The sequence below is a fragment of the Euleptes europaea genome, chromosome 1 (assembly GCF_029931775.1).
Source record: "Euleptes europaea isolate rEulEur1 chromosome 1, rEulEur1.hap1, whole genome shotgun sequence".
NCBI lineage: Eukaryota > Metazoa > Chordata > Lepidosauria > Squamata > Sphaerodactylidae > Euleptes > Euleptes europaea.
Genome location: NC_079312.1, coordinates 180,965,520 through 181,108,133, shown reverse-complemented (window position 1 = coordinate 181,108,133; position 142,614 = coordinate 180,965,520). Strand labels below are relative to the sequence as shown.

At 50.4% G+C, this 142,614-nt stretch overlaps 2 protein-coding genes across 2 annotated transcripts; both read right to left on the bottom strand.

The window, feature by feature from the left end:
• Window positions 1–77,307: 77,307 nt before the first annotated feature.
• Window positions 77,308–127,370, bottom strand: ZSWIM4 (zinc finger SWIM-type containing 4). Its single transcript, XM_056866103.1, has 14 exons — window positions 127,198–127,370; window positions 115,337–115,538; window positions 96,389–96,745; window positions 94,171–94,319; window positions 93,051–93,201; window positions 91,627–91,806; window positions 90,243–90,557; window positions 89,032–89,169; window positions 87,976–88,230; window positions 86,543–86,678; window positions 85,467–85,624; window positions 84,429–84,592; window positions 82,229–82,310; window positions 77,308–78,188 (listed from the first exon to the last, which is right to left on the bottom strand). Exons 1-14 carry the CDS (start codon window positions 127,342–127,344, stop codon window positions 77,308–77,310), a joined length of 3,315 nt encoding a protein of 1,104 aa, XP_056722081.1. The 5' UTR covers window positions 127,345–127,370.
• A 7,261-nt stretch (window positions 127,371–134,631) lies between these two features.
• Window positions 134,632–139,236, bottom strand: C1H19orf53 (chromosome 1 C19orf53 homolog). The gene is made up of 3 exons (XM_056866957.1): window positions 139,140–139,236; window positions 137,048–137,103; window positions 134,632–134,792 (listed from the first exon to the last, which is right to left on the bottom strand). Exons 1-3 carry the CDS (start codon window positions 139,234–139,236, stop codon window positions 134,652–134,654), a joined length of 294 nt encoding a protein of 97 aa, XP_056722935.1. The 3' UTR covers window positions 134,632–134,651.
• Between the last annotated feature and the right edge of the window lie 3,378 nt (window positions 139,237–142,614).

The window sequence follows — 142,614 nt, the reverse complement described above, 5'->3', positions numbered from 1 at the left end:
GGAATTTCCCAACCTGGACTTGGCAACCCCACCTTAGAGACCAATGCGATTTTCAGTGTATAAGCTATCAAGAGTCCAAGCTCTCTTTGTCAGATGCCAAAGGAACCTTTGACTCTCGAAAGCTCATACCCTGAAAATCTTGTTGATCTGTAAGGTGCTAGTTGCTGTAGAACCATTGGCTGGAGATCAGTTGTAACAGCAGGAGATCTCTAGCCAGTACCTGGAGGTTGAGAGAATAAATAGTACTAGGCTCTATAATGCAAACAAACTTCTCATGTACCAGGCTAGTATATTCAGTCCATTTCAGAGGTATCCTTTCTGGGAACCTCTGAAATGGACTGAATATACTAGCCTGGTTAGGAAGAAGAATTTATTGTACATGAGAACCAAGACGAACGGCTGAAGAAGCTGCTATCGCAGCAGCGAAAACGCGAAGTTTATCTGGGCCGCGTTCTCGTCTCTTATTTATCTTGACGATAATTCTTAAAGTAGTTCGAGTCAATATTGACTGATTGTAATAAGTCCGTGACATTTTTGTACAGTACCAAGCAGCCTTTTGGAGCTGTATTGTATGTGTTGTTGTTCCGTTTGTAATCGTTTGTAATTGTTCGTTTTCACACTATTTGCACTTTTTGTTCAATAATACAAGTTTGTTTGCATTATAGAGCCTAGTACTATTTATTCTCTCAGCTTTGCATTTTGGTACTTGTGCATTTTTCTCCAGTACCTGGAGGTTGGCAACCCTAACTCTTAACCACTACACCACACTGGCTCTCAAGAAGAATCTTGAAACAAGAAATTCATTTCCCTTTGGAGGGGTGCGCTCATGCAAACACAGACACCTCGCTTGTGATCCTGCTCCTGGAAAGGGCTTTCAGATCCTCTTCCAGCATGCAATGACCCTCCGTGCCTTCTGAACACAAAGACGGGAAAGGCACATAGCACTAGGTCCTTGTGCATTCCCGGGAATTCACTAGCAATGGCCAAGGGAGCAACGGTCGCCTCTCTCTGCCCAGACACCTCTTTACAGGGCTCCTCCTGTTTTACTGGCCGCTGCTTGTGAAGAAGTGGGCCGTAAATGCCGACCCCCCCCCCCTTGGAGGTGGGTCTCTTTCCTCTTCCTGAGAAAGGACCACCAATAAAGGTCCTCCGGCTGCCCGGAGACTGGGCTGATTGTCCCCTCGTCCTCTCCTCCAGCTCGTGAACAGCCTTTTCCCAGCACCCTGGGGGGTTCCCAGATGTGCTGTTGACATTTTACTGGCCTCCAAGAAAAATGGCGGGCATCTGCCTTCTTATTAAAGGCCCGAGTTACGAGCTTCTCTCAGTCAACACAAAGGCGGTGGCGGATTCCTGAGAGGGCCAGATGTCCCTGGTTTCAAGGGCCGCTCTGGCTTCGGTGCTCTTATTTCTGAGCTTCAGAGCTCCAACAAACCGAGGAGATCCTCCGATCAGAACCCACCACCCCCTCCAGCGAATGCCAAGGCCTGTCTTTGTGTAATAGACCTCTACACCAGAATGCACTGCCCAGCTCCAGTTACAAAGAACAGGAATTTGCATTCGAAACCAAGTTGCCCTGGCTAAGGTGGCACTTTGTGATCCTGGAACGCTTCCACCCTGCCACCCCGAACCTAGGGTTGCCAACCTCCAGTAGGGCCTGCTACTTTCTCCTAGTATATTACAACTGATCTACCTTCAGGTACCACACTATAGTACATGGGCGCTGTCCTCCCCAGGCTCCATCCCCAAATCTCCAGGAGTTTCCAAACCTAGATCTGGAAACCCTACACCTCCCACACCCTAGGATTGCTAACCTCCAGGTACTGGAAAAGATCCAAACAGCACTACAAAATAATTTTAACCAGAAATAAGTTTATCTAAGTGCAGCATATTTTGCTGGACTGTTTTGCATACTGTATAGATATTGCTGTTTGTGTTTCCTTTGTATATAGTTTCACTTTTTTGCACTTCTGCACTTAGATAAACTTATTTCTGGTTAAAATTATTTTGTAGTGCTGTTTGGATCTTTTCCATTATCTATACAGCACTGAGCCTTTATTCTCTCCAACCTCCAGGTACTAGCTGGAGATCTCCTGCCATTACAACTGATCTCCAGCCGACAGAGATTTCATTCGGAGTAAATGGCCGCCTTGGCAATTGGACTCTATGGCATTGAAGTCCCTCCCCTCTCCAACCCCCGCCCTCCTCAGGCTCCGCCCCAAAAACCTCCCGCCAGTGGCGAAGAGGGACCTGGCAACCCTACGTCACCCACCGGTGGCCAGGGGATACCTGGCAACTTTAGAGGGCGGGTTTTGGGGAGGGGAGGTGTCTTAGCAGAGCAGAATGCCATCCAGTCCATCCTCCAAAGCTACTATTTCCTCCAGGGGAACTAATCTCTGTGGTCTGAAGATCAGTGGTAATCCCAGGAGCTCTCCCGTCCCCACCTAGAGTTTGGCCACCCTACTCTCAGCTTACCAAAGAGCTGCAAGCCCCACTTTCCAGAGATACAACCCGATCTCCCGGATCCCAAATGCTCCTTCCGTAACGAGTTGTCCAGGTCTCTTCCTTCGGAGCGTGGCCGTGGTCAGCCCACACTAGAGCCGAAGGGCCATTCCAGGCGGGAATATCAAATGCAGAAAAGAACTCTGCCAAGGAGAGGATTCTTAAAAAGGCAGCCGCTCACGAGAGATCCGTTTTTAGCAACCCTGTATTTATAGGCTGGCAGACTTGGAATTTAAATCAGTGCTGATTCATAATGGAGACCCACACAGCCTCCGCCGAGCGGAACCGACCACATAATCCGGGCTCAGGGGTCCAGTGAGGTTGTTGGGGGAGGGGGCTGTCGGGGGGGGGTGTCCAATCCTGCCAGCATCCTGAGAAACAAGTGGGAGCCTAGGACGTTAAATCTGACTCCCGCCATCGGCCTCACAAGATGGAGATTTTTACAGGAAGGGGTGTGGTGCGGATACCAAGCCAGGAGATGGGAAGAGCTCGCAATCATGCACGCATGCATAGTGGCACGGCGCACGGGTCTGTGCACGCCTGGCTTAGGTTGAGGGAGTGTCGGCGTCCCCTCTGGATTCCTGGGGCCAAAAAGTCATAGAATCATAGAGCTGGAAGGGACCACCAGAGTCATCTAGTCCAACCCCCTGCACAAGGCAGGAAATTCACAACTACCTCCCCCGCCCACACCCCCAGTGACCCCCTACTCCACGCCCAGAAGATGCCCAAGATGCCCTCCCTCTCATGAACTGCTCAAGGTCACAGAATCAGCATTGCTGACAGATGGCCATCTAGCCTCTGCTTAAAAACCTGCAGGGAAGGAGAGCTCACCACCTCCCGAGGAAGCCTGTTCCACTGAGGAACCGCTCTGACGGTTAGAAAATTCTTCCTAATGTCTAGAGGAAACCCTTTTGATTTAATTTCAACCCATTGGTTCTGGTCCAGTGTGCTGGGGCAACAGAAAACAACTCGGCACAATCCTCTACTTGCATTTGTGAGTTGGGACAGGGCACATAAAGAGGTGTTTATGGGGCCAGAAATATTCTCAATTCACACAGGGGAGTGGTGAGGCAGAATAGCACCTAGAATCACAGAGTTGGAAGGGACCACCAGGGTCATCTAGTCCAACCCCCTGCACAATGCAGGAAATTTTCTACGTTAGAGGCCATGAGCTCACATGGATTGCTAATTCTGGATTGTGAAATGCCTGGAGAACTGAGGGTACAACCTGTGGAACACAGGATTTGGGGAGGGACTTCGATGGGGTATAATGCCTAGGGTTGCCAGCTCCAGGTTGGGAAATACCTGGAGTTTTTTGGGGTGGAGCCTGAGGAGGGTGGGTTTGGGGAGGGGAGGGACTTCAATGCCATAGAGTCCAATTGCCAAAGCGGCCATTTTCTCCAGGTGAACTGCTCTCTATTGGCTGGAGATCAGTTCTAATAGCGGGAGATCTCCAGCTTGTACATGGAGGTTGGCAACCCTAATAATGCCCTGGAGTTCACCTTCCAAAGCTGCTACTTTCTCCAGGGGAACGGATCTCTATAGCCTGGCAATCAGTTGTAATTCTGGGAGATCTCCAGTCTCCACCTGGAGGTTGGCAACCCTACGCACACTCCTTTCTAAAAGGGGGCTATGGGATAGTGCAATAGGGCAAGTCACTGGCGACATCAGAGCACAGGAGTTCTTCTCTCACCCGGGAGCGACCTTAGAGCCAGGAATTCACTTTGGGACTGACCTTTCTTTCTAATCAGCACTAAGAATCGAACGCTGGCTTCATGCTTTCTAGCTAATCCAAAATATCACTGGTAAAATATCAGAGGGTATTTCGTAGAGTTTTGCTTTCTCTACTAAAGGAGTTCTATTTCATCAGGGTTGCCAACCTCCAGGTACTAGCTGGAGATCTCCTGCTATTACAACTGATCTCCAGCCGATAGAGATCAGTTCCCCTGGAGAAAATGGCCGTTTTGGCAATTGGACTCTATGGCATTGAAGACCCTCCCCTTCCCAAACCCCACCCTCCTCAGGCTCCACCCCAAAAACCTCCCACCGGTAGCAAACAGGGACCTGACAACCCTATATTTCATGAAGGCCCAAATAGCCACAGCTGGGATGGGGACAGAGGCCTTTGGGGCCATGGCTCCATGGCAGAGCATCTGCTTGGCATGCAGAAGGTCCCAGGTTCAATCCCTGGCATCTCCAGTTAAAGGGACCAGGCAGGTAGGTGATGGGAAAGACCTTTGTCTGAGACCCTGGAGAGCCACTGCCAGTCTAAGAAGACAATACTGACTTTCTCCCTCCATGTGCCTCTTCATGCTCTTCATTTAAAAAACTTTTCTCCCCATTCTGGCTCACCGAAGTTATCAGAAATGGGTTGTGAGAAATTTATCCAGGGCGACTCAGAGCAGGAAAGTAAAATATGCGGAGATTCAGCTCCTCTCAGCCTGGGAACGCTCTGTTTTATTTGGGACCTGGCAAAACATTGGAATGAATGGACATCATGTTTCATCTGGATTTCACTTGAAGGCATAATGTCTGTGCGTGCGCGCGCGCATGGGAAAGCACGCAGTTTCCATGTGCATTTGAGCGCTGTGTGCTCGAGCGTGTATCGGAACGCAGCTCTGTACATTTCAGATTAGACGCTGGCACGCACGCTCCCCTAACTGATCCCAAATGTCTACGCTACAAGGTTGGAGGCACTTAAGACAGTGCGGTTTCCTCCACTTCAGCTTTCCCAAAAAGCCTCCTTTTATTTTTACCTCCAACTTTTATCATCTCTTGAGCAACAGGAAGCGGGCCTTCTGGAAACTTCCAGATGTTCGGGGAACGGACACAGCTGGACCGGGCGGGCAGCCCGTGATGTCTAGGTAGGGGCCCAGGAGTCTCCGAGCCCCGGATTTGGACGGTGCGGCCAGGCATATTTTTAGAAGTTAAGGTCACCCAGGCCTCACGAGCTCCAAACCGAAACGGTCCCCCCTCCGGGTGACGCCTCTCTCCCTGGCGAGGGAGACATGGCAACCCAGCAGAGGACAGGACAACCAAACAACAGCAAGAGAAGGGAACTGTCTGGAGCAGCGTCACCCGCTGAGACGGGATGAGTCACTGCCATGTGAAACCCTTCTCTCCCACGTGTCCCCTGGCCGCTTGGCCTGCTAAGCCAGGCGCTGGGTTTGCAGCAGAGGCGGGACAGAGAGGGCTGCGCCTTCCCTTAGGCTACGGTCCTCTTCGCTGTGCGCTGCCAGCATGCTTCTCTCACTCTTTTTTCTTTTTTCCTTTTTCCTGCTGCTGGTTGCAGAGAAAATAAAGTAAACACACCCAGCTAGCAAATCCCCAAAAACGCTTGGTTCGCTCGCCGCACCAGGCAGATCTAGGCCTGGGCCTCGGTCCAGCGGCAGGCGCTTCAGGGGAAAACTGGAGCCGGATGAAAGAGGGTTTCTTCCCCCTCGGAGTGTAGGGTTGCCAACCTCCGGCTACTAGCTGGAGATCTCCTGCTATTACAACTGATCTCCAGCCGATAAGAGATCAGTTCACCTGGAGAAAATGGGTGCTTTGGCCATTGGGCTCTATGGCAGTGAAGTCCCTCCCTTCCCTAAACCCCACCCTCCTCAGGCTCCACCCCAAAAACCTCCCACCGGTGGCAAAGAGGGACTTGGCAACCCTATCGGAGAGTGGTGTCAAGGAGGAACGGTTATTGGTGGTGTGCATGCGCACAGCAGTTTTACTTCTGGAAAAAGAGGTTTTGTTGATGTGGGCACTGAGTCACCCATATATGCGCATCATGGGGATCTGTGCCTCTCTGCAATCATTCTTAAAGGGTGTGGGCTTGTCTGCACCCTCAGCAGGGTTACCAACCTCCAGCTGTGGGCTGGAGTTCTTCTGGAATGACAGCTGATCTCCAGACGACAGAGGTCAGCTGCCCTGGAGGAAATGGCATCTTCACAGGGTTGACGTCTCCTCTACCAAAAAGTCTTTGGACTCCTTTGGGGTGATTTAAGCAACCTCAATCAACGAGCTGAAGAAGATTTCTACGAAACGCAGCCAAGATCTAGAGGGCGCGTACTCTCTCCTTGGAATACTCTCTTGACCAATTTATGTCACCTACATTGTATACAAAAGGACGTGTGCTTCCTGTAGTGCTTATGGTGAATGTACACCTGATTGAATGAAACAATGATAAATGGAAGATGAGTGGTATATAATAGATTAGAATAGATTAGGGTTAGCATTGAGTTTCAAATACATATGTTTATGGAATTAATAAACAATATTGTGATGTATTGAATTGCTTTTTGAGCCGACGTGCTGTTCTGGGATTATCAGCTAATACTATTACAGCATAGGTTATATGTTTATATTGAACCTCCAGGAGGTGGCTGGAGATCTCCTGCTATTGCAACTGATCTCCAGCCAACAGAGATCAGTGCCCCTGGAGAAAATGGCCACTTTGGAAGGTGGGCTCTTATGGCATTATACCCCATTGAAGTCCCTCCCCTCCCCAAACCTCACCCTCCTCAGGTTCCACCCCCAAAATCTCCAGGTATTTCCCACCCTGGAGCTGGCAACTTTACCCAACCAGGAGACATCTACAGTCTTTTTGTGTTGCGTTTGTCATGGAGGATCGACTGAACCACAGTGACTGGAGAAGAAACACGCAACACTATTTGTATACATCTCCACATGGACATATTTTCCATGGAACATCTGGTCGTTTATGTCATCCTTTTGGTCTGCAGAACAATCTGTGACAAGGATTAATCATACTCTGGTTAAAATGAACTCTTTTAAGAAGAGTTTTAATCCTGTTGGATACTGACATTCCTCTATTATGATAGAAATTTCTATTAGGAGAGAAATTACGTTTTCTGTGCTAAGGTTGTCTACTCCAGGTTTTGAAATACCTGGAGATTTGGAGGTACTATTTTGTGATTTTAAGAGAAAATGTATAGGCTAATTGTTATATAGAATCATAGGGCTGGAAGGGACCACCAGGGTCATCTAGTCCAACCCCCTGCACAATGCAGGAAATCCCTAATGTGTTGTAGATTTTATAAGATATATGCATTTTATTGATTTGGTATCTTGTTGTTGTTTTTGTTTCTGTCATGTTATATTGGTTTGTCTGTTTGATTTCCTGTGCTGTACTGGTTTTATGCTCAAGGCCTTTGGTCATGCAAACTTAATAATAAAACAGAAAAAAGAATTTGGGGTGGAGCCTGGGGAGGGCAGTGTTTGAGGAGAGGGAGAGACCTCAACATAATATCATGCCATAGAGTTAGGGTTGCCAACCTCCAGGTAGTAGCTGGAGATCTCCTGCTATTACAACTGACCTCCAGCTGATAGAGATCAGTTTGCCTGGAGAAAAATGGCCGCTTTGGCAATTGGACTCTATGGCATTGAAGTCCCTCTCCTCCCCAAACCCCGCTCTCCTCAGGCTCCATCCCAGCAATCTCCAGGTATTTCCCAACCTCGAGCTGGCAACCCTACATAGAGTCCACCTTCCAAAATAGCCATTTTCTCCAGGCCTTCCTGGCACACTTATTCCATGGGGTTCCTGTCCTTAAAGAGAACAAGGTTGAAATGATGCAGGAAAGCAAGAACCTAGAATTTCAGGACTTTTACTAACTAGTTACACCATCCGGCAAATTTAAACACATTAATTCCGTCGATTATCATGGGAGAGATTTTAATACATAGCAGACTCTTCTCCGCAGTTCCTTAAGGTCACCTCATTTTTAATATTCCTGACCCAAGCACAGAAAGAAGGTATTGTGTGAATGAAATCTTATGAGCTGAAGGTCATCTGGTATTGCGGAGATTTATTAGTCATGACCTGATCAGTTGACATTTTTGAGTGAATATTGCAGAGTGTAAGGCTGTGTGTGTGTGTGTGTGTGTGTGTGTGTGTGTGTGTGTGTGTGAAGTGTTGTCAAGTTGCTTCTGACTCATGGCGACCCTATGAATGAAAGTCCTCCAAAATGTCCTATCTTTGACAGCCTTGCTCAGGTCTTGCAAACTGAAGGTCATGGCTTCCTTTATTGAGTCAATCCATCTCTTGTTGGGTCTTCCTCTTTTCCTGCTGCCCTCAACTTTTCCTAGCATGACTGTCTTTTCCAGTGACATAATGTGACCAAAATACGATAGCCTCAGTTTAGTCATTTTAGCTTCTAGGGTCGGTTCAGGCTTGATTTGATCTATAACCCACTGATTTGTTTTTTTGGCAATCCATGGTATCTGTCACACTTTCCTCCAACACCACATTTCAAAGGAATCTACTTTCTTCCTATCAGCTTCCTTCATTGTCCAGCTTTCACACCCATCCATAGTAATAGGCAATACGATGGCATGAATTAACTTGATCCTGGTGGCCAGTGACGCATCCTTACACTTCAGAATCTTTTCTAGCTCCTTCATGGCTGCCCTTCCCAGTCTCAGTCTCCTTCTGGTTTCTTGGCTGCAGTCTCCCTTTCGGTTGATGATGGAGCCAAGGAATAGAAAGTCTTCAACAATTTCAATTTCCTCATTGTCAACCTTAAAGTTGTGGAATTCTCCTGTAGTCTCCTGTAAGGCTGTAGGCACCCTTAAATAAGGTTGAAACCTCTTTGGCCATCAGAAGGGGAATGCAGCAAAGAAAAGAAACACACGGAGAGGTGTTCATTGACTTCACCTGTATTCGGTGCTCTGGTCAAGAGGGAAAAATAAATTCAGTTTGATGGAGCAGATCCCTGGGAAGATGATCAGAAGATTGCCAGGTCACCGCAGTGGGAGTGAGGAGCGAGTTCTGACCTAGGCAGGAGATCTCGGATGGGATTTCCCACGATGGTTTTGATGAAGGCGAAAAACAACCACGAGAATGAATGAGAAACAGCAGGGATGCATAAAGAACTTAAAAAGGAAACGCTGTGAAACAAGAACAAAGAGAATTATTTGCTCTCTGGTTATGGGTTTCATGGTTGCTGACTTAGGGTTGCCAGCTCCAGGTTGGGAAATTCCTGGAGATTTGGGGTGGGGGTGGAGCCTAGGGAGGGTAGATTTTGGGGAGGGGAAAGACCTCAGCAAGATATAATGCCACAGAGTCCACCCTCCAAAGCATCCATTTCCTCCATGGGAACTGATCTCTGTCAGCTGGAAACCGGTTGTAATTCCAGGCCCCACCTGGAGGTTGGCAACCCCACTTGCTGTATGCTCCTAGTACGAGAGAACCAGGATGCTGATTGCATGCTGGTGGGGAGAGGGGGCTGTCCATACAATTTCATGAACAAACTCCACGTGGTTTCACAGCCTACCGTTTTGGTGAGGTTGCTATTTTTCACATCCTGGAAACGGTTTTCAAAGTTGTGTCTAACAACAATCTCACCACAGAGAAATGCCTTCGAAAGACCACTTCACCGCACAAGTACAGGGTGGGGAAATGTCTCTTTCGCTTGTCAGAAGGGCCCACGTGATTCTGGCCTTCATGTGCGGCTGAGAAAGAGGCTGGAACATGCAAAAGGGAAGGAGTAAAAAACAAGGCGGCTCTCCCTGTCCATGCGCCCAGCACATTAGTTTTTATGAACATTCGGAGTATGCAGGAAATTTAAAACCTCCCAATGATTGTATTTAGGAACGCTGAAGCATTACTGTGGCAACCAACCGCGATGACAAGAAAGCCACCATGGTGTGGTAGCGATATTCAGTCAGAACACAACTCCCAGCGACGAAATTTGCTTAACCCTTGGTTTGCCTGACGGGCACATTTGAACAGCGCACCGGCCAGTGATTCATAAAATCGCGGAATATTTCTGAACAGACCCAAAGGAACGCTATTTGGTAATTCCTTCCATCTTGTTTTTGGAAAACATCTTTTATGAGACCAGCTAGTCTAATATATCACAGCGCAGGCTTCCGGATTACATTCTCTTTATTAGCCATGAGTTCTTGGAGCAAAACCAGAATAAATCTACCTATTATACTCTGCACATTAGAACTAAGGCGCTGGAGGCCAGCGGAGACAATTGGATTAAAGATAGCTAGGCCCTGGAAATCCAGGCAATATTCGCCTCTGGAAGATGAGGTAGCAAATGAAAAACATGAAGTTTTAGATTTTAATAGCGTACTGAATATAAATTTGGATGAGTTTGAGAAATTGTCCTGGCAGGGCGGAAGTATATATGCAGCAGGGTCACAGGGCCAGCCGTGACCTGGATTGCCCGGGCTAGCCAGATCATGTCAGATCTCGGAAGCTAAGCAGGAAATGGCGCTTAGGAGAGGAAATGGCGCTGAACATTGTGTGGGGGGCCACAGAAATCCACACCTTCCCTTCCGTATTTTTTTGCCTTTTATGCATGGTCTTTTTCTGCTGGATCTGTTGCTCTCTAACTGCACAGTATTTGCAGCTGAATACTCAAAACGCTGTGCACAAGGGCTTTTTGCCCCGAAGAAATTCCAGGAGTACTTCGTGATCAATTATGCATGCCCAGCAAAAATGTGGAGCTTCTGAGCCACGCGTGAGTCCCTCCCCACTGAAAATGCTGCTTTGTAATTGGCTGTAGTGTATTTTTTTGAAATGCGTCACCAACCCCCACCAGCCCCACAGTGGGATTCTTTCATTTGACCCGAACCGAGTGGCCCTTTTACAACCAAAGCAGAAAAAGGTCCGGACAACCCCCCCCCTCACCCAACCAATTTGTTTCTGGCTACCTCAATGCAGGGGTCATAAGAACATGAAAATATTCGCACAGTCATTTGTGACCATTGCATCGTTCCATCGGTAATCTAGCACTAGCAAACGAAAAAAGGCTGTCATGCCTATAAGAGGACGCATATAAGGGGAGGGTGGCAAATCAGCTGGGCTCTGTTCCATCCTGCCGAGAACTGAAACTGACCGACACTTGCTGTGAAACTGACCAAATAAGCAGCTGTATAGGTCCTTTGTGATTATTTCAATGTTCTCTCAACTTTTCCATCTGAAACTGACCCACACTGCTGTGAAACTGACCAAATAAGCAGCCTCATGGTATTCCAGCATGATTGTCTTGTTAGTGCACTCCCAAATGGCTTCAAAGGGAGGGGTTGAATGAGGGGGAACAGACATGTGGGAGGGAGAAGCGAGAATGGGCATGGGGAGGAAAACCCAAAGTGACAAGTATGCACAGGACCGGCTTTTGATTTGGGATCAGGGCAGACTTTAAACTCAGGGTAAAACAGCATCCTGAAAACGCGAGGGGAGAGTGAGGCCACTTCTGAAGGTCAGAAAATACATGTATAATTAAAACTACACCCCGAAGTAGTTGGGGGGAGTGACCGCGACAGGAACAACCTGTGCATAAAAGGCCTTTATGGCAGTGAAATACTGTGATATGCCATAACATGTATCAAGTGACCAGTCCCTAAGATTCAGCATGACATAGTAGCCTTCCCTGACTGCTTCTTTAACTAATGCAAGACCTATTACAAAATACCGACCATGGTCTAGTGCATGTAATATTCCATTCCCAACAATTCCTCATACAACTAGTGATATTATTTACCCAAGACAGCAGTCAAATTTACAAGTGATTCAGCCCACTGAATAAGACCATTTTTAACTCTTACATTTCCAGATCTGGGTCCAAAGCTCAACTCTTTGAGTTACAGTCGGCTGACTTTGGTTGACCTTAGGCAGATCATGAGAGGGAGGGCACCTTGGCCATCTTCTGGGCATGGAGTATGGGTCACTGGGGGTGTGGGGCGGGGGATAATTTGGAATTCCCTGCATTGGGTTGGACTAGATGACCCTGGTGGTCCCTTCCAACTCTATTGTTCTGTGATTCTATTCTATGATTCTATGACAGCTGCCCTGTTTGGGAGGTTCTTCGGATCAATATCAGAGCTCATGAAGGATCTTTTAAAATCATTACATTCCAAGATCCTGAATAAGTATTACGGAGAGGAATGGGGAAGGAAAGCAGAAGGAAACCAGATTCTAGGAAGTACTCTGGACAGAGAAGGGGAAAGCATTCTGGGTTGGATCTGGAGCATTTTGCCCTTGAAATCCCCCCCCCCTAATTTGTACATGTTTCGGAGGACTCAATCCAATGGGCCAGAATGTTTAAAATAAATAAAGCCCTAGATGGCTTGGGAGCGGGGTATCTGAAAGACCGTCTTCTTTCATATGTTTCTGCCCAGGAATTAAGATCATAGGGAGAGGCCCTCCTGACTGTCAAATTAAAGAAGCTCATTGGGAGGGGGCCTTTTTGGTAGCAGCCCCACAATTATGAAACAAGCTCCCCAGGGAGGTGCCCCCGGCCCCCTCACTTTCGATCGTCAGGAGGCCGCGGAAGACAGTTTTATTTAGGACTGCATTTGATCAAAGTAGTCCTAAACTGTGATTTTAAAAATGTTTATTAACTTTATTTTAATCTATTTGATTAATAATGTAAACTGCTTCTTCATAAGGAAGATAGATAGATAGATAGATAGATAGATAGATAGATAGATAGATAGATAGATAGATAGATAGATAGATAGATAGATAGATAGATAGCAGCCTAATTACCTACCTCACAAGTTTGTTGTTAGGAGAATAAAGTAGAGAGGGGTCCCCATTAAGAAGGGAAGCCTACAATTGGCCGAAAGGGTGCATGGAGGCAAAATGGTTTTATTTGCTCTAGGAGGCAAATGAGAACTTGGCATTGCAAACCAGTTAGAGATTTGGGGGTGGATCCTGAGGAGGGCGGGGCTTGGGGAAAGGAGGGACTTCAATGGGGTATAATGCCATAGAGTCCGCCTTCCAAAGCGGCCATGTTCTCCAGGTAAAATGGAGATCCGTTGTAATAGCGGGAGATCTCCAGCCACTACCTGGAGATTGGCATCCCTACATAGGAAGGGACTGAGAATTCTCTGCTAGGTACCCCCTGACAATACAGATTCCCAGAGAGAGGAAATATGAAACCATCTTGACTATAAGCACAGATATGGCCGATAGTTCTCCGTTTCCTGCCGATGCTGGCAAGGCGCAAAGGCCTCCGGCTTTTTTCACGACCCTCCGCAGCAACTTCGTCGCATGCCTGTTTTTGACCGAAGCCCGCAATTCACCCCCACACACACCATATACACCCCTTTCATTAAAAAGACTGCAAAGCTTGAAGCCGTTGTGGGGGGGGGGGCTAAGCCCCATAGCCGTGCGATTGCGCACCGCTCCCAAGAAAGAGCGAAGAAGCATGACCACATTGCTTGCAGTTGCAGGATGTGACCCAACAACTGGCGGCTGGGGTGGGGGAAGATACCAGAGTCAATAACACCCACAGTTGCTATGGGAGTGACAAGAAAACCCCCCACTCGGGGATTTGAAAGGGGGTGGCGGCATCTGAGTAGATTTCTCAAATGACAGAGATTTGCATTTCGGAGAAAAAAGAAAGATACCCTCCCCTGCCAGGCAACCTGCTCTGAATTAAGTGTTATATTATAGGTCTAACTGCGGCGACCACAGTGACGTCCTGCGGCTTTGCTGACTTCCGAAGTAAAACAGTGTTTAATGTCTGTGTATGTAGTGTTGCCATGGGGAAGCCCACAGTGTGTGTGTGTGTGTGTGTGTGTGTGCATCCCTGTGTGCGCACGCAGCCTGCTTATCACAGGGAAGGAAACCGGAGCCTGGCCTGCGCTTGACGCAAGCCAGGGCCCGACACAAACAGAGGCTGGGTGGAATTCCTGCCTTTGCCCCTCTGCCTTCTTGCTGGGAAAAAGGCACCACTGGGTGGTGGAAGGATGTAGCGGCCAAGGGCCGTCCCTTTCGGAACTGCCACCAGGGACGAGGCAAAAAGAAGGCAGGGCGTGCATGGGTGTATGCCTGATCTGGAAAAGTGACTCAGATTAACCTGGGTGGGTTAGGGTTGCCAACCTCCAGGTGGAGCCTGGAGATCTCCCAAAATTACACTGACTGCAAGGAATCATAGAATCATGGAGTTGGAAGGGACCACCAGGGTCATCTAGTCCAACCCCCTGCACAAGGCAGGAAATTCACAACAGCCTCCCCCACACACACACCCAGTGACCCCAATTCCATGTCCAGAAGATGACCAAGATGCCCTCCCTCTCATCATCTGCTTCAGGTCATAGGATCAGCATTGCTGACAGATGGCCATCTAGCCTCTGCTTAAAAACCTCCAGGGAAGGAGCGCTCACCACCTCCCGAGGAAGCCTGTTCCACTGAGGAACCGCTCTAACTGTTAGAAAATTCTTCCTAATGTCTAGACGGAAACTCTTTTGATTTAATTTCAACCCGTTGGTTCTGGTCCGACCTTTTGGGGCAACAGAAAACAACTCGGCACCCTCCTCCATATGACAGCCCTTCAAGTACTTGAAGATGGTTATAATATCCCCTCTCAGTCTTCTCCTCTGCAGGCTAAACGTACCCAGCTCCTTCAACCTTTCCTCATAGGACTGGGTTTCCGGACTTCTCACCATCCTTGTTGCCTTCCTCTGGATCAGTTCCTCTGGAGAAAAGGGCTGCTCTGGAGGGGAGGGGCTGTATGGCACTATACCCCACTGAGGTCCCTCTCCTCCCCAAACCCTGCCCTTTCCAAACTCCAAACCCCAAATCTACAGGGATTTCCCAACCCTACTGGGGTTAGCCAAAACTACCTTTCCCCCAGCCTTCTAAAAGCGCCATTGTCGAAGGCTTTCACAGTCAGAGTTCATTGGTTCTTGTAGGTTATCCGGGCTGTGTAACCGTGGTCTTGGTATTTTCTTTCCTGATGTTTCGCCAGCAGCTGTGGCAGGCATCTTCAGAGGAGTAACACTGAAGAGGAGAGACACTGTCCTTCAGTGTTACTCCTCTGAAGATGCCTGCCACAGCTGCTGGCGAAACATCAGGGAAGAAAATACCAAGACCACGGTTACACAGCCCGGATAACCTACTAGAACCAACCCTAAGCAGAGTTACATCCTTCTAAATCCATAGATGTCAATGGATTTGTAAAGGTGTAATTCTGTCTAAGGGGGCACCCAAATAGTTCAGCGATATTTCAAGACTCCAGGGGGTACTACTAACAAACAGAAGGACCTACGCTAACAGGACAAAACCACAACCACCAACAGCAAGCATAGACTGCCGTTTCCAAAAAGGAATGTTGAAAAATCACCGCAAAGGGAGAGGTTGTGGCACTGATGAAAAAGTTCTTTACAAATAGTTTTGGCTTGACCCTCATTTCTAGTTTCTACACACACATTTTGCCTGCATGTAGGGTTGCCAGCCTCCAGGTATGTTTAGCCAGAACTCCCTTCCAAACAAACTCGGTATGTTTAGCCTGAAGAGGAGAAGACTGAGAGGGGATAGGATAACCATGTTCAAGTACTTGAGGGGCTGTCCTTATAGAGGATGGTGCTGAGTTGTTTTCTGTTGCCCAAGAAAGTCGGACCAGAACCAACGGGTTGAAATTAAATCAAAAGAGTTTCTGTCTAGACATTAGGAAGAATTTTCTAACAGTCAGAGCGGTTCCTCGGTGGAACAAGCTTCCTCGGGAGGTGGTGAGCACTCCTTCCCTGGAGGTTTTTAAGCAGAGGCTAGATGGCCATCTGTCAGCAATGCTGATTCTGTGACCTTAGGCAGATGATGAGAGGGAAGGCATCTTGGCCATCTTCTGGTCACTAGGGGTGTGGAGGGGGAGGTAGTTGTGAATTTCCTGCCTTGTGCAGGGGGTTGGACTAGATGACCCTGGTGGTCCCTTCCAACTCTATGATTCTATTATTCTAGGTGGCGGCTGGAGATCTCCTGCTATTACAACGGATCTCCAGGCAACAGAGATCAGTTCACCTGGAGAACATGGCCTCTTTGGAAGGTGGATTCTATGCATTGGTTTTTCTATGCCGACTTTCTCTACCTTTTCAAGGAGAATCAAACTGGCCTTCCTTTCCCCTTCCCACAGCAGACACCTTGTGAGGTAGGTGAGGCTGAGACAGTTTGGAGAGAACTGTGATTAGCCCAAGGTCACCCAGCAGGGTTCATGTGGAGGAGTGGGGAACTGAATCTGGTTTTCCAGATCAGAGTCCGCCGCTCATGTGGAGGAGGGGGGAAACCAGCCCGGTTCGCCAGATTAGCCTCCACCGCTCATATGGAGGAGTGGGGAATCAAAATCACTTTTCCAGATCAGAGTCCGCCACTCATGTGGAAGAGTGGGGAATCGAACCCGGTTCTCCAGATGACCAGATCAGAGTCCGCCGCTCCTAGCCACTACCCCATGCTGAGCCAAGCAGCAACTCTGGGGCTAGCAGAGATACTGAGTCTTGGCCCTCTGGGGTGACGGCCCTCCAGGAGATTTCTCTGTGAGTTAAATGGCCAGTCCCCCCCTGCTTTACACGAAGGTCAGTTTGAACACTTTTAACGCAGCAATAAAGCCAAAAATGTTGACACTTGGACTATGAGGGATCACCACACCCTGGAAAGCTTTGAGATTTCTGTTGAGTCAGGTAATATCTTCAGGTACTTGAAGGGCTGTCACATAGAGGAGGGTACCGAGTTGTTTTCTGCTGCCCCGGAAGGTCGGACCAGAACCAACGGGTTGAAATTAAATCAAAAGAGTTTCCTTCTAGACATTAGGAAGAATTTTCTAACAGAGCGGTTCCTCAGTGGAACAGGCTTCCTCGGGAGGTGGTAAGCTTTTCTTCCCTGGAGGTTTTGAAGCAGAGGCTAGATGGCCATCTGTCAGCAATGCTGATTCTATTACCTTAGGCAGTTCATGAGAGGGAGGGCATCTTGGCCATCTTCTGGGCATGGAGTAGGAGTCACTGGGGGTGGAGGGGAAAGGTAGTTTGGAATTTCCTGCCTTGGACTAGATGATCCTGGTGGTCCCTTCCAACTTTATGATTCTATGACTAACAGAGGTGGTTTGCCATTGCCTGCCTCTGCATAGCAATGGTGGTCTCCCATCCAAGTACTAACCAGGGCTGACCCTGCTTAGCTTCCAAGATGTGACGAGATCATGCTAACCTGGGTGGGCCATCCAGGTCAGGGCTGTGTAGTAAGTTCCACTAAAAATGCCATGCAGGTAGTCCCTGAATCAGACAAGGCAGGTCAACCTTGCTTTTGACCCTGGTTTTTCAAGACTTTCTACCTATGTGGTGAAACAAGCCTAACTCTTCCTCTGAAGTTTTTGTCCCCTCCCAGTCACTTTTGAAACACAACAAACACCCCATGTTCAACGCCAGGGCGGTCGTCACAGTTGTCTGCAAAGGTTCGGATCTGACTCATCAAGCTGAAAAATCTTGCTTGATCCAACTCTACATAGCTTTGGCAGTACCAACCCCAGATAGTACACGCCAGATGGTTTCAACCAAAGACTTTTGCAAAGAAGAAGAAGAAGGCGGAGGAGGAGGAGGGAGCGTTGACTCTTGAAAGCTCATTCCCCCCCCCAAAATCTTGCCAGTCTCTAAGGTGCTAGTGGACTTGAGTCCAGCTCCCTTTACTGCAAACCAACATGGCTACCCTTTGAAACAATATAAAAATTGGGAGCTTATCTTGGAAGCTCACCAAGAAGGAGAAGGAGAAGAAGGAGAAGGAGAAGGAGAAGGAGAGGAGAAGGAGAAGGAGGAGAAGACGAATTGGTTTTTATATGTTAACTTTCTCTACCTTTTAGGGAGTCTCAAACTGGCTTACAATCGTTTTCCCTTCCTCTCCCCACAACAGACACCTTGTGAGATAGGTGGGGCTGAGAGAGTTCAGAGAGAGCTGTGGCTAGCCCAAGGTCACCCAGCTGGCTACATGTGGAGGAGTGGGGAAACCAACCCGGTTCACCACTGCCGCTCATGGGGAGGAGTGGGGAAGTGAACCCGGTCCTCCAGATTAGAGTCCTCCGCTCATGTGGAGGAGTGGGGAATCAAACCCAGATCAGAGTCCACTGCTCCAAACCACCGCTCTCAACCACTACACCACGCTGGCTCTCAGCACCTAATCCAGTTTGGACGGATCCCGCACAAACTCCATCGCTGTCAATCAGAGGTGACCTTGTGTAGCGGATCTGAATGTCCCACTTTCTAAAAGCACTTGGCGGGTGCCAGGAAAGGTGTTGAAAGGTGCCAGGGGGCCCACTTGGTACCTCTTCTGTGATGATTTCACAAACGTTAACCAAATCAAGAAAACACATGGGTACTTGAGGTGAGCCATACCATTTTGGCCTCAAAATGGAGGTTTATGGGCTAGAATGCTTTCCCCACACACAATATCTCCCTGCACAGAGAGAAATGGCAACCCGGAAAGGGCTAGGAGAGAATTCTTCTTCCTGACATCCAGTTGTCACTGTAGAGAGGATTTTTTTTAACAGAGGCACACAAGAACACACATGAATCAGAGCCTTCTACTGAATCAGAGCCTTGACGAATTGTTCCCTGTGTGAACAGACTGCTGGACTTGATGGGCCTCGGTCTGATCCAGCAGGTCCTTTCTATGTTCTTATGCATCAGGGTCAGATTTGTCTACTCAGACTGGCAGCAGCTCTCCAGGGTCTCAGGCGGACAGAGGTCTTTTGCATCATCTACTGCCAGATCTTTTAACTGAAGATGCCAGGGATTGAACCTGGGCCCTTCTGCATGGCAAGCAGAGGCGCCACTAAGTGAGCCTTCCCTCATACTGAATCAGACCGCTGGTCCATTGAGCTTAGTATTGTCTGCTCAGACTGGTGGCTGCTCTCCAGGATCTCAGGCCGAGGTCTTTCACATCACCTATTTGATCCTTAACTGGAGATGCTGGGGATCGAACCTGGAACCTTCTGCATGCCAAGCAGAGGCTCATCCACTAAGCCACAGGCCCACACTCAGTTGTGCCAGTGGTACCTATGAAGAGCGGAGAGGTACAGACTGGATCCAGGTTTGCCAACTCCATTAAAAACTGGGCCCAAACGAAAAGATATGGAAGGGGGCAATCCAGCGTGGTGTAGTGGTTAAGAGAGGTGGATTGGAGAGGTGGATTCTGATCTGGAGATCCGGGTTTGATTCCCCCATTCCTCCACAGGAGTGGCGGAGGCTAATCTGGTGAACCGGGTTGGTTTCCCCACTCCTCCACATGAAGCCAGCTGGGTGACCCTGGGCTAGTCACCGCTCTCTCAGCCCCACCCACCTCACAGGGTGTCTGTTGTGGGGAGGGGAAGGGAAGCTGTTTGTAAGCTGGTTTGATTGTCCCTTAAGAGTCAGAGAAAGTCGGCATATAAAAACCCACTCCTCTTCTTCATCCCAGGTCAACAAAAATATCTCTACAGTTTAATGAGGGGAAAAAGAAACCGCTTTCATGACTCATTCTGGAACCCAAGACCCTGCCGATATGCTTCGCCCAGTTCTCAGGCAGCAGAGGAGAATCGGGCGGCAGAAGAGGTGGGTCACCTTCTCCCAGTCCACCCCGGAGATCAGCAGCTCTCCTGTCCCAAAATAACCTGGCCTCTCCCCGCCCCTTGCAACCTGGAATCCATCTCCCTGACTGCCTGGATTCCAAAGGGAGGCCGGGGCGGGACCCGTCTGCAGGCATGAAAGGGTGTCCCTGCCTACTTCACACACGTTACAGTAAGGAGGCCCCTCCCACTCCGTCTCATCCGCCTGTCTGCCCCCCCCCCCCAATTACTGGCTTGGGAGGGGCCAAGGTTTTAAAAAGGATTTCCCTTTGACTAAAAGTCAGTGACTTTAGGTGTAAGTTCCCAGCGCTGACTGTTGGCAGCTGGAGACAGACGCTCGCCTCTTGCTCTTTCTCACTCCTCCTCCTCCTCCACTTCTTCTTCTTGCTTTCCCTTCTTTCCTTTCTTTCTCCCTCTGTCTCTCTTTTCAAGGTGGAATTATACAGCAAGAGACCTTCAAAGAATGCACTCGATTGCTAGGTAAGTGATAACTTTTCTCTTCTTCTTTTTTGGCAGGATTCTCTAGTCTGTGACGGTCTGGGGTTTGCTTTTCTTTCTCCTGGCAGTGGTTACGTCTCCGATGCGTTGTACGTAGCCGAGAAGTTACTGACTCCCCATGGCGGCAAACTGGAGCCGGACGGTGTTTGGTTTCATAACCGAGGGGCTTTGAGTCATAAACCGTTTTGTTTGCTTTTAAGAACTGTAATCCAGGAGGCGGCTGAAAGGGAGCCTGCGAGGATTCCCAGAGCAGGGCCCACATTCTGGACTTGCTTGGCATAGTCAGGAATCTGCAAAAGTCAGGGGGGTCTTCCTCTGCCCCTAGGCTGGTGCCGCTGGAGTCAGTGTCCTCCCCACACTTGCCCCGCTTAAGATTGTTTTGCAAGGAAGAAAGAGGAAGGTTGGTGAAACTGGATTCTTGTTCTTTGGATCCTAAACGCAGGTTTATCTCTGAACTGGCAGGAAAATTTAGAAAGGAGCACTTTTCTCTGTCGGGCATGCGCATGGATTATTGTAATGCCCCACATTGTCAATCGCCACATCTTCTAATGGAGCACCTGCTTGGTATTATGGCAGGCCTCTTCCTGACCACCAGGAAGGGTACCTTGGCTTCCATAAGGATGAGACGCCATCCAGAGTAGCCATGCCCAAGGAAAGCGGTTGCGCCGAAAGGTTCGGCTGAGGGTGGAAATAGACATGGATGTGATATGATTTGCCTTTCGACCAGAGTGGTAAAGTTGTGCACAAAGCAGGGCTCCTGTCCCCGTTCGGAGGGATCATTCTTCGTTCGCCACGCGTTGGTCCTCTGTCGGGCCATGACAATCAGCTCCGTCCTCTGGCATTATGTGCACAACAGGATGTGAGAGAAGCTGGCGTGTTGTTAAAAACAGCAGCCAGGTTGGAAATGTGTCCAGGCCAGAAAGGAACTTGGTCACATTTGCCCTCAAGGGGCAGGGTGTAGAGGAAGAATCCTGGCGAATCTAGCAAACAAAGACCCCAAAAAAACAAAAAACCCTCAGACATAACTTTGACTGGGAATGTCGAGTGGCTTCCTTCTCCGTTGAGTCTCCTTTGAGGTTGTGTAACCGCCCACAGCGAAGTTATATAAGGACAATTGGAACATGATGAGACATCAGTTTTGGGTGGGGGCACTTCCTCGTCAGCAGAGTGGTACTTTCAAAATGGCACCAGCTACCCTCGGCCTGGCTCACGCCCATTGGGAGAGTGATTCATTCTTTCCTCGCAGATTCGCTTCTCTGTTTTCCGCGCAAAATCGTTTCTTGCTGGGAACGGCGGCTCTTTGCAAATTTCAGCGCCACTCCCTCTCATATTTTCCATCTTTGAAACCCAGACACGCTTGTCGAGAGGAGGCCTGTGGCGATGCTGGTGTGCCCGGGGGCTGGCTGGGCATCTCGGAGAAAGGCTTCTCAGTCGTACGCCCTTTGTTTTTCTTCTGGAAGGTGTTCTATAAGGAGGCCCTGCAACTTTTCACAAGCAGGATTGGCCCAAGTCTCTTTGGTACCTGAGGAGGGGGGGGGGGAAATCCAGGTAGCATCCTTGTCCCACTAATAAATATAGGGCACAATCCACCAGGACCTTTTTTTGCTCAACGCCGATTTAATCGAAGCTTCATTTGTGCGATGAATTGGTCACCGCGGGTGTCAAGAGTTATCAAATCTCCAAAACCTTTAATGAAGCCAGACGGTCTTCCATAATTTCCTCTAAGCAATGTGGGAATGAATGCCAATGCAAATGTTCTTACCCCCAATTTGCGCCCCTAGAAAATCCAGCTTCCATTTCTGGGGAAGCCTCTGAAACCGCATTTCTTCCAAATAACTGGAATATGGGGGAAAGCGAAGATTTCTGCCCTGAAAGAGCCAAAACGGCCCAGAGCAAGTTCCATGTCAATGGAGCTTGGTAGGGAATTTAATTTCTACTGTAGATTTGAAGGTGGGGACTCAGACCTTTCTTGGGGTTCACCTTCTCATTAACCTTTGATCCCTCCCCAATCGAACAACACCGTTAACAGGCCAAACTCTCCCCCTTTTCTTGGCGAATGTGTTTTCTTTTCTCCAAGATTTCGCATCTTGGGGGAATTGTTAATGGGTAAGATGTGCAAGTTCCTTCTTAGCCGTGGTGTGACCAAGAAGCACTCTTTGCCACATGAATCGTCAAGTTCTCTCCCCAAGCTGTCTCACTTTCTAAAATAAGAATAGCGGGAATGGAAAATGGCGCCCCAGTCGGCCTCCGGTTGGTTACTGTGTCTGTCCACTGCCCTTCTCTGTCTTCTCTTGAGCTGTGTTTGCCATGGGTACTCTGTTTGCTGGGGTAAATGTGTGGAGTGTGAAAGGCACCCGTTTCCAAGCTCTTGGGAATGCACCCAGAGAGTTGCTACTCATCTCTGTTCCACGTCCCCTTAATTATAAGAACGAGAATAGAATGTATTGTTAGTCAAGCACCTGAACTCACCAGGTATTGCACGAAATGCATGGATGCCTCTCCTTTTCACATTTTGTTTACCCCGGCAAAACGCTGGTAGGATAACAGTGCAGGCCACAGCAAACACAATTGCCGCACGAACATTGTGGAGCGATGTTCACAGTCCTCAAAGTCTCTGGGTTGAGGGAGCGCAGCTTGCCAACAGATACAAAGTAGGACTGCAGACCGTAACATCTCCAAATTCAGATTCAATGGCAGATTAATCAACTTGTGCTTGAATGGATTAACCAGTGTAGGCTAACGCAAATCGGGGATGATAACTTTTGATCCACGGGGCAAAGAGTTACAGTCAAACGTGGTTTCCCCCTCACCGTTTTCCAACGTTATTTTACATTTCCAGATAATTCAATATTAAAATCACAATAAATATACAAAATGGTATTGCAATAAAGCGTTTAGAACAGTTCCATTCGCAACGTTGAACTCACTAAAAACATTTCAGAATAATAATTTGCGGCTACTTAGTCTCGTACGTTACTCTAACGAGGAATGAAAAAGAAACGAAAGGTGGCCTTTTTCCTTCTTGAATAAATTGTAACTTGTCTCAGGCTTTCTTCGATATCCCCCCTCCCCCTAAAAAAAAAAAAAACGGCATTGAGGTTTCAGTAATGCTCAAACTAATCTTCACGTACTCACTTTGTACATTTAAGGGCAGATAATGGCCAATACGTTCATCAGTGGACCCCCAAGCCCAATTTGTCTCTGCCATGACTAAGGATGCTGATCCAGCCCCCTCAGGTCTTTGGGACTCATCCAGACCTACAGCAATCCGCATCCATCGGCATGGATCTGTTGTGAGGGTGAAATATGTGCTCATAGACCACACAGAAACAAATGGGCGCCGGAGCCCTACGCTGCATTAGCCCCACACTGGGGGATGTCTTTTTTGCATTCCTGCTTGGAAGGATGGAAGCATGCCTGAAAGAATTCAGACCATGGTGGCATCAATATGATGAGGATGCCCTGTTTTGCCTTCCTTGCTGCTGCAAATGCAGAGGTGGGTGCATCGGCCGCAAAGCTTCCACATGGGACGTTTCTGCGCGCTTCTCTTTATCAGCTGCCTTCACCCTTGCATTTCCCCCTGCTGCAGAAACGGAGGGACATTTGAGGACTTTTTAAAACAATCGGGAATTGCTATAGCACTGGTATGATGGCGCTATAGCAATGACTGTTGTTATTTTTTTAACTGGTGACACAGTACAGAAAATGGCGCCTGTGAGCGGCGGATGGAAGGAAAATGGCGCTGACATGGGTGGGACCTTTGAACATGTGCGCCTTCCCATGCAGATGGTATGATCATGCACGGGGACTATGCTCTTCCCGAACAGGTTGGAGATAAGCAGGTTTGGGGAAAAGCATGCCAAGGATGGAGAAAGAACAAATGGAGCCCAAATAGAGCATGGGGTCAGGGGGAAATTCCAAACAAAGAAATAAAGAAGTAGCTGTCCAGTTGGAAATCCAAGGCAGAGAAAAACCTCTGTGTGGTAGTCGCCCGTGTTGCCTTCCACAGGTGGGTAGCGTGTGGTGTACAATTAGGGTTGCCAATTCCTGGTTGGGAAATTCCTGGAGGTTTGGGGGTGAAACCTAGGAATGGTGGGGTTTGGAGAGGGGAGATAACTCAATAGGGTATAATGCCACAGAGTCCACCCTCAAAAGAAGCATTTTCCTCCAGGGGAACTGATCTCTGTCTTCCGGAGATCTGTTCTAATTCCAGGAGATCTCCAGGCCCCACCGGGAAGTTGTCAGCCACATGTACAATTTGTATATGTCATTGTTAAATGTTCAAAGCAAAGCAGAATCCAACCGGGTTCTCTCTTCTTTTTAATGCTTCCAATATTTCTTTGAAAAGAAGAAGGACTTTGCGGCTCTGAAAGAACAGGCCACTGCTGACCAACCCAGCATAGCCCCTTCCCTTCGCCAGCGTGGTGTAGTGGTTAAAAGCAGTGGTTTGAAGTGGTGAACTTTAATGTGGAGAACCAGGTTTGATTCCCCACTCCTCCACAAGAGTGGCGGATGCTAATCTGGTGAACCAGGTTGGTTTCCCCACTCCTCCACATGAAGCCAGCTGGTTGACCTTGGGCCAGTCACAGTTCTCTCCGAACTCTCTCAGCCCCACCTACCTCACAGGGTGTCCACTGTGGGGAAGGGAAGGCGATTGTAAGCCGGTTTGATTCTCTCTTAAGTGGTAGAGAAAGTTGACATATAAAAACCAAATCTTCTTCTTCGTCTTCTTCTTCCTCCTCCTCCAAGAGTCAACGCTCCCCTTCATCTCACAAGAGCTTTGGTATCTGACAAAGGGTGCTTTGACTCTTGAAAGCTCTTTCCCCCGAAAATTTTGCCGGTCTCTAAGGTGCTCCAGGTCTCTCATCTAGCTGTTCCAATTTTTATATATTTGCTTTAGGACTTTGGGTGTTAACTCGAGATACCACTGTGACAGGTACAGGCCAGGAACCTGCTGATAATCCTGATTAATAACGTATAGATGAGGGTGCGGTGTTTTTACCTGTGCTTATGTGCATGTCTGTACCACCCGCAACTTTTTATACTCTTGCTAGCCGACAGCTCTTTGTGAGAAAAAACGGCCGCTGGACTTGGGTGCTTTAATCTTACTTAGAAACAGAGCCTCCCTCTTTCCCCCTCCCCCGGTTTTAGCTCAAAGGGGGACAAAGGGACCCACGCACAGAACTCTGGATCATGTTTCAAAGCGTGTAGGCCAAGCTGGAGTTTTTCATACCCTGTTCTCTGTTGGGGAAGTCTCTAGTCTGACCCGAAACAATGTGTTGGCAAAAAAAAAGTGTGACAGCGTGTTGTAGAATGGCCGTGGAAACCTGTCAGAGGCCTCCCGGGAGATCTTGGAGGATCGTAGGGGTCCCTTCATTGTACAGGGAGGTGTCGCGGTGGGATTAACGGGAACAGACATGCAGCAGATCCTCAGGCCAGTACTGCAAGGAGAGTGGACATGTTTGTGGAGGAGAGGGCTATCCATGGCTACTAGTCAAAATGGATACTAGTCATAATGCACGCCTATTCTCTCCAGGATCAGAGGAGCAGGCCTATTATATTAGGTGCCATGGAGCACAGGCAGGATAATGCTGCTGCAGTCATCTTGTTTGTGGGCTTCCTAGAGGCACCTGGTTGGCCACTGTGGTAACAGACTGCTGGACTTGATGGGCCTTGGTCTGATCCAGAAGGGCTTTCCTTATGATCTTATGAGCATGCCTATTACATTAGGTGCATTTGAACACAGGCAGGACAATGCTGCTGCAGTCGTCTTGTTTGTGGGCTTCCTAGAGGCACCTGGTTGGCCGCTGTGTGCACAGACTGCTGGACTTGATGGGCCTGGGTCGGATCCAGAAGGCTTTCCTTACGTTCTTACATTCTTCTATGAGCTCAGGCACAGGTGAACCTGCTTTGAGCACAGAGAGGTGGCAGGTTTTGGTGGTGAAAAGGTCCATCAAGTCACAGCCGACTTAAAGCAACCTCTTCAGGTTTTCAAGGCCACAGGCAAACTGAGGCGGTTGGCCATTGCCAGTCGTGGCGTAGCAACCCTGGACTTCCTTGGTGGTCTCCCATCCAAATACTAACCAAGGCTGACCCTTCTTAGTTTCCAAGATCTTATGAGATCGGGCTAGGCTGGGCCATCCAGGTCAAGGCAAGAGACGAACAGAGGTGGTTTGCCATTGCCTGCCTCAATGGAGCAACCCTGGACGTTTTTGGTGGTCTCCCATCCCAGTATTAACCAGGGCCGACCCTGCTTAGCTTCCAGGATCTGACAAGATGGGGACAGCTTGGGCCATTGGGGTGCCTTTGAAAGGCAATGTTGGGGATAGGTGGACAACCCACAAGGAAGCATTCCTTCTCAAACCTCTTTGAAACAAACAGGAGCTGGACAACAGCATAGCAGTTCACTTCAATAGGGCAGGAGAACTTCACCATGGTTTATGGCCTGTCTTATCTAGTGTGTAAACACATGAACACGCATGAACACATGAAGCTGCCTTCTACTGAATCAGACCCTTGGTCCATCAAAGTCAGCATTGTCTGCTCAGACCGGCAGCAGCTCTCCAGGGTCTCAGCCAGAGCTCTTTCACATCACCTACTTACCTAGTCCCTTTAAACTGGAGACACCGGGGATTGAACCTGGGACCTTCTGCATGAAGGGGGGGGGGCTTTTGAGTTGCCCACTGGAATCACCAAAAGGCCTTGGATCGGCCCTGACCTTGTGCACAGAAGGCAAGCACGGCTTACCCGTCCCTCTGTAGTCCTGGGTGTGGCACCTTTGGTATTTTCCACTGGTGTTGCCGCTGGGGAAGATGTGGATGAATCACTGCCGCCCCTATCTTGGATGGCTGTCTTTCCTTTCCCTGCTCCTAATTAATTCCTGCTTTGCATAACGACCTGGACTGTCAAGTTTCACAGAACGCTGTCGATCCGTTCGGCATTTGCAGGCACGCTTTTGATACGGAAGTAGCAACAAGCAAAGGCAGCGCCCCACTGAAGACCAGCTCCTACCTATGGTAGCCCCAGAGCTGTGATCCTTCCTGAGGAGAACGAGAATGCCAAGAGAATGGGTATCCTCTCTCACTGGATGCCAAGCTGTTAGGGTTGCCAGAGGTGGGTTGGGAAATTCCTGGACTTTACCGGGGTATAATTTTCTAGACATTAGGAAGAATTTTCTAACAGTTAGAGCGGTTCCTCAGTGGAACAGGCTTCCTCAGGAGGTGCTCCTTCCCTGGAGGTTTTGAAGCAGAGGCTAGATGGCCTTCTGTCAGCAATGCTGATTCTACGACTTTAGGCAGATCATGGGAGGGAGGGCACCTTGGCCATCTTCTGGGCATGGAGTATGGGTCACTGGGTGTGTGTGGGGCAGGTAGTTGTGAATTTCCTGCATTGTGCAGGGGGTTGGACTAGATGACCCTGGTGGTCCCTTCCAATTCTATGATTCTATTCTATGCCATCGAGTCCACCCTCCAAAGCAGCCATTTTCCTCCAGGGGAACTGATCTCTGTATCCAAGAGATCCATTGTAATTCCTGGAGAGCTCCAGCTGCCACCGGGAGGCTGGCAACCCTGCCTGTTGGCCACTTTCTTGCCCAAACTCTGCACCAGCCCCTATCGTCACACTCTCAGTCCCACCTGAGGTGTTTTCTGATGCTTTTCTTCCGTGGGAAACCGGCGCCGATGGACCACTCCTTCCCTCCCGGGTCTTTTTCAACAATGAGGTTATTTTACAAGCATTCGCTCTCCTAGAACAAATTCCTTCTCTTTTCCACTTGTTAAAAGTTACTGCAGCGGCTGCAGGGTGTGTGTGGGGGGGTGGGAGTTGCTAAAAAAAGTTCTAGGCAGTTCCTGTTTAGCCCAAACCCAGACGATGCTTTTACAAGACCTTAAAGCCGTGAGCAAGACTGAACGCATGAAAGAAATACCGCGTTTGCACTGCGTTCGCTTCCTTCGTTCTTTGCCGCATCTGGCCGGCTGGGTGTCGTCCACCGCCATCTTAGCCAACCCAAGGGAGGAGAAAAGGGTATCTTGTTTCTTTAGTTTCTGGGCCTGATTGGGAATCGTAATAAATTATCTTTATTTGTGGGGCAAAGAGTGGCAATAAAGTGTTAATCGTGCCAATTTACAAAAAAAAAAAATATCCTGAGCTTCGGCTCCATGAACACAAAGGCCAGAAGATCAATTTGGTGAGGATCACAGCTTTTTTTTTTTTTTTAAGAGCTCTGTTCATTTTTCCATTCCCCCCCCCAAAAAACACGACATCTGCTGGTTTCCAAACAAGTCAGCTTATTCTCTCTCTCTCTCCCCCTCTCTCTCTCCCCCCCTCTCTCTTTTTGTCTTCGTTTCTTTTTCCTCTTACTGCCATCGGGCTGCTAGAAATGTGGCTGAGAAGCCACCAAGTAGCTCCAGTCACTATGAACACCAAACGGCTCCAACTCCGGGACCCCAAATCCATTTTCTGTGCTCTTGATCTACACCAGTGGTTCCCAAACCTTTCGGGCCCACCGTCCCCTTGGTCCCACAAACTCAACCCCAGCGCCTCCTACCCTACCCTATAAAAAGCATTATTCAAAATAGGGGTTTGCATGACGCACTAAAGAAGAACAATACAATTTCAAAACAGTAACAATTAATTGCACATCTATTAAAAAACAACTTTTTAGTTGAAATTTATTCAACAAAACTGATGAACTTGATCCAGCGGTACCAGCTCTTCAAAGTCTGGGGGGAAATTCTGATAGTTTCCACCCTATTTGCCAGCACGGTGCCATAGTTTGATCTATTGTAAATTAATGAACAACACAGTCCAAGGGGCCCACCTCTAGCACCCCTGCTGCCCCCTTGCCTCTTAGTGCCCCCCTAGGTAATCCCACTGCCCCCCAGGGGGTGGTACTGCCCACTTTGGGAACCACTGATCTACATAGTCCAAATGAGCTTTTACTGCTTTGGGGAGGCACGCCGTTTAAGTTCAGACCCCCGCCCATTTTGATCCACATCATCTCCAGTTCAGATGGCTTGGGAGAGGACGTTCACTGCCTGAGATCATCTGGAAGAGGGTAGACCAAGTGGCCTAGATGGACCACGAATGGTGGCTTCCATCCGCTGACATATATGTGCAGGATCAACTGGTTCTGGCTCATGCCCTTAGGGCTCATTTGCAGCACTGCGCTGGAGGGCTCTCTGATCCGGCTGGCCCAGATCTGAATATGTCAAGCCGGGAGGTGAAATTTTAAACACATAAAGCAAAGACAGTTTTTGGAAGGAGGGGTGTTTTCTTGTCTTTGGGCATTTGGAGAACTCCTCTGTCTCTCTGTTTTAATGGAAGAAATTCTCATGCCTGCCATTTCAGCCACTGCACTTGCTGTGCCACACCTAAAATGGTGCGTGCTGTTCTGTGACTCCGTGCAATTTGTTCTTCTGGAGGATTTAAAGAAGGGGTTGGGTTTCGCTTGTATGTGTGCTAGACAAGTCCAGTCTCAGCATTAGACCTTGAAAGTCACGGCCACAATCTTAACATGGCCGTTTTTCTGGAGAAGAGTCCTCAGGCAATGCTAGGCCTTGTGAATGCTTCAGAACACCAGCTAGATTCAAGTCCAGCAGAGACCAACAAGATTTTTTTGGGGGGGGGGTGGACTTTCATGCGCCAAATTGGCATGTATAAAATGTATGCTACATAACAAGAAAGTTATGCAATGGTTGTATGTGATAGCAACCTGAAAAACATTATTTGCAACAATATATTATACAGAAAATTCACTATTAGTGGATTCTTTGATGTGTAATGATATAGATATATATGGGAGGTAACATTGTGATACTTACCTTTATTTAGCCACAGTGCTACGCTTTTGCTAACCTCCAGGTAGTAGCAGTAGATCTCCTGCTATTACAACTGATCTCCAGCCGATATAGATCAGTTCCCCTGGAGAAAATGGCCACTTTGGCCATTGGACTCTACGGCATTGAAGTCCCTCCCCTCCCCAAACCCCGCCCTCCTCAGGCTCCACCCCAAAAACCTCCCGCCAGTGGCGAAGAGGGACCTGGCAACCCTAGGCTATTCTGATGTCCAAAACTCCCCTCTGCAGCCCACCCTCTCCTGAGGCTTATGTCGGCCTGCAGAAATGGGGGAGCATCTTTTTTCGATACCCGGATGTGAGGAGGCTTGGGTGGAATTAGAGGACAGAGGGGATAAATCCAGGATGGCCTCTGGTGTCAGTGTAGGGGATTCCATTGGGACCCTGAAACCATGTCCCCCACGCTGCTTCCTGGTGTTTGCTGGGTGGGCAAAGGCATGCAGGAACTAGGGAGTTTGCAGCTGTCTTGGCCTTCTGTGCAGCCCACTTCCAAGGGCCGTGAAATACCGATTGGGGGAGACTTGTGCACATACTTTGCTCCTGAGGAGGCTGCGGTTCTTCCTCTTGGATTTAACAGGCACCTGTTCTGGATCGGAAGGTAGTTTTAGCCCTGGAACAGCAGTGCTTCGAACCATCCAAGTCTGAAAATAATTTGGCTGCCGTTTCCTGCAGGGGACCTGATCTCTGTCAGCTGCAAGTCTGCAGATTGGTTATAATTTGGGAGATCTGCAGGCCCCACCTCAAGGCTGGCAACCCTATCCCCAATCAGGGTTGCCAGTTCTGGGTTGGAGATTTGGGGATGGAGCCTGGGGGCAGTTGAGGGGGCTCAGCAGGGCTGTGATGCCGTAGAGTCCCCCCTCCAAAGCAGGGCTTTCTTCCAGGGCAACTGATCTCTGTCATCTGGGGATCAGTCATAATAAGAGCCAGCGTGGTGTAGTGGTTAAGAGCGGAAGACTCTGATTTGGAGAACCGGGTTTGATTCCCCACTCCTTCACATGAGCAGTGGATCTGGTGAACCGGGTTGGTTTCCCCACTCCTCCACATGCAGCCTGCTGGGTGACTTGGGCAAGTCACAGCTCTCAGAGCTCTCAGCCCCACCTACCTCACAAGGTGTCTGTTGTGGGGAGGGGAAGAGAAGGAGATTGTAAGCCGGTTTGAGACTCCTTTAAGGTAGAGAAAAGCAGGGTATAAAAACCAACTCTTCTTCTCCTCCTCCTTCTTCATCTTCAAGTCTCACCTGGAGGATGGCAACCCTTTCCCCAATACATGTTTTTATTTGTTTGTGTTTCTTTCTAGATTACTATATATACATGCAGTTTTTTTAAAAAACCATGTGTATTGTATTGTCCTCTGGGATTTTGTGGTGAAGTGGCAATCATAAAGCCTTTGGGGCTCAGTGGTAGAACATGCACTTGGCATGCAGAAGGCTCCAGGTTCAATCCCCGGCATCTCCAGTTAAATGGATCAGGCAGTAGCTGATGTGAAAGACCCCTGCCTGAGACCCTGGAGAGCTGCTGCCGGTGTGAGTAGACAATACTGTCATCGAAGGACCCTCAAGGGTCTGATTCAATATAAGGCAGCTTCATGTGTTCAGCGACTGGTGGAGCTGTTGTGATCGTACCAAGAGGTCGAGAGAAGCTTTCCTGATTGCTGTGCCTGACCTGGTCTGACCTGAGAGTAGGGTTGCCAGGTCCCTCTTCACCACTGGTGGGAGGTTTTGGGGGCAGAGCCTGAGGAGGATGGGGTTTGGAGAGGGGAGGGACTTCAATGCCACACAGTCCAATGGCCAAAGCAGCCGTTTTCTCCAGGTGAGCTGATCTCCATCGGCAGGAGATCAGTTGTAATAGCAGGAGATCTCCAGCTAGTACCTGGAGGTTGGCAATAATACTACCCCCATCCAGGATTCGAACCTGGGTCTACCAGATCCTAGTCTATCACTCTAACCACTATACATACTGGCTGCCTAATTAGAAGAAGAAAAAGAAGAGTGGGTTTTTATATGCCGACTTTCTCTACCACTTTAGGGAGACTCAAACCGGCTTACAATCACCTTCCCTTCCCCTCCCCACAACAGACACTCTGTGAGGTAGATGGGGCTGAGAGAGTTCAGAGAGAGCTGTGACTAGCCCAAGGTCACCCAGCTGGCTTCATGTGGAGGAGCGGGGAATCAAACCCTGTTCTCCAGATTAGACTCCGCCACTCATGTGGAGGAGTGGGGAATCGAACCCGGTTCTCCAGATCAGAGTCCACCGCTCCAAACTACCGCTCTTAACCACTACACCATGCTGGCTTAGTGGAAAGAGGAGACGCCATGTGGATTTTCTTCTGCAAGCCAATGCCCCAACATTTCTTTTGCCAGCCTCGGACATGCCGGCGTAGACTTGACCAACCTTTCTCCTTTGCGGCCTCCATTTTGCTCCCAGTTCTGCCGACAGCTGCCGTTCTCTTCCAGTCGCAGTTCCCCACGCCCCATCCCCTGCCCGCCCTTGCCCTTGATCTCCGCTCCTTTTTAGTCTAATGCCATAACCCCTTCCCTTTCCCATATACGACATAACACACAAAACCCCTTTTGTGTGCTAGGCAGCCCAAGGCAGGCGTGGGAAGCTGAAAGCCAGCTGGATCCATTACCACCAAGCGGAGCATGCAAGATCTGAGAGCCCCCTCTCCCCAAGCAGAGACTGCTTTGACTCCTTCCCAATTTGCACTGGGTGTGTGCCGGGGCGGGGGGAGGCATTGAGCTAACCCCCCCTCCCCGGCCCACCCAACCAGACTCATGATCAAAGGAGGAAAGAGGGTGGCCAGTTCTTTCAAAGCGTTCCTCCATATCTCAGCCTGGGCATAGCGAGACGATTTGATGCCTACGGGGGGAGAAACTTCATATGGAACCATCGCACATGTGCGCACAAATACCCACATGCTCACCCGCACACTTACATGGAGGGAACAAGTCTCATTAAGTCTCTTGCATCGCAATTCAACTGTACTTCCTTAAGTAGTAGAGAAAGTTGGCATATAAATACCAACTCTTCTTCTTCTTGAACACATATACATGAAGCTGTCTTATACTGAATCAGACCCTTGGTCCATCAAAGTCAGTATTGTCCATTCAGACTGGCAGCGGCTCTCCAGGGTCTCAGGAGAGAAAGATCTTTCACATCACCTACTTACCTAGTCCCTTTAACTAGAGATGCCAGGGATTGAACCTGGGACCTTCTGCATGCCAAGCAGATGCTCTACCGCTGAACTAGGGCTGTTGAAAAAAAAATTCACTAAAATTCGGATTTGGCAAAATTTGGCCCGTTTTTATTCAGGAAATGCCGAAGTACGAACTCCTCCTACTTGCAAGAACCCCCATGTTTGGTGAAGATTGGGTCAGGTGGTCCTGAGTTATGGGGTCTAGAAGGGGTCCCCCCATCTGCCCATTGGAATGAATGGGAGCAGGCAATCCTTAATGTGCATCTAGAGAGCGGCAAATCCAAGGCAAAACCTCCCATTGTTTTTCATTGGCTATTTATGCACGGGAGGTTTTGCTTTGGATTTTCCGCTTTCTGGATGCACATTTTCCCCAGACAAATTCTCAAAACTCTGCAGGGGGGCTTATTATTGTATGAAAATTTGGGTGGGGAAAATGTGCATCTAGAGAGTGGCAAATCCAAGGCAAAACCTCCCATTGTTGAGGACTGACAAAAGGCGGCGTTGTTTACAATTCGCTCTGCTTTACCTTGGGAGCAAAGCCCCACCGCAGCTCTTACTTCTGAGCAAGCAGGCCGGAGGATCAGGACTGCCCGCCCTTTCCTCTACATTTTGCTTCCTCCTGTCACCGCTTTCTCAGCCCCAGGGGCACCCAAAAACAATGAAGACTGGGGGCGGGGAGTTGAGGGAGGAGACAACGTGGCTGAGCTGTCACTGTCAGGGGAAAGGAGAAATCCTGAGCAGGGACACCTGCGGGGGGCCGGGGAGGGGGGAATAAGCAGGATGCTGCATTGTATGGCACACGACACCACTGGTGCATACACACATGCACGCCGCTACAAGCCATTCCCTCCCCTCCATCGTGCAAAAGAAGGCAAAAGCTCAGATTCTACGGACACGGCCCACAGAGACAATCAACCCCCCAAGCAGAACAGCCCCCCCCCCACGCGACAAGAAGATGCAAATTCCAAACGAAGGAGAACACTCTGGGGCAGCCAGAGTGACCTCCAGGCAAAGGTGGCAACCAGTGAAAACAGCAAAAAAAAACACTAGCGCAGAGGCAATCAACCCCCCCAGCAGAACACCCCCCCTTTGGAACCCCCACACACAGAATCTTCTCCCAACACATACACACATGCAGGAAAAAAGTTATAGAGAAAGCCCCAAAATGGGTCAAACTGTGGATGTCTTCTCTTCCAGCAGAAGAAGGGGTCAGGAGGAGTAATCCAATCTGATTCCAGCAAGCAGCCGCAGGTCAGCTCAGCTCAGGATCGCTCACGATCAGCACAGGAGCAGCAGCAATGGAAGAAATACAGACCCACACACAGAGACTCTCTGGCCATTTATGCATGGGAGGTTTTGCCTTGGATTTGCCGCTCTCTAGATGCACATTTTCCCCATCCAAATATCCAAATCTCAACAATAAGCTCCCATGCAGAGTTTTGAGAATCTGGACGGGGAAAATGTGCATCTAGAGAGCGGCAAATCCAAGGCAAAACCTCCTGTGCATAAATTCCCCCCCCCCCGGGCCACACAGCAACCCGGGACCATGCACATGCACCCCCACACACACGGGGATCTCTCTCTCTCACACACAGATACTCTCTCTCCCCCACCCCCGGGCTGCACAGCAACCCGGGACCATGCACACACCCCCAGGGATCTCTTTCTCTCACACAAATTCATTTCGGTTAAATGAAAATTTGCAATTTGAGACTTTCCCCTTTATCGTTTTGGCTTACTCTCCTGGTTTCCTTTCCTTTCCCCACGCTTCTGGATTTGGGAACGTTCTCTGGATATCTCTCCTAAAATTCCATTGTTGGTCTAAACCAAATCTGCTGTCTGGTTAGGGCAAGACAGCCAGGAACAGCTGGCTCCAGGGACCAGAACACTGGACGTTTGCCAGGCCTACGGTTGCCAGACCTGCCTCAGGTTATCAACCTCCAGGTGGTACCTGGAGATGTCCTGGAATTACAACTGATCTCCAGGCGGCAGAGATTAGTTCGCCTGGAGAAAATGGCCACTTTGGAAGGTGGTTTCTATGGCATTATACCCCATTGAAGTCCCTCCCCTCCGCAGACCCCACCTTCCTCAGGCTCCACCCCCCAAAATCTCCAGGTATTTCCCAAACCGGAGCTGGTAACCAGGCCTGGCCCTGGCAGTAGCGGGAGGTTGTTGGTGAGGAGGGGACTGTCGCACAACACTATGGTGTCACTTTTGGCTGACGGTCTGGAAGCCATGTCACCAATTGTCGTGATTCTACAGGAATTTCCCCAGTCTATATAGTAAAGCCTATAGAGATTGGGAGGTTTCCTAGAATGTCATTCGCATGGTGAGGTCATTTCTCCCCCATTTGCAAGTTTTCTTAGCTTGTATATTTGCCCTTTCAAGGTTCAGGTGGTTCAGTAAAGCCAGCATTCAGGTTGACTGAGGGTTTCCCGTTCCTCCGCTGGGCTTCTCCCTACTCTAGCGACACATGAACTCATGAAGCTGCCTTATACTGAATCAGACCCTTGGTCCATCAAAGTCAGTATTGTCTACTCAGACCAGCAGTGGCTCTCCAGGGTCTCAGGCAGGGGTCTTTCACATCCCCTACTTGCCTGGTCCCTTTAACTGGAGAAGCCGGGGATTGAACCGGGGACCTTCTGCATGCCAAGCAGAGGCTCCACCACTGAGCCACGGCCCCATCCCTCCTCAGCCCCATCCACAGCGACAAAAGATGCAGGTCAGTAGAGTTTGGGAACAAACTTGTTCCAACGTGGAAACCACCATAAGTCACTTCTCTTGATGGTTTCTTGATGGTCTGGCTGCTCTCTTCCACCCAGATGTAAAAACCATGTCTTCTTCTGGGGTAGGGTTGCCAACCTCCAGGTGGTGGCTGGAGATCTCCCGCTATTATGACTGGTCTCCAAGCAACAAAATCAGTTCACCTAGAGAAAATGGCTGCTTTGGAAGGTGGGCTCTATGGCGCTGTACCCCATTGAAGCACCCCCCCTCCAATCCCTGCCGCCCTCAGGCTCCACCAACAAAATCTCCAGGTATTTCCCAACCTGGAGTTGGCCACCCCAGGGTGTGTGTGCTGAATTTCAAATTGCTTTCTGCCATGGCTGTTGCTGTGTGTGTGGGGGGGTAGGGTTGCCAGGTCCCTCTTTGACACCGGCGGGAAGTTTTTGGGGTGGAGCATGAGGGCAGGGGTTTGGGGAGGGGAGGGACTTCAGTGCCATAGAGTCCAATTGCCAAAGTTGCCATTTTCTCCAGGAGAACTAATCTCTATCTGCTGGAGATCAGTCGTAATAGCAGGAGATCTCCAGCTAGTACCCGGAGATTGGCAACCCTACCCTTAATGGCCCCCACCAAAAAAAGAACCCCACTACTTGAGATGGAGATTTCACCTTTCTTCCTTATCAGGTCGCCCGTTGCAGATGTCAGTTGTGTTTGCCTGGGATTGTACGGGAGATGTGAAGTTTTTGTGATAAATTGACAAACCCGTGCGTTACGCAGGCGTCAGTTCCTGTTCCCTTCTGGGCCGGGAGGTGTTGGGGAAATTTAGAAAGCCAAGTCATCCATTTTTTAATCCAGGGGGGTCCCGATTAGGAAGGAAAGCTTCTAAAAAGGTGCTTGGAGGCAAAATGGTTTTATTTGTTCTAGGAGGCAAATGAGAACTTGGCATTGCAAACCAGTTAGAGATTTGGGGGTGGAGCCTGTGGAGGGCAGGATTTGGGGAGAGAAGGGATCTGAGTGGGGTATAATGCCATAAAGCCCCCCTCTCCAAAGCTGCCATTTCCTCCAGGGGAACTGATAGGGTTGCCAACCTCCAGGTGGCAGAGATCAGTGCCCTGGAGAAAATGGATGCTTCTGATGGTGAACTCTAGGGCCTTATACCCCAATGTGGTCTTGCAATCCCCAGGCTCCACCCCCAAATTTCCCAGAATTTCCCAACCTGCAGTTGGCAACCTTAGGACCTGATCTCTGTAATCTGGAGATCAGCTGTAATTCCAGGAGATCTCCAGGCCGTTCCTCCGGGGAGCTCAGAGCTCTCTTTTAATCTCACGACAACCCTGTAGAGTTAGGGTTGCCAGCTCCAGGTTGGGAAATACCTGGAGATTTGGGGGTGGAGCCAGAGGGCGAGGTTTGGAGAGGGAAGGAACTTCAATGCCATAGAGTCCAATTGTCGGTGGCCATTTTCTCCAGGGGGACTGGTCTCTGTTGCCTGGAGATCAATTGTAATGGCAGGAGATCACCAGCTATTACCTGGAGGTTGGCAGCCCTATGTAGAGTGCATCTGTCAGGCAGCAGATGTGTTTCTCAAGGCCACCCACGAAGTTCCATGTAGCCGAGCACAGGCTGGAACCTGGGTTGCCCTTAACCAAACCCAACAATCTAGCTGCCGCACCAGTCAGTCTGTCTCTGAAAACTTTGCTGCGTAAACCAGAATTAAGGCAGCAAGCCAAAGATTATCCCTGGGCAAGTCTGCATGGCAGACTGTAATGAGTTTTGCCGTCTGTGTATTTCCAACATTCCTGTTCCCCGGGAAGTTCTGGAAGGTGTTGTCGTACGAAGGAGAGGAATCTTTTGCAGAGAATTCTCCAGACCGCCACAAAATTAGAATTCCCAAGACTCTTTGGAGGAAGCTCAGACAGTTAAGCCGATACAAAACTAAAATACGTTTGCAGTGTAGGCTTGAGGTTGTTAAAAACACCTGACGGTTCTCTGATATACCAGCTGAGCCGCCAAAGCTTAAGCGGTATCATGATATCATGAAGCTGCCTTACCCTCGGTCCATCAAAGTCAGTATTGTCTACTCAGACCGGCAGCGGCTCTCCAGGGTCTCAGGCAGAGGTCTCTCACAATCACATCACCTACTGCCTGATCCTTTCAAGTGGAGATGTCGGGGACTGAACCTGGGACCTTCTGCATGCCCAGAAGATACTCAACCACTGAGCCGCAGCCCCTCCCTTGGTCCATCCAGGTCAGTATTTCCTACTTAGACTGGCAGCAGCTCTGCAGGGTCTCAGGCAGAGGTCTTTCACATCACCGACTTGCCTGGTCCTTTTAACTGGAGATGCCGGAGATTGAACCTGGGACCTTCTGCATGCCAAGAAGATGCTCCACCAGTGGTCTATCTAGTCCAGCATCCTGTCTCACACAGAGGTCAACCAGTTCCTTTGGAGGGCCAGCAGCAGGGCAAAGAGGCCGAGGCCTTCCTCTGATGTTGCCTCTTGGCACTAGTATTCAAGGTTTACTGCCTCTGGATGTGGAGGTTCCCTCTAATTACCATGACTAGCAGCCACTGATAGTCCTATCCTCCCCGAATCTGCCCCTTTCAAAGCCGTCTGTCTGTGCCTGTGGCCATCACTACATCCTCTGGCAGCAAATTCCACAAGCATTTCCTTTTGTCCGTTCTGAATCTAGTGCCCATCACCTTGATAGGGTTGCCGGCTCTGGGTTGGGAAATACCTGGAGATGTTTGGGGTGGAGCCTGGGGAGGGCGGGGTTTGGGGAGGGGGCGAGCTCTGCAAGGTATAGTGCCATAGAGTCCACCCTTCGAAGCAGCCATTTTCTCCAGTGGAACTGATCTTGGTCATTTGGAGATCATTGTAACAGCGTGAGATCTCCAGGTGCCACCTGGAGGTTGGCAATCCTATTCATTGGATGCCTTCGAGTTCTAGTATTTTGGGAGCGGGAGAAAAAATTCTCTTTGTCATGCATGTTTGTGCTGCAAAAACTGCAGAATACATCATCTTATTAAGTAAATGCGGTCTAGAGAAATCACGAGAGGGGAAAAGAGAAATGCATCTGACTCCCGGTGGAGTCAGTGGGACTCAACAGAATATCCCGTGAGCTCTCCACCCCTGTGTCAGATGTGAGCACAGGCCGCATTCTCTGGCCTCCCCCCATCCTCCCATCGTGGCCGTGTGCTTGCAGCATGGACTTATCTGGGGAGGCTCTGGGAAGCTCCAGACATTTCACTTGCTCCAAGTGGGTCATGTGAGAATTTGTGGCAGAAGATGATAACCATCTTCAAGTACGTGAAGGGCTGTCACAGAGAAGAGGGTGCCAAGTTGTTTTCTGTCGCCCCAGAAGGTCGGACCAGAACCAACGGGTGGAAATTAAATCAAAAGATTCTCCGTCTACACATTAGAAAGAACTTTCTGATAGTTAGAGCGGTTCCTCAGTGGAACAGGCTTCCTCAGGTGGTGGTGGGCTCTCCTTCCCTGGAGGTTTTTAAGCAGAGGTTAGATGGCCATCTGTCAGCAATGCTGATTCTGTGACCTTAGGCAGATGATGAGAGGGAGGGCATCTTGGCCATCTTCTGGGCACTGGGGGTGTTGGGGGGGAGGTAGTTCTGAATGTCCTGCATTGTGCAGGGGGTTTGACTAGATGACCCTGGTGGTCTCTTCCAACTCTATGATTCTATGAACATCGCCTGAGGGCTGCAAATTGAAGGGGGCATGTAAAAGTCACAAAACACCTACAGATCCGGCTGGGGAAAAGACTGTAGCAAAGAAGGGAAAAACCCGGGGAGTGACTCACTGGTGGGAGACATCATGTGGATGTCAAAATCATCCGATCGCCTTCGGTCGACCCAGGTGTATACACCGAAAGGGCAATTTCACCATGGTGAGCTATCAATTTTCCCCGACGTTTTCTGTGCTTGGTTACAGAAGGGAGTAAGGATTCAAGAGGATGCTGATAATTGTACGTACAGGACCAGGGAGTGGTTAATCTCTTGGACGTGTTTATGCGGTCTCTCGAACGGCTCTCCTATGCCAGGCCAAGGGACCACCCAGTTCCGCCTTCCGTTTTGGACAGCGGTTCTCATAAGCAGGCTGGGAGGGTGATAAGCATTCCTTCGCAAATGCGTGTTGATAAATCTGCCTTCCATAAATTTGTATAATCTGGCAGTAATGAGAGCTTCATGCGATGAGTCAAGAAGAGTTTTCTTGTCTGTTCTGACCCTCATGCCAAACACCTTCCTTGGATGAACCCGTGTTTTAGAAGTTTTGGGGGGAAATGAATGAAAAGGAGAGTTGTAAATGGAGAGTTGTAAATGGAGAGTAAATGGAGAGTTGAACTTAAACTTTATTCAGGAGAATAAAGAGTCAGTGTGGTGTAGTGGACAGACCGGCAGGCTAGGATCCTGGGCGACCCGGGTTCCAATCCCCACTTCTACCATCGAAGCTTGCAGGGTGACCCTGGGCCTATCACTAGGGTTGCCAAGTCCGTCTTCACCCCCAGCAGGAAGTTTTTGGGGCAGAGCCTGAGGAGGGCGGAGTTTGGGGAGGGACTTCAATGCCATAATGCCCAATTGCCAAAGCCATAGTGTCCAATTGCCATTTTCTCCACGGGAACTTTGATGGGTTAACATAAAGGTTACTCTTTGATTTAATTCCTCACATTTATTTGGTATATGAAAATATGAAAAAGAGGATTACAGGCATATCACTTAGATATAAAATACTTATAAAGCAATTGAGTAGGGGGATTACACTGCTAGCAAAAGTATATACAATTTAATTATGGACAGAAGAGAGTGAGGGGAAGTCATTTATGCTTTGTTATTTTTTAGATTAGAAATTTTTACAGATTTAATCTTATATTGGTAAGTCTTATGGGGAAATAATGTATAAAATGAGAAAATAATAAAATTTTTATTAAAAACAACAACAACATTTTCTCCAGGGGAACTGATCTCTATCGGCTGGAGATCAGTTGTAACAGCAGGAGATCTCCAGCTACTACCTGGAGGTTGGCAACCCTACCTATCACAAGCTCTCATTCTGGCCTGCTTCACAAGAGTCGTTGTGAGAAAATGGAGGAAGGGAGAAAGATGTCCTACTCTACTTTGAATCCCAGCTGGGGAGAAAAACGGCCTATAAAGAAATAAATGCCAAAAATACAAGTATCGCGGGAAGATATCCAAATAAGTTAGGGTTCAGGTTACCGTATCAAAAACCTAAAAATCATCAGCAATCTCGAACTGCAGTTTCTGATCACGGGGGGACATCGAATATATTTCTGGGACATGTGAAGTAGGAAATGAAGCACGTCTATTATGTTCTAAGGACCGAGTGACGCACAATGCTTGTTAAATTGGATGCTCCTTGGCATGATGGCTGTCTGGAAACTCTAGCCGAGGGAAAGAACTGGCTTGGGTAGGCCTGTGCGATTCCTGCCGGATTCTCATGAGGCCAGGGCAGACCCAAGACATGTTGGTGCCAAGGCTGAAAACCCAGTGGGCACATCTGCAGACGCCACATCCACTCACTAATTAACAAGGAGCGCGCCACGTGGCTTCGATGCATTTCTATGTGGTTTGCACAGAGAAAAGCGTAGAGTCAATGTAGTGTAGCGGTTAGAGCGTTGGGCTAAGATCTGGGAATCCCCGCATTCGAATCCCTGTTCTGCCATGGAAGCTTGCTGGGTGACCTTGGGCTTGTCGCATGTGCTTGGCCTAAGCTACCTCGCAGGGTTGGTGCGAGGATTAAACAGAGGAGAGGAGAATGATATACACCACTTTGGGCCCCCATAGGGGAGAAAGGCGGGGTATAAGAGAAGTAAATAAATGAATAAAGTCTGGGCAGATAGTGCTCCATCTTCGACTCCCATGACCACCCTTAACTAGGGTTACCAGGTCCCCCTTCACCACCAATGCCATACCCTTAATGTCCCCCACCCAAAAAAAAAAAACCACTACTTGAGATGGAGACTTCACCTTTCTTCCTGATCAGGTCGCCCGTTGCAGATGTCAGTTGTGTTTGCCTGGGATTGTACAGGAGATGTGAAGTTTTTGTGATAAATCAACAAACCCGTGTGTTACGCAGGTGTCAGTTCCTGTTGCCTTCTGGGCCGGGAGGTGTTGGGGAAATTTAGAAAGCCAAGACATCCATTTTTTCCCAATATATCTTGATGACAGAGTACTGTGAAAGGAATACTTCTATAGCAGCCTAAGATTATAAAGGCAACTCTGGATGAAATACACATAAACACATTTTAGACTTTACAACTTATAAGTGTCAGCTTACTCAGTCTAAGGATTGCAATTTTCTTATACATTCATGGGGCGAAAACGCCACGGTCGCTTTAGCCTCCTTTATTCCCTGTTTCAGCCAGGATTCAGCCAGGCTCGAATGCACATTGGGCGAAAACGCATGCGCTCGATCCTGGCTGAAACAGGGAATAAAGGAGGCTACAGCGACCATGCGTTTTTGCCCACACACTTTCAAATTGACATAGAATTGTATTATTCGGACCTCCGAAGAAGGCTCCAGAGCCAAAATGTGTATGGTCTGCGCTGAGATATTGTTTGGGAATATTGTCACCCCGTTGTAATTTTGCTTTTTTACGTTCATTTGGCAAGTTTCTCACAGATACATAGAGGCTAGAACAGGGCTACATACAAGTTGGGGGAGGTAGTTGAGAAATTCCTGCCTTATGCTTGGGGTTGGACTAGATGACCCTGGTGGTCCCTTCCAACTCTATGATTCTATGATTCCATTCTATGAAGTTGTTTACATTTACTTTGTATTAAATTTATTATATATCGTTCACGAAATCACTTGTATCAATATCAGCCCATGATTTCATGTCGATTCCTTACCTTTTGGGTACCTTATTCTAATATTTAGGAAGCCACCAGAGGTAGCTACAAGATGGCATGTCAGTATTTAGGGGACAGGCGTAGAAGGCCCCCAGCTAACGGCAAGATGAAAAGAGGATTAAACTGACAGACCCAGAAGCTTTCAGACTTGTTTTCACCAGAGTATATCGCTCTGGGTGGAATGAGTCATTTATTGACTCGTTTCCTTATTACATTTTTCCCACCGAGGGCCCCTGGAGAAACTGTGGGATAATTCCCTTTATCCTCATAACAACCCTGTGAAATAGGTGAGCTGGAGAAAGAGAGGCACTGGGAGGGTTGCCAACCTCCCGGTGTGACCTGGGGATCTCCCAGAATTACAGCTGATCTCCAGACTACAGAGATCAGTTCCCCAGGAGAACATGGCAGCTTTGAAGGGTTGATTCTGTGGCATTATACCCAACCGAAGTCCCTACCCTCCCTAAACACCACCCTCCTCAGGCTCGAACCCCACCCCAAATCTCCAGGAATCTCCCAACCTAGAGTTGGCAACGCTAGTAACTGGCCCAGGGTTGCCAGCTTCCGGTTGGGAAATTCCTGGAGATTTGGGGGTGAAACTTGGCGAGGGCAAAGTTGAGGGAGGAGAGGAAACTCAGCAAGGATATGATGTACAGTCCACCTTCCAAAGATCCCATTTCCTCCAGGGGGACTGACCTCTGGCCCAGTCACACACTCTCAGCCTCGCCCACCTCGCAGGGTTGTTGTGAGGATAAAATCATAGACTCATAGAATCACGGAGTTCGAAGGGACAACCAGGGTCATCTAGTCCAACCCCCTGCACAATGCAGGAAATTTACAACTACCTCCCCCCCCACACCCCTAGTGACCCCTACTCCATGTCCAGAAGATGGCCAAGGTGCCCTCCCTCTCATCACCATCTGCTTAAGGTCTTAGAATCAGCATTGCTGACAGATGGCCATCTAGCCTCTTCTTAAAAACCTCCAGGGAAGGAGAGCTCACCACCTCCCGAGGAAGCCTGTTCCACTGAGGAACCGCTCTAATCGTTAGAGAATTCTTCCTAATGTCTAGACGGAAACTCTTCTGATTTAATGTCAACCCTCTGGTTCAGGTCCGACCTTCTGGGGCGACAGAAAACAACTCGGCACCCTCCTCTCTATGACAGCCCTTCAAATGGAGGAGGAGGTAGTCTCTGTAATCTAGAGATCAGTTGTAATTCCAGGAGATCTCCAGGAGGATTGCAACCCTAGGATCCTAACCCTGACCTCTCGGATTCTCTGGTGCCTTGAAAATTACCCTTCCCCTGCTCCCCCCCACCCACCCACAAAAGTAAGTGCTGCTTTATCTTGCACGGATGCCAATGTGCTGAACCCAGGTGCAGCTCTGACCCAAGGGTCCCGGGTCGACCCCAGGGCAACCGAGCTCAGCATCCCACCCTGGCGGGGCGTCAATATTTGTCCAAGCGGTTTCCTGCCGCCCTGATCACCTGCAGCTCTGTGCTCCCAGGCAGGGCTTGGCCCGGCGAGAACAGCACAGCACGCACCGACTCCGGTTCCTTTGTCATGCCGACGGGACACAACAGCTGCCGTTGCTAGGGCCTCGTCTCACGCCCCTCCCATCCCACAGGGCTTCCAGGTGCTAAAGCCGCGGGAGCCCCCACCCCTAGTGGGAAGATCAGCCCCTGCACCGAGTGAGCAGAACCCTTCGGGGCGTCGGGCTGCCAACCTCCAGGTGGAGCCTGGAGATTTCTAGGGCCGCTTTCACACATCATAAGAACATAAGGAAAGCCCTGCTGGATCAGACCCAGGCCCATCAAGTCCAGCGGTCTGTCCACATAGTGGCCAACCAGGCACCTCTAGGGAAGCCCACAAGCAAGACGACTGCAGCAGCATTATTCTGCCAGTGCTCCACAGCACCTCATATAACAGGCATGCTCCTCTGATCCTGGAGAGAATAGGGATGCATCATGACTAGTATCCATTTTGCCTAGTAGCCATGGATAGCCCTCTCCTCCATGAACATGTTCACTCTCCTCTTAAAGTCTTCCAAGTTGGCAGCCATCACCACATCCTGGGGCAGGGAGTTCCACCATTTAACTATGCGTTGTGTAAAGAAATATTTCCTTTTATCCGTTTTGAATCTCTCCCCCTCCAGCTTCCACAGAGGACCCCGCGTTCTGGTATTACGAGAGAGGGAGAATAGCTCCTCCCTGACCGCTCTCTCCACACCATACATAATTTTATAGACCTCTATCATGTCTCCCCTTAACCGCCTTCTTTCCAGGCTAAACAGCACTAAGCATTTTAACCGCTCCTCATAGGGCAGTTGCTCTAGCCCCCGGATCATTTTGGTTGCTCTTCTGCACCTCAATAGTGCACTTTCAATCCACTTTCAATGCACTTTAACAATCGTTTGCAATGGATTTTGCCTTTTCACACAGTCAAATCCAGCTCCAAAGTGGATTGAAAGTGCATTATTCGCCATGTATAAACACACCCTAGGAGTCACAACTGATCTCCAGACTGCACAGGTCAGTTCCCCTGGAGAGCATGGCTGCTCTGAAATCTATGGCCTTATCCCTCCCTCAGATTCCACCCTCCCCAGGCTGCACCCCCAAATCTCCAGGAATTTCCCAACCCAGAATTGGCAACCCTTTCTCAGACCGAGGGGGTTCTTTCCCAGCCCGGCCACTTGGAATCCTTTTTGATGGAGGGAGAGGAGGGGACCTTTTACCTATCTTGTAGGGCTGTGTTGTGGTGCTTTCACGTGGCAAGGGTTCCACATCTCTGTGCCGGGAATGCGTGGCAGTACATTGTCCTGGCTGGCTCTGAAGCCCCCAAAGGGCCACCTAGCCTGGCCTGGCAGAACATTGTTGCCTAGAAGACAGGAAACAAATACAGGACCCTTTCTCTCAGGCTGCCTTGAGCCAAGAGGAAAAGCAGTGCATAACTATTTTAATTAGACATCAAATTTCCTGCAAATGCCAGGAAAGGCATTTCACATGAATGCATGCCTTCTATTGACCCTTTGTCCATCAAGGTCGGTATGGTCTACTCAGGTTCTCCAGGGCCTGGAGATGCTGGGGATTGAACCTGGGACCTTCTGAATGCCAAGCAGAGGCTCTTCCACTGAGCCACGGCCCCCTGCCTGGATTTCCACCTGGGACTAAGGGAGAACCCCAGAGTCCTGGCTTTCATCTCTGCTGCCATCGCTGCTCGGAAACGGAAACCAAAACGGGGTGGGCTCACTGGGGTGGGTGGGCAAGAGACCGGGCCTTCGAGCCCTTCGTAGACCAGTGGCCAGCATCCCAGAAGAAGTCAGGGTAGGGTTGCCAGGTCCCTCTTCGCAACCGGCAGGAGGTTTTTGGGGCGGAGCCTGAGGAGGGTGGGGTTTGGGGAGGGACTTCTGTGCCATAGAGTCCAATTGCCAAGGCGGCCCTTTTCTCCAGCTGAACTGGTCTCTGTCAGCTGGAGATTAGTTGTAATAGCAGGAGATCTCCAGCTAGTACCTGGAGATTGGCAATCCTAAATCAGAGGCATGGGCATGGAGCTTAGCCAGGCACTGGAGACGTGGCTCAGAAGACCCCTGGCGATTCCCTGGGCTCGCCACACTCCGAGAAAGGATGCACCCATTTTATTCGCCATAATTAATCACAGTTTACTACAAGTTGGAACGCCAGTGTAAGATGCCTACAGAGCAAGCGCCCCAATGGATCGCGCACGTGAGACGTGTGGCAGGGCTAGGAATGCCATGGTCTCTCGAGAGGGGCGGGCATTTTAAGGTGGCAAAATAGAGCCCCTGTTTCCCACGGGTGCCTACCCACTTAGCTCATCATACCATTCCTACTTGGGCCAGCCTGGCTTTTGATTGTTCACAGAAACTTGAAAAACCAGAGCTGAGCTTGGGATTAGTCTGCGCGCCACAGGCGACGAGGCCTTGTCCCCGGCTGCCGACAGAACCGGGGCGTAAACAAATTCCATTGGTCTGCAAGCCAAAGACGCCCACAAACAGTGGCAGCCCTGCCAAGATTCTGCACCCGTGTCCTAGGGTTGCCAGCTCCGGGTTGGGAAATACCTGGAGGTTTTTGGGACAGAGCCTGAGGAGGGCAGGGTTTGGAGAGGGAAGGGACTTCAATGCCATGGAGTCCAATGGCCAAAGCGGCCAGTTTATCCAGGTGAACTGATCTCTATTGGCTGGAGATCAGTTGTAATAGTAGCAGATCTCCAGCTACTACCTGGAGGTTGGCAGCCCTACTGTGTCCGATCTCCTGGTTACAGCCCGTTTGAGGCTTTGGTCTACAATTATTTTATTTTCTTCATTTATACCCCACCTTTCTCCCCAATGGGGACACCCGAAGGTGATTCAGTCATTCTCCTCCATTTTACCTTCCCAGCAACCCTGTGAGGTAGGTTAGGCTGAGAGGGTATGTGACCAGCCCAAGGTCACCCAGCGAGCTTCCATGACAGAGCAGGGATTTGAAACTGATCTCCCAGATCCTAGTCTGGGGCGGGGGGGCTGTGGCTTAGTGGTAGAGGATTGGCTTGGCATGCAGAAGGTCCCAGGTTCAATCCTTGGCATCTCTAGTTAAAAAGGACCAGGTAGCAGGTAATGGGAAAGACCTCTGCCTGAGACCCTGGATATAGCCACTGCTAGACAGAGCTGACAGTACTGAGCTAGAGAGGCCAGTGTTCTGATCTAATGCGGCTTCATTGAGGAGGGGCCGTGGCTCAGCAGTAGAGCATCGGCTTGGCATGCAGAAAGTCCCAGGTTCAATCCTTGGCATCTCTAGTTAAAAAGGACCAGGCAGTAGGCGACGCAAAAGACCCCTGCCTGAGACCTTGGAGAGCTGCTGCCAGTCTGAGCAGACAATACTGACCTTGATGGACCAAGGGCCTGATTCAGCAGAAGGCAGCTACATGTGCTCCTGTGTCCAGTACTCTAACCACTACACCACACTGGCTCTCTGTATCACTGTAGAGAATGTCCATGCCATACTGAGTCAGCAGAGGCGTGCTTCTTAGGCCAGGCCTACCAGGACTTGGGGGGCTTTGGTAGGGGTCCTTGCACTTGTAGGGAGGAGCAGACTAGGGAGGGTGGGTTTTTTTTTTTTTGGCAGGGGGAAAGTTGACTGTGCAAAGATATGGGCAAGAGTTCTGCCCCACTCTCTGCCCCCGCAACACATCATCTTTCTCTCCCCCTCTCCCGGACGGACGTGGTTTCCCTATTTATCTGCAATGACTCACCCAGTTAAGCTCTTCTGATTCTCTCTTCGGTAACCTTCAAGGAAGGGGTGGGGGTGAAGCAGAAGCCGCCACAGAAGACGCCCGCTTTGGCCTGCCAGTTCTCTGCACGTGACCAGCGGGAACCGCAGTGGGGTGAAGGCGGGGTGGGCTGGCTCCATTCCTGCCTCCCGTTTCCCCCCACTGCCAACCAGCACGTTGTAGTGGTTAAGAGCAGTGGTTTGGAGCGGTGGAGTCGGATCTGGAGAATCAGGTTTGATTCCCCACTCCTCCGCATGAGCGCCGGAGGCTAATCTGGTGAACGGGATTTGTTTCCCCGCTCCTGCACACAAAGCCAGCTGGGTGGCCTTGGGCTAGTCACAGCTCTCTCAGCCCCACCTACCTCACAGGGTGTCTGTTGTGGGGAGGGGAAGGTGATTGTAAGCCGGTTTTGAGTCTCCCTTAAATGGTAGAGAAAGTCGGCATATAAAAACCAACTCTTCTCCTCCTCCTCCTCCTCCTCCAAGGAATGGGGAGGGGGCAGAGTCCCCACCCTCTCCATAGGTGTAGGGAATAGGGAAAAGTGCAGCCTATAATCTCCCATGGTTGCGGCTAGGATGGGGGGAATTGCACTGGACAAAACATGCAGAATCTCCTTGTACTGCTGGAGATTCTCCGAGAGGTACTGAGATGTACATTCCCATCAATCTCTACGTCCACCCCCGCAAGTGGCTGTTTTCTTCAAACCTGTCGCCACTGGGCATGTGTCCAGATTTGGCCCTGCAGGCCTCCAATTGCTGCTCTTTCTCCTAAAGCGTGTGCGTTTATGTGTGTACGGAAAGTGCTTTTTCGCTTCCCCAAGGAACCACCTTTTTAAAGCAAAAAAATTGTTCCAAGTGCCTTCCTTTGAGAATAAAGTACCCAAAAGGTCAAGAAAAAAAGAAAGAAACATACAAGGCCAAAAGTTATACAATTAAAAGCTGAACAATTAAAAGGTTATGTCAGTGCACAATGTCTTTATAAATTTATTACGGGTTAAAATCTAATCACGCATATAACTCATATACGGCCCTGCAAAAGCCTACCAAATAAATATACCAGCATGGTGTGGTGGTTAAGAGTGGTGGTTTGGAACGGTGGACTCTGATCTGGAGAACTGGGTTTGATTCCCCTCTCCTCCACATGAAGCCAGCTGGGTGACCTTGGGCTAGTCACAGCTCTCTTCGAGCTCTCTCAGCCCCACCTACCTCACAGGGTGTCTGTTGTGGGGAGGGGGAGGTGATCGTAAGCCGGTTTGATTTTGCCTTAAGTGGTAGAGAAAGTCAGCATATAAAAACCAACTCTTCTTCTTCTTTGACATAGAATCATACCATCAAACTCAGACCCATATGCGTTTCAGCCATACTGCCTTCTTCAGTGGTCTAAACAATCACTACTCCAGACTACAAAATATACATCAAATAACTAAAAATCCTTGTGACTATATGTGCATTGTGTTTGCAGGAAAACAATTAATATATAAAATTGCAAAACCTCTTCCTCTGTTTAAGGCTTCCTTACAAATGAAAATTACAGCCATAAATAAAACGTCAACTGCTCACAGTCACAAAGTAGTCTTAAAGTCTGGAGTAGTTATCCAGTATTCCTTTGAGAATGTACACCTGAAAATAGCTTTGGTTGGCTGCTTTCTTCAGCAACAGCAGAAGTGTGCCTTTAGATTGCTGCATGCCGTTGAGAGGTTGCCAAGGGCGGTTCATCCCATCTCCCCCGTTGGCAAACCTGATTTCAGTGCACTGCATGCCATTTAGCGGCACGGCTGCCCAGAACACCCATCCAAGTGTACCCCACCCATGTCCCCTATTTGGTCAGGCCGCGTAACTGGCAAGTGGGTCACTCCTGCCGGGAGAGGATTCCGGGGTTTTGTTCTAGGGCGGCCGCAAAGCAAAACGCAACTGGGAATATTTCTTCGCCGCCACCACCGCCGTTGACATTTCCCTGGCCCGTTTCATTTGCAAAGTGCTTTACAACTGTCCTGGCGACTTAGCAACACAGCAAGGCCCGAGACGACGCAGTGATAATGTTTATTTGGGGTCGGGGAAGAAAGGCAAACAGCACTGCAGCGTTTGCTTGCTGTATTCCTTTATAAGGAAATCTTTTGGGATCGCACACTGCTGTGCTGCGGCCCCGAAAAACGTTGCTCGGTGTTATAAGCCACTGTTTGAAGTTGCTTATGCAGCTGGCCTGACCCACTCTCCTCTGCAATGAAAAGGAGTAAGAAAGAAAGAAAGAAAGAAAGAAAGAAAGAAAGAAAGAAAGAAAGAAAGGAAGGAAGGAAGGAAGGAAGGAAGGAAGGAAGGAAGGAAGGAAGGAAGGAAGGAAGGAAGGAAGGAAGGAAGGAAGGAAGGACTAGTATCCTGCAGCAATAGATCATTATAATGTTATTGCACTATAACAATCTGTCAATTACTGTTTTTTACATCCCAAAATGTATTCCAGTGCATGGGGGGCAGGGGGTGGCATTGCAGAGGGCCAAGTCAAGGGAAGTTTGAGAAAAGTTCCATGTAGATGCCAACGTTGCCATGTGGAAGCAGCTGTGGTTTTCTGCCATCTGTTCCAAGTATATATCCCTGTTTTGTTTCATTTTTTACTTTTTGGTAAATTTGGTAGATGTATTACGTTTTAATTAAGAATATTGTCCCCGACTTCTGATTGTGGGGTGGGATATAGAGTTATTTGACGATAACACCAGTGTCATTTTATGGGGTACAAAACTGCCCCCACAGAACCACAGTTATGGTCTGAGGGCTCAGTATGCTTAATATTTAGTATGAGTTATTAGTCACTCTTGTGGATCCAGCCGGCTCCCGAAAGCGTCTACAAATTAAATCTCTGAGTGAGGGTGTGGCGAATGTCTCTGCTCTCAGGGCACATGTGCATGAATAGTAAAGCACCCCACGGCACATTACAAAGGTTGCAGCTGCAGAAGTTCATTTTCAAGCCTTGCTAAATCCGTCGTGTTTTAAACATTAGTTAAATGTGAACGAGCTACTTGAACGTTTAAAAAACCATTTAGGAATAAGCATAATAAACACTACCGCCTACACAATTTACGTTAAAGCATAAAGGAGTTTTGTGGCACCGTAAAGATGACCAGATTTATGGAAGCTTTTTGTGGCGTTCGGAGGAAGTTCGGAGGAAGCGAGCTGCAGCTCACAAAACCATCTGCTTTGATACATCTGATTGTCTGTAAGGTGCCTTAACACTACTTGAAAAGAGGTTTAGGGTTGTCAGCTCTGGGTTGGGAAACACCCGGAGATTTTGGGAGGTGGAGTAGGGTTGCCAACCTCCAGGTACTAGCTGGCGATCTCCTGCTATTACAACCGACCTCCACCCGACAGAGATCAATTCACCTGGAGGAAATGGCCACTTTGGCCATTGGACTCTATGGCATTGAAGTCCCTTCCCTCCCCAAACCCCGGCCCCCTCAGGCTCCATCCCCCAAACCTCCCACCGGTGGCAAAGAGGGACCTGGCAACCCTAGCATGGAACCTGGGGAAGGTGGGGTTTGGGGAGGAACCTCAGCAGGGTAAAATGCCATAGAGTCCACCCTCCAAAGCAGCCGTTTTCTCCAGGAGGACTGATCTCTATTGTCTGGAAATCGGTTGTAATTAGGGTTGCCAGCTCTGGGAGGGGAAATACCTGGAGATGTTGTGGGTGGAGCCTGGGGAGGGGAGGGACTTCAGTTTCCTATCATGCCCACCTTCCAAAGTATCCATTTTCTCCAGGGAAACTGATCTCCGTGGTAATAGCGGGAGATCTCCAGCCAACACCTGGAGGTTGGCAACCCTAGCTGTAATAGTGGGAGGTCTCCAGGCCCCCTGGCAGGTTGGCAACCCTAGTGGTTGCCCTCCTGGCTGTATCCTGAATTCCACAATAGACAAAAGCAAATATGGGAGGGTTGTTCTCTGTTGCCTGTTTTTGAGTAAAGTTATGTTGCCAAAAACGTAACTGTAGCCTAAGTGTGTTATTAGATAAATTGTTATGAATGCCAATTAGGGTTGCCAACTCCGGGTTGGGAAATTCCTGGAGATTTTAGGGTGGAGCCAGGGAAAAGTGAGTTTTGGAGAGGGAGTATATAATGCCCTTGAATCCACCCTCTAAAGCAGCCATTTTCTCCAGGGGAATTGATCTGTGCCATCTGGAGATCAGTTGTAATCCCAGGAGATTTCCAGGCCCACCCATATACAGCATGCCACCTTCAGCCACATGGGTAGGGTTGCCAACCTCCAGGTGGTGGCTGGAGATCTCCCGCTATCACAAGTGACCTCCAGCCGATAGAGATCAGTTCCCCTAGAGAAAATGGCCGTTTTGCCAATTGGACTCTATGGCATTGAAGTCCCTCCCCAAACCCCGCCCTCCTCAGGTCCGCCTTCAAAATCTCCAGGTTTTTCCCCACCCAGAGCTGGCAACCCTGCACACGGGACTTGGCCCTGAAGAAGCCAAGTGTCACGAGGACAGCAGAATGGCCCCATTTTCATTTGTGGAGAGTTGGCAAGTATGCCCTAAGCTCTCCGCGGAAGACCAGGGTCACGTGTCTTCCAGGCCCCGGCTTGGGTCTGTGGTTTTCCTCGTCTGGGATTCCACGTTGTGCTTGGAAAAAGCCGCCTAGAATCACCCCGGTCCGTCGAGAATCACCCCTTGTCCCGCCTGCCTCTCACTTTGCACGGGTTTCCAGACATAAATAATCCAAGTCAGCCGTGCTGGAAGAGGCAGCCTGCCCCGGGAAAGCTTCCAGACACCAGAGAAGAAGGGAGGGAGGGGGAAGAAATCTTTTGGGAAAGCAGTGAATTATTTTTAGGCAGCGCTTCCTCTCTTTAGAACCGTGCTCGGAGGCCCAGGAAAAAAGGCCATTCTGTGTCAAATGAGAATCATCTTTTTTCTTTACGCAACGTCTCCACTGTGCAGTGAAGCTTGACGTGAGTTTGCCCCTGTGATATTCCAGGGCTCTCCTGCAAGGCTTTTGAAGGTTTCCATAGACTCGGTTCCAAGGCCGTTCTGTAAAATCCCTTACTGACAGCCTCCAGACACGTGGTGGGGTTTAGGTAAAGTGGCCAACCTCCAGGCGGGACCTGGAGATCTCCCAGAATTATATCATCTCTCTAGGCTGCAAAGGTCCGTTCCCCTGGAGAAAATGGCTGCTTTGGAGGGTGGACTCTATGGCACGGTACCCCATAGACATCCCTTTCCTCCACAAATTCTGACCTCTCAGGCTCCATCCCTGAATCTTTGGGAATTTCCCTACCTGGAGTTGGCAGCTCTAGGGTAAGGCCTCATGTACCCACAATACCTCAAGCTAGGAATGCCAGGCATTTACAGGCCCTGTGGCTATCGCCAATCTGGCCATCTCCCCAGGTTGCCAACCTCCAGGTACTAGCTGGAGATCTCCTGCTATTACAACTGATCTACTGCCGATAGAGATCAGTTCACCTGTAGAAGGGGAGGCCGAGTTGGAGAAGGGACTCATCTGATGAGTTTGTGGCAGAGGCGAATTTGGCCCAGGAGACTCCTTGCAGTCCAGATGTTTGGCCCCTGTGCCACACCAGCTCCGAAGCTAGTTCAGAGGGCTTTGATATTGTCAGTGTCTTTGACGTGGGGTGGGGCTCTACCTCCCTGGGGGATGAAGCGATGGGGAACTGACTACCCTCTCTGGCCAGTTCCAAGGGGAAGTTTTCTCATGGAAAGGAAGTCAGCTGGGGGCAAAACATTCAGATAAATGTGTGTTTGTGTGTGTGTGTGTTAAGTGCTGTCAAGTTGCTTCCGACTCATGGCCACCCTATGAATGAAAGTCCTCCAAAACGTCCTCTCTTTGACAGCCTTGTTCAGATCTTGCAAATTGAGGGCTGTGGCTTCCTTTCTTGAGTCCATCCATCTCTTGTTGGGTCTTCCTCTTTTCCTGCTGCCCTCAACTTTTCCTAGCATGACTGTCTTTTCCAGTGACTCTTGTCGTCTCGTGACCAAAATACAATAGCCCCAGTTTAGTCAGATAATTAGTACTCAAATAATGAAAGAAGTGTGCTTTGGAAGGCTTTAGGAGGGGAGTGGACGTGTTCATGGAGGAGAGGGGTGTTCATTGCTGTTAGTAAAAATGGATACTAGTCATGATGCATACCTCTTCTCTCCAGGATCAGAGGAGCAGGCCTGTTATATCAGGTGCTGTGGAACGGATGTAGAATAATGCTGCTGCAGTCGTCTTGTTTGTGGGCTTCCTAGAGGCTCCTGGTTGGCCACAGTGTGAACAGACTGCTGGACTTGATGGACCTAAGTCTGATCCAGCAGGGCCTTTCTTATGTTCTTAACCAGCCCAGGCAATAGACGGAGAACGGTACTCAGGGGTTCCAACAAGAGGACTTATGGTCATGAACGGGTCCCATCTGGCACCCCTTCTTCTCCCTCGTCACGCCAGTATGCGGGATGTCCCCACGGCTTCCAGACTCCACTACGACATTAGAAGACCCAAGTTAGTGACTCACAGGTCCATCCAAATATAATGCAAGCCAGAGAGAACTCCCCCCCCTTTCAAAGCATTAGAAGCCGAGGGCATCCAATCAAGCTGGTGGGCAGCAGATGCAGGGCGGACAAAAGGAAATCCTTCTTTACACAAGTGATTAAGATGTGGAATGTAGCAACAACTCCAAGCAAGGATGGCTTTAAAAGGGGATTAGGCAGATGTATGGTCTATCAGTGGCTGCCAGCCATAGTGACTAAAGGGAACCTCCCCGTTCAGAGGCAGTCAACCTCTGAATCCCAGTGCCAGGAGGCAACATCAGGGGAAGGCCTCAGCCTCTGTGCCCTGTTGCTGGACCTCCAGAGGAACTGGCTGGCCATTATGTGGGACTGGATGCTGGACTAGAGGGACCCTCACTGGTCTGATCCAGCAGGGCTCTTCTGGGGTTCCTATCAGGGGAAAACCTCGGCCTCTGTGCCCTATGGTTTGCCCTCCAGAGGAACTGCTTGGCCAGACTGAGACGGGATGCTGGACTAGAGGGACCCTCAGTGGTCTGATCCAGCAGGGCTCTTCTGAGGTTCTTATAGGGTTGCCAACTGCCAGGTAGGGACCTGGCAACCCTAGGTTCTTATCAGGGGAAGGCCTTGGCCTCTAAGCCGTTGCTGGACCTCCAGAGGAACTAGGGTTGCCAACCTCCAGGTAGTAGCTGGAGATCTCCTGCTATTACAACTGATCTCCAGCTGATAGAGATCAGTTCCCCTGGAGAAAACGGCTGCTTTGGCCATTGGACTCTATGGCATTGAAGCCCCTCTCCTCCCCAAACCCTGCCCTCCTCAGGCCCCAAAAACCTACCACTGGTAGTGAAGAGGGACCTGGCAACCCTAAGAGGAACTAGTTGGCCAGAGTGAATGGGTTTCTGGACTAGACGGACCCTCACTGTCCTGATCCAGCAGGGATATAGGTTTTTATGGTCTTACCTGATCTGAAGCTTCCAGGCACTGAATGTATACACAGTAGACCCCCGATGACCATTACTGGGGAATTTGTGAGGTTCGAGGATGCTCCGAATCAGTGCCGGGGTTGCGGGACCCTTGATATGATCCATAAAGTAAAGAGAAAGTGGTGGGGAAAGGGTTTGGCACCCCCCGCCTCTTCCCCGCTCCACGTTGCCTCGGCTTAGAAGAAACAGGGCTTGCAGGGGATGGGTGGTTTGGCCCTCGAGGGGCAAATTCTGGGTGCCCAGAAAGGCAGACAAGTGGGAAGCCGGCGCGTCTGAGGCTCCAAGGCAATCTTCTTCCGCCCATCTTGCTGGATTGTTTCCAATGGGAATTAGCTGTTGTGCGGCCCTCACACCCGAGGTCTGAAGGTCACAGGCCAAAGGCAGGGTTTGAAGCCCTGCTGCGTCTCCTGCCTCCCACAGATGGAGGCTAGGCCTGGCCCCATGGCTCTCATGCCCATCCCACAGGGTTTCCGCTTCAGACAATGGGTATTTCATGTTGGCTCCAAGCAAGCAGTGCCCATCAGTGCTAGTATGGGACACACCCGTCCACATCCTGGCCTGTGGTTCCCCCTCCCTCTGAAAATGGCCTTTGCTATTCTAGGGCCTTCATGAGAACACATGAAGCTGCCGTATACTGAACCAGACCCTCTGTCCACCACAATCTTGTCTACTCAGACCGGCAGCGGCTCTCCAGGGTCTCCGGCAGAGGTCTTTCACATCACCTACTTACTTAGTCCCTTTACTGGAGATGCCAGGGATTGAACCTGGGACTTTCTGCTTGCCAAGCAGATGCTCTACCACTGAGCTACAGCCCTTCCCCACAGCCCTCTCCAGGGTCTCAGGCAGAGGTCTTTCACATCACCTACTGCCCGATCCTTTTAAACTGGAGATGGTGGGGACTGAACCTGGGACCTTCTGCATGCCAAGCAGATGCTCTGCCACGGAGCCAGCCACATCCCCTCCCTAAACGCACACGAAGCTGCTTTATACTGAATCAGACTCTCCGTCCACCACAGTCTTGTCTACTCAGACCGGCAGCGGCTCTCCAGGGTCTCAGGCAGAGGTCTTTCACATCCTGGTCCTTCCAACGGGATATGCCAGGGATTGAACCGGGGACCTTCTGCATGCCACGCAGATGCTCTGCCACTGAGCCAAGGCTGACAGGCCTCTTGGCTCCGCTGTCCCGCCGAGCTAGTCCCTGGTGGAGCCAGACGGCCGCGTTCAACCCCAGGTGTGCCGGGCCCGGCTTGAGACGAGGCGTGGAACCATTTGCGCAGAATGAATGCGCGGCCGGCAACGGCCTGAAGGGAACTTTGCAAGCTGGTAAATGTGCTGAACCCTCTGGGCCCCACCCAGCTGGGAAGCGGGTTTCCGGCGCTGCCACATAATCTTGCTTGCTTTTGAATGCTCTATTTTTAGGGCCGCTTTTAACCGATTCAGGAACAGGCCGGAGGGTGGGCTCCACCAAGCTGGCCCCCCTCCCCGCTGTTTTCCGGTTGGGCTCTTGGGCCCCCGGGGGTCTGAAGCAAAGGTCTGAGCTGTGGCAGAGAGAGACACGTCCCGTTGGCAGACAGCTCACTCTTGCCTCTTTTTCCCCCACAGAGAAGCTGCCGTGCTCGGACTCGCGCAAGAGACTCGCACAAGAGACCACCGACCCAAATGCTCCCGGTCCTGCCCGCACTGAGTGAGTTTCCTTTTGATTCCTCGCCCTTCTCTACATGCCCCGGACTACAAATCTTAGCATACGTAACCAGGAAGTCAGTCTCAGGGTGTCTGTGAAAACTTAATAGCTAAGGTTGCCAACCTCCAGGTGGTGGCTGGAGATCTCCCACTATTACACCTGGTCCCCAGGTGAGAAATCAGTTCACCTGGAGAAAGCGGCCCCTTTGGAAGGTTGGACTCTATAGCTGGCTTGGTGTAGTGGTTAAGAGCGGTGGTTTGGAGTGGTGGATTCTGATCTGGAGAACCGGGTTCGATTCCCCACTCCTCTGCATGAGCGGCGGAGGCTAATCTGGTGAACCGGGTTGGTTTCCCCACTCCTGCACACAAAGCCAGCTGGGTGACCTTGGGCTAGTCACAGCTCTCTCAGAGCTGTCTCAGCCCCACCTACTTGTTGGATGCATTAGCTTATGTGCTTAATTGTAGTGATATACAGTGTAAGCTAAACCAATTGAGATTGTATACTTCCTTCAACCTCACAGGGCGTCTGTTGCTAGAAGGGGAAGGGACGGTGATTGTAAGCCGGTTTGATTCTTCCTTAAGTGGTAGAGAAGTCGGGATATAAAAACCAACTCTTCTTCTTCTCATTTAAGTCCCTCCCCCCTCCAAACCCCGCCCTCCTCAAGCTCCACCCCTAAAATCTCCAGGTATTTCCCAACCTGGAGCTGGCAACTCTATTAGTAAGATTACATACTCAGCTTGAGCTACATTCTTGGTAAACCTTGGGACAATAGCATGGAAATGGTTGTGCAATCAGGGGCCAATGTATGGGCACTGGCATGGCCCTGAGGGAGGGAGTCAAGGCACCCTGGGATTCCCTGATGCACTCAAGGGCAGAGAAATCCCAGAAGTGTACCCGTAGCCAGAGATGCTGCCCTGCCCCCTGGCTAAGAGAAGTCTGGGAGGCAAGAGGAACTGCAGTTGCCACCAGGACATCTTCTCGACAGAGATCGGTTCCCCTGGAGAATATGGCTGCTTTGGCCATTGGACTCTATGGTATTGAAGTCCCTCCCCTCCCCAAACCCCGCCCTCCTCAGGCTCCGCCCCCAAAAAATCTCCAGGTATTTCCCAACCTGGAGCTGGCAACCCTGCCTCCTCCTGGGGCTTGGCCTCAGTTGCACTGGGCTTAGGGCTACCAACCTCCAGGTAGTAGCTGGAGATCTCCTGCTATTACAGCTGATCTCCAGCCGATAGAGATCAGTTCCCCTGGGGAAAATGGCCGCTTTGGCCATTGGACTCTATGGCACTGAAGTCCCTCCCCTCTCCAAACCCCGCCCCCAAAAACCTCCCGTCGGTGGCAAAGAGAGACCCGGCAACCCTAACTGGGCTATTTCCTTTAAAGTCAAGTTTCTCCGGCTCCCCTGCCGCCTGCCAGCCCTGCAGTCCAGGGGAAAGCTCGACTCCACAGCCCCCACCGCCAGGGCGCACACCTGCCCTCTTGCCCAATCCGCACCCGACGCAGCAAGCCCCAACAGCTCCGGCAGCCTCTCCGGGCAGATCAGGCCATGTCTATCCCCACGCACACCCTTTCCCCTGCAGCTTAGTATGACTCCCTGGGCGGGCGTGGCTTCTTTCTCACATCGCGGAGGGCAACCCAGGTTGTTCTCGACGAGTTCCGGGGCTGCTGGGTCGCTGAGACCCAGAGCCCGTTTGCAGGTTTTGTTTTTGAAGCGTACGGTTAAGGTGGCTTGGACCCCGATGGCCCAGGCTAGCCCAACCTTTTCAGATATAGGAAGCTAAACAGGGTCAGCCATGGTCGGTACTTGGATGGGAGACCACCGAGGAAGTCCAGGGTTGCTACGCAGAGGCAGGCAACGACAAACCACCTCAGTTCATCTCTTGCCTTGACCTGGATGGCCCAGGTGAGCCTGATCTCGGCTGTTAATAGGGTTGCCAGCTCCGAGTTGGGAAATACCTGGAGATTTTGGGGACGGAGCCTGAGGAGGGCGAGGTTTGGAGAGGGTTGGGACTTCAATGCCATAGAATCCAATGGCCAAAGCGGCCGTTTTCTCCAGGTTAACTGATCTCTATCGCCTGGGGATCAGTTATAATAGCAGGAGATCTCCAGCCACCACCTGGAGGCTGGCAAGCCTAGCTGTTAAGCAGGGTCAGCTGGGTTTAGCACTTGGATGGGAGACCACCAAGGAATTCCAGGGTTGCTCTGAAGAGGCAGGCAGTGGGAAACCCGCCTCTTTTAATCTCTTGCGTTGACCAGGATGGCTCAGGCTAGCCTGATCTCCTCAGATCCTGGAAGCTAAACAGGGTCAGCCCTGGTTATTATTTGGATGGGAGACCACCAAGGAAGACTGAGGTTGCTATGCAGAGGCAGGCAAGGGCCAACCACATCTGTTCATCTTTTGCCTTGACCTGGATGGCTCAGGCTAACCTGATCTCCTGAGAGCTCAGAAGCTAAGCAGGGTGGGCCCTGGTTATTACTTGGATGGGAGGCCACCAAGGAATACCAGGGTTGTGACGCGAAGGCAGTCAATGGCAAACCACTTCTATTCATCTCTTGCCTCGAAAACCCTTTGATGGGTCGCCATAAGTCGTCCCCGACTTGGTGGCGCTTTCCACCCCACCCCCCAAGGAAAAGGGCAGTCCTACCAATGCAATCTGCGGACGTGGTAAGAGCCCACGTTTCTTGCAGGCGCGCTTCTTCAGAAGATGCAGTTACCTTCAGCTCTGTCTTGGCAAGTCCTGCCTCCGCTCCCTGGGTGGGATGTCCCAGCTTGCCCACGGATCAGCTGGGGAGGTTCCCCGTGAACTACCACAGGGATCCCCAGTGCGATGCCCAAGGGCACCACGGTGCATTTCCTGGAACCCTCTTGCTTCTTGGAGATAAAATCTGACACATTTTGAAAGAGAAAACAGGAGCTTTGGGTGGATCCCCACTGGCGACGGGCACAGCGCTGAGTTCATCCCGAGCCGACGCGCCCTGGCGGGGCTCCCTCAACATCCCTCTAGGCAGGCTGTCTTGTGTCTCTGGGTTTGGCAGTGTGTCCTGGTGGCTACGCAGGGAGAAACCTTGCCCCCTTTCTTTGGAAACTGGAAGGGCTTAATTTCCTTAAAGCACATTGTTGTCTACTCAGACCAGCAGCGGCTCTCCAGGGTCTCAGGCTGAGGACATTCACATCACCTACGTGCCTGGTCCCTTTATCTGGAGATGCCGGGGATTGAACCTGGGACCTTCTGCATGCCAAGCAGAGGCTCTACTACTGAGCCACAGCCCCTCCCTCAACCCCTGGCTCCAAGGGTATCTGGCCCCACCATTAATGCTGTTCTCCTTTCTTTTGCAGCCGGCTGCCCCAGGGCTCCTCCGGACGTCTCTTCCCTCCCCGCTGCCGCCTGCCGGGGTTCCTGGCGATGGGATTTTATCCACATGCACAGAATCACATTGCCAGGGATTTCCAACAGTCGGCGAGCCGCCGCGCTTGGATGGAGCCCCCCATTTTCCGAGCCGCTGGCCAGGTCAGGATCCCACCCGCTGCAAAAAGCCAGCCTGGTGACCGGCCGAGCACGCGGCGGAGAGCTCTCCTTCCGACGGCGAGGGGCAGGGCTTGGCTCCACCTGTGAACAGTGTGTGGTTCGGCCGTGTTCACAGTGGCTAAGTTCCGCCTCTCGGGGTCCCGCCTTCCGCGCTGCCCGGTTGTTGTCTGGCTGCATCGAGGATTCCCTGAGAGCCGTCAAGCAGAAGGAGCAAGAGACTGGAATGGCCAGAGGTCATGGCCATGGGGCAACCGAGAGGGGCCAGCGAGCCACAGATCCCTTCGCAGGGCCAGGCGACGGTCCTTCCGGGCTTCGACTCCCGTGCCTACTGAGCTGATAAGCAGTTGCTTTGCATAAACTGGCTCAGTTCAGCAGGAACAGGAGTCCTGTCCAGGCCTCCTAGAGGGCTCTGCTGCCGGCGTGCCACCCCACCTCCACCCCCGAGACATGGGCACCGGGGTTCTAGGGTTGCCAACTTCCAGATGGCCAAACTAACAAAGAAACCTTGTGCTGCAAAATAGCTACTACAATTAAAGAGACGGCACGCGGCTCAAGTTAAATTCAATACAAACCATGTCTATGCAATCAATAAGTACAAAAAAATGAGCAGTCCGTATACCTAAGTAACTCATATACAATACAAACATGACAAAAAATCGCACAGAACAGGGGCAGAAACAACGCCCAAACCCCTTTCGGGATGGGTTATTCTCAGTCGCGCTGCCTGACTTAGCCACGGGGACTTACCTCTGTCGGCGGCTCCCAACAAGAATACTCTTCCGGATCCTACAGAGACTTACCTATACCCCAGGGCATTGTTTGTGCCCATTGTCTGCTATTTTTGTCGTGTTTGTATTGTATATGAGTTACTTATGTATATGGACGGCTCGTGTTTTTGTACTTATTGATTGCGTAGACATGATTTGTATTGAATTTAACTTGAGCCGCGTGCCATCTCTTTAATTGTATTAACTTCCGGATGGCAGCTGGAGTCCTCCGGGAATTACAGCCGATCGTCAGACTACAGAGATCAGTTCTCCCAGGCCATTTATGCAGGGCTGTTTCCCCGCGGTCACCCCCGCCGACTGCTCCGGTGCTTCGTTTTGATTATGCCTGCCTTTCCCGACCGTCAGAGGTCCCCTTGGTTCTCCCTGTGCGTTTCGCCCGTGTTTTCCAGGTGCTGTTTTAGAGAGAATCCAGAAAAAACGGCCAAAACGCGCAGGGAGAGCGGGGCGACCTCTGACAGTCAGGAAAGTCATGCATAATGAAAACGAAGCACCGGAACAATAGGCATGGGGGACCACGAGGGAAACAGCCCTGCATAAATGGCCCCAGAGAAAATGGCATTTTCGGAAGATGGACTCTGCAGCATCTCATCCCTGCCGAACCCCCTCCCCTCCCCAGGTTCCACCTCCAGATCTCCAGGAATCTCCCCGTCGCAGTTGGCAACCAGAGCCCTGGACACAGCTGAGGTTTCTTCCCTCTCTTGTGGTGGGGTGCTGCCCGGGCTATGGGTATGCGTTTGAGAACACGGTGACCGACAGGGCTCTTCCACAATGCATCGGCCGATGTACCAGAATCCAGCTGGCCCCACATCTTCCCCGCCAGGTGTGTGCTGGTTCATGACCGGCTGGCAACTCTTGGGGAAAACCCCTGATCCATTTCTTTGGGCTTCTCTTTGTATCGTACATCTGGAGGCGGTTTCGAGACCAGCTTGGAAATGAAAGCAAACACAGTCCATAAAGGCCAAGCCAGTCTGGGTCAATTACTGGCTTCCTCTGCCACTTCTGTAAGGCAAGAAAGAAAGCAGGAGAAGGCAGATTAAAAGCAGGGCAACTTGGCTAAGCCTCAACACATGCCTTCCTGACTTGGATGGCCCAGGCTGGACAAATCTCGGAAGCTAAGCAGGGTCGGCCCTGGTTAGTACTTGGATGGGAGACCACCGAGGAAGTCCAGGGTTGCTGTGAAGAGGCAGGCAAAGGCAAAACGCCTCTGTTCATCTCTTGCCTTGACCTGGATGGTATAGTCTAGCCCGATCTGGTCAGATCTCAGAAGCTAAGCAGGATCCGCCCTGGTTAGTACTTGGATGGGATACCACTGAGGAAGTCCAGGGTTGCTACGCAGAGTCAGGCAATGGCCAAACCACCTCTGAACGTCTCTTGCCTTGAAAACCTCTTGAGGGTTTCCATACGTCCCTGTGACTTTGTTTCCAAAACAAATACGTGCCAGGTTTTCCTTGTGTCTTCACGGGCTGGGGGCAACCAGATGTGCCTAGAGAGTTCTGTGCCTGGAACTCAGTTCCTAGGTGCCTAGGAGCCCATGTGGATTGGGACCCTAGCGCATCGGGAAAAGCTCTTTTCCTCACCTGAAATAACCCAAGTGGGCTTCCTTTGCCCCCTGGCGAAACTGCGTGTACTGATACGCTGCACGTCAGTTTCCCCAGTGAGGAAAGAGCACCCTCCCCAGGGACAGTTTCAGGTATGGAAAATAGTTTAGGGGGAAGGTTGATATGGTCCCAATCCAGATCAGCCCTCCTGCACCTCTAATTGCCAGGACTGGGGGCGGGGGGGGGGCTTGAAGCTTTTTTAAGCCCCTGATAAGAGTCAGGATTTCTGGGTTCTGACTTGTGGGGGTGGGAGATGGGGGAGGAGAACATGTGTTTTGTGACCATGCAGGAGAAGGGAGGACGTAAAACTGAAAACGGCAGGGCTGGGGCTGCTCCAGAGAATCCTCTCCATTTCAGCTTTCCTTTGAAGAAACAAACCCATGTTTGTTGCAGAGAAATAACTAAGGGTGTGTGCATGTGCGCTAATGTGCAGCTTTCAACAACTGGCCCTCACGGGATACCCGTGGCTGAAAAGCACAGGAGCAAAGCAGTTAAAGAGGATCAGACCTGGCTGGTTGCCTGCCTGCTGTGGGCGCGCCGGGTGACCTCAGGCCCGTCACGAACTCTCCGCCTGGCCTACCTCTCAGGGTTGCTGTTGTGAGAGAACGGAGGAGCAGGACAATGATGTGCTAAGCTGCTTTGAATCCCAAGGGGGCGGGGGGGGGGGAAGGGGGTATAAATAAATAAATGCACGCACGCAAAATAAATGCAGGTGCGTTTGTAAATAAATAAATGCACGCATGCAAAATAAATGCAAATATGTTTGTAAATAAATGCACTCATGCAAAATAAATGCAAATGGGTTTATAAATAAATAAATGCACACACGCAAATAAATGCGAATGCATGCGTTTGAAGCTGGGAACATCCTGAGCCAAGCACGGGGCAGGTGTTCCAAGAAGAGCGACCCCCCCCCTTCGCCTTGCACGCACCTTCCAAGGTGCAGAAAAGAGCAACCAAAATGATTAGGGGACTAGAGCAACTGTCCTATGGGGAGCGGTTAAGACGCTTAGGGCTGTTTAGCTTGGAAAGAAGGCGGATGAGGGGAGACATAATAGAGGTCTATAAAGTTATGCATGGTTTGGAGAGAGTGGGCAGGGAGACGTTTTTCTCCCTCTCCCACAATACTAGAACGTGGGGTCATCTGCTGAAGTTGGAGGGTGAGAGATTCAAAACAGATAAAAGGAAGTATTTTTTCACACAACACACAGTTAAATTGTGGAACTCCCTGCCCCAGGATGTGGTGATGGCTGCCAGCTTGGAGGGCTTGAAGAGGGGAGTGGACATGTTCATGGAGGAAAGGGGTATTCATGGGCTACTAGTTGGAATGGATGCTGGTCATGCTGCATACCTGTTCTCTCTAGAATCAGAGGAGCATGCCTATTATTTTGGGTGCGGTGGAACATGGGCAGGATGGTGCTGCTGCATTTGTCTTGTTTGGGGGCTTCCTAGAGGCACCTGGTTGGCCACGGTGTGAGCAGACTGCTGGACTTGATGGGCCTGGGTCTGATCCAGTAGGGCCTTTCTTATGTTCAAGACGCAGGCAAAGTATTCCAGCTCCCCCCCTCCCCACACGCGCACACATACTATGCACGCGGTGCCAGCAAGTCCAGGCTTCGTGGGCAATTAAAGGATTAAGAGCGAGGAGCGGAGCCAGGGAGTCCCCACCCTGTCGTGAGTCATGCTGGAGCGCCGTGAGAGCGCACCCTCCCTGGCCCCGTTGCCCGCACCCCTGCCCTGCGGCGCAAGATGGTGGAGCCAAAATGTTCATGCCGGGATGTATCAATATATAATCAGGAGGGCGGGTTAAGCGGCTTAGCAGAGGGCCAAGAAACCTGGAAGAGGAGGGAGGTTGGCGCCCACTTGGGACTTTGTTCTTCGGCAGAGGGCGGGTTTTTTCCTCCTGTGGAGCACCGAAGAAGCAGGGTGCGGGGCAGCTTTCTCCAGTTATCCCCCCTGTTTCAGCCCTGTTGGGGCCTCCAGCCAGGCCCCCCTTGGTGTTCCTGCCAGCTCAATATCTAAATGCAAAAAAAAAGGGGGGGGGACACGCTTTCCCGCCTGCTAATCCACAGCACAAACAATCTGCCATGCTCAGAACAGGACGGCACTCTCCCGGCTCTTCGGAACAGGAAAACTAAGAAACGGGGAAGACAACAAAAGGATTTTGCCCTAGATCCCCCCACTCCCGAACACACACAAACGTTTCATCCATATCACCAACCCGTTCCCTCCCTGAAACGGCGATCAAATCCAGGGTTCGACTATTTGAGTCGAACAGGATGGATCCGTTCTCTGTGAACATTCTCGAAGCACCCGTGTTTCCCACATGCGCATGTGCTAAGCGCCGTCACGTTGCCTCCGACTCACGGCAACCCTATGAATCAGTGTCCTCCAAAATGTCCTCTCCTTAACAGCCTTGCTCAGGTCTTGCAAATTGAGGGCAGTGGCTTCCTTTGTGGAGTCCATCCATCGCTTGTTGGGTCTTCCTCTTTTCCTGCTGCCCTCAACTTTTCCTAGCATGATTGTCTTTTCTAGTGACTCTAGTCTTCTCATAATGTGTCCAAAATACAACAGCCTCAGTTTAGTCATTTTAGCTTCTAGGGTCAGTTCAGGCTTGATTTGATCTATAACCCACTGATTTGTTTTTTTTGGCGGTCCAGGGTATCCGTAACACTCTCCTCCAGCACCACATTTCAAAGGAATCTACTTTCTTCCTATCAGCACATAGGGTGGTTAAAAACAGGTGGGTTTCCTCATCTACTCGGCCCACATTGGCACGATGTCGCTTGAAAAACGTTCTTTGGAGGGGGAGAGGGGAACCTCTTTGGCTTTTCCTGTCCCAGGCTAGCACTGCCCAAGAGCCTCAGGTTTAAGACATTCTGTTAAGAGCCTGAGACAGTCTGCTGCCTGAAGTAGACCCCCCCTCAATTAACATAGGGCACCCCCTTCATTAACAGGAGCTGTCCACGAGCTGTCCTTGGCTGGCGCTCCACAGAGACCGAGCGGTTAGCGTTATGGACTAGGATCTGGGACACCCAGGTATGAATCCCGACTCTACCTTGGAAGCTTGCTGGGTGACCCTGGGCCCGTCACACACTCTCAGGCTAGACCTACCTCACAGGGTTGTTGTCATGAGGATCAAATGGAGGGGAGGGGAACGATGTAAACCGCTTTGAATGGTGGGGTATAAATGAAGTAAATAAAATTTAAAAATTAATAAACCTTCCAGGGAAAGATGCCAGTTGGAAAACAATACAGTCCCCCAATGCAACTATCTGACTGAATTCCTATCGCAATGACAGCCAAAGTGGTGTAGTGATGGACTTCGCTTTGGGAGACCCGGGTTCAAATCCCTACTCTGCCTTGGAAACTCCCTGGTTGACCTTGGGCCAGTCACACCTGCTCACAGGGTCGTTGTGAGGATTAAACAGAGGAGAGGAGAATGCTGAAAGCCCCTTTGGGTCCCTGTTGGGGAGGAAGGCAGAATATAGAGCGTCATACCACTATCTGGGAGAACCAGGTTCGAATCCCCACTTGTGCCACGGAAGCTCCTGGGTGACCCTGGGCCAGTCACAGGCTCTCAGACTAACCTACCTCACAGGGTTGTTGTGAGGATAAAACTGAGGAGAGTGATGTAAGCCACTTTGGATCCCTGGTGGGGAGAAAGATGGGGTATAAATAAACTTAAATAAAATAAAATAAACTTGTTTCTGGGTTGGCTTCCCTTGATCTGCCACCAGAAGGGGCTTCTGCATATTACCTCTCTGAAGGGTCCATCCCCCACCCCAACTAGGGTTGCCAAGTCCCCCTGCACCACTGGCGGGAGGTTTGTGGGGCGGAGGCTGAGGAGAGCGGGGTTTGGGGAGGGGAGGGACTTCAATGCCATAGAGCCCAATTGCCAAAGCGGCCATTTTCTCCAGAGGAACTGATCTCTATCAGCTGGAGATCAGTTGTAATGGCAGGAGATCTCCAGCCATCCCCTAGAGGCTGGCAACCCTATGCCCAACCTCTTCCCACCACCTTTCTTGCTGGTACCCAGCCACTGCGAGAGAGCCAAAGATTCTGCAGGGTTTCGAAACCATACAAACACTAGGAAGTGCGCACGTGGTCAGACATGGCCGAGCATGAGTGTGCACGTCATGAACACATGAAGCTGCCTTCTACTGAATCAGGCCCTCGGTCCATCAAAGTCAGTATTGTCTACTCAGACCGACAGCGGCTCTCCGGGGTCTCAGGCAGAGAAGGGTCTTTCCCATCACCTATTTGCCTAGTCTCTTTAACTGGAGATGCCGGGGATTGAATCTGGGACCTTCTGCATGCCAAGCAGATGCTCTACCACTGAGCCACGGCCCCTCTCCTCATGGGCAATGGTGTTCCTGCCAGCCCCTTTCGGCTCTCTCGAATGCAACAGCTGCCTCCAGCCCTGCCTACCAGCCCCTCTGGTCCCAAACGCCTCTCTGCTGCTCCCGTCTCCATCTGGGCCAGAAGGGCCTCTTTCTTTGGCAGCCCTGAGAACCGTCTGGGGGAGGGAGAGTGAGCCCAGGGCGCCCGGCAGCTGATACAAGGCCCGTCAGGAAGTTCTCGTCTGCCCAGAGCCGTTTGATGTACGCTCGGCTATAAATAGGCCCAGAGGAAATGGCGCTAGCCTGGAAACGGATCCTCCCGATCCCCCCCACACACACACACACACTCTGGCTAAGTAGCTGTGGCCGCCGCCCAAGCAAGCCAAAAGGGAGGAGGGAGGGAATCGAGGACAAAGAGTTTGGGATGTGAACACATGAAGCTACGTCATACTGAATCAGACCCTTGGTCCATCAAAGTCAGTCTTGTCTACTCTGACCGGCAGCAGCTCTCCAGGGTCTCAGGGTGAGGTCTTGCACATCACCTACTTGCCTGGTCCCTTTAACTGGAGATGCCAGGGATTGAACCTGAGACCTTCTGCGTGCCAAGCAGATGCTCTACCACTGAGCCATGGCCCCTCCCCAAGATGAACACATGAAGCTACCTCATACTGAATCAGACCCTTGGTCCATCAAAGTCAGTATTATCTACTCAGACCGGCAGGGGCTCTCCAGGGTCTCAGGCAGAGGTCTTTCACATCACCTACCTGCCTGGTCCCTTGAACTGGAGATGCCGGAGATTGAACCTGAGACCTTCTGCATGCCAAGCAGATACTCTACCACTGAGCCACGGCCCCTCAAATGGTCATTGTCTCTCCAGGGTCTCAGGCGGAGGTGGTCTTTCACATCACCTACTTACTGGCAAGCCTTTTTTAAACTGGAGGCGCCGGGGTTTGAACCCGGGACCTTCTGCCTGCCAAGCAGATGCTGTACCACTGAGTCACAGCCTCTCCCCCAGTTCTGTGCTGAGAGCTGCGGGCAATAATTCCCGGGTGTGAAGGGCCCCCCATTTGTACCCAGATCGCAGGAAAGGGGGTGCTAAACCATCCACTCCGCAGCCCAGATCTGGATCGGGAACCAGACTGGCACCCACTTGGGCAGTGAATGGGGCACAGGAAGAGGGGGAGGAGGAGGGGGGGGAGGAGAAGAAGGAGGAGGAGGAGGAGGAGGAGGAGAAGAAGAAGGAGAAGGAGAAGGAGAAGGAGAAGAAGGAGAAGGAGAAGAAGGAGAAGGAGAAGGAGGAGAAGGAGGAGAAGGAGAAGAAGAAGAAGAAGAAGAAGAAGAAGAAGAAGAAGAGTTGGTTTTTCTATGCCGACTTTCTCTACCACCGAAGCGAGAATCAACCCGGCTTACAATCCCCTCCCCCTCCCCACAACAGACCCCCTGGGAGGGAGGCGGGGCTGAGAGAGCGGTGACTAGCCCAAGGTCACCCCAGCTGGCTTGGCGTGGAGGAGCGGGGAAACACATCCCGTTCCCCGGATCAGAGCCCACCGCTCCAAACCCCCCGCTCTGAACCACTCCGCCCCATGGCACGCGTGTCCACCGCCACGGGTGAACGGGGCTTGCGCGCCAGAGCGCGCAGCCTCGCCCTGCCCGCCCGCTGCACGTAGCGCACGGGCCCGGGCTCCGCGGTCGCCGGGCGCCCTCCAGCGGCCGCGCGCAACGCCGCAGCCCCGAGAGGCCGGTTGGGGAAGGGTCGGCTCTGCGCCCCCGGCTTGGGTTTGGCCGCCGGTCCCCACCGCAGGCGGGGGTAGGGTTGCCAGACCCCTCGAGATTGCGGAGCGGAGCCCGAGGAGGGCGGGGGTTGGGGGGAGGGACTTCAGTGCCGTAGAGTCCAATGGCCAAGGCGGCCCTTTCCCCCAGGTGAACTCCTCTCTATCGGCTGGAGACCAGTTGTAAGAGCAGATGTCCAGCTACTGCCTGTGGCAATCGAAGAAAAACAAGGCTCTGTGCTGTATGGTAATGTTAAAAAGCAAAACCGGCACACAAATCTCAATATTAACTAAAATTAATTAAATTATTTAAAATTAATTAAAATAATAAAAGTGCAACAAGTGCAAAGTGCAAGGTGAAAAGTGAATACTTAGCTCTAAGATAACTTTTCATCTCTTCTTCGGCTGTCTTCATTGTGGACGTCCATTGTCTACCTTCCATACTGACAATTCTGCAATACAATATGATCTAAAGTGTACTTATCCTGGAAAGAAGAATCCATCAGTCCATTTTGTATATTTGTGTATATATTGTTCGTCGTTATCTTAGAGCTAAGTATTCACTTGTCACCTTGCACTTTTAATATAATTGTATTGCATTGAGATTTGTGTGCTGGTTTTGTTTTTTAACACTACCTGTGGCAATGGCAACCCTAGGCGAGGGGATGGCGCGGCCGAATCCTGATGGGGTGAACTGGGTTGCTGATGTGGGAGGTGAGGCCACGCTTGGGCTACTGGTAGGGTTGGGGAGGGGCCATGGCTCAGTGGTAGAGCACCTGCTGGGCATGCAGAAGGTCCCAGGTTCAATCCCCGGCATCTCCAGTTCAAGGGACCAGGCAGGTAGGTGATGGGAAAGACCTTTTTCTGCCTGAGACCCTGGAGAGCCTCTGCTGGTCTGAGTTGACGATGCTGACTTTGATGGACCAAGGGTCTGATTTAGTATAAGGCAGCTTCATGTGTTCATGTGAGAGCCTTTGTGAAGGAGCTGTGGCTCAGTGGTAGAGCACCTGCTTGGCATGCAGAAGGTCCCAGGTTCAATCCCCGGCATCTCCAGCTAAAAGGACCAGGCAGGCAGGTGATGGGAAAGACCCTTTTCTGCCTGAGACCCCAGAGAGCTGCTGCCGGTCTGAGTAGACAAGACTGACTTTGATGGAGGAAGGGTCTGGTTCAGTAGAAGGCAGCTTCGTGTGTTGCCCAACCTCCAGGGTGAGAGATTCAAAACTGATAAAAGGAAGTATTTCTTCCTCTTCTACCTAATGATATACTCATCTGTGATTCCTTCTTCCTCTTCTACTTAAGGATAATAAGACACCTTTATGTCTTTTGTTAAATAGAAAGAAGGAAAGATTATTCACATTGTATTTATTGTGACTGCTGGCACATTTCTGTGTGCATCTGTATGGTTGGTATTGAATTGCATTGGGAACTTGTTTATACTCACTCATTTTGTTGTTAGACTATACTTTACATAGGGAGTATATTACTTGTTGCCTTTCTGGGCACATTTGGGTTTGACTTACATTTACACAGAAGTGTCTGTATTTTGTCACAACCTCCAAGTACTAGCTGGAGATCTCCTGCTATTACAACTGATCTCCAGCCAATAGAGATCAGTTCCCCTGGAGAAAACGGCCACTTTGGCATTTGGACTCTATGGCACTGAAGTCCCTCCCCAAACCCCGCCCTCCTCTGGCTCCGCCCCAGAAACCTCCCGCTGGTGGCGAAGTAGTAACTGGCAACCCTAGCTACTGTGCACAGTTCTGGTCACCACAACCCAAAAAAGGATGTTGCAGCGTTTGAGAAGGTGCAGAAAAGAGCAACCCAAATGATCCGGGGGCTAGAGCAACTGCACTGTGAGGTGCGGTTAAAACGCTTAGGGCTGTTTAGCCTGAAAGGAAGGCAGCTATGGGGAGACATGACAGAGGTCTGTAAAATTATGCATGGTGTGGAGAGAGTGGACAGGGAGAAGCTTTTATCCCTCTCTCGTAATACCAGAATGCGGGGTCATCTGCTGTCGCTGGAGGGTGAGTCAAAACTGAAAAAAAGGAAGTATTTCTTTACACAACGCAGAGTTAATTTGTGGAACTCCCTGCCCCAGGATGTGGTGATGGTTGCCAACCTGGAAGGCTTTAAGAGGGGAGTGGACATGGAGGAGAGGGCTATCCATGGCTACTAGTCAAATTGGATACTAGTCATGATGCATGGCTATTCTCTCCAGGATCAGAGGAGCAGGCCTATTCTATTAGGTGCCATGGAACACAGGCAGGATAATGCTGCTGCAGCCGTCTTGTTTCTGAGCTTCCTAGAGACGGTGCTGCTGCGGTCGTCTTGTTTGGGGGCTTCCTAGAGGCACCTGGTTGGCCCGTGTGAACAGATTGCTGGACTTGATGGGCCTCCTGGGTCTGATCCAGCAGGGCCTTTTTTATGCTCTTATGGAGGATGGGGCTATCCATGGCTACTAGTCAAATGGATACTAGTCATGATGCATAGCTATTCTCTCCAGTATCAGAGGAGCATGCCTATTATCTTAGGTGTTGTGGAACGCAGGCAGGACAATGCTGCTGCGGTCATCTTGTTTGTGGGATTCCTAGAGGCACCTGGTTGGCCACTGTGTGAACAGACTGCTGGACTTGATGGGCCTTGGTGTTATTCAGCAGGCCTTTCTTATGTTCTTATGAGGTCACAGTCTCTTTCCCGGTGCAACAAGCAAAATAACAATAGAAAAATGCAAGAGTCCAGTAGCACCTTAAAGACAAACAAAATTTCTGGCAGGGTAGGAGCTTTCGTGAGCCACGAAAGCTCCTACCCTGCCAGAAATTTTGTTAGTCTTTAAGGTGCTACTGGACTCTTGCGCTTTTCTACTGCTATTGACAGACTTTACACGGCTACCGATCGTGATCCATCTCCAAACAAAATAAGTCATTGTGCATTAAAAAAGGCAACCCACAAAACCTAACCCATCAGGGGAAAAGATTCTACCCCCGCCTCCCATCTGTAGGGAGGCTTTAGAGGAGTTGTTTTTTCCAATGTGGAAGCACATCAAAATCCACCACCTTACTTGGATGAACTCAGGACATTTCATAGGTTCACCAATAGGCCTGAAGAAAAATGTCTTGCTCTTTTAAGAGGCTGAATGTGTAGAAATAGATGGTTTTGATCTTATTCGCAATGATTAATAAGGGCAACGTCTTCTGATGAAATTTCAGAAAGTAGGGCTGCAAACTTCTGAATGAGACCCTCGAGTTTTGTTCTGCAGCAATTAGAAAGGGATGAACTTTAGATCAACCTGAAAGTTGAACACATGAAGCTGCCTTCTACTGAATCAGACCCTCGGTCCATCAAAGTCCGTATTGTCTGCTCAGACCAGCAGTGGCTCTCCAGGGTCTCAGGCAGAGGTCTTTCCCATCACCTACTTGCCTGGTCCCTTTAACTGGAGAGGCCGGGGATTGGACCTGGGACCTTCTGCATGCCAAGCAGATGCTCTACCATGAAGCCACCGACCCTCCCCAACACATGAAGCTGCCTTGTACTGGATCACACTTTTGGTCCATCAAGGTCACCGGTTCCCAACCACGGGTCCGTGGACCCCCAGGGGTCCGCGAGAACTAAATTAAGGTCCGCAAAACAAAGTTATAAACCCATAATAAATTAATATTTTCAATTAAAAGTTCTCTATTATAAAATATATATTCAAATGTTATTCTAAGTTTAATGTTTAACTAACAGTTACGATTAAAGTTTATTTTCAAATTCTCAGAATTTTTATTTTGAATCTTGGGGTCCCTGCACCAAACAAAAAAGTCCTAGTGGTCCCTGGTCAAAAAAAAGGTTGGGAACCACTGATCAAGGTCCATATTGTCTACTCAGACTGGCAGCAGCTCTCCAGGGTCTCAGGCAGAGGTCTTTCACATCACCTACTTGCCTAGTCCCTTTAACTGGAGATGCCGGGGATTGAACCTGGGACCTTCTGCATGCCAAGCAGATGCTCTACCATGAAGCCACCGACCCTCCCCAACACATGAAGCTGCCTTGTACTAGATCACACCTTTGGTCCATCAAGGTCACTGGTTCCCAACCAGGGGTCCGCGAGAACTAAAATAAGGTCTGCGAAACAAAGTTATAAACCCATAATAAATTAATATTTTCAGTTAAAAGTTCTCTATTATAAAATATATATTCAAATGTTATTCTAAGTTTAATGTTTAACTAACAGTTATGATTAAAGTTTATTTTAAAATTCTCAGAATTTTTATTTTGAACCTTGGGGTCCCTGCACCGAACAAAAAAGTCCTAGTGGTCCCTGGTCAAAAAAAAGGTTGGGAACCACTGATCAAGGTCCATATTGTCTACTCAGACTGGCAGCAGCTCTCCAGGGTCTCAGGCAGAGGTCTTTCACATCACCTACTTGCCTAGTCCCTTTAAGAGGAGATGCTGAGGATTGAACCTGGGGCCTTCTGCATGCCAAGCAGATGCTCTACCACTGAGGCACAGCCCCTCCCCAGTTCATATTAAAAAACCTTTATTAAAGCAATAGAGGCAGGCTATTTTCCCGCAGCTCTTAAGGAACAAGCCTAGGCTGGTCTACTCAGAAGTAAGTCTCATGTTGTTCAGTGGGGCCAACTCTCAGGAAAGCACCCTTAGAATTGCATCTTACACTGTTTTCTTTTTTTTTTTTTACTGATACTTTTATGCCTGCCAGCAAACCTCCCGATTCTGTCATGGTTAAAAAAATATTTGCTTTATAGTCAAAGTCCAACTTCTTTGCTTGACGCTTTAAGACGACGAAGAACCGTGATGGAATTTGTTAATTTTAGAACTGCTTCAGATAGAGTCTAAGAACATGGATCACACATTCAGTAGTTGCAAGCAGCGTGTTGTGTCAGCGGTAGCTCAGCGGTAGCTGTTACTCTCCTGTAGCAAAACAAAACAGAACTCCAGCAGCCCCTTCAATGGTGTTAGATTTTAAGGTGCCATTGGACTTCTGTATCCTTAGCTGGCAGATTATGTAACTAACTTAACACATGAAGCTGCCTTAGAACAAACCAGACCATTGGTCCATCAAGGTCAGTATTTACTCAGACTGGCAGCAGCTCTCCACAGTCTCAGGCAGAGGTCTTTCACAACACCTACTGCCTAGTCCTTTTAACTGGAGATGCCGGGGATTGAACCTGGGACTTTCTGCACGCCAAGCAGAGGCTCTGCCACTGAGCCATGCCCCCCAAACACACATGAAGCTGCCTTATACTGAATCAGACCATCAGTCCATCAAGGTCAGTATTGTCTACTCAGATTGGCAGCTGTTCTCCAGGGTTTCAGGCAGAGGTCTTTCACATCACTTACTGCCTCATCCTTTTAACTGGAGATGCCGGGGATTGAACCTGGGACCTTCTCCGTGCAAAGCAGATACTTCAGCATTGAGCCACCACTCCACCTATATATATAATCAGGCCCAATAAACCTGAATCCGAAATTTAACGTTTTTTTGTTTTTTTTTGCACTGCCCTAGTTGGGACACAGAGAACCAGCAACCGCTAGGAGCGCTTGCCTGTATAACAACGTTTGTGGCTGTTGCGGAACATACTCTCCTTATTCATTGGTCAGGCTGAAGGTACTTGCTTGGACTAACCCAGGCGGGTGGATTTATTCAGGAATCTTTCCAAACACACACACACACACACACAGAAAAGAAAAAAACCACACAACAGTGTCCAAAAGAGAAACCAAACCAAAAAGAGTTGTGGTTTATGTTAAGTCTCTTACAAAACAAAACAAAACAAAATACAATAAATGATTCAATAAATAGAAAAAAATTACAAAATTACAGGAATTTTTTTAATACAGGAAAACAAAAGAAATAAACCCCAAAAACTTTTAAACTAACTGACTAGCTGGCTCCAGAGCGGAGCTGTGCAACACACCAACATCTCCACCGACACGAAGGGCCGTGCCCGGAACACGCCCCTTGCCCCCCATGCGCACAAAACTGGAGTCCCCGCTGGACCCATCGCCTCTTCATATATATATTAACTTTTTAAAACATTATCTCGTCTTCACAATAATCTAATTAGTAGCATGAGCTTGTTGTGGTTTGTTCCTGAGTAGACTTTATCCAGCAGAAAAAAAAGTGGGATTTTGGAGCAGGGTGTTTTGGAAAAAAAGAAAAATCTGTTAGCACCCTGCTAGTGGCCACTTAGAAATCCTCCCCTTCCTCTAGGAGGGAAACCCGAGTCCCCCCCAAGGCAGGGCCAGCCTGACTATGCAACCCAGGAAGTTTCCGGGAGCAGCAGTACCTTAGGGGAGCCTGCAAAGGCGACTGGAATCTACCAGACACTTTCGCAAGCCCAAAAGGTATGCTGCGGAGTTGTGCCTTGGAGGGCACGGCCCAGGCAAGAAGGCTCAGACGGGCCCTGCACCTGGCCCAGGGGAGGACGCTTGAGGTATGAACCGCCTCCGTCAGCAGCTCCAGCACTCTGTACTGGAGGAGACAGAAGACGGGAGTCCTTCAGTTGTAGGAGTCTGAGGGGCATCGACAAGAAACATGGGCAAAGAGGGATAACGGCAAAAGAGGACCCCGCCCCTCCAATGCCCTCCCCCGACTCCCCCTTGCACGCAGGATCTAGAGCAGGTCTGTAATCCATGAGCACAGCCAAGGGAAAGCTGAAATACTGGCAGACGGAGGCAGAGAGACACAAGCGGGAGAATCGGGGTGTGGGGGCTGGCTCCTGACCACTACGTTAGAACGGAAGAGCGGTTCAGAGAGCAGAGGAGTCGGTTTACTTGAAGCGATAGCAGCCGTGGCGTGGGTTAACGGGGACCATTTGGAGGTCGGAAGCAGGAATGAGCCAAGACCCAGACTCGGGCTGGAAGTTCTTTGGATCTCTTCTAGTGGTACCCTCCCACGAAAGAGGCAGAAGGCTATCGGCTCCATGCACCGGACCTGAGCCCTTTCACAGAGCCGGGCCAGGCACGCACCCACATGCGTCCCCGATTTAAATCCTGTGCACCACCCGCAGAACGACACCAGCCCTGCTGTCGAGAGTTGGGCAGGAAGCTGCTTCGTGGCGCCGGTCCTGTCGAAGAACGTTTGGCCCAGCGAGGCGCCCACAGGCCGAGCAGCGAGAGCATTCCCAGCCCTGTGGGGGTTATTTCAACGTGTTAACTTAAACGCTACCAGTGCAAGGAGGTGACGGAAGATGGTGCCCCCCCATCCCTTCTGAATGCCCATTTTTGAGACTCCAGACCTAAAAAATCAAACAAACGGGGAGAGGTTGTGGAGAAAGTGGGGCAGAGACCCCTCCAAGGACCTGATCTGCCCCACTTTCACCACGTCTGAAACGTGACGTTGGAACAGCAGCTATGAAATTCCATCGGACTGTACCCCACCCCCACCACTGTCTACAAGACCAGGCGGGGGTCCGAAACCTTCACCCAGAGTGGAGAATTCCTGCTGTCATCCTGAGAGTTAATACTGAAATTGGCATCTCCTACAACCAAAGCTGGCCTGGTCCTTCTGATCGGGCCGAAAGGGCTGGAGGAAGGGGCTTCGACCTTCAACTGAGTCTCTGCCCAACCCAGGTGCTACGGAAAAAAAACCCACCCCCTGCCTGACCCCCAACTGAAGTGCAGATACATCTGCTCAGTTCTGCAGTCTTGGTGCATCTCCAGTTTACAGTCGGGGAGACTGCCCTGCTCCCCCACCCCCAGCCAAAGGCTTTCCAAAGCCAGGCAGAGCTCTCCGGATTCTACCCGGCTGCTTCCGTCCCCAAGGAAAACCAACTGTTCCTCCCAGCCCTCCAAGCCAAAGTGCTTCTGCTCAAAGGCAGAGCCATCCACCTGCCTGCCCCTTTGGCCAAAGGGCTCCCTCCCCGGAATGCCCCCCAAGCCAAAGGGCCCCCTCCCCCAATGTGCCCCCGCCCCTAGCCAAAGCGCTCCCGCACAAGCAACATGAGTTTCTTCTTTCCCTTGTAGGTCTGCTTGAGGTTGTCAAGGAACTGGGCGAAGCGCAGGTGCCCGTCGTGGGCCACCAGGAAGGTCTCGCGGGCTTTCCCCAGGAACTCGATGAACTCGCCGTAGTGCCGGGGGCTGATGTGGGTGAGGCGCGAGTGGGTGGTGCTGACGTAGGCGGCCATGGCGGCCTCCAGGAGCTGGCAGAGCGGGGCCTTGTCCACTGCAAACAGCTTCCCCCCGGCCCCACCAGCCCCACGGCGCCCCCCGCCCAGCGAGGCCAGGCCCGGGGGTGGCAGGCTCCAGCGGTGCAAGATGTCAGAGAGCATGGGGGCGCACTGCACGCTCTTGATGACCAGTGGGACAATGGCGGCCAGCTCGTTCTTGCCCAGCGACTGGCTGAGGGAGCAGGCCCACAGGACATCGTTCAGGGCCGGGTGCGTGTCCTGGTTGAAGGCGATGCTGAGGTGGGAGAAGGCCAGGGTGGCCAGCTTGTAGGCGCGCAAGGGCAGCCCCCGGTGCTCCATGTAGCGAGCCACGGTGAAGAGGTGGGAGTGACCCATGCCGGCCGAGGCCGCCGAGTCCAGCACGATCTGGTAGGCGGCCTCGAAGGCGGCGTGGTTCTTCTCGCAGAGCGTCAGGGCCGGCAGCGCACAGTTCTGGGGGTCCTTCATGGCGCACTGCAGGGCCAGCGTCCGGGCGCAGCTGCACAGCTCGTCCCGCTGCCCCGCGCTCAGGCTCAGCCTCAGCAGCGTGGCGTGCGTGGTCCCCGTCACGGCTACGATGGTGGTGGCCTCGATGGGGGTGAAGAGTGTATACCAGTTCTGCATGATGTTCATCAGGGCCTGGACACCTGGGCGGCAGAGAAATGGAGAGAGTCAGCACAAGAGGTTGGGAGTCGCAGAGGCCGCGGGGGGGGGGGGAGTAGGCAGGCTGTCACTGGGCACCAAGAAGGGGGGTACATGCAGGGCATGATTCACCGAGACCTCCCGCGCACGCCTCGCTGCAACGAACAGGAGATGCAAGACAGTATTCTCATGGAGGGCATTTATGCTTGCCAGGCTTAATGCCCTCCCTTCGAGAAATGACTATGGCTGTTACCGCACTTGTATTCCCAGTGATGTATTAAGAGTTTGAAAATGTTATAAAATATACTGTTCGCACTTTGTTTGGCCCCTTTAGCTGTGAAGACGTCTTCCAACCATTTAAAAGCCGTGGTATCCAAAAAACCCTTTTAAAGCGATGTTTTTTACAACATTTTCAAACTCTTAATACATCGCTGGGAATACAAAGTGCGGTAACCCCCTATGTGTATTTGGCTTGAGTCAACATAATACGCTACAGCATATAATTTTAAATTGTCTTCTGCATGACAGCCCTCGTAAGAAAACAATTCTACCCTTGATCAGTAAAATGAAATCTAGACAAGAATCCTCCGTCTGCCGGTTTTTAATGAATGATTCTATCCCTGAAGTCACATTAAAGGTGGTGGAATTTCTGATGGAAGTTGTCAGGACTAGGACCAAAGTTTAAATTCTATTTAAATTGAAAATGTATGGACAGGGAATTTTGTGCACTGCTTATGCTATGCTTCTGAGTATATGCCACCTTCCCTTCCCCTCCCCACAACAGACACCCTGTGAGGTAGGTGGGGCTGAGAGAGTTCAGAAAGAACTGTGACTAGCCCAAGGTCACCCAGCTGGCTTCATGTGGAGGAGTGGGGAATCAAACCCAATTCTCCAGACTAGCGTCTGCCACTCATGTGGAAGAGTGGGAAATCAAACCCGGTTCTCCAGATCAGAGTCCTCTGCTCCAAACCACTGCTCTTAACCACTACACCATGCTGGCTCTCGTGGTAAAGTAAAAAATAATATTAATTGGCTTTGCCTATGTCTTGAATAAAGTTTGTATCTCCAGTACCTGGCATTAAATTTTATGGTACACACGGCCCGGCCCAACCAAGTGACATTTATGTCATACCCGGCCCTCGTAACAAATGAGTTTGACACCCCTGGTTTCGAGCATTTTTCTCCCTGCCTCTGTTTTCTTGCAGCAAGAACCCTGAGAGGTACACCAGGCTGAGATCTGCCTCAATATGATAATGGGCTTTTCCAAAAGCATCCCCCCCCCCCCACAATGGGTTTCTAGGAGACGGGGGATTCTCACCCTGGTAGGGTTTCCAAGACACTGCAAAGCCGTCCCTGTTCAGGAAGGCGATTTGCAGGAGGCCGGTTCTTCCAGCAGCTGCTGATTTGGGGGGATGACTTTCAGGTTGAGGGAGGTTATTTAACTTAATTAGCACATTTATATCCCACCGCTTCAAATATCTGCTCAAAGCAGCTAACAAGAATTAAATAAACAAAACAGTTCCTCAATGGAACAGGCTTCCTCGGGAGCGTCAGGGCCCTGGATGTTTTTAAGCAGAGGCTAGATGGCCATCTGTCAGCAATGCTGATTCTAGGACCTTAGACAGATCGTGAGAGGGAGGGCATCTTGGCCATCTTCTGGGTATGAAGTAGGGGTCACTGGGGTGTGTGTGGGGGGGAGGTAATTGTGAATTTCCTGCATTGTGCAGGGGGTTGGACTAGATGACCCTGGTGGTCCCTTCCAACTCTATGATTCTATGACCTTAGTAAGAACAAGAGCTCTGTTCCACAAGATCCAAGAAATCAAAGGGAAATTTAAAGCACAGTTAGGCATGCTGAATGATCATCATGGAAATACATTAACTGAACAGGACAAAATAAAGAAAAGGTGGGAACAATACACTGAAGAACTATACAGAAGAGATGAAAGGATAACAAATTCTTTCCAAGAAGAATCTTTTGAAGAAGAACTTACACTTTTAGAAAGTGAAGTAAAAGCTGCAGTGAGAGCAATCGGGAGAAACAAATCACCAGGAGCAGATGGGATATCAATAGAGCTATTCCAAGCCACAGAAATGGAGTCTATCAAAATCTTGACAAGAATATGCCAACAGATATGGAAAACAAGCCCTGACCTGGATGGTCCAGGCTAGCCTGATCTCGTCAGATCTCAGAAGCTAAGCAGAGTCAGCCCTGGTTAGTATTTGGATGGGAGACCACCAAGGAATACCAGGGTTGCTGTGCAGAGGAAGGCACTGGCAAACCTCCTCTGTTAGTCTCTTGCCATGAAAACCCCAAAAGGGGTCGCCATAAGTCGGCTGCGACTTGACGGCACTTTACACACACACACATGGAAAACAAAACAATGGCCCACAGACTGGAAACGATCCATTTACATTCCAATTCCCAAGAAAGGAGACATCAAAGATTGCAGCAACTATCGGACCATCGCATTAATTTCTCACGCAAGTAAAGTGATGCTCAAAATCTTACAGCAAAGGCTGTAACCATATATGGAACGAGAAATGCCTGATGTTCAAGCTGGTTTCAGAAAAGGAAGAGGCACTAGAGATCATATTGCAAATATACGCTGGTTACTGGAGCATACGAGAGAATTTCAGAAGAAAATCAGCTTGTGTTTCATAGATTACAGCAAAGCTTTTGACTGTGTGGATCACGAAAATCTATGGCTGGTTTTAAAGAAAATGGGTGTGCCTCTACATCTGATCGTATTGATGCACAACCTGTACTCTGGACAAGAGGCCACAGTTAGAACAGAATATGAAGGAACGGAATGGTTTCCAATAGGCAAAGGAGTCAGACAAGGATGTATTTTATCTCCCTAGCTCTTCAATCTATATGCAGAACATATAATTAGATGAAGGTGGAGTGAAAATTGGAGGGAGGAACATTAATAATTTGAGATATGCCGATGACACTACATTATTGGCAGAAAATAGTGAAGATTTGAAACGACTACTGCTGAAAGTTAAAAGAGAAAGTGCCAAAGCAGGACTACAGCTGAACATCAAGAAAACAAAAGTAATGACTACAGGAGAATTACACAACTTTAAGGTTGACAATTTGGAAATTGAAATTGTTCAAGACTTTCTATTCCTTGGCTCCACCATCAATCAAAAGGGAGACTGCAGCCAAGAAACCAGGAGATTGAGACTAGGAAGGGCAGCCATGAAGGAGCTAGAAAATATTTTGAAGTGTAAGGATGTGTCACTGGCCACCAAGACGAGATTAATTCATGCCATCGTATTCCCTATTACTATGTATGGGTGTGAAAGCTGGACAGTGAAGAAAGTTGATAGGAAGAAAATTGATTCCTTTGAAATGTGGTGCTGGAGGAGAGTGTTACGGATACTGTGGACTGCCTCCAAAAACAAATCAGTGGGTTATAGATCAAATCAAGCCTGAACTGTCCCTAGAAGCTAAAATGACTAAACTGAGGCTGTTGTACTTTGGTCACGTCATGAGAAGACAAAAGTCACTGGCAAAGACAGTCATGCTAGGAAAAGTTGAGGGCAGAGGAAAAGAGAAGACCCAGCAAGAGATGGACTGACTCAATAAAGGAAGCCACAGCCCTCAATTTGCAAGATCTGAGCAAGGCTGTCAAAGATAGGACATTTTGGAGGACTTTCATTCATAGGGTCGCCAGGAGTCGGAAGAGACTTGATGGCACTTAACACACACACAAAGGCACATCATGTGCGAGAGGGCATTTTGGCCACCTTCTGGACATGGAGTAGGGGTCACTGAGGGTACGGGGTGGGGACGAAGTTGTGAATTTCCTGAATTGTGCAGGGGGTTGGACTAGATGACCCTGGTGGCCCCTTCCAACTCTATGATTCTATGAAAGAGAAAGAGAGGGGTGGTGGTGGCAAGGCATAAGTCGGGCTCATGCACACGATACCCAAGGCACACCCCTAGAAAGCACCCACGTTCCGCACCTGGCAGCGGGGAAGGGGCTTTTTATTGTGGTGCTAGGCCCCCTGCCAGGCACTTGGCACCCACTCACCAATCTCCGTGGCACAGCTGACTAACCAGCGGACCATTTCCCTGCGGCGCCAGGTCATCGTGTTGAGCGTCATTCGCATCACCTACAGGACAAACAGCGGGAGAAGAACATTTCTCGAGACCGTCCAAATGCCCAGGGAAACCCAGGGCATCCTGGGAGCGGCACACTGCACGCCTCTCTTTGCTCTCCTGGAGCATGGTGGATAAAAATTAATGATTAAAAAAACTAATAACAATAAATTGGATGTTTTTCTGATTTAAATCGGTGCTTTTTGAGGAAAAATCTATTTAAAGACAGTTTTCTATTTAAGAAACCAAGCCCTATGAGGAAAGGCTGAGGGAGTTGGAAATGTTCGGTCTGGAGAAGGGGAGGTTGAGGGGGGACGTGATTGCTCTCTTTATGTATCTGAAGGGCTGTCACTTCGAGGAGGGCAGGGAGCTGTTCCTGTTGGCAGCAGAGGAGAGGACTCGCAATAATGGGTTTAAATTGCAGGTGGAAAGGTACCAGCTGGATATTAGGAAAAAAGTTTTTACAGTAAGAGTTGTTCAACAATGGAATGGGCTACCTGGGGAGGTGGTGAGCTCCCCCTCCCTGGCAGTCTTTAAGCAGAGGCTGGACAAGCACTTGTCAGGGATGCTCTAGGCTGATCCTGCATTAAGCAGGTGGTAGGAATAGATGGCCTGTATGGCCCCTTCCAACTCAAGAATTCTATGATTCTAAACATTATAGTCCAAAGGTTATTCATCATGAAATAAGGATTTGTTTTTAATTATGTAGCATGAGGCTGTATATTCATGCAATGTTTAAACTTTTGGGTAAATGGATTCCATTAATCCGTTCACAATGACATGCTCTTCCAGAGGTTTCTGTAAGACTACTTGGGGCAATTTTTCAATCTAGAAGATATTGTCACAGATGCTTGGTTTTGTAGTTCTCAAAACTGAATTTGTGTCTGCAAACGCGCCTCTTCTTCACGGCAAAAATGGTATAAAATATTCATAGAGGGTTGAGAAAAATACCTTCATTCCATTGCTCCTTTGCAAATCTGTGTACACAGAATCAACCCCTTGTGGGTTCCGAAGGAAAAGGCCTGTTGCCTCACCAGCATACATTCAAATCGAGCCTCTGAATCTCCCTAGGACTCCAGCGGGCAGTGAACACACGAAGCTGCCTCACCCTGAATCAGGCCCTTGGTCCATCAAAGTCAGTATTGTGTACTCAGACCGGCAGCGGCTCTCCAGGGTCTCAGCCAGAGGTCTTTCCCGTCACCTACTGGCCTGGTCCTTTTTAACTGGAGATGCCAGGGATTGAAAGTGGGACCTTATGCATGCCAAGCAGAGGCTCTGCCAATAAGCCATGAGCCCTCCCCAAATTATTTATACTGAATTAGACCCTTGGTCCATCAAGGCCAGTATTGGTTCTCGTAGGTTATCCGGGCTGTGTAACCGTGGTCTAGGTATTTTCTTTCCTGACGTTTCGCCAGCAGCTGTGGCCGGCATCTTCAGAGGAGTAACACTGAAGGACAGTGTCTCTCAGTGTCAAGTGTGTAGGAAGAGTAATATATAGTCAGAAAGGGGTTGGTTTTGAGCTGAAAGGTCAGTATTGTCAGCCCTGACCGGCAGCAGCTCTCCAGGGTCTCAGGCAGAGGACTTTCACATCACCTACTGCCTGGTCCTATTAGCTGGAGATGCTGGGGACTGAACCTGGGGCCTTCTGCACGCCAAGCGGATGCTCTGCCACTGAGCCATGGCCCCTCCCCAAATGCCTTAGACTGTGGGTTCTCAACAAGGGAGGAATTCTCCCCCAGGGGGGAATTTTAGGGTTCCAGGGAGGGAATTGGGACCACTATTCAGCAAATATGCATATTATTTGGAACACACCTTTTGAGACAGACTATCTTGGGAAGGGGGGGAATTATATTCTGAACAATGGTGAAAGGGGGGAACAGAGCAAAAAAGGTTGAGAACCACTGCCTTATATTGAATCAGACCCTTGGTCCATCAAAGTCAGTATTGTCTGCTCAGACCGGCAGCAGCTCTCCAGGGTCTCAGGCGGAGGTCTTTCACGTCACCTACTTGCCTGGTCCCTTTAACTGGAGATGCCTGGGATTGAACCTGGGACCTTCCGCATGCCAAGAACGCTCTTATCACTGAGCCACAGCCCAGACCTAGAGGCACAACCCATGCACAGGCGTCCTCACCTGCAGGCCAAGTTCCAGGGAAATGTTCAGCAAGGTGGTGTCAGGGGGAGAGTTGGCTGGGGTGGCCGTCTTGCAGGCGTCCTGGGCCAACTTGAAGAGCAGGGCTGGAGAGTGGATGTTTTGCTGGATGGAGCCCAGGACCATTCGCAGCCAACTGGGGTCACCTGGAGGAAAGGAGAAGGGCACAGAGGTAGGCCTTTGCTTAGAACGGGGGGGTGGGCAAAATCCAGCATCCTCCCTTCCCCCACCCCCGGTCAGGAATAGTCAGCCTTCATTTGCCCTGCCCTGCCCTAGATGGCCTAGCCTACTCCAGCTCTGTCAGAGGAAGCTGAGCAGGGCTGCCCCTGGTTAGTTCTTGGATGGGAGACCACTGAGGAAGGCCAGGGTTGCCATGCAGAGGCAGGCAATGGCAAACCACCTCTGTTCCTCTCGTGCCTTGACCTGGATGGCCCTGGATGGCCTAGGCTAGCCCAATCTGGTCAGATCTCAGAAGCTAAGCAGGGTCAGCCCTGGCTAGTACTTGGATGGGAGACCACTGAGGAAGTCCAGGGTGCTATGCAGAGGCAGGCAATGGCAAACCCCCTCTGTATGACTGGACCTGGATGGCCCAGGCTAGCCTGACCTTGTGAGATCTCGGAAGCTAAGCAGGGTCAACCCTGGTTAGTACTTGGATGGGAGACCACCAAGGAAATCTAGGATTACTATGCAGAGGCAGGCAATGGCAAACCACCTCTGTTCTTCACTTGCCTTGACCTGGATGGCCCAGGCTAGCCCGATCTTATCAGATCTCAGAAGATCAGCAGGGCCAGTCCTAGTTAGTACTTGGATGGGAGACCACACAGGAAGTCCAGGGTTGCTACTCAGAGGAAGGCAATGGCAAAGCACCTCTGTGCATCCCTTGCCTCGAAAACCCTACAGGGTCGTCATAAATCAGATGTAAATCACGGGCAGCACATTCCACCACCACCACCATTTGGAAGGGGTGCAGAGAGGCACAGAATCCCAAAAGTCCAGCTTTCCAACCTGTGGAACCTGTACCTTTGGCAGCCGTCAACATGGCGGACGCCAGCTCGCACTGCCTCGTTTCCAGGTGGCCAAGGGTGAACCAGCGGGGGAAGCGGTTGGCCATCATAGAATCCAGGGGGTTCTGGTGCAGTAGATCACTGGTCGGCAACACCGTCTCCAATACGGGGAGCCTGTGGAAGTTGAGAAAGGGAACAGTGTGATGCAGTGGCAAAAAAGGCAAATGCCGTCTTGGGGGGTCTATCAACAGAGGCATAATAGCTAACTCGCAAGATGTCATAGTCCTGCAATGGTCAAGCTGCACTTGGGAGTATTGTGTGCAGTTCTGGAGGCCTCACTTCAAAAAGGGTGTGGACAGAATCGAGCGGGTGCAGACGAGAGCAACGAGGAGGATCAGGGGCCTGGAGACCGAGCCCTGCGAGGAAAGGCTGAGGGACTCGGGAATATTCAGTCTGGAGAAGAGGAGGTTGAGGGGGGGCATGATTGCTCTCTTTAAGTATCTGAAGGGAAGGGCTGTCGCTTAGAGGAGGGCAGGGAGTTGTTCCTGTTGGCAGCCGAGGATAGGATTTGCAATAATGAGTTTAAATTGCGGGCGGAAAAGTACCGACTGGATATTAGGAAAATGTTTTTTAGAGTAAGAGTAGTTCAACGGTGGAATTGGCTGCCTATGAAGATGATGAGCTCCCCCTCACTGGCAGCCTTTAAGCAGAGGCTCGACAAGCACTTGTCAGGGATGCTCTAGGCTGATCCTGCATTGAGCAGGGGGTTGGACTCGTTGGCCTGTATGGCCCCTTCCAACTCTATAGTTCTATGTTTCTATTCTATGATTCTAGCTAATTCAGAAAAGGGGGAAACCCAGCGGCCCACCAAACCCAGCGGTTGGTGGGCCCCAGCGACTCACACTTGGTGGGACCGATTTCAAGCAGAGAAACAGGGAAGGAAGCCAATCAGCATCAGAAATGGGGAACCGGCCCGATGGAAAGGAACCTCTCCGGTTCCTTGACACCGCCCTCAAAAGGCACAGGGAAGAGCTCTTTCGGACAGCGCCGCGGGACGGGGGGAGGAGAATGCTGGGAGGGGCATGTACATACCTCATGGCCCTCAGTGCCAGGCGGTAGGCCAGTTCAGGGTCGTAGGGCAGCAGGGCAGTGAAGAGGTAGCGGGCAAAGGTGTGCATGGGCACGCTCTCGCGGAACACGACCTCCCCGAAGCCGCTGAAGGGCCCCCCTGAGAGGAACAGGAGGGTTGTCAATTAAAGAACAGTAGCGCATCCTAGCCCAGCAAAGAGCCCTTTAATTAATTAATTAATTAATTAGATTAGATTAGATTTTAAAGTCCCAGTTGTTCCCCAACAAGGTCAGGCTCAGGGCGGCTCACATCCAAATCATACAGTCCACAACATTCCAGTTCAAACAGTGTGCGTGTGTGTTAAGTGGTCTCGGGCTAGGGACCACTAATAAGTTGATGATGAGCATAAAGCTCTTTGAGGGGTGTATTGGGAGAGATGGTCACACATGAACACATGAAGCTGCCTTATCCTGAATCGGACCCTTGGTCCATCAAAGTCAGTATTGTCTACTCCGACCGGCAGCAGCTCTCCAGGGTCTCAGGCAGGGGTCTTTCACATTACCTATTTGCCTAGTCCCTTTAATGGTCCCAGACCGTTTAGGGCTTTGAAGGTCAGTACCAAAACCTTAAACCTGATTGTGTACTCAACCTGGAGCCATTGCAGCTGAAGCACAGGTTGCATATGTGCTCAGCGTGGGGTCTCCCTGTAAGGACCCTTGCTGCATTCTGGAGCAGTTGATTTTTTCGGAGCAGTCTTAAGGGCAGCCCTGCGTAGAGCGAGTTGCGGCAGTCTAGTCTGGAGGTGACTTCCAACTGCACTCTGAGTCCCACACTGCGTGGTATAGTGGTTAAGAGCAGTGGTTTGGAGCGGTGGAGTCTGATCTGGAGAACGAGGTTTGATTCCCTGCTCCTCCACATGAGTGGCGGAGGCTAATCTGGTGAACTGGATTTGTTTCCCCACTCCTACACACGAAGCCAGCTGGGTGACCTTGGACAAGTCACAGCTCTCAGAGCTCTCTCAGCCTCACCTACCTCATAAGGTATCTATTGTGGGGAGAGGAAGGGAAGACGATTGTGTGGTGAAGGGAAGGGAAGAGCCAGTATGGTGAAGTGGTTTGGAGCGGTGGACTCTGATCTGGAGATCTGGGTTTGATTCCCCACTCCTCCATATGAGCAGCAGACTCTAATCTGAAGCATTGGATTTGTTTCCCCGCTCCTACCACATGAAGCCAGCTGGGTGACCTTGGACTAGTCACAGCTCTCTCAGCCCCACCTACCTCACAGGGTGTCTGTTGTGGGTAGGGGAAGGTGATTGTAAGCTGGTTTGATTCTTCCTTAAGTGGTAGAGAAAGTCGGCATATAAAAAACAACTCTTCTTCTTTTTTAGAGGCAGACCAGCGGGCGACCGCCTCTGCAGGGCGCCCCGAGGGACTTCCCCTGTCCTCTCCCCACTTACCATCCAGGAGGAGGGTGGCCTGCTTGCGGAGCACGGGGACCAGCCGCTCGTCCAGCTCCATCTCCTCCAGCGTCCCGATGAGGTGCTCCTCACTGCGCACCACCTTGTCCTGGGCATAGAGGCCCTCCGGCATGGACCTCTGCTGCCCCAGCCCCAGCAGGGCCACCTCCAGGGCCAGCATGAAGTACGACTCGCCGGGGCTGGAGGGCACCGGGACGTGCTGGTACAGCGTCTTCTTCGGCTCGGCTGCTGAGTCTGTGGGGCGGGGAAAGGGGGGGGGAAGAGTCGAGCAGAGGGCGGAAAGAGGGACCGCCTGGCCTCCCGTTGGGCACACGAGGGCCCCGGCGTGGCCCGCCCCTCCCGGCAAGACTTGGCACTTGCTTCGCCCAACCGATCAGACAGCGGCGTTGTGAGACTGTCACACAGTCAGTGAGACTGGCCCCAGGCAGAGACAGCTTAGAAAGGGAATTAGACAGATGCATGGAGGATAGACAGATCAATCAGTGGCTGCTAGCCATGGTGACTAAAGGGAACCTTACCAGTGCCCGGAGGCAACATCAGGGGAAGGCCCTCGGCCTCTGTGCCCTGTTGCTGGACCTCCAGAGGAACTGGTTGGCCCTGTGTGAGACAGGATGCTGGACTGGATGGACCCTCAGTGGTCTGAACCAACAGGGCTCTTCTGAGGTTCTTATCAGGGTGTCTTTCAAATACAGACGCTGGGGATTTAACCCGGGACCTTCTGCATGCCAAACAGAGGTTCTACCTCTGAGCCACTGCCCCTCCCCAATGAAGCTGCCTTAGATCAGAACATTGGATTTTCTAACTCTCAGTATTGTCTACTTGGACTGGCAGCAGCTCTCCAGGGTCTCAGGCCATCCCCATCACCTACTACCTGGTCCCTTTCATGCTGGGGATTGAACTTGGGACCTCTTGTATGCCAACCAGATGCTCTATCCCAGAGCCACAGCGCCTCCCTGCTAGGGTAGCAAAGCAGTGAGCTCACCTCCGCCAAAGAACTGGAGCCCTCCCCCCTCCCATGCTTAAACTCCGGGTTACCTGCATAGAGGGCCAGCCCCTCATCCTCCGTCCGGCAGGCCTCCAGGAAGGTGCGGCACAGGCAGCCAATGGGGTCCAGGGGGTGCCCCACCCAGCCCTCCAGGTTGGTGATGCTGGTCGTGCCTTTGTGCAAGAGCTCTGGGGGTGGGGGCAGGAAGTAAAGAGCGGTTAGGAACCGAACGCCGTGCTGCAGGGTGTAAGCTTTCTAGTGTCAAAGCTCCCTCTGGACTCTGATCTGGAGAACCGGGTTCGATTCCCCCACTCCTCCTCCACAAGCGGCGGAGGCTAATCTGGTGAACTGGATTTGTTTCCCCACTCCTACACACACAAAGCCAGCTGGGTGACCTTGGGCTAGTCACAGCTCTCTCAGCCCCACCTACCTCACAGGGTGTCTGTTGTGGGGAGGGGAAGGGAAGGGGATTGTAAGCCGGCTTAATTCTTCCTTAAGTGGTGGAGAAAGCTGGACATATAAAGAACCAACTCCTCCTCCTTCCTCCTCCTCTTCTTCTTTGACAGATGGTTATGAGAACAAAGATCCATCAGCCCTTACATCCAGGTCAGAGCGGGGTTAACAAAGAATACATATGGATCTAAGGGTTGGTGGATCTTCATTCTCATTTATATCTGACCAAGGGAGCTTTGACTCTCAAAAGCTTATACCCCTGAAAAGACTGCAGGGTACGGAGCCACAGCTCACTTCCTCAGATACTAGTCCTGATGCACCCCTATTCTCTGCAGTCTCAGAGGAGCATGCCTATTATATTATGTGCTTTGGAACGCAGGCAGGATGGTACTACTGCAGTCGTCTTGTTTGGGGGCTTCCTAGAGGCACCTGGTGGGCCACCTTGTGAACAGACAGCTGGACTTGACGGTCCTTGGTCTGAGCCAGCAGGGCTTTCCTTATGTTCTTAGTGGGGATGGGGCTATCCATGGCTACTAGTCCAAATGGATACTAGCCATGATGCATACCTGTTCTCTACAGTATCAGAGGAGCATGCCTATTATCTTAGGTGCTGTGGAACACAGGCAGGAGGAGGAGGATGCTGCAGTCGTCTTGTCTGTGGAATTCCTAGAGGCACCTGGTCGGCCACTGTGTGAACAGACTGCTGGACTTGATGGGCCTGGGTCTGATCCAGCAGGGCCTTTCTTATGTTCTTATGGGGATCCAGAAACCACCCTCCCTCCCCGCCGCTTTCTCTCTCGCCCCTCACCTTTCTTCTGCTGCTTGTAGCTCTCCAGCTGGTGGCGCCGCTGCAGGCGCATGGCATTGACGACAGCCACGGCCAGGCGCAAGGCTTCGCGGGGGTAGCCATGGGAGCGCAGGGCGTCCACACGGGCGCAGGCCATGGGGAAGGCATCGCCCAGCCAGAGTGGGTGGCCCTGGGGGTCAAAGCCCAGCTTGTCGCTCCCGCTCTTCAACGAGAGGCCGTAGCAGTCGCTGCTCAGGATCTTCTGCAGGTGGCCGTCACCCCAGCGCAGTTCTGCTGCCTTGACCGCCCGGCTGAAGACCGTCTGCCGGACCACCGCTGCCAAGGACAAGACGGGTCAGAGCACAGACTCATAGAATCATAGAGTTGGAAGGGACCACCAGGGTCATCTAGTCCAACTCCCTGCACATTGCAGGAAACTCACAACTACCTCCCCCACCCAACCAAAACCCCAGTGACCCCTACTCTATGCCCAGAAGATGGTCAAGATGCCCTCCCTCTCATCATCTGCCTAAGGTCACAGAATCAGCATTGCTGACAGGTGGCCATCTAGCCTCTTCTTAAAAACCTCCAGGGAAGGAACGCTCACCACCTCCAGAGGAAGCCTGTTCCACCGAGGAACCACTCTAACTGTTAGAAAGTTCTTCCTAATGTCTAGACAGAAACTCTTCTGATTTAATTTCAACCTGTTGGTCTGACCTTCTGGGGCAACAGAAAACAACTCGGCACCCTCCCCTATATGACAGACCTTCAAGTACTTGAAGAGGGTTATCATATCCCCTCTCAGTCTTCTCGTATCCTTCCTTTCTTTAAATATCTGCACCCCCACTCTTTCTTTGCGGCTCGCCAATGATAATTTAAAAACATCGCCGCCCCACCCACTTTCTGAAAACCCCAGCAGGCGCCAAGGGGAATACTGGCGGACACAACGGCTCCCACGGGCTCCATGCTGAGAGCCAGTGTGGTGTAGTGGTTAAGAGCGTTGGTTTGGAGCGGTGGACTCTGATCAGGAGAACCGGGTTCGATTCAACCACTCTTCCACATGAGCGGCGGAGGCTAATCTGGTGAACCGGATCGGTTTCCCCTCTCCTACACACGAAGCCAGCTGGGTGACCTTGGGCTGGTCACAGCTCTCTTAGAGCTCTCTCAGCTCTACCTACCTTGCAAGGTGTCTGTTGTGGGGGAGGGGAAGGGAAGGTGATTGTAAGCCCGTTTGAGTCTCCCTTAAGTGGTAGAGAAAGGTGGCATGTAAAAACCAACTCCTCTTCTTCATGTTGAGGAACCCTGCTCTGAGCGAACAAAGGCCTGAGGGTGGAGAGGAGGGACAAAAGCCGGGACTTTTCTCCTCAAGAGGGCGGCCAGAACCCCAGCGCGGGTTTCCCCCTACCTGGGCTGCGGTTTGGGTTGGGCTGCAAGGCGCCACCAGAGCTGGTGCTGTCGCAGGAGTAGTTGCCCTCCTCCAACGGGCAAACGTCCAGCTTGTTCCACCTCTTGAGGAGCTGCAGCCAGAGAGCCCGCTCTTCCAGCTTGCAGTGGGGGCTCAGGACCACGCACACCCACAGGGCCCCTGCGGCACAAAGGAGAAAGTGGCCATGTTAGCAGGCAGGCCCCTGGCACCGAAAAAGCGTCTTGAGAGGCCCCAACCAAAAAGACCCTCCGACAGGTAAATGATGTGGGGGCAGCAGGACCAGGGCGAGGGCCACCGGATGCATTCAAGGGCATAAAATACACTGCAGCCTGAAGATGGACAGGATCCTGGCCCACGGAAGAACAGCTTATACCCCATATACCTGCCCCCCCCAGGCTCACTTGATATCATAGGGAGGTGTTAGGTACGTCTGGGGTTTTATGGGGCAGGAACAGCTACTGCACGGCAGGAAAACCTAGAACAGCCCTTCCTTTGAAATTTCGCCACATTCTGAGGGTTGCACACCTTTTAACAGCTGTCAATCACCTTGACCGAGATGGCCCAGGCCAGCCTGAACTCGTCAGATCTCGGAAGCAAAGCAGGGTTGGCCCTGGCTAGTACCTGGGTGGGAGACCACCGAGGAAGTCCAGGGTTGCTGTGCAGAGGCAAGCAATAGCAAACCACCTCTGAATGTCTCTTTGCCTGGACTTGGATGGCCCAGGCCAGCCTGATCTCGACAGATCTCGGAAGCTAAGCAGGGTGGGCCCTGGCTAGTACCTGGATGGGAGACCATCAAGAAAGTCCAGGGTCTGCACACAGAGGCCAGGAAATGGCTAACCACCTCTGTATGTCTCTTGCCTTGAAAGCCCTATGGGGTCACCGTAAGTCGGCTGTGACTTAACGGCTCTTTCCAACACCAAGCTCCTATGCTGGTTTCTAGAATGTCAGTGGTTCCTGAAATTCCAGTGTCAGTGAGAGTCAGCGTGGTGTCGTGGTTAAGAGCGGTGGTTTGGAGCGGTGGAGTCTGAACTGGAGAACCGGGTTTGATTCCCCGCTCCTCCACATGAGTGGTGGAGGCTAATCTGGTGAACTGGATTTGTTTCCCCACTCCTCCACACGAAGCCAGCTGGGTGACCTTGGGCTAGTCACAGCTCTCTCAGCCTCACCTACCTCACAGGGTGTCTGTTGTGGGGAGGGGAAGGGAAGGGGATTGTAAGACGGCTTGATTCCTCCTTAAGTGGTGGAGAAAGCTGGACATATAAACAACCAACTCTACTTCTTCCTGCCTACGTGTTTTCAGGCTTCCCTCTGCAACCTTAAGGGCTAGAAACTTGACGTTTCAAAAGGAGGACAGCTGAATTCCGCCCTGGACGCGGTCTCTCTTGGACGGGTGCAACACCCACCGAGTTCATCCCAGAGCTGCCGGCACTTGTCGGTCATGCCGGCCCCTTGCTGCCGCCACAGGGCCAGGCGTGGGTCCTGCAGGAACTGCTCCGTCATCAAGATGAGCATCCGTGCCCCGTTGGAGTCCCGCATCCGGAGCATCTCCCGCACCTGGGGGAAGAGGAGAAGTCACACCTGGAGAGCGCGAGGACACCGGAAAAGAAGCCGTCTTCTCCCCCAAAACCGTAGTCTCACGAGTCACTGGAAAGCCCCTCCACCATTCACATACTACACCCCTCCACATAAATTTATGCACTCGGTACTTGACAAAGAGAACTTTTTCTCCCTCTCCCCAAAATACTAGAACTCGAGGGCGTCAAATGAACCTGATGGGCAGAAGATTCAGGACAAATGGAAATACTTCTTTACGCAGTGAGAACTTAAAATGTGAAATTCAGTTCCCGTGGAGGTAATGACAGCCCTGGGCGTAGATGGCTTTAAAAGGGAAAGTTGGACAGATGCTTGGAGGAGAGAGGTCTATGAGTGGCTACCAGCCATGGTGACTAAAGGGAACCTCCAAGTTCAGAGGCAGTCAACCTCTCAATGCCAGTGCCCGGAATCAACATCAGGGGAAGGCCCTCGGCCTCTCTGCCCTGTGGTTGGCCCTTCAGAGGAACTGGTGGGCCACTGGGTGAGGCAGGATGCTGAACTAGATGGACCCTCACTGGTCTGATCCAGCAGGGCTCTTCTGAGGTTATTATCAGGGGAAGGCCTTGGCCTCTGTGCCCTGTTGTTGGACCTCCAGAGGAACTGGTTGGCCCCTGTGTAAGCCAGGAGGCTGGACCAGATGGACCCCTGGCTGGATCCAGCAGGACTCTTGTTATGTTCTTACTGAGAGAGTCCAGCTTCAGCCTCTCGAGCCTGAGACCAGTTCCTCCTTGCGCCGAAGCCCTAAGCACCAAGCAGCATTTTGAAGACGCCACCTGACACTAGAACCACCACACCACACCGGCTCTCTGTCGGAATGATTTGCTTCTCTGTGCAGAGGAGAGGATATCGAGGGCAGCGTTCAGGTAATGCCCTATTCCAAAAGGGAGCGACAGAAAGAGGCCGACGACAACGGAGACAATTTTTTTTTACCTTGTTGAACATGGACTGCAGTTGCTTGCTGGCCCCGTAGTAGCCGCCGTTCGAGAGGAGCTGCTTCACCTGTTCTTGGATCTGCTCTTCGTCCAGGTGCCAGCAGTTCGCGTCCTCAATGCCGGCCCCGGCAGTGGGGTCGGGGGCACCTGAGCAGAGACCACCAGAGAGTCACTCACGGAAGCCAGGAGCCAACGTACCCCTAACCGACCTCCCCCGGCGAGAACCAACGGGTTAACTAAGATCGCCTTCTTTCCCAGCAAACACAAGGGGACAAATCTTGGCTCAGCCAGATTCTTCAGAACAATGTTTTTTTTTTAAAGAGGGAGGATGGGGGAATCGAACCCTTATTTTCCTCATTGAGCAATGACGTTTATGGCACTGGAATCAATGAGAAGATATATTTGAAAGAGCTGTTGAATAAGGCCAAAATTGAAAATAGCGTAAAGGAACTCGTAAAGACAAATCAGAGCGGGAGCTATATGGACCGGCCTAAGAGGCTGAGCTTTTACAAGCGGGGACAGGCAGATTTGCAAAGAGTGTTCAGTGAAAATGCTCAGTGAGATTTAAGACATTTAAATGTATAGGATAATGGATAGAAGATACTAGATTTCCTTAAGTTTAGTTTATGCTGAGGTCTGGGGGATGAACTTTTTTTTAAATTGAGTTTTAAGATGTTTAAATGTTTAGGATGAATGACAGAAGTTATCGTAATAGTTTCTTTTTTAAGTACAGGTTATGCCACGGCTCGGAAGATGGATTATGTTTTACCTTCTTCTTTTTCCCTTCCCCTATTATCTTTTCCTGTATACCTTCATATAAAAATAAAATTAAAAATATAATTAAAACAAAAAGGAAAGGGTCCCTATCATGAAATCTGATCATTATACCTGTAGGACATACCTCCTCCATTTACAGCAGCGTACTACTGTCGCTCTATTATGCCAATTCTCCTTCTTCCCAGCACACTTTGTATATAAAAGAAGTTGTTGTAAACACTGTGGCAGTCTTGGTGAACCAGAATCTTGGCTTTAGTTAAGTGACCAATAAGGCAGGGCCCCCAACATGGGGCCCATGGGTGCCAACAGCGCCTGCCAACACCTTTCCTGGCACCCACCAAGTGTTTTTAGAAAGTGGGCATAGCCAGCTGGAGCCATTGCCCACCGAGGCTTTTGAGTGGCCACTGCAGATCTGATCGGAAGTGCAGGTTTTTAAAAATGTTGCGGTGGCGGCAGCCGCCACCACAGCACAAAGATCTTCACTGTGTGGTTAAAGGGAAGCTGCAGCAGCTGCTTCTGTAGCTGGCTGCGCCTCCTGCAGCGGCCGTTTTGTGGCTGCACCCACCACGCTGGGTCAGAGTTCCATAAGGTACCCACAGGCTCGAGGCCCCCTGCAATAAGAAATCAGACAGCAACACTGGATTTCTTTGCAATACAAGGGGCCATTCCTCTCTCATTCATCTCCCTCCACATCACCCCCCTGGGAGGGGCCGTGGCTCAGTGGTAGAGCACCTGCTTGGCATGAAGAAGGACCTAGGTTCAGTACCCGGCATCTCCAGTTAAAGGGACCAGGCAAGTAGGTGATGGGAAAGACCTCTGCCTAAGACCCTGGAGAGCCACTGCCGGTCTGAGCAGACAATACTGACTTTGATGGACCCAGGGTCTGATTCAGTATAAGTCATTTGGGGAGGGGCTGTGTCTCAGTGGAAGAGCCTCTGCTTGGCATGCAGAAGGTCCCATGTTCAATCCTCGGCATCTCCTGTTAAAGGGACTAGGCAGGTAGGTGATGTGAAAGACCCCTGCCTGAGACCCTGGAGAGCCGCTGCCAGTCTGAGTAAATACTGACCTTGATGGACAGATGGTCTAATTCAGTATAAGGCATCTGGGGAGGGGGCATGGCTCAGTGGTAGAACATCTGCTTGGCAGGCAGAAGGTCCCAGGTTCAATCCCTGGCATCTCCAGTTAAAGGGACTAGGCAAGTAGATGATGTGAAAGCCCCCTGCCTGAGACCCTGGAGAGCCGCTGCCAGTCTGAGTAGACAATACTGACTTTGATGGACAAAGGGTCTTGATCAGTAGAAGGCAGCTTCATGTGTTCACGTGTTCATGTGTTTACCCCTTCAAACCCTCTGCTGAGAAGGGGGGAAATGGGTACCAGCAAAAGGTACTGGCTGCCCGAGCCGCATCTGCAGCCTCTCCCTACCAAGAGCCCCTACCTACCGTGCACTCGGTTGATCTCAGATCCCAGCAGCAGAATCTCATCCGCCAGCCTCTGGGCGGTGGGCAGCACCTCCGTGTGGTGGGCGCTGATCAGGTACTGCACGAACTTCTGCAGCTGGTCCCGGTTCATCTGGGACAAGGTCTCCGAGATGGGCAGGCGCAGCTCCACTTGGCGGGCATGGCGGATGCGATGCAGGGACAGCGCCACCACGTGGGCGCAGTAGAAGATGTCCCGGTTGTCGCAGGCGCAGCTCACCGAAGTGATCTTGCAGCGGTCGAAGCTGATGGAGACGTGGTAGCCATGCTCGGGTTCGCTGGGGCCCGACGGCTCAGTCACGATGCCGCTCAGGTGGAAACCTGCGCGTCGGGGAGGGAGGAGAAGAAGAAGAGTTGGGTTTTTATATGCCGACTTTCTTTACCACTTAAGGAAGAATCAAACTGGCTTACAGTCACCTTCCCTTCCCCTCCCCACAACAGACACCCTGTGAGGTAGGTGGGGCTGAGAAAGCTGTGACTAGCCCAAGGTCATGCAGCTGGCTTCATGTGGAGAAGTGGGGAAACCAACCCGGTTCACTAGATTAGTCTCTGACGCTCATGTGGAGGAGTGGGGAATCAAACCCGGTTCTCCAGATTAGCGTCCACCGCTCCAAATTACTGCTCTTAACCACTACACCACGCTAGTCCAATCCCCTCCCCCTCCCCTCTAGGCTGATCCCCTCTAGGATCAGCCTAGAGCATCCCTCACAAGTTCTTGTGTAGCCGCTAACTGAAGACTGCCAGCCAGGGGGGAGCTCACCACCTCCCTAAGCAGCCCATTTCACTGTTGAACTACTCTTACTGTAAAAAATGGCCGGCATCCATTATGCAAATTGAGCAGATTGGTTTGACAGATGTCTTTCGCTTCTGCCTGTTGCTGTGTGTATATGAGATAGTACCAGTGAGACAGCAGCCCCACCCCCGACCACCAGGAACCTTCTTCTAGACGGCCTGTATGACCCATAGAATCATAGAGTTGGAAGGGAACCCCAAGGTCATCTAGTCCAACCCCCTGCACAATGCAGGAAATTCACAACTACTTCCCCTCCCACACCCCCAGTGACCCCTACTCCAGGCCCAGAAGATAGCCAAGGTGCCCTCCCTGTCATCATCTGCTTAAGGTAACAGAATCAGCATTGCTGACAGATGGTCATCTAGCCTCTGCTTAAAAACCTCCAGGGAAGGAGAGCCCACCACCTCCCGAGGAAGCCTGTTCCACTGAGGAACTGCTCTAACTGTTAGGAAATTCTTCCTAATGTCTAGACAGAAACTGTTTTGATTTAATTTCAACCCATTGGTTCTGGTTCAATCTTCTGGAGCAACAGAAAACAACTCGGCACCCTCCTCTCTATGACAACCCTTCAAGTACTTGAAGGTGGTTATCATATCCCCTCTCAGTCTTCTCCTCTTCAGGCTAAACATACCCAGCTCCTTCAACCTTTGCTCACAGGACTTGGTCTCCAGACCCCTGGCCATCTTTGTTGCCCTCCTCTGGAAACATTTCAGCTTGTCTACATTCTTCTTAAACCCCTTCCAACATTATGATTCTAAACAATGCCATTTTCCTTACGGCACTACTTAAGAGTTGAGGGCACACGGTCCTCCTGAAAGCAGGTGAAATCACACACCCCAAACACACACACACACGGAGGGAAACCTGTAAGCAGTTCCCCTCTCAGACACACCTCCAGCTTCACTTTCTGGTGCAGGAAGGAGATGCCCGCGGCTGAGTGAAAGACCTCAGCACTGTCCTGCGGGAAGGGCCCTACGGCTATAATGACCAAGCGGGCCCGTCACACGTGACGAGCGAGGGCATCCTGGCCAAACCGGTCGGGCCTGTAGCTACACCGCTCCCCAGGTACGTCACGGACAATGACAGAGAAAGGATCCCCCGCTTCTGCTGCCAACCAGGCAGCACGGACCAGGGGGTGACTCACCAACTGCCCGGGCTGCGGCCCACGCCCCGTGACCTGCTCGTACCTCTCAGGCAGGGGAAGCTGCCAGTGACGTGTGCGGCGGCTGCTATAAATAGAACGAGGAACTTCCGGAGGAAAATAGCGAGCCCAAAGGAGCCTGGCATGGCCCCGAGTCTAACCACTGGGCCGGACAACGCAGACAGAGTTCTGCTAAGTCATCTGGATTTCGGGCGCAGCCCAGGCAGGAAGCTGCAAATTCAAACATGCGGCGAGAGAGAGGGAAGGCAACGACACTCTTTTCTACAAAGCTTCAAGGTTCATTTGCATTGGTTTGATGCCTCCACTCCTGTCTGTGGTGCACTTTCAACACAATCACAAGCTCCATAAAACAACTCTGCTTTGCATGCAGAAGGTTACAGGTTCAATCCCCGGCATCTTCAGTTCAAAGGGCCAGGCAGGAGATGATGTGAAAGACCTTGGCCTGAGACCCTGGAAAGCCGCTGCCAGTCTGAGTTGACAATACTGACCTTAACGGACCAAGGGTCTGATTCAGTATAGGGCACCTTCATGCGATCAGGGAAGGCTGAGGCTCAGTGGCTCTGCTTGGCACACAGAAGATCCCAGGTTCAATCTCCGGCATCTCCAACTAAAAGGACCAGACAGTAGTTGATGCGAAAGACCTCATCCTGAGAATATGGAGAGCCACTACCAGTCTGAGTAGACAATACAGCCCTTGAGGGACGTGGGGGGAAAGCTGACAGGAGCTGAGAAGCCTCCAGTTCAGGCAGACTCATTGCAAATGGACAAAGGGGAAAATGCTTCTGATTGCCCACATGGGGATGGGGTAGATATGAAAGGGGATGATAATGTAAAGCAAGATAGCCACTCAAGGAGGCCCAAAGGCACATGCCAGGAAAGACAAAAGAGAGAGATAGTGTGGAGGTGTTTCTATGCTAATGCCAGAAGCCTCCAAGTGAAAACTGGGGGAGTTAAGAGTGCTTAGTTTTAAAGGAAAACATAGATATAGTGAGCATTATAGAAACCTGGTGGAAAGGAGAGAACCAGTGGGATACGGTCATCCCTGGATACAAACTCTATAGAATTGACTAGGAAGGGCATATTGGAGGGGGTGTTGCTATGTTCATCCAGGAGGGCAGGCTTGTCCACAGAATCCTTGTGGGTGACAATACCGGGCCCCAAAGGTAATTTAGTACAGGGGATGTTCTATCTGCCCCCTGACCAAAAGGCTCAGGGTGATCTAGAGATGGAGAATGAAATCAGGGAGGCATCCAAAGTTGACTAAGTAGTAACAATGGGAGACTTCAACTACCCTCATAGTGGCTGGATAAATGCACACTCCAGTCAAGCCAAAGAGATAACATTCCTAGACTTCCTCAATGACTGTGCTCTCGAACAGTTGGTCATGGACCCAACTAGAAGGAAGGCGACCCTGGACTGAATACTCTGTAGTGCTGCCAGCAACTTAGTGCGGGATGTGGATGTAGTTGAGCCAACTGGCAACAGTGACCACAATGACATAAAGTTTAATTTATATCTGTGTGGGAAAGCGCCTGGAAAATCTCACGCAATTACATTTGACTTTAAAAGAGAGAACTTCTCTAAAATGAAGAACTTGGTAAAAAGGAAGTTGAAAGGAACCGTTGGGGGGGTTAAATCTCTAGAAAAGGCTTGGGGGTTACTCAAGTCCTCAATACCAGAGGTTCAAATAGAATGTATACTGCAGGTCAGGAAAGGTAGAATAAAGTCCGAAAGGTTACCGCTATGGCTAATGGGTAAGGTGAAGGAAGGCATTAGAGGGGGGAAAAGGCTTCCTTCAGAAACCGGGTTGCCCAAATGAGGCAAACAAAAGCAAATGCAAACGTGCACAAAGAAATGCAAGCAAACAATTAGAGATGGGAAAAAAAAGATTTTGAAGGATGTATTGCTAAACGCATCAAAACCAACAATAAGAAATTCTTTAAGTACATTAGGCTACAGCCCCTAAGGGTGTCTCAGGGGAAACAAAGAGACACCTGCTCCATCTGTCCAGGTGTGCACTGGAGCGCAGGCGATTCTCCTAGATGAGCCCGACTCAATCCCTGTGTCTCCAGAGGATGTATTGACCTTTCCGCCGATAACCTTCCAGATTAGAAGAGCGAGCAGCAGAGATTCCCGAGGTCTGGTTTTAATCTATAGATCATTCTAGTTATGACAGTGCTGACGAACATCACAGATATTAAGAAGTTGGAGGGGGGGTATCTTTTGGGTTTTATGGACAGCAAGTTGGAAAAAAAAATATGGATGTTTGCTATTAGATATGATTTCAGCAGCAAGAATATTATATGTGCAAAAATGGAAACATCCATCTATACCTCCAAAGAAGAATGGCTTGTCAAGATGTTGGAATTTGCGGAAATGGAAACCATTTATGGACTTTTTGCGTAATACGGAAAAGAATGAATTGATGATTTGTGGGTTTGAAGAGTAGAAGAATAAGAATGTAGGTATGATAGAGAAAAGTTTGATTTTTTTAGTTGTAAGAATAATTAAAAAATAATTTTGTATATGTAGCCAGAGAACAGGTTGTAATTTCTTAATTAGATTTATATTCGATACAAACGAAAACGGAAGTATCTTTTTGTCTCTGTGTTTGTATTTTTATTTTTTTCCCTTTTTCTTCATTTTGTTTATTGTAATTTTGTTAACAATAAATTTAACAAAATGCTTTAAAAAAGAAGTTGGAGGGGGGGGTCACCATCAAAGAACAAGGAAAGCTTTTCTAGAGAAGAAAAACAAAGTTTGATAATGCAGAGTCACAGATCGGGAGCTACATTTTGCATTGTTAGTTAAGGACTCATCAGCTGAAAAGGAAAGATGAGGAAAGAACTGGGCAGATCTTGTTCAGTCACAGAAGGGCTATGAGCCATCAGTGGGATACGGTTACAAAGCAATCAAACGCAATTCTTGACTTAATGAGGCGGGGCACTTTCGGCCGGCGATGGAAAAGCATTACTGCCTTCAGTTTGAGGCACTGGCGAAGACTCATCCAGAATTGCAGTTCTGGGTTACTCATTTTCTCCGAGGAACACCTGCAAAGCCCGGCCACCTATCATAATTACAGGGAGGAGAAACCAACGAAGATTTTTAAGAGGGTTATGATGTCACAGCCACAATGATGAAAACCTGGTAGCTAAACACGCCGTGGGCAAATTTAGATGGGAAACGTGGAGATGGCATTGACCGCGGCGGACACACGGGTGCAGGTGTGCAAGAGGGAAATTAGGGGAGCCGTCTCTGTTAACGTCTGTCTTTGGACACACCTGCTAGGATCTTCTACAGCAGGGGGCCGCAACAAAGTGCCCGCGGGGACCACGCTGCCCACCAAGGGTTTTTAGAAAGTGGGCAAGGCTAGTGGGGCTTTGGATCATTAAGGCTTCTGATTGGCTGGGCAGATCTTCAAAACAAAATTTGCTTTGGCAGCAAGGGGTCACCCCAATACAAGGACCTTCACTCTGTGAGTGAAGATATGGTACGGCAGCCATTTGGTGGCTGTGCCCACTATTCTGTGCCAGAATCCCAAGGGTGCCAGCAGGCTCCAAAAGGGTTGGGGACCCCTGACCTAAAGCTCATATGTGTGGCGGCTGGAGAGGGTTTAAGCTTTGATGGGCCGATTCAAGCATGGCTAACAACTCTGGGGTAATTTCCAGGCCAGCAATTCTATGAAAACATCTCTAGCAGTAGTTCTGCTGAGACCCAGTCTTCGGTACCAGTTGCTGGACGACACCAACAAGGGAAGGCTGTTGTCTTCTTGCTCTGACTTTGGTACACCCTCAGCCTAATATAGCAAGTTTTAGATATTCTTAGTCAGACTAGAGCGTGCTGGAGCATCTGCTTAGCATGCAGAAGGTCCCCAGTTCAACCCCCAGCATTTCCAGTTAAAAAGGACCAGGCAGTAGTGATGTGAATGACCTCTGCCTGAGGGGCTGTGGCACAGTAGTAGAACACCTGCTTGGCATGCAGAAGGCCCAGATTCAATCCCCGGCATCTCCAGTTAAAGGGACCAGGCAAGTAGGTGATGCGAAAGACCTCTGCCTGAGAGGCGCTGCTGGTCTGAGCAGACAATACTGACTTTGATGGACTGAGGGTCTGATTCGGTATAAGGCAGCTTTCATGTGTTCACGTGACCATGGTTAGACTATAGTTATTTTATAGGGAGGGGCCGTGGCTCAGTGGTAGAGCACCTGCTTGGCATGCAGAAGGTCCCAGGTTCAATCCCCGGCATCTCCAGTTAAAGGGACTAGGCAAGTAGGTGATGGGAAAGACCTCCGCCTGAGACCCTGGAGAGCCGCTGCCGGGCTGAGTAGACAATACTGACTTTGATGGACCAAGGGTCTGATTCAGTAGAAGGCAGCTTCATGTGTTCAAAATGGTTCTCTTCCTTTCTGCCCACTAAGGAGACGTGCCTTCTTAAAGAATCAGGAGCTGCTTCTTTTAAAACAGGAAGAGAGCTTGGCTCTCCACTTTTTGTATATGAATACCCCAGTCAGGGGTGGGGAGACTTCTGGATTCAAACCTTGCGCCATATCCCACATTAGGTACAGCAGCTGACAGCCAGCATGTTCTTGGCTGGCTGATTCCCTTAGGCTAGAGTTCAAATGATCTTTTGTTTCCCCTGCACAAAAACCCTTTGCTTTGAAAGTGAACCCGTTTTTGCCTGGGATGAGTATATTCTAAGCAAAACCCATGTGCTCAATTTTAAATGACTCCAGTATTTCCAAGGGTTTGATAACCCCGTCTCTTAAATAAGAAGCATGCAGGAGACTTTATCCGTTGAACTCCTGTACCTAGTAGCCAGGTAACCAAAGGCTTAATTTTCATGGAGACAGCGTGGTGGAGACTGTTTTTTTGCATAGAGAGCATTAAATCACAAATTCTCTTCTCCTCGCCATCTGTTTCCTATGTATATGGAATTTCTATGGAGAAACAGATGCTTAGGAGAAGGGGATTTGTTTTGCGGGGAGAGGCTCACCACCTGAGGTCTGACCAGGTGGAACCCAGACCTGAGTTAACCACCTCAGTGAGAACTGGGCCTTTGTTTGCGTGGACAGAAATGAGGCAGGGATTAACTGAAAGCAGCCACGAACCCAACGGTAGTGTAGAAGCTATGAACGAACTCCCAGCATGGTGCAGTGGTTAAGAGCAGTGGTTTGGAGCGGTGGAGTCTGATCTGGAGAACCGGGCTTGATTCCCCACTCCTCCACATGAGTGGCAGAGGCTAATCTGGTGAACCAGGTTGGTTTCCCCACTCCTATACAGGAAGCCAGCTGGGTGACCTTGGGCGAGTCACAGCTCTCTTAGAGCTCTCTCAGCCTCACCTACCTCACAGGGTGTCTGTTGTGGGGAGGGGAAGGTGATTGTAAGCTGGAGTCTCCCTTAAGTGGCAAAGAAAGTCGGCATATAAAAACCAACTCTTCTTCTTCTTTCATATGCAACAAACTTCATCCCTCTTCGACACAGCCCTGCCGGCTCACCTAGATCAGTACGTCATTTTTCCTCAGCCCAATTTTATAAAATATGCGGGTTTTGTCTTTAAAAGGGGTGTGTGGAGAGTAAGGATGACAAATCAGAAGCAACGCCCCAGGAATTCAACCTTCGTCACTTGCAAAGTCACCATTATTTCTATGGCTTGAGAAACGAGTATTTCCCTTACTCTGAGTAAGGATGCAGTCACGAAGTAGAGAGATGGCCATCTGTCGGGAGCACTTTGTGGGATCCATGGCAGGGGGTTGAACTGGATGGCCCTTGTGGTCTCTTCCAATCTTGTGTGATTTTGTGATTTGTGAAGAAAGGCATGCCGGGGAAAGGGAAGGGAATCTTTTCCTTTCTTACCTTCCGGCAGTTTATCATCCTGGACGCTTTTCACCCTGGTGATGGGGAAGTGAGCCGGGCTCTGCAAAGTGTCTGAAGCAACCAAGTTAAGGGAGAGTGTGGCTCTCCTTTGGAGCAAGAATTTAGCCCCACCACCACATGGCTTCATCTAGCTTCAGACACCGCCTCTCTTGATGAAGTCAAAACTCTGTGGCTTTTCATTCCTTCCCTCCTGTCTTTGTAAATGCCAGGACAGCTCAAGAATTAATCTGGGGGGGGGGGGAATCAAAGATTTACCATAGAGTCTGGTAATTGCTACAGCTACTCTTATCATTTCTGCACAGCTCCAGGAATCAGCTGGAAATCTATGGTCCGAACTCCCTGTAAGTGGACAAGGCCTTATTTTTTCTTTTTCTCCCCAGGACTATCGAGGCCCCCCCCATTGGCCCCAGTTTCCATAGAATCAGAGAGTTTGAAGGATCCATACAGGCCATCTAGTCCACCCCCCTGCTTGATGCAGGATCAGCCTAGAGCATAGAATCATAGAGTTGGAAGGGAACACCAGGGTCATCTAGTCCAACCCCCTGCCCAATGCAGGAAATTAACAACTACCTCTCCCCACATCCCCAGTGATCCCAGCATCCCTGACAAGTGTTTGTCCCACCACTCCTTAAAGACTGCCAGAGAGGGGGAGCTCACCACCTCCCTAGGTAGCTGATTCTACTGCTAAAAATTTTACCATAATTTTTTTTACACCTTTCAATCATCTGACCATCGGCAAGCAAGGGTTGGCAGTCTCATACCATTAGCAAGCAAACGGGAACCTATAGTATAGGAATTAGGCAGTGACCGGCAGGAATGATCAGGATCATAGCACATGGCTGCTATGTTCACAGAAATGGCTGCTGGCGGACCTATGACAGCTAGCTTTCAGGTGTGGCGCATGCCAATGGGAGTTTCTGGCCCATGACGCAAGAGGAAGGGGTCCTGGGCACACCCAGCAGTGTTTAAGCACTAACCTCACAAAATATATTAGCGCAGGAATGAAGCACAGATGGACGTCTGCCATTCAAGCCAGAGCCGGACGATTAGAGGTCTCCCAGCGATTTCAATGCAACTTAAAAAGATCTAGTTGTGGCCCTTGTGGGCACCGGTTGTTATCAAAGGACTAAAGAGGAAAGTCGACTCCAGCCTGCAAAGCTGCTTAAAAGAGGTCGCCAAAAGGGAACTGGATTTTTGTGGCTCAAAAAAAGTAAACACTGAGGCCAAAGAAAGTGTCAAAAAGGTAGTAGCTCAAAATGTTTCAGCTGTCGTACGGGATAACTAAACAGACAAGTCATTCGGAAAAGATAATGACGCCATTAATTTCCCACATTGTGTTGACATGTTATTTTGCATTGCAAACGTTTTCTTCTAGCCCTATTTAAATAAGGTATACAGTTCCTATTTCAAAAGTGTCTGCTTAAAGGAAACTGGATTTAAAATATGGTACGTGGCTCCACAGGCAAAGTGTCAAGCTTGTTTTTATTGTTTATTGACAGCGTGGTGTAGTGGTTAAGAGCGGTGGACTCTAATCTGGAGAACCGGGTTAAATTCCCCTCCACATGAAGCCTGCTGGGTGACCTTGGGCTAGTCACAGTTCTCTCCGAACTCTCTCAGCCCCACCTACCTCACAAGGTATCTCTCATGGGGAGAGGAAGGGAGGCAATTGTAAGCTGCTTTGAGACTCCTTAAAGGTAGAGAAAAAGCGTGGTATAAAACCAACTCTTCTATGTCTCGCAGTTTCACTGAATTGTTATTATGCCGGATTTCCAATTGTTGTGCCATACTGTCAGCTGACTCTGGCAAAACTCCATACAAATGCGCCAAGGCCACACTGACAGCTCCCACATCCAGGAATGTGAATCCCCAGTCATACTGCAACACACCTTGCTGCCAATTTGTACTCGGCCACAATTATTTCAGATTTGGGGACAGTCAGCAATGGCATTAACCAAAAGTAGTGGGTAGCCCAGGGCTTCACTAACCCCAGCTGCTAAGGTGTTGGTGGAAAGCACCATCAAGTCACAGTGGACTAATGGTGACCTTTCAAGGGGTTCTCAAGGTAAGATACGAACAGAGGTGGTTTGCTATTTGCCTGCTTCTATTTAGTAACCCTGGACTTCCTCAGGGGTCTCCCGTCCAAGTACTGGCCAGGGCTGACCCTGCTTAGCTTCCGAGATCTCACAAGGTCAGGCTAGCCTGGGCCATCCAGGTCAAGGCAAAAGATGAACAGAGGCGGTTTGCCACTGCCTGCCTCTGTGTAGGATTTTGCACTTCCTTGGTGGTCTCCCATCCAAGCACTAACCAGGGCCCACCCTGCTTAGCATCCGAGATCTGTCGAGACTGGGCTAGTCAGAGCCATCAAGACAAGAGACGTTCAGGGGTGGTTTGCCATTGCCTGCCACTGCATGGCAACCCTGGACTTCTTTAGCGGTCTCTCATCCAAGTACAAACCAGGGCCGGCCCTTCTAGCCTGAGAGGCTGATAACCTCTATCTGACAGCCTTTCAAATACTTCAAGAGAGCAATCATGTGTCTCACCCCCCCCCCCCACCCCATCAACCTCCTCTTCTCCAGGCTGAACATTCCTGGAAATGCTAACTGAGCCGTGTGCCAGGGCAGGGCAGGCAAGCAAGACTCCGGTTGCTTGGGCAGGTCACGCTCCTTGAAACAACCTGTGCTCCAGAGAATCCCAAGGGAGGAGTCAGTGTGTGTTTCCCTGGGAAAGTCTAGCGGCCCAGCCGGGAATCTACCTGCTGTTTGGACCATCCCTACCAAGTTGTGTGGGGGCAGATTTCAGGAAAAGGGAGTTTCTGAGTCAGGGGAAAGGTCACCCAAGAGAGGGAGTGACTGCAGAGACATAACTGTTTATCTCCAAGGACAAAGCAGCTGGGAACCTTGGTGGGAAGTGGGGGGGGGGGAGATATGCACAAGAGCTGCCCTGTTTGATTTCCCTTTACACATGAAGCTGCCTTATACTGAATTGGTCCATCAAGGTCAATACCATCTACTCAGGCTGACAGCGGTTCAGGGTCTCAGGCGGAGGTCTTTTCCATCACCTCCTACCTGGTCCTGACGGGGACTGAACCTGGGACCACCAGCATGCTCTGCCACTGAGCTACTGGCCATTTATGCAGGGCCGATTTTGATGCTTGCTCAAAGCTGCTTTTTAAAATCTGCCCTTTAAAATGACTATTCACAGTCCCGATGCAAGAGGAGAAAGTCAAACAAATTCCAACCCCCACCCCACTCGCCTGCTCCTTTGTACTTTCATTTGCATAGTCATTAGCAATGGTCGTTTGTATAGTTTTATAGATTTTATAGATTTTTCATGGTTCCTTCAGGAAATGCTTCCATGCAGGGGAGGAGCAAATACAAAAGGTTGTGTTAAAAAAGCTCTTAAGAAATGCGAAGCAGGAGTGTGCCCACTTCGCAATGACTTCTGGAATGATGGTTCAGCATGAAGAAATTAAAAAAAAAAAATGTGGGCCACTTCAGCCTGGAACACGCTGCTAATTACCAAGCATAAACGGCCTCTGTCTCCGAAGAAGTGAGCTGTGGCTTACGAAAGCTCACACGTTGCCAGAAATTTTGTTAGTCTTTAAGGTGCTGCTGGACCCCTACTCTTTTCTACTGTCTCCGGGAGGAAGTGTGAACTGGAACAAGTTGCTAAGCCAGCCAAGGGTCCGTTGGCGTTGCTCCTCCCCCACCCCCACCCACCATGCATGAGTGGAAAGAGCACACAGACATCTCTGAGTGTTTAAGGAGATGGAGGCAGAGGGAGAAATAAGGTTGCTGTCAGGCAGTCTGAGAGCAGAGAGGGTGGCCAGGGAGACTGCTAGCCAGAAGCGATGAAAGACGAGAGAGTTTCTTGATTGAGCCGTTCTGGCAAGGCATCTATGTAGCTGGATGAAGCAATGTCAGGGAACGAGCCAGAAAGTCTGTGCCCATATGTTAAATAAGTAGGGTTGCCAGCCCCGGGTTGGGAAATGCCTGGAGAGTTTGGGGGTGGAGGCTGGAGAAGGTAGGGTTTGGGGAGGGGAGGGACCTCAGCAGGGTACGACGCCATACAGTCTACGCTCTGAAGGTGTCATTTTCTCCAGGGGAACTGTTCTCTGTAGCATGGAAATCAGTTGGCGTTCCAGGAAACCTCCAGGTCTCACCTGGAGGATGGCACTTCTATAAATAAAAGCCACAGTTAGGACAAACTGCAGTTATTGAATTAGCTTCAAACTACATTTCAGTTCCTGGTCTGACAGATCCTTGCCTGTGAACTTAGGCAGATCATGAGAGGGAGGGCAGGAAGGGTTGCGTCAGTGTTTGGCTCTCGTGGCCCTTTCTAACATGCCAGCGTGGTGTAGTGGTTAAGAGCGGTGGACTCTGATCTGGAGAACCGGGTTTGATTCCCCACTCCTCCACATGAGAGGCGGACACTAATCTGGTGAACTGGATTTGTTTCCCCACTCCTCCACACAAAGCCAGCTGGGTGACCTTGGCTAGTCACAGCTCTCTCAGCCCCACCTACCTCACAGGGTGTCTGTTGTGGAGAGGGGAAGGTGATTGTAAGCTGGTTTGATTCTTCCTTAAGTGGTAGAGAAAGTCAGCATATAAAAAACAACTCTTCTTTTTCTTCTTCAGGGTAATGCCGATTGCCTCTTTGAGGTCAGGAAGCAATTTTCCTCCAGGTCAGATTGGCCAGGGATCCTAGAGGGGTTTTATTGCCATCTTCTGGGCATGGAGCAGGGGATTTGGAATTTGGAGAAGATGGCATATGCGCAAGAAATGGTACAGCATGTACCAGTCTGTTAAAGCAAAACTTTTATGTGTGTTTTTTTGGCTTCATAAAGACGAAAGGAGAGAGGTTTATGCACAGGGCAATTTTTATCATTAATGGCACGCTTAATGACCGGGATAATGTCAACAGTAAAATTTTACATGCAATTCCTCCACTGGAGTCCATGGGATAAGAATATTAACCTAACCTAAACAGAAAATTTAACAACTGGGAAGAATCAATCTATTTATCCTAACTAAATGAAACAATGTAATCCCCCCATGAAGAAGTAAGCAATGTTAAATGAAAAGTATTTTGCTGTTTGCAGATGAAAAGGTTTGACTTTACAAATGCACAGACAGGGAATCTTAAGGAACCTGTCAAAATCTGAATGTTTAGTAGTCAACCACAATTCAGCTCTTTATTTTCCTCCAGGCCAGATTGACCAGAGATCCTGGAGAATTTTTTTTTTTTTTTGCCATCTTCTGGGCATGGAGGAAGGGTCACTGGGGGTGTGAGAGTTGTGAATTTCCTGCATTGTGCAGGGGGTTGGACTAGATGACCCCGGCGGTCCCTTCCCAACTCTATGATTCTTGCACATGTTGATGTGTCATGGGCTGATCCGAATAAAAGGTATTCTGTGGATTGAGTTTCTGGCTTTTGTTTTTGGAACGAGGCTGCAAACAATCCACTAGCCAAGCCAGGTATCTGCTATTTGCCTCCTTAACCTAACTCAAAGTTAGTCCATCCTTAGAATCATAGAGTTGGAAGGGACCACCAGGGCCATTTAGTCCAACTCCCTGCACAAGGCAGGAAATTCGCAACTGCCTCTCTCCCCCACACCCCCAGTGACCCCTACTCCATGCCCAGAAGATGGCCAAGATGCCCTGCCTCTCGTCATCTGCCTAAGGTCACAGAATCAGCATTGCTGACAGATGGCCATGTAGCCTCTGCTTAAAAACCTCCAGGGAAGGAGGGCTCCCCACCTCCCGAGGAAGCCTGTTCCACTGAGGAACCGCTATAACGGTTAGAAAATTCTTCCTAACGTCTAGACGGAAACTCTTTTGTTTTAATTTCAACCCGCTGGTTCTGGTCCGACCTGCTGGGGCAACAGAAAACAACTCGGCACCCTCTATATGACAGCCCTTGAAGTACTTGAACATGGTTATCATACCCCCTTACCATGGCAACAGTTATTGGGGGATCCCCCAGCTGGCCACCGGAACAGAGAGACAGCTCTGCTATCCTCTTGGGACAGAGAAATGAGCATCTTTTGTCTTACACACATATTTGCACGCTCAGCGCACAAGAACAGACCCTGCTGCAAGGTTCAGTGTCCCGAGGAACACTGAAAGAAAGTGACCCTCAAGTTTATCCAAAAATGCTTGGCGACGACAGAGGGGAAGGGCAGTTTCCCTACCCTCCGTGGCAGGAGATGCACGGGAGCTGCGCTTCCTATGGCTGAGGGAGGCAAGGGCTGCTGGAGGGAGAAACACGTCGTGTGTATGTGTGTGTGATTTTACCGTCATATCAAAGCTGACATATAGCGACCCAGTAAAGTTTTCAAGACAAGAAATGTTCAGAGGTGGTTGGCCATTGCCTGCCTCTGTGTGGGCTGAGTTTGGAGAGAACTGTGCCTGGCCCAAGGTCACCCAGCAGGTTTCACGTGGAGGAGTGGGGAATCGAACCCGTTTCTCCAGATTAGAGTCTGCCGGTTTTATGCCAATGCTAGAAGCCTCTGAGCCACTTTGGGGCAGCTGGAGTGCTAAATGACAATTTAGGTGTAGTAGGTATCTCAGAAATATGGTGGAATGGGGGAAAAGGGACAGGGTCATCCAGGGTATTAGCTCTACAGGAGGAGGAGGAGAAAGATGAAGAGTTGGTTTTTATACCCCATTTTTCTCTACCTTTAAGGAGTCTCAAAGTGGCTTACAATCACCTTCCCTTCCCCTCCTCACCACAGACACCATGTGAGGTATGCGGGGCTGAGAAAGTTCGGAGAGAACTGTGACTAGCCCAAGGTCACCCAGCAGGCTCCATGTGGAGGAGTGGAGAATTGAACCCAGTTCTCCAGATGAGTGTCCACGGCTCTTAACCATTATGCCACAAGCTCTATAGGCAAGACAGGGAGGGAAAGGTTAGGGGAGGTGCTGCGTTGTATATCAAAAAGGGCATAGAGTCATAGAATTTAAAAAATAGGAGATTAAACTTCCCGACAGAAAAGATGTGAGCGAAGATAATGGGCCCTAAGGGTTACTTAAACTGTGGGTGTATTATTGCCCACCTGATCAAACCCTTGAGGCTGATCTTGAGATGGAGAAGGAAATAAGTGAAGTGTCTAAAGCAGATGATGTTGTGATACTGGGTTGCTGCCAACTCCCTGCACATTGGCTGGATAAATATGTGCTTGAGTCATGCTGCAGAAATGAGATTCCCTGGTATCATCAGTGACTGTACCCCAGAAAAGTTGGTCACAGAGCCAACCAGAGGAGTCACCGTCTTGGACTTGGTTCTGAGAGGGATTCAAGACCTAGGGAGAGATGTAGAGGTTTTTGCACCAACTGGAAGCAGTGACCACAATGCTGTTTAAGTTTGGCTTTCCAATCAATGGAAAGTTACCCTGAAGTCCAAAACCTTTGATTTCAAAAGAGGGAACTTTTTAAAAAAGGAAGGGGACTATTTGGTAGGAAGCTGAAAGGGAAACACAAGACAGTTAAATCGCTAGAGAATGCTTGGAAGCTGCTTAAAACCATCCTAAGTAAAGACCAGATACAACGCATTCCCGGGGTTGGGAAAGGTACTGCCAAGTCTAAAAGAATGCCTACATGGCTAACAAAGCCATAAAAGGCTTCTTCTAAAAAGTGGAAGGCCTGCCCTAACGAAGTGAACAGAAGGAAGGACGGAATTCTGCAAAGCAGAAGTTAATAATTACGCATTAGAACAGGGAATCTGAGGAAAGGGATGCTCAAAGCATCAAGACAAACAATATGCAATTCTTTAAATATATCCAGAGCAAGAAACCAGCCAGAGACGCAGTCAGGCCTTTGGATGACCAAGGAATAAAAGAAGAAGAGCTGGTATTTATATCCTACTTTTCTCTACCTTTAAGGAGAATCAAACCGGCTGACAATCACCTTCCCTTCCTCTCCCCGCAACAGACACCTTGTGAGGTGGGTGGGGATGAGAGAGTTCGGAGAGAACTGTGACTGGCCCAAGGTCACCCAGCAGGCTTCATGCGGAGGAGTGGGGAATCGAACCACTACTCCTAACCATTCCTAACCACTACACCACGCTGGCGATGGCAGACAAGCTGCATGAATTCTTTGCCTCTATGTTCACGGCGGAAGGTTTGGGGTATGCACCCACACCATAGTCACTATTTTCTAGAAGGGAGTCTGAAAAACTGAGGTGACAAGAGATGAAGTTCTAGCCGCATTGGGGAAATTTAAAACCAGCAAGTCTCCAGGCCCTGATGACACCCCCCCCCCCCAGCGTTCTTAGGGATCTCATGAGACTGTCGATCTACTAACCAGTATATGGGAACTTGTCACTAAAATCAGGAACTGTACCAGAGGACCTTTTTTTCTTGCTGTCAAGTCACAGCTGACTTATGGCAACCACGTAGGGCTTTCAAGGCAAGAGACGTTCAGAGGTGGTTTTGCCATTGCCTGTCTCCGCGTCACACCCCTGGTATTCCTTGCAGGTCTCCCATCCAAATACTTGCCAGGGTCGAGGCTGAGTGTGTGTGACTGGCCCAAGGTCACCCAGCAAGTTTCCATGGCAGAATGGGGGATTCGAACCTGGGTTCCCCAGATCCTACTCCACCACCTTAACCGCTACACCACACCGGCTCGCTACACCAAATTTTACACCGTTTTTTAAAAAAGGGGTCCAGAGGAGAACCAGGAAATTCTAGCCTAATGTCTGTCCCAGGCAAATTAGTAGAAATTTTGATCAAAGATAGATCAGGCACATAGAAGACGACAAGTTGGTTTTTATATGCTGACTTTCTCTCCCACTTAAGGAAGAATCAAACTAGCTTACAATCGCCTTCCCTCTCCACAACAGACACCCTGAGAGAGTGTGACTAGCCCAAGGTAACCCAGCTGGCTTCATGTGGAGGAGTGGGGAAACAAATCCAGTTCACCAGATTAGCCTCCGCTGCTCATGTGGAGGAGTGGGGAGTCAGACCCGGTTCTCCAGATCAGACTCCACAGCTCCAAACCACTGCTCTTAACCACTATACCACACTGGCTCCCACCACATAGAGGAACGAAGGCTGCTGAGGGAAAATCAGCATGGCTTCTGCAAAGGGAAGTCCTGCCTCAACAGCCTTTTGGGGTTCTCTGAGAAAGTGAACAAGCATGTAGATAATGGCAACCTGACAGACATCATATACTTGGACTTTAAAAAAGCTTTTTACAAGGTATCTCACCAAAGACTCCTGAGTAAGCTTAACAATCAGGGGATAAGAGGATGGGTATTCTTATGGATTAAAAATGGAAAGATCTTCTATGGGGAAAGGTTTTCAATCAGCTGTTTATGAATCCCACTAGACAGGAGGCAAAATTTGGCTACTTGAGTGGTTATCTCCCGAGTTTACAGATGTTACAAAATTATTTGGGACTTGTGAAGTGCTCCAGGAGCATCTCCACAAATTGGGTAAGCGGGCAACAGCATGGCAAGCGAAGTTCAACGTAGGAGGAAAGTGATGCGCATTGGAACAAAAAATCCCAGCTTTAGGTATACCCTAATGGGATCTGAACTTGTTGAGACAGACAGGGAAAAAGATCTTGGGGTCATAGCGCGCAGCTGAATTAAAATGTCAACCCAATGTGAAAAGGGCAAATATGCTCAGGGTTATCAGGAAAGGGACTGAAAATAAAACAGCCAATATTATAATGCCCCTCTACAGATCTACAGTGCAGCCTCATTTGGAATACTGCGCGCAGTTCTGGTCACCGTATCTCAAAAAGGAAATTGCAGAGCTAGAAAAAGTACAGAGTAGAGCAACCGAGATGATTAGGGGGCTGGAGCACCTTCCCTATGAGACAAAGGCTGAAGAGGCCGGGACTTTTCAGTTCAGATAAGAGACAACTAAGATAAGAGACTAGAGGTTCATAAAATTATGCACAGAGTGGAGAGAGCTGACAAAGAACTTTTTCTCCCTCTCACAAAATACTAGAACTCGGGGGCATCCAATGAAGTTGACGGGCAATAGGTCCAGGATGGACAAAAGAAAATACTCCTTTACTCATTGAGTAATTAAAATTTGGAGTTTGCTGCCAGGCACATATGGCTTACCGATGATTAGACAGATTCAAGTAGGATAAGTCTGTCAGTGGCTACTACCCACGGGGGCCAAAAGGAACCTGCTTTGTAACCATATCCCACCTACGGCTTCTAGTCCTTTTGTGACTGAACAAGATCTGCCCAGTTCTTTCCTCGTCTTCCCTTTTCAGCCGACGAGTCCTTAGCTAAGAATATAAACTACAGCTCTTAGTCTATGACTTTGCATTGTTGAGCTTCATGGCTTTTCTTCTCCAGGAAGTTGTCTAGTTGGCTTTACTTGTCCATTGATATCAAAAAGTGTCACACAAACCCCTCCCCAACTTCTTCACATCTATGAAGTTTGTCAAGAATCTCGCAACTAATAAAAACGATTAAAATCAGCCCTAGGGCATCTCTGCTGCTTGCCCTTTAACCTTGAAGGTCGTCTGCAGAAAGGTAGTGATGGCCATGGGCTTAGACGGCTTTAAAAGGGGATTAGACAGACGCATGGAGGAGAGGCCTATCAGTGGCCACTAGCGGAAGAACGGTACACTCCTATCTGGGATGGTCGTCCTCTTCCACTGAGTGCGCAGCTTCGGGAGGGACGCCCACGGAGCAGTGAGGGAGGTAGGGGACGCCCGCCTAGCCAGCCAGATCAGCTGAATCAACCCTGGCGATCAATGGGGTGACAGATGTCGCAGCCAGTTCGCCCTCACATCCTAGTGGCCACTAGCCATGGGGACTAAAGGGAACATCCACATTCAGAGGCAGTAAACCTTGTCTACCAGTGCCAGGAGGCAACATCGGGGAAGGCCTCGGCCTCTACGCCCTGTTGCTGGTCCTCCAGAGGAACTGGTTGGCCTCTGCGTGAGACAGGATGCCCTACAATCGTGTGCTGAGAAACATGCCCAAAGTCCAAAGGCATGTATTGGCTCTCACATGCATGCATACCTGGTCCCACCAACACACTGCTCTCCCAGAGCCATTACCTATACTTCAGCGTGCCAGGCTCATTCATGACAAATGGCCCTGAACCACTTACCTACTTGCAGGACACGATCAACAGCACCTGACTGCAGCAGATTCAGGCCACGGTTGAAGGGCACGCGGGAGTCTCGCTCGCCCTCCGGGGGGTGGTAGCCAAGGGACGAGTACATACATATCTCCCGCTCGCTCCGGGGGAAAGACCAGAACACAATGCGCTTCTGCACAGGCTCCGGGACGCGGGAGAAACGCTCTTCCACCTGGGGACAAGAGGAAAAGAAGAGAACGTTGAGACGAGGAACCAAAATGGCATAATGCCAATATCCTGGCAGTCGGTCACGGTAACTTTTAGCCCAGAACAGGGACGGGAGATTTGGAGGGGTCTGGCCCAGCTTTCCTCCCCGCCTTCTCTCTTGCAGCCCAAGGACTGTTATCTCGCCCTCTCTTTTCTCTGCAGCCTACGGTCTATGCTTTCAAAACGGATTCCGCCCTCCGTCAGTCACCTCTCTTTTTGCCTCCACACTCAAGAGGTCCAAGCCTCACCGCCATCAGAGATGTCAACACCGGTGCCTCTCGGAAGGCAGAGCAAAACCTGGCGCCACTACCCACAATGCCATGATTGTTCTAGGCAGGTTCCTCCAGCTGACGCAAAAATCAGGACTAACGCTGGATTTTGCATTCTGCCTTGGTGGCAACTGCGGCTGGTTGGTTCACACAACTTGGAAGTATGTCTCTCCTCCACCCTCTAGCGAGGCCTCATGCCTCAATTCCCATTAGGGCAGGCCTAACATAAGGCTCCTGGGCCAACTGCAACCCTCTTGGGGATTTCCAGCCTTTTCCCATTTGTTTTTGGGCACAGCTCAGGCCCATTGCAAAGGGGAGACTGCCGGCTGCTACTTCTGCATGGTTCTTCCTGCTTTCAGAGGATGTGGTAGAGCTGGTTCCAGTGTAACACACACACACACACACCAGCCTCGTGCTGCCAGCTAGCCATGATGTAACCTTATCCAAAGCTGGGATTAGAATCATAGAGTTGGAAGGGTCCAACCATCTAGTCCAACCCCCTCCACAATGCAGGATCAGCCTAGAGCATCCCTGACAAGTGTTTGTCCAGCCTCTGCTTAAAGGCTGCCAGTGAAAGGGAGCTCACCACCTCCCTAGGTAGCTCATTCCACTGGTAAACTACTCTTACTGTAAAAAATGTTTTCCTAATATCCGGCCGGTACCTTTCCACCCACAATTTAAACCCATTATTGCATGCCCTATCCTCTCCTGCCAACAGGAACAGCTCCCTGCCCTCCTCGAAGTGACAGCCCTTCAAATACTTACAGAGAGCCATCATGTCCCCTCCTCAACCTCCTCTTTTCCAGACTGAACATTCCCAAGTCCCTCAGCCTTTCCTCGTAGGGCTTGGTCTCCAGGCCCCTGATCATCCTCGTCGCTCTCCTCTGCACCCGCTCAATTCTGCCCAGGTCCTTTTTAAAGTGAGGCCTCCAAAACTGCACACAATATTCCAGGTGCGGCCTGACCAATGCAGTGTGCAGTGGAACTATGACATCTTGTGATTTGGATGTTGCTGCCTCTGTTGATGCACCTCAAGATTGCATTAGCCTTTTTTGTCGCTGCATTACAATGGGCATGCTGTTGCAGATTATTACCTCGGCAAAGAGAAGTCGATATAAAGACCAGCAACTGAAAATAGGGAGGCAGAAGGAAAAAGGGAAACGAAAACAGTTGGGGGGATGCAGAGAGCCCGTCTGTGTGTAGAACAGGAAGGAAAGCAAGTACTGTGGGGTACGGAGAGACACAGAAGGGAAGTTAATAAAGGAGAGCAAGAGCAGTATGTGGGATGAAGGGACACTATGTTCAAAAGAGATTCCTATGATGTGGTGAAAAGTGCCATCAGGTTCAGCTGACTTAACAGCAACCCCGTAGGGTTTTCAAGGCAAGAGAGCAAAAGAGCTGGTTTGTCATAGACTGCCACTGGGCAGCAACCCTGGACTTCCCTAGTGGTCTCCCATCCAATTACTAACCAGGGCCAACCTTGCTTAGCTTCCGAGATCTAACAAGATCAGGCCAGCCTGGGCCATCCAGATCAAGGCAAAGACACAAACAGAGGTGCTTTGCCACTGCCTGCCTCCACGTAGCAACCCTGGGCTTCTCTGGTGGTCTCCCATCCAAGTACTAACAAGGGCCGTCCCTGCTTAGCTTCCGAGATCTGATGAGATCGGGCTAGCCTGGGCCATCCAGGTTTGGGGTCCTATGATGCACCCAGGGGAAAAGAGAGGGTAACCAGAATTGGGAACTCTGAGCATGAAAGCAAAAAAAGAGGTAACTGATAAGGGTATAATCTGTTTTGGAAGCATGAACTGTGGGGTGTGGAGAAAGGAGAGGGAGAGCTACCAGTCCTAGGACTGTAAGAAATGTGTGGAGAGAAATAGAGATTGACTGAGTCTGTCAGCAAAACAAAACATATAACAAAATGCTTTTCTGTGGTTAATGTAGGGCTACAACCCTCTGATGGTTTCAGGTAGCCGGCTCAAGGTCGACTCAGCCTTCCATCCTTCTGAGGTCAGTAAAATGAGCACCCAACTTGTTGGGGGTAAAGGGAAGATGACTGGGGAAGGCAATGGCAAACCACCCAGTAAAAACAAAGTCTGCCTAGGAAACATTGGGATGTGACATCACCACATGGGTCAGGAATGACCCGGTGCTTGCACAGGGGACCTTTACCTTTTTTTTTTTTACAACCCTCTGATGTACAACCCAGCTAGAGAGCGACCCTCTAAATAACTGCATTAGGGTTTCCAGGAAGAGGGGCGCCACGCTTGTCTAAAGAGGGAGGCTCTGTCAGCGTGACTCCTCACCATTTTCCTTTGAGGGAAAGAGATTAACCGGGTGGAATTTCCCCACTTTGTTTCTACGCACCTTCTCACTCCCTTCGTACCAACAACGTACAGAACTTCTGTTCCAAGCCCTACAAGGTCCATACCCTACCTGATCCCATACCCTACTTTTCCGTGCCCACTACTCAGCTCAGTCACATAATTCTGCCACCGATTTTGGTCCCCCTGGCTCCTTGTTCGTATACTCTGCTGTCCAGAACTTGTTTCTCCAACCCATTCTTCGTGCCAGCTTATAACTTGTGTGAACCTACCACCCAACGGTCCTATCCTGCCTCTTATTTTCTCTACTCATTCGTTCCTCGGGTTCCTGTATCCTAAACTACTGCTGGCCCCGTGCTGGCCCTCAGTCATCACATCAAAGTCAGAATTGTCTACTCAGACCGGCACCGGCTCTCCAGGGTCTCGGGCAGAAGTTTTTTACCTCACCTACTTGCCTAGTCCCTTTAACTGGAGATGCCGGGGATTGAAGCTGGGACCTTCTGTATGCCAAGCAGGTGCTCTACCACTGAGCCACAGCCCCTCCCCAACAGCAGCCATTTTCTCTAGGGAAACACATGGACCGGCCTTCTACTGAATCAGACCCCATCGAAGTCAGTATTGTCTACTCAGACCAGCAGCAGCTCTCCAGGGTCTCGGGCAGAGGCCTTTCCCATCACCTACTTGCCCAGTCCGTTTAACCGGAGATGCTGAGGATTGAACCTGGGACCTTCTGCATGCCAAGCAGATGCTCTACCACTGAGCCACAGCCCTCTGGAACCCCTTAGGGCCCAGCCGAACTTGCAGTGGGACTTCTATGCATAGAGTTCCCAATAGTTGATAGTGTCCAATACAGATAAGGATTAGGGGACCGGGATTTTAAGCTGCTCCCTACACCCCGCACAAAATGGTACAAGGAGGAAGGCTTGGACACCTGACTATTAACTTTCTTTTAACAACTTGCCAGGAGCTCAGAATACGGAGCTCCCAGAACACCTTGGGTCTGCCCTCAACCTTCATCTCCCGGGAAGATTCTCATTTCACCTTGGCCTCTTTACCTACACAACTCCCAGCTGCCTAGGACCAGGGAGAGTTTCTAGGCCCGGTCCAAAGACCATTCCCTCTCTCTCACCCCCCCCACCTGTCACAGACCACATGCAAACGTTCTAGACTGCCAGTTCTGTTTCCCCAGTGAAATGTTTGTGAATAACCCCAAGACATTACCGATGGCTTAACCGACAGATGCTAGAGAGAACCAGATTTCCAAATGCTGTGGGTGCATGTGCTTTCTAAATGTATAAGCCAGTTTTCAATGTAAAGGAAACACTTAAGTTAGACATCCCTGCTGTAGTTAGTGACAGAAACCCATACACTTGCCATTACAGACAGCGTGGATTTCACAGAATCATAGAATTGGAAGGGACCACCAGGGTCATCTAGTCCAACCCCATGTAAATCACTAGTCAGTAAGACTAGATTTAAATCTTGGTTTTCTACATAAACAGAGCTTCTAATTATGTTGTTTCATCCGGGCCACCAGGCCTTGCATTTCTTTGTTGCAGAGTCTGCATTTTGCACGTATGACTGCCTTACCCATAGGTACAGGAACTTCATTAAAATATTCCCAAACTGGTTCTCTTTTACGGCCTACTGCCATTATGGGTTTTCTCCTCCAGGGAGAGAATAACATGATAAACCTATACACCCAAAGATCCCAAGACTCTTGAAGTATTCTGCTCAAAAGGTTTCACTTTCATTTTTGCCCCTCCCTCCTCACACTTAGCTCCTTCTGCAGATCTAGTCCACTCCAAACAATATTCTATTCGCTGAATTCTTGAAATTTGGCACTTAAGAGGTAAGGGGTTGATTCTGAGTACATAGATTTGCAAAGGAACAATGAGATTAAGGTATTTTTCTCAACTCTCTAAGTTTATTGTACATTTGCTTTATATGTGTAAAAGTTTTGTTGTGAAGAAGAGGCATGTAATCTCTGCAGGCAGACACAAATTCAGTTTTGAGAACTGCAAAACCAAGCGTCTGTGATAATATCTTCTAAATAGGAAAACTGCCCAAAATAATCTTACAAAAACCTCCGGAAGAGCAAGACACTGAGAATGGATTAATGGAATTCATTTACCTCAAAATTTAAACATTGCAGGAATATATAGCATCATTCTACATAATTAAAAACTAATCCTTATTTTATAATTAAAAACTAATACTTATTTCATGATGAATAATCTTTGGACTATAATGTATCTTAAATAGATTTTTCCACAAAAAGCATTTTATTTTTAAAAATCTGATTTAAAAAAATTATCAACCCTGATTAGCCATCAACAAATGAAGGAAAAGTATTTCTCCACTTCAGCATGAACGATGGTGGTGGAAAGCTGTCAAACAGCAGGTGACTTATGGCAACCCCAAACCCCATAGGGCAAGGGTGTCAAACATTAGGCTCAGGGGCCAGATCCGGCCCCTTGAGAGTTCCTATCCTGCCTGCAAGTCAGCCACACACACACCATTCTCGATCTGGGCTGGCGAGGCATGGCCAGGCCTGACCAAGTGCCATTTATGTCATATCTGGGCCCTCATAACAATTGAGTTCAACACCCCTGCTGTAGGGTTCGACACCCTTCACTGTAGGCAAGAGACAGAGGTGGTTTGCCATGACCTGCCTCTGTGTAGCAACCCTGGACTCTCCCATCCAAGTACTAACCAGGGACAAAACTCCTCAGCTTTCGAGATCTGACAAGATTGGGCTAGTCTAGGCCAGCATGAATAGAAAGCCCTAAAACCTTGGCACTCGATGAGTACCCACTGAGGATCAAGGAAGCTCCTTAGCACCCAGCATGATTGTAGCACGCAACTCCACCTGTTAGCAGAGAACAAGATCAGGGGTGCATTTCGCCAGATAACTTATTTCCTTATGGTTACAAACTCCCTCGCGGGAAAACGGGTTCCCTCCCAGATCAAGCAGCGGCACGCTTTCAATTACGTTCAGGTGTCCTCCGATCTCTCCCCCCCACCACCACCTCCACCCAAGCTGGAGGCCTAAATTGTCTCTCAATTTCCACCCAAGCCTCTTGCCTGAAGGACAGGAGGCAACCTAGTATTATACCTGCCTCTTGACCAACTACCACCCAACCGGGTCTCCGGTACAATCAAGTGATTTTGACTCTGGAACATCTTTGCAAAGTTATCTTTGCGTGATGTAATCCCAATGCCAACAAAACTGGATTCCCTAGATTAGCCCGATACCCACAAGACACATATCCCGTCTCAATGTGTCATTCGCTTTCAGCGCCCTCGTCCATGAAGTCATCTCGACGGCTGCAGATCCCGTTCCTCTTCAGTAGGCTCAGAGGACTTCTACTCATCTTCCCCGCCCTTCGTTGCTATGCTCACATCACCCGGCACGTCTCTGCTGTGACTCCCCATCTCTTTCAGCACCGGGATCCTCCTTCGAGGTTCTCCCCATCTTCTTGCACAGATACTGACATACACATGAGCCCATGAAACTGCCTTCTACTGAATCAGACCCTTGGTCCATCAAAGTCAGTACTGCCTACTCAGACCAGCAGCAGCTCTCCAGGGTCTCAGGAAGGGGTCAATCACATGAGCACATGAAGCTGCCTTATACTGAATCAGACCCTTGGTGCATCCAAGTCAGTATTGTCTACTCAGATTGGCAGCAGCTCTCCAGGGCCTCACATGAATACATGAAGCTGCCTTATACTGAATCAGACCCTTGGTCCATCAAAGTCAACGTTGCCTACTCAGACCAGCAGAGGTCTTTCACATCACCTACTCGCCTAGTCCCTTTAACTGGAGAAGCCAGGGATTGAACCTAGGACCTTCTGCATGCCAAGCAGATGCTCTGCCACTGAGCCATCGCCGCCAACTCCTCCCTGGCATTTTGCTGGCCTCCAACCTTCCCTCTTTCACCAAGTTCTCTCTACAGACCAAAAGGTTCCTCCAATGATTACTTACAGCCATCAAGAATTCCAGTCTTTTGGGCTAGCTTGCCTGTTGGCCGAATCCAACCCCTAGTGCCATTTTGACTATTCTATAACCCCATTTAGCTGGGTTATGGATCACGAGCTTATTGAGCTGCAAAGAAGCTGCCCGCAGACCGCCCCCCTGAATTCTGGGCACGAAGTTTCAAATTAGGCAAGACACTGGATATCCTTGATCAGATCTCTTAGCTTCTTACATTTCTATCAGCAGCAGCTGCCAGGGTAGGACACAATTTATCAATTGCGTTATCATGACTGTGGCACCAACCCCTATTCCACGAACCCTTTTCTGAATGTGAAATCAGCCCTGGATACTTTATTTCCCCAAGTAGAGAAATGCACACATACACAGGTTGCCTGGAACCATGGCCCCAATCCAAATCATGCCTCTCTCAGATGCTGTTTTTGGAAGTTTAAAGAGACAGGAGTTAGTGTCTTGCCTGGCTTAGCCCCAACAAGTTAGCAACAACGGAAGGAGGAGAAAACGACAGAGCTCTGATTAAACGTTTAGGCCGATCCAACACATTTTAGTGCCTTAGCAGGGGTGGGTAGGGGGGAATGCAGAGGAAGGAGAACCATGTCCCACCAACAATGTGCCCAAGTTACCACAGTACTCTAGAGGCAGTTTTACTGAAACGAAGGGAATCAAAGCATCACAGATGCAACTTCCGCTGATTTCAAATAGACTGTAGAAGAGGGATGTCAAACATAAGGCCTGCGGGTCTGATTCAGTATCCAGCAGCTTCATGTGTTCATGGGGGCGGGGGGAGCATGGCTCAGTAGCAGAGCAGAGCATGCAGAAGGTCCCAGGTTCAATCCCCGGCATCTCCAGTTAAACGGACTGGGCAAGTAGGTGATGTGAAAGACCTCCGCCTGAGACCCTGGAGAGCCGCTGCCAGTCTGAGCAGACAAAACTGACTTTGACGGACCAAGGGTCTGATTCAGTAGAAGGCAGCTTCACACACTCACCTGTGTTTACACACACATACCAGTTTTGAAAAAAAATGACTCCCAGTAGCCTACTGTGAACCTACTCTGTGGCGAGACAAAAAACGTCCTGCAACCAGCTGACAAATCATGAGGCCGGATCACGTTCTTGGCCCCTTCCTTCCTCTCTCTCCTTCCCACACCCCCATTTGTTCAGCACGACAATAGCCTCATGTCTTGAGGCCAAGCCCAACCGCAGAAAAGCCTACAGTTGTTTTAAGTTCCTGCATGGCGGTTGCAAAAGCCAATCCAAGGAACCATCCACAGGACCCGCGCCATCCCGCGGGCATGATGCTAGACTGCCAGAACGCGCAGCGGATTTTTGTCAGGGCGACGCTTAAACGCCACTGGGAACTCTTTTAGAGCCTCCTTGATTAATAGGCGACGGCCTCCTCCAGCGCTCCTCTTTCAGGCTCGCGGGTGCCCGGGTTTGGAAGTTTCACTCACTGACGGCAGTGACAAGTGACTCGCTTGACGGGTTTTCTGTCCAGGCACTGAAATTCGGCCCCTGCGTGAAATGGAAGCTGCTTCCAAGGAATTTCCAGCATGAAGAAGACAAGCAGACCAGCTTTGATCTCCAAGGGGGGGGGCTTGGACAAATTTCAGAGGTGGCAATTTGGGGGGAGAGGAGAATGGGAGCACCCGCGTATATAAGAAGCCCTCAGCCCAAGCCTCATCTGATACTCCCCCCACCCCGCTCCTGGGGTTTTGCCCGGACTAGCCCCAGTTCTCTCTGCTGCTCTGAGTCTGCCCAGTTTCCATCTGTCCCATTTAATCTCCTGCTCCACCTCCTTCCCATCCAGGCAGAGAGAGGCCAGAGATACCCTTTTTCCTTCAAACCTCCGGATGCATCAGGACCATGAAAGACAGCTTAGCGCGAGGAGAAAAGGATCAGGGGGGATTTAGAGGGGGAAAGAACGACCCACAAAGACAAGCGGGATGACGAAGAGCAAGAGAGAGCCAGGCAAGGAAGGAGATTCATGTCTGCCCCCCCTTCTCTTCCCCCAGAGGGGTGTGTGCAGGGAGGGGGAGCAGCTTTAGAACTAGGTGGGACCAGACACCCCCCCCCTCAAATAGCAAAGGAAAAAACAGGAGATGCCGGCACCTAGTGTGCCACGGGAGCAAAGTATCAGACAGGGTGCCAGTTGTCCACGGGGGCACCCAGACAGAAGTCTTGGGGGTGGGGGCAGAGGAACCAGGCATGAAGCAGGCAGCAGTTCCCAACCTAGGGGTCCTGCCCGCAAAAGTGGGTCACGAAGCCTGTGTGGGACCCGGCCCCTTGCACTTTTGACAATTTACACATGCAGGGGGGGTTGTTCTTTGATTGGGTCCTCCTACCAAGCCAGTTTGGAGAATAGGAGTCACTGCACCAAGACACATGAACACATGAAGCTGCCTTATCCTGAATCAGACCCTTGGTTCATCAAAGTCAGTATTGTCTACTCAGGCCAGCAGCAGCTCTCCAGGGTCTCAGGCAGAGGTCTTTCGCGTCACCTACCTGCCTAGTCCCTTTAACTGGAAATGCTGCCGGGGATTGAACCTGGGACTTTCTGCATGCCAAGCAGAGGCTCTACCACTGAGCCACAGCCCCTCCCCAAGACGGACGGAGGGAGACCCAGCCTGGCCCCCTTTGCCCACTACTCACGAGGCTGCCACCCTCCAAGCCGGGAGATCACCCAGTATTACAGCTGATCTCCAGCCAACAGGGGATCAGCTCCCCTGGAGAAGATGGCTGCTTTGGAGGTAGGTGGGGGGACGGATTAGGGCACTATACCCCACCGAGGTGCCCCCGCTTCCCATACCCCCAACAAATCCCCAGGAATTGGCGCTGGCAAATCCTATTAAGCTTTGTAGGATGAAGCCTCCAAATCTGAACGCGGAAGGATGCTGGAAAGAGGAAAAGCCTGGACACAGGTTGGGGGTTTTTCCTAAGGCCTGCCCCACAGCCTGGGGAGAAAGGGGGCAGTCCCTGAGGGGACTGGATAGAGCCAAGCTGCGCTTTGTATGAGCTGGGGGGACTGGGGAGGGAGAAGAGAGAAAAAGGAGTAAGAGTCCTGCCTCGGGTTGCAGAGTGGGGGGGGGGAGGAAGGGTCCTGCCTTTGGTTGCAATGGGGGGGAGGAAGGGTCCTGCCTTGGGTTGCAGGGGGGGGGGAAGAGGAAGGGTCCTGCCTTGGGTTGCAATGGGGGTGGAAGAGGAAGGGTCCTGCCTTGGGTTGCAATGGGGGGGGGGAAGAGGAAGGGTCCTGCCTTGGGTTGCAATGGGGGGAGGAAGGGTCCTGCCTTGGGTTGCAATGGGGGGAGGAAGGGTCCTGCCTTGGGTTGCAATGGGGGGGAAGAGGAAGGGTCCTGCCTTGGGTTACAATAGGGGGGTGAAAGGAGGGTCCTGCCTTGGGTTGCGGATGGGGGAAAGAGGAAGGGTCCTGCCTTGGGTTGCAATGGGGGGGAGAGGAAGGGTCCTGCCTTGGGTTGCAATGGGGGGAGGAAGGGTCCTGCCTTGGGTTGCAATGGGGGGGAAGAGGAAGGGTCCTGCCTTGGGTTGCAATAGGGGGGTGAAAGGAGGGTTCTGCCTTGGGTTGCGGGTGGGGGAAAGAGGAAGGGTCCTGCCTTGGGTTGCAATGGGGGGGGAGAGGAAGGGTCCTGCCTTGGGTTGCAATGGGGGGGAAGAGGAAGGGTCCTGCCTTGGGTTGCAATGGGGGGGAAGAGGAAGGGTCCTGCCTTGGGTTGCAATGGGGGGGGGAGAGGAAGGGTCCTGCCTTGGGTTGCAATGGGGGGGGAGAGGAAGGGTCCTGCCTTGGGTTGCAATGGGGGGGAGAGGAAGGGTCCTGCCTTGGGTTGCAATGGGGGGGGAGAGGAAGGGTCCTGCCTTGGGTTGCAATGGGGGGGGAAGAGGAAGGGTCCTGCCTTGGGTTGCAATGGGGGGGGGAGAGGAAGGGTCCTGCCTTGGGTTGCAATGGGGGGGGGGAGAGGAAGGGTCCTGCCTTGGGTTGCAATGGGGGGGGAGAGGAAGGGTCCTGCCTTGGGTTGCAGAGGGGGGGGAAAGAGGAAGGGTCCTGCCTTGGGTTGCAATGCGGGGAAGGAAGGGTCCTGCCTTGGGTTGCAATGTGGGGGGAGAGAAAGGGTCCTGCCTTGGTTTGCAATGCGGGGAAGGAAGGGTCCTGCCTTGGGTTGCAATGGGGGGGGAGAGGAAGGGTCCTGCCTTGGGTTGCAATGGGGGGGGGAGAGGAAGGGTCCTGCCTTGGGTTGCAATGGGGGGGGAGAGGAAGGGTCCTGCCTTGGGTTGCAATGGGGGGGGAGAGGAAGGGTCCTGCCTTGGGTTGCAATGGGGGGGGGAGAGGAAGGGTCCTGCCTTGGGTTGCAATGGGGGGGGGAGAGGAAGGGTCCTGCCTTGGGTTGCAGAGGGGGGGAAAGAGGAAGGGTCCTGCCTTGGGTTGCAATGCGGGGAAGGAAGGGTCCTGCCTTGGGTTGCAATGTGGGGGGAGAGAAAGGGTCCTGCCTTGGTTTGCAATGCGGGGAAGGAAGGGTCCTGCCTTGGGTTGCAATGGGGGGGGAGAGGAAGGGTCCTGCCTTGGGTTGCAATGGGGGGGGGAGAGGAAGGGTCCTGCCTTGGGTTGCAATGGGGGGGGAGAGGAAGGGTCCTGCCTTGGGTTGCAGAGGGGGGGAAGAGGAAGGGTCCTGCCTTGGGTTGCAGAGGGGGGGAAGAGGAAGGGTCCTGCCTTGGGTTGCCAACCACCTGGTGGGGCCGGGATGTCCCAAGGAATCGCAACTGGCCTCCAGGCGATAGAGGTCGGCTCCCCGGGAGGGGAAAAAAGGGGGCCCGCCTTGGATGGAGGGGTGGGCGAGCCCCGTGGCGTTGCCCCCCGCCGAGGCCCCTCCCCCCGTCTCCAGGAGCCTCCCAGGCGGGGGTTGGCAACCGCAGCCCGGGCCTGTGACAGCCGCCGGCCTCTCCCAGCCGCGCGCGGCCCAGGCCGACCCTCCGAGGAGAGGCCGGCGAAGGGCCCCTGGGCATGTGCAGAGCGCGGCGGCGGCCTCACCTGCTCGAAGGCCCACGTCTCGGCCACCCGCCGGGCGCTCAGGTCCAGCAGCGTCTCGACGGCCGAGGGGAGGGCGGCGGCGGGCGGCCCCGGCTCGGGCTGGTCCCCGGAGGCGCCGCATTTGCGCTTGGCGGGCGGCGGCTCCATAGGCCCCGCCGATCCCCGGCCTCGCGTGAGCGGCTTCCCCGGGAGAACCCCACCCCGGGCCCGGCCTCGCTCCTCTCGGCCGCGGCGGCGGAAGCGGCTCCTTTAAGGAGCTCCCACAACAATGAGCTCGACGGCGGCTGGCGCGGCGGCCCGCCCCCCTCGCCTGGCGCGCCCCCCATAGGCCGGCCGGGCGGGGCGGGGCTTGCGGCGATTGGCCGGGCGGCGCTGCCTGTCAGGACGTCTTTTTCCCCCCCCTCCCCCGTGTGGTGGGAAGGGGGGCCGTTCTTTGGCGTGCGTGTGTTTTTTAAAGGCTGTCTGGGGGAAAAGGTGTCAATCAAAGGTCGGGGAGGCCACTCCAGCCAATCAGGCGAGGCCCCGGCCGAGGAGGCGCTGCGGGGGCGGGGCCTGCGCCGCCAGCCTCCCATTCACAACATTCTGCAGCCGGCTGGGAATGGCAACAATGTGGACGGGGCGTTCCGGATCCGGAACGGGTGTCTCTCTCCTCCCCCCCCACATGCACACACGCACTCTCTGGCTACCGAATTGACACCGGGGGGGGGGGGGGAGAGAAATGGACTTCTTTTCTGTCCCCATCTCCATTCGAAAAGGGAAACCCACCTCTTTGCAAGTGTGAACGCTTGGCTCGTGTGAACGCTTGGCACGCTTGCTGGTTTTCCGGGCAGCCGGGGGTGGGTGGGGGCTAAGGGTCTTAGGGCAGCCCCGCTTTCATCCTGGGGGTCTACTTAAATGCGGGGAGGGGAGAAAACAGCTCGGGAGTGCCTTAGAAATTATTATTATTGATATTAAATGTGTGTGTGTATATATATATATATATATATATATATAATCTGTTAATATATACGCTGTTAATATATAATCTATAAATATGTGTGTCTATATATGTGCGCGTATATCTATATATAATATATAATCGGTATATATATCAATATAATGTGTGTATACATATATATAATATATAAATATAATAAAAATATAGTTTTAGCAATTAGAGTTGACAGATACCACCAGGGTCATCTAGATTTTTTTTTTCTTTGCAAATGTGAACGCTTGGCTTGCTTGCTTATTTTCTGGGCAGACAGTGTGGGGGGACATTAAGGGAATTCGGGGCAGCCCCGCTATCATCCTGGGGGGCTTAAATGCAGGGGGGGATAACAGCTCAGGAGTGCCTTATAAATTATTATTATCGGTATTAAATACAATGTATATAAATAAATAATAAAAATATAGTTTTAGCAACTGGAATTGGAAGGGACCACCAGGATCATCTAGTCCAACCCCCTGCCAACCCAATAAGAATCATAATAACAATCTTCAAATCATCCGGAGTCTTAAAGCTTAGCCAAAGAGGCTCCTGGTACCAGTTTAAGGGCATACAAGAGCTCTTGTTGAACTGGGCGGACCCGGACTCCGGGGCTAGGGTTGCCAACTCTCGGTTGGGAAATTCCAGGAGGTTTTGTTTGGGGAGGGGAAGGACCTCAGCGGCATATGACGCCATAGAATCCACCCAAAGCTGCCACTTTGGAGGGTGTACTCTATTTGGGCTGAAAATCAGTTGTAATTCTGGGAAATATCCAGGCCCTCCATACCATACTATTTGCCATTACTATGTATGGGTGCGAAAGTTGGACAATGAAGAAAGCAAACAGGAAGAAAGCAGATTCCTTTGTAATGTGGTGTTGGAGGACAATTTTATGGATACCATGGACCACCCAAAACACAGATCAGTGGGTTCTAGATCAAATCAAGCCTGAATTCTCCTTAGAGGCTAAAATGACTAAACTGAAACTATCATACTTTGGTCACATTAGAAGACAAGACTCACTGGAAAAGACAATAAGTTAAGGAAAAGTGAAAGGCAGCAGACAAAGAGGAAGACCCAACAAGAGATGGATGGACTCAATAAAAGGAAGCCATGGCCCTCAGTTTGCAAAACCTGAGCAAGGCTGTTAAGGTATGATGTTTTGGAGGTCATTAATTCATGTGTGTGTGTCTGTGTTCAGTGCTGTCAAGTTGCTTCTGACTCACGGTGACTCTATGAATCAATTACCTCCAAAATGTTCTGTCTTGAACAGCCTTGCTCAGGTCTTGCAGGTCTGTCGAGATCAGGCTAGCCTGGGCTACCCAACGTGCCCGATTTCATCAGATTTCAGGAGCTAAAGTTAGTACTTTAGTACTTGGATTGCAAGAGCTAAAGTTAGTACTTGAGGAAGAAGAGGAAGAAGAAGGAGTTGGTTTTTATATGCCAACTTTCTCTACTGCTTAAGGGAGACTCAAACTGGCCTACAATCACCTTCCCCTCCCCACAACAGACACCCTGTGAGGTAGGTGGGGCTAAGAGAGCTCTAAGAGAGCTGTGACTAGCCCAAGGACACCCTGCTGGCTTCTTGTATAGGAGTGGGGAAACAAATCCAATTGACCAGATTAGCCTCCGCCGCTCATGTGGAGGAGTGGGGAATCCAACCCGGTTCTCCAGATCAGAGTCCACCGCTCCAAATCACCGCTCTTAACCACTACACCACTGCTGGTAGATGAGAGACCACCCAGGAAATCCAGGATTTTGCTACAGAGATAGGCAATGGCATCTGTTCACCTCTTGCCTTGAAAGCCGTATTTGGTCGCCATAAGCCAGCTGCGACTTGACACCAAAAGAAGAATAATGAGGCCAAAGTAGCTGTCTTCAACAGAGGCGGATTGCTCAGCCTTGGCCCCTTTCACTGCTCTGGACTTACTCCAGGTGAATAACTCTGCTCCCTTCGCTGCTCAGAATGTGACTGGTCCAGTCACTCCCCATACAGACATGTGTCAAAACATCTGGATTCTGCACTCCTCTTTCCAAACAGTGAATCCAGAAGAAAAGGGTTCATGGGTAATATGCTCTGAAGGTCCATTTGTCCTCTGATACGTACCAACAAATTAATTCTTTCTGCTGTAAGAATAAAGCATGCCTTCAATTATAATTCTGGAAAAAAGTTCCTCATTCAGGAAACTCTGGTTTCGAGTCTGCGGTGCGTGCCAACTTGCCCAATTGTTAGGGCTGGCCAATCTCTCAGTGGGACCTGGAGATCTAGAATTAAAACAAATCTACAGATGACAGAAGTCAAGAGCAAAATGGTTGCTCTGGAGGATAGAATCTATGGCATTATACCCACAAACCATGTCCACAAAACAGGCTCCACCCCCTCAAATCTGCAGGAACTTCTCGAGCTGGAGTTGGTAACCTTATCCATCGTGGGAGCTTTATGACCAACGACTCTAGGGAAACATGGGATTTCTTACTCCGTTAACAATCTTAGCACAGGTCAGCATGCCAGGTGTTCTGGCTTTGAATCACACGTGTGACCCACATTCATCAGCTTCCTTTTCTGAGAGTGGGGGGAGTTCTAATTGCCCCTTGCTTCTTTCAATAGCCTCCCCCCCCCTGCTGCCACTGCAGCCCTTAAGAGCAGCCTCCCCAAGCCATCCTGGTAACAGGATTATCTCTCAGCCTCCAGAAAACAAAACAAAGGTTAGCTCAGACGTCTTCCTGCATTGATGGGATTTGGTCGGGGTTTCCCAGGAGGCAGATCCATTTTGAAGTCTGGCACCTTTGCAAAAGCAGGGGCAAAACTGTTGCATGGATTACTCCCCCCGCCCCGACACCCCATGGGTCACCAGCACAAAAACAGCATGGTTGCCGTTTAAGGGGAAGGGGCTGAGACCTGACCCTCCCCCTCCCCAACACCAGACAGATCCTGACAAATGAGCTCGCTGAAAACATCTGGATTTTCATCTCTTGCTATTCACTGAACACCATTTTTAGGTTTTTTTAGGTTCTTGGAGTTATCCATAATTCCATCCACAGGGTCACACGTTCTGCAATCACACAGGAACATAGAAACAGCACAGATTATAAAAAGCAACACTGTGGTCTTCTTTTTTTTAAAGGAGTCAAAATTTGGCTTTCATGTCTTTTTAAAAATTTGAAATAAAATTTACACTGGGAAAACAAAAATAATTTGTAAGGGATTGCAACAAAAATTTACACACTGGAAAAACAAAAATAATTTGTAAGGGATAACCTACAAGAACCAATTTGTAAGGGATTGCAATAATTTTCTTATTATGTAGTGACTCTGTGTATCCATCTTAATGCAATAAATGTGACTGTGATTTTTTAAAGGGAGTCAGTTTCTACGCCTCCTGACTCCAAAGTTGCTTGAAAGTAAACAGGCAACATCTGATAAAATCTCAGACGCCAAAGAGGCACCGGCCTTTCAGAGTTTAACTGCCTCCCTTTGCCGCCTTGTAAAAAGTATGCTGAACAGATCACACAAACGAGTAAATAAATTATGCAAACTATCTCAATTTACTTACTTTACCCTTGGCTGCAAAATCCACTTTTGCTTGGCACAGAATTTGGAATTTGTGTGTGTGTGTGTGTGTGTGTGCGCGCGTGCGTGTTAAGTGCCATCAAGTCACTTCCGACTCATGGCGACCCTATGAATGAAAGTCCTCCAAAATGTCCTATCTTTGACAGCCTTGCTCAGATCTTGCAAATTGAGGGCCGTGGCTTCCTTTTATTGGAAATTATCTATCGTGGAGATATTTCCAGTATTTAGCAGAATGCATTAAGCTTAGCTAAACAGCAGAAGCTACACGTGCGTGCGTGTGTGAAAACAAAAAGGAGCATCAGTCGTTTGCTCTAATCAAACTAAAGTACATTTATTGTTGAAATACACATTGGATAGGAAAGGACAAACAAGGGTCCCCTATCTTGATCTACCTTGCTAATTCTCTAGGTATAAAAGGGTATCTGCCTTCCACTCCATCGTGGGGTGGGAAGGTCTGGACGCACGGAGCGCCCAGTTCTAGGTCTTTCTTGGATGAAGGGCAAAAGGGGAAGGGGGGGGGGAAGTTTCCCTGACAATATATCTCTAAACATCAAAGGTGACAGGAAATGAGGGTGAGGTGCAACTGGAGATAACCTTCCCTGTCCTGTCTATCTATCTGACTCTGTGGTCAGTTCCCCCCCCCCCCTCTAAATGTGCAGGCAAGTGACACCATCTAGAAGGGCACATTCTTCCAACACCTTTATTGAGTCCATCAATCTCCTGTTGGGTCTTCCTCTTTTCCTGCTGCCCTCAGCTTTTCCTAGCATTTTTGTCTTCTCCAGTGACTCGTCTTCTCATAATGCGACCAAAATACGATAGCCTCAGTTTAGTCATTTTAGCTTCTAGGGTCAGTTCAGGCTTGATTTGATTTAGGGGCAGTCCATGGTATCCGTAACACTCTCCTCCAACACATCATTTCAAAGGAATCTACTTTCTTCCTATCGGCTTTCTTCAATGTCCAGCTTTCACACCCATACATAGTAATAGGGAATACGATGGCAAGAATTAACTTAATCTTGGTGGCCAGTGACACATCCTTACACTTCAGGATCATTTCTAGCTCTTTCATGGCTGCCCTTCCCAGTCTCAATCTCCTTGATTTCTTGGAATTTCTGATTTCTTGGAATTCCTAGACCCAGAATTTTACGTTTTTTAATACGGAATATACATAGTGACAATTATATTTCTTCTTAACCTTTTGAGTGGGTTAAATAAAAGACATCTCATCCTTTGAAGTAATATAAGGAAGCAATCCTAGGCAGGTCTACTGAGAAGGAAGTCCCATGTTTTTTACAGTGCAACTCCTATGAACTTACTCTGCTCTAGGCCTGCTGATTTCAATGGGTTTAGACTGGAGTAACTCTGTATCAGGAATACATGCAAGCACAACCCATGTGTCAGCTAAATAAGAATGTCAAGGTTGTACAGATTTAAGTGCAGCTGAATTTTCTAACAGAGCGGTTCCTCAGTGGAACAGGCTTCCTCGGGAGGTGGTGGGCTCCCCTTCTTTGGAGGTTTTTAAGCAGAGGCCAGATGGCCATCTGTCAGCCATGCTGATTCTATGACCTTAGGCCGATCATGAGAGGGAGGGCATCTTGGCCATCTTCTGGGCATGGAGTAGGGATCGCTGGGGGTGTGGGGGGAAGTAGTTGTGAATTTCCTGCATTGTGGAGGGGGTTGGACTAGATGACCCTTGTGGTCCCTTCCAACTCTATGATTCTATTATTCTTTAAATGATTTAATTATACAGGCCTTTGAAGTGCTTAAGTGTGGCTGTGTGCGTGTGTATTTACTACTTCTCATCTATTCTGTAGTTTGCAAATATTTCAGGTAAATATTTTGTTTAACATGGTACAAATGACAGAGCTGCTGAAATAAATGTAGTTGAAAGTACACCTACTATATTTATTAAATGCAGTGTAAATTCACTGTTTCGGTTACAGAAAAAAACATCGGCAGTTGTTATATGAGCAAGAATTTAAATTCCAAAAAGTTAGTGTAGTTCTGAGATCACTGGTCTGCATCCCTATCTAAGAAATTTTACTCGGAGGCAAAAAGTAATTTGGGGGGGGGGGCTGTTCAGGAGCTGCCCACCCAAACCAGGTCCCTTCTGGTTCCATCAGCAGATTATGTTTCAAGCTTCACAAAAGGGATGAAACTGAGGACAGCAGCAAAATATTTGTGGGACATATCGTGGAATACCAGAAAGCAGATGGCAGAAGGAGAAATCCTAGCACAACAAGTGGGAGAAAACCAAGCTAATTTCCAAGAACCACTAGAACCAGATTGCTTCTTGACTGTCCAGATTCAGGGCAGAAGCCTCATGTGGTCATTTCAAATCCTGCAAATTGCAGAGGATTGGGGCTGTGCTAGCCTATGCTGCCTGATGTTCAAGCACTGGATTTCCTGTTTGCCTAGGAGGCCTGGCGCATGAAGCCGATCCACACAATCTATACCCTTCACTTTCATAGTGTACGGGTGCTGCGGAGAGTGCTACCTGGCTCCTATGCAAACAGGAAGTCCAACATCAGGCAAGGGTGCTGTGGGGGGAAGGTACCCAGCCAAGCCAGCACAGACTTGACACCACCCCTAAGAGTAGATCTGACAACTTCTAGTCTGGCTCTGTCAATTTGGGATCGCTGAAAACCCAGAGCCCGCGGCTCCGTCAGCTGCCCCAATCATCTAGATAAAGCCGTGCGAGGTTCGTCGCAGAACAGCTTCCACTCTGACAATGGAAGCTCTTCTCCTAACCCAGGAATAAAGGACTTTGCACCCAACAGCCCAGGGGGATTCTTGTGGGAAAGGAAGCTTTTCATCTGACAGTCGACCACCTGAGAAAGTCTAAAGGTTGTCCATCCGCACAAAGGGGGTGCCCTGGAGCGGACAGCTACCCTCTGCCACCAACACGAAGGGCAGCTAGGGCTGGCTGGAGGGTCCAGCCTCCTTCTTGGCCTCTGCTTTTGGTGTCTTCAGCAGGGTCAGTTTCTTGGGTTGGTTGGCATTGGCCTTCATCACCACCTCATGCTCGATTTTCTTACGGATGCTGACCTCAAGGTTCTGCGGAGAAAGAGTCTCATTAGCAACCCTGGGAGAATTCCTCGACAGCAGAGTTTCTTATTGCCAGAAGCGTTCAGGGGTCAACTTTTCTAATTTAAAGCCAATTTTCTAGACCCTAGGCAGAGACGGGACCAAAAATGCGCAAAGAGGGCGAGCGAAAACCTCAAGAGGTCCCATGTAGCCAAGATGAGTCTCCATGTTCCTCCCAAGACGACTCTTTGCCAGCTCTGGCCCCAACACCCAATTTATTCCCAATCTGTTTGGCATACTTTCAATGCAATTTCCCAATATCTGCTAAAAAAGTGTTTACCCTTTTTGGCAAGTGCTTCACAGGTCAAACTGAAGGTAGTTTCAGAGGGTAGTGGTGTTAGTCTGTAGTAGACCAGCCATATTCGAGTCCAGGAGCAGCTTAAAGATCAGCAATATTTTTAGGGTATGATCTTTCAAGGGTGAAATGTTCCTTTGTCATACATCTGACAAAGGGAGCTGTGACTCTCGAAAGCTCATACCCTCAAAACTTTGTTGGACTCTAAGGTAGAAGAAGAAGAGTTGGTTTTTATATGCCGTGGGTCTTCCTGGGTCTCCCGTCCCCTTTCAACCCCAGAGAATTTCATTCCCAGGGTCGCGAGACTCATGTGGAGTAACAGGTATGCAGATTGAAGAAGAGGAGTTGGTTTTTATATGCCGACTTTCTCTGCCACTTAAGGGAGAATCAAACCGGCTGACAATCACCTTCCCTTCCCCTCCCCACAACAGACACCCTGTGAGATAGGTGGGGCTGAGAGAGCTCTAAGAGAACTGTGACTAGCCCAAGATCACCCAGCTGGCTTCATGTGTAGGAGTGGGGAAACCAACCAGGTTCACCAGATTAGCCTCCGCCGCTCCTGTGGAGAGTGGGGGATCAAACCTGGTTCTCCAGATTAGACTCCACCGCTCCAAACCACCACTCTTAACCACTACACCACAACTACACTACAAGCTGAGACTATGAAACTGGAACACTTTATCCCAAAGGAAGATAGTGAACCAGTGGGTGAAAGAACGGGCCAGAGGGCACAGGGTGGGTGGCGCAGAGTCAAAATTAGCAGCTACTGCTCTGATCACCTCCGCTTTGCCTTCAAGACTGGCATTGGGCACTGGAAATATTCTTTCAGGTATCTTTGTGAAACCACATGGACATTATGGGGGGTATGGTTTTGTTTGTTTTTTAACCTAGAAATTTGTAACCTGAGAATTCTGTATCAGGGACTGAATTCCATGCTGTGGGTCACAGTGGCAAGCAAGTTTAGCCAGTGGGGTGCAGTGGTTAAAAGCGGCTGTAATCTGGAGAACCGGGTTCAATTCCCCACTCCTCCATCATGCACCCTGCTGGGTGACCCTGGGCCAGTCACAGTTCTCTCCAAACTCTCTCAGCCCCACCTACCTCACAAGGTGCCTGTTGTGGGGAGGGGAAGGGAAGGTGATTGTAAACCGGCTTGAGACTCCTTAAAAGGTAGGAAAAAACGGGATATAAAAACCAACTTTTCTTCTTCAGTTAGATGGGCTGGCTTTAGAGCCTGGGGTTATGAACTGCTGGAGATGCTCATATGTGCCACTCAAATTTGCTGAGAAAGTCTGTGTTGCATCCCCTGGGAGGATTTGCTCTCCACAACCCTCTCCTCAGTTACTATAAGAAGAAGAGCAGGTTTTTATATGCCGACTTTCTCTACCAGAGAAAGGCAGAATCAAACTGGCTTACAAGCACCTTCCCTTCCCCTCCCCACAACAGACACCCTGAGAGGTAGGTGGGGCTGAGAGAGCATGACTTGCCCAAGGTCACCCAACTGGTTTAGTGTGTAGGAGCGGGAAAACAAATCCAGTTCACCAGATTAGCCTCCACCACTCATGTGGAGGAGTAGGGAATCAAACCCAGTTCTCCAGATCAGAGCCCACTGCTCCAAACCACCGCTCTTAACCACTACAGCACGCTGGCTCCCAGATTGTAAGCCAGTTTGAGTCTCCCTTAAGCGGTAGAGAAAGTCGGCATATAAAAACCAACTCTTTTTCTTCTTCAACTCAGCTACCCTCTGAAAAATATCATTTAGGGCCTGTTTGTGACTTCAGCAATGACCAGTCTGTCTGACCTCTCTCTTGTCTCCAGAACAGACTCCACCGCTCCAAACCACTGCTCTTAACCACTACACCACACCACGTGGTTTGGCTTTGGAGCGGTGCTTGCAGGGTGGCCGCTTGGCAAGGAGGGCCGGGGAACTTACCTTCTTCAGTTTCTGCTGCTGGATCACTCGAGCTTTTTTGGGAGCGATTATTCGGCCTGCAAAAGAAATCCAAAGTCAAAAGAATTAAAATTTCTCTCTATCCCATGCTATTGGCTTCAAGGAAGAATCTCTATGGACATAAACACTGGAGTTTATCTAAGAATACCAAGAAAAATGCCCTGACCTGGGTGACCAAGTCCAGCTAAGTTACAGCTGACTTATGGCGACCCCATGGGGTTTTCAAGACAAGAGACGTTCAGAGGTGGTTTGCCATTGCCTGCCTCTGCATAGCGACCGTGGACTTCCTTGGTGGTCTCCTATGCAAGTACTAGCCAGGGCTGACCATACTCAGCTTCTGAGATCTGCTGAGACTGGGCTAGCCTGGGCCCTCCAGGAGAGGGCAGGTAAGGACCCATCCCTAGTCCTGGGAATTTTCTCAGCATCCCAAAATGTTTGTCCGCCTGCACACCACCCCGACTCCCTAGTCCTCCTGACACTATGCCAAAGGTCTTGTCCTTGAAGAGGGAGGGGCCGTGGCTCAGTGGTAGAGCCTCTGCTTGGCATGCAGAAGGTCCCAGGTTCAATCTCCGGCATCTCCAGTTAAACTAGGCGAGTAGGTGATGTGAAAGACCTCCACCCGAGACCCTGGAGAGCCGCTGCCGGTCTGAGTAGACAAGACTGACTTTGATGGACCAAGGGGGGGCTGATTCAGTAGAAGGCAGCTTCCTATGGGGAGGGTTTATGGCTCAGTGGCAGAGCATCTGCTTGACATGCAGAAGGTCCCAGGTTCAATCCCTGGCACCTCCAGTTAAAGCAGGGGTGGAGAACCTTTTTTCCGCCAAGGGCCATTTGGATATTTATAACATCATTCGGGGGCCATACAAAATTATTAACTTAAAATTAGCTGACCAAGCCCAAAGTAGGCAGCTGCCCCTGATGACACCCCCCCCCGTGTGGGCCCAAGGGGGAAAGGGTTAATACAGTTTATTGGGCGGTCGTAGCAGCTCCATAGCTAACAACTCTTCTGCAAGGGGGGGGGAAAGGCTCCTTTTCTCAGCAAAACAAATGACCGCCTTGAATAGAGGCTGTTCCTGTTCGCGGGAGGGGACGGATCGCCAGTCTTAGATCCTTCTGAGCTAGAGATTTGCCAGGACCCACGAAGGGCAGGACCAAATGATTTCGAGGGCCTTAAACGGCTCCCGGGCCTGATGTTCCCCACCCCTGAGTTAAAGGGACCAGGCAGGAGGTGATGTGAAAGACCTCTGCCTGAGACCCCGGAGACCTGCTGCCGGTCTGAGCAGACAAGACTGACTCTGATGGACAGGATAAGATCTGATTCAGTATAAGGCAGCTTCATGTGTTCAAGGTCCAAATCCAATATTTGTTTAAATACCATGAAACCTTTAGGGGGGGGCCGTGGCTCAGTGGCAGAGCCTCTGCTTGGTCTGCAGAAGGTCCCCGGTTCAATCCCCGGCATTTCCAGTTAAAGGGACTGGGCAAGTAGGGGATGGGAAAGACCCCTGCCGGAGACCCTGGAGAGCCGCTGCCGGTCTGAGTAGACAAGACTGACTCTGATGGACAGGATAAGGTCTGATTCTGTATAAGGCAGCTTCATGTGTTCAAGGTCCAAATCCAATATTTGTTTAAATACCATGAAACATTTAGGGAGGGGCCGTGGCTCAGTGGCGGAGCCTCTGCTTGGCCTGCAGAAGGTCCCCGGTTCAATCCCCGGCATCTCCAGTTAAAGGGACCGGGCAAGTAGGGGATGGGGAAGACCTCTGCCTGAGACCCTGGAGAACCTTGGGGAGGGGCCGTAGCTCAGTGGCAGAGCCTCTGCTTGGCATGCAGAAGGTCCCAGGTTCAATCCCCGGCCTCTCCAGTTAAAGGGACTGGGCAAGTAGGTGATGGGGAAGACCCCTGCCGGAGACCCTGGAGAGCCGCTGCCGGCCTGAGCAAGCAATTCTGACTGCGACGGACCCAGGAGGGTCTGACTCAGCAGAAGGCAGCTTCCTGGGCCCAGATCGAACCCCCGCCGGGGCGCGGCGCCGTCCCCGTCCCGTGCGCAATGGCGAGCTCCCCGTCCCCGCCGTACCTCCCTTGCGCGGGCCCCGGACGGCGGCGGCCCCGGCGGCTTTCTGCTTGGCGGCGGCCCGCTGGCGCGCCGGGAGCTTCTTCTTGCCCTGCGCCATATGGCCGGCCACGCTGCCCGCCCCAGCCGGCGAGCTCTTCCTCCGGCGCTCGGGGGCGCGCCTCGCGCACGCGGAGGAAGCCTCGGCAGGCGCTGCCCGGCGCCGGGGCGGAGAGGCGCTTCTCGGCCACGGGCCAGCGCCGGCTTGGGCGGCCCCTGGGGACTTGGGGGTGGCGTTTGTGCAGGGGGACAGGGGGCATCCGGTGCCCCAGAGCCCCCGGGCAGGGTTGCCAACCTCCAGGTACTGGCACCCATAAAATCCAAACTCGCGCTGCACCCGTAAAGTTGTGCGCCGTTCGCAGCCACTGGGGCCAAAAATGTCTTACGCAACCTTGCCTAGATGGCCATCTGTCAGCAATGCTGATTCTATGGGGAGATCGTGAGAGGGAGGGCATCTTGGCCATCTTTTGGGCATGGAGTGGGGGTCACTGGGGGTGGGGTGGGGGTAGTTGTGAATTTCCTGCATTGTGCAGGGGGTTGGGCTAGATGACCCTGGGGGACCCTTCCAACTCTATAATTCTGATTCTATGATTCTACAAGAATTTACTTGACTTTTTTCCATTCTATTTTTGCGAGTTTTAATTGCGATGGCACAAAATCCGGCAGTTGGGAACAAAAAGTGTGGTGTTTCACCCATCAGGAGCCTCTTAGTCAGGAATTCTACCGGTTTATTTAATCTCAGAATTGGAAGTGACTGTCAGGGTTCATTCAGTACCAAAAAGAAAAGAAGTAAAGGCAGATGATGAGAGGAAGAGCACCTTGGCCATCTTCTGGGCATGGAGTAGGGGTCATTGGGAGTGTGTGGAAGGGGAGGTAGTTGTGAATTTCCTGCATTGTGCAGGGGGTTGGGCTAGATGACCCTGGTTGCTCCATCCAACTCTGATTCTATGTTTCTGTAATGTTCAATGTCTTATGCAATCTATTATATAATAGATGCACAACTTGGGAGCTTGTGCTTTCCCATTATTGTTTATTGTGGTATTTATATTGAATATTAAGATTGCGTAAGACGTTTTGGCCATAGTGGCTGTGAATTGTGTATAACCTCCCGGTACTAGCTGGAGATCTCCTGCTATTACAACTGCTCTCCAGCCGATATCAATCAGTTCCCCTGGAGAAAATGGCCACTTTGGCAATTGAACTCTATGGCATTGAAGTCCCTCCCCTCCCTCCTCAGGCTCCACCCCCAAAACCTCCGACCGTGGCGAAGAGGGACCTGGCAACCCTACCCATGAGGGTTGCCAGGCTGGGAGGGGAGGGTTGCCAGCTCCAGGTTAGGAAACTCCTGGAGATTTGCGGATGGAGAGCTTCAATGGTTGAGCTACGAACAATAACGAAATAATTACATTTATTGCGAGGTGTACACCAGGGGTGTCAAACTCATTTGTTACGAGGGCCAGATATGACATAAATGTCACTTGGTCAGGCAGGGCCATGCCTCACCAGCCCAGATTGGGACTGGGGGACGGGGGCTGCCTTTGCTGGCTCAACGAGTGGGATAAGAGCTCCCAAGGGGCCGGATCCAGCCCCTGGGCCATATGTTTGACACCCTTGGTGACAATATAATACTGTTAAAAACACAGGGCCTGGAATGCAGGCTACATATTAAAAGATCAATTATAAAATCTAGGCCCTGTGATTTTATCAATTTTATAGTGTAAACCTTGCAATAAATATAATTATTTTGTTATATTTGTAGCTCAACCTTTGAAACTCTCTCTACCTATTTGGTCGAGTTCCCCCTGCCCTTCTTTGTTGTCCCGTTGTGATTTGGGGGTGGAACCTGGGGAGGACAGGGACCTCAGTGGGATACGATGCCATACAGCTCACCCTCCAAAGCACCCGTTTCCTCCAGGGGAACTGACCTCTTTAGTCCAAAAATCAGTCTAATTCTGGGACATCTCCAGACTTTACCCAGAGGTTGGCAACGGATAAAAGGAACTCTCTTGCGGAATACTGATGAGGGCATCAGAGCCCACTTTGTCAGATAGAATCATAGAGTTGGAAGGGACCACCAGGGTCATCTAGTCCAACCCCCTGCCCAATGATGGAAATTCCCAACTACCTCCCCCCCACACACACCCAGTGACCTCCCTACTCCATGCCCAGATGGCCAAGATTCCCCCCCCCCCATTATCTGCCTAAGGTCATAGAATCAGCATTGCTGACAGAGGAAGCCTGTTCCACTGATCCGCTCGAACTGTTAGAAAATTCTTCCTAGATGCATGCAGATACGAGGTGCTGGGACCGTATGTCCGGAGCGGCGCATGTGTGCAAGGAATTCTGCTTTGTTGCCGTTTGTGATGATGCAGTTGGGTCTTTCAGAAATAATTTGGTTTCTGCTCCTGCGCAGTTATTTATTTCTGCTCCTGCGCAGTTATTTATTACTTAATTCATTTGTACCCGCCTTTCTCTCCAATGGGGACTCAAAGCAGTTTCCATTGTTCTCCTCTCCTCTACTGTGTCCTCCCAACAACCCTGTGAGGTAGGCTAGGCTGAGAGTGACTGGCCCAGCATTACCCAGCAAGCTTCCATAGCATGAGCAGAGATTCGAACTCGGGTCTCCCAGGTACTTGAGAATTACTTACCGGTAAACCCTACAGAATATTTACTTATGGGTAAATGGCACTAGGATTGAGAATGCAGCGTTCAGAGGCAGGAGGGGTAGAACCAGGGATGTGTATCTTCCGTGCTGAAAGAATTATAATCTCCCATCCGGGCAATCCAAATTCTGTCTCACAAGAAACTGAATTCTGCGACTTATGATTCCGAATGAGGTTCAACATTTATTCTGCAATTTGGACAACACTTCTGTAATGAATCACTGCCGTTGCTGTAGACATTCAACTGATCGCAAGCGGAGGGAGGGGCTCACAAGCCCACCCCTGTTTCCCATCTCTGCTCTTGTCACCTTTAAACAAGCCAAGAGAGGCCAAATCCTTCAGTTTCCATCAAGAATAATCTTCCATCTGCAGGATGGTTCTTACATTTGCTCTGGTTTTGTTCTGAATTGCTGGAATAGCACGGGGCATGGCAGCAGAAAGGCAGGAAATAAACATCTGTGTTGCTTTAAGGGGAAGGGGAGGCATCGGAGGGGGGCACTGAAGCCCTGACCCCCGCCCCCAACCACCCCTCTGGCTTCTGAGGCTCCAGCATGCTTCGCTCACACACTTCCGGACGTAGCTTCACAGCCAGGAAGGACAGACGCTTTTTGCTTAAATGAAAAGCAATGCTCCATAACCAACCCTACATCCAAAGCTCCTGCAGGATCATGGTATCCACACAGCATCATGCAGGGCACTGAGTGGCAAATTTGGGGGGGGGAGAGACCAGCAGAGATTCTGTCTTACAGCCCTCCTTTCCTGAGTATCTAGCAACG

Excerpts from the sequence above, each read along its gene's own strand:
- ZSWIM4 (XM_056866103.1), bottom strand. The coding sequence starts at position 127,344 with ATGGAGCCGCCGCCCGCCAAGCGCAAATGCGGCGCCTCCGGGGACCAG. Across the intron at positions 89,170-90,242 it reads CTACAAGCAGCAGAAGAAAG|AGCTCTTGCACAAAGGCACG; the intron begins GTGAGGGGCGAG and ends CCCCACCCCCAG. Across the intron at positions 88,231-89,031 it reads GGGGCTGGCCCTCTATGCAG|ACTCAGCAGCCGAGCCGAAG; the intron begins GTAACCCGGAGT and ends CCCGCCCCACAG.
- C1H19orf53 (XM_056866957.1), bottom strand. The coding sequence starts at position 139,236 with ATGGCGCAGGGCAAGAAGAAGCTCCCGGCGCGCCAGCGGGCCGCCGCC. Across the intron at positions 137,104-139,139 it reads CCGGGGCCCGCGCAAGGGAG|GCCGAATAATCGCTCCCAAA; the intron begins GTACGGCGGGGA and ends TTTCTTTTGCAG. Across the intron at positions 134,793-137,047 it reads AGCAGCAGAAACTGAAGAAG|AACCTTGAGGTCAGCATCCG; the intron begins GTAAGTTCCCCG and ends CTTTCTCCGCAG.